The sequence below is a fragment of the Pinus tabuliformis genome, chromosome 7 (assembly GCF_031772625.1).
Source record: "Pinus tabuliformis cultivar Carrire ecotype Pingquan chromosome 7, CPIR1, whole genome shotgun sequence".
NCBI classification, from domain to species: Eukaryota; Viridiplantae; Streptophyta; class Pinopsida; order Pinales; family Pinaceae; genus Pinus; species Pinus tabuliformis.
In genome coordinates this window covers 1,622,812,769-1,622,956,947 of record NC_142293.1, presented here as the reverse complement: position 1 = coordinate 1,622,956,947, position 144,179 = coordinate 1,622,812,769, and the positions used below count along the sequence as shown (strand labels likewise).

The 144,179-nt window shown below is 38.0% G+C and overlaps 1 protein-coding gene across 2 annotated transcripts; it reads left to right on the top strand.

The window, feature by feature from the left end:
- The first annotated feature begins 65,366 nt into the window (after window positions 1-65,366).
- On the top strand, window positions 65,367-105,326 carry LOC149254448 (protein CYTOSOLIC ABA RECEPTOR KINASE 7-like). 2 transcript variants are annotated; one of them, XR_016267165.1, is made up of 9 exons: window positions 65,367-65,605; window positions 67,702-67,876; window positions 88,773-89,023; window positions 89,229-89,355; window positions 89,516-89,789; window positions 103,927-104,059; window positions 104,380-104,466; window positions 104,661-104,949; window positions 105,149-105,326. XR_016267165.1 is itself a non-coding variant. In XM_089460159.1 (8 exons), exons 2-8 carry the CDS (start codon window positions 67,783-67,785, stop codon window positions 104,790-104,792), a joined length of 1,098 nt encoding a protein of 365 aa, XP_089316285.1. In that variant the 5' UTR covers window positions 65,367-65,605; window positions 67,702-67,782; the 3' UTR covers window positions 104,793-105,116. The 2 variants fall into 2 exon arrangements, 1 of the variants encoding a protein (XP_089316285.1); XM_089460159.1 differs by lacking the exon at window positions 105,149-105,326 and having other exon boundaries at window positions 104,661-105,116.
- Window positions 105,327-144,179: the final 38,853 nt, after the last annotated feature.

Genomic DNA, 144,179 nt, shown 5'->3' with positions numbered 1-144,179 from the left:
TCAACATGTCATATAATATCTTGTTGACCCTCTCTATCTATCCATCTGTCTATGGATGATAAGTTGTGTTGAAGGCCAACTTTTTGCCCAAACCTGCAAATAAATCCTTCCAAAACTTGGAAATGAACTTCGCATCCTTGTCTAACACAATCTTCTTCGAAACATCATCTAGTCTAACCACATCTATGATGAATAGATGTGCCACATCACTAGATGAGAACGTAGACTTCACCAGAATGAAGTGTGCAACCTTTGTTAGCATGTCCAAAATGGCCATGATGGAATCATGTTGTTTCACTGTCTTCGGCAGCCCTGTGATGAAATCCATGGAAATGACCTCCCATTTTCACTCTGGAATCATGATCAGTTGTAGCAGTCCACCTGGATGTTTATGCTTTTCCTTTACTCATTGACAGTTGAAACACCTTGCCACAAACTTTGCTACATCCATCTTCAAATTCGGCCAATAATAATGTCTCTTCACTATTGCCAGTGTATTTTGATAACCTGGGTGACCTGAATAAGGTTTCACGTTAAACTCCCTCAAGATCACCTTCTTGAGCTCACTCCTATCTAGCACATATATCATGTCTCTGAACTTGACCAATCCATCCGTTGTAAGACAATAATCCATACCATGTGCACCTGCACATGTACCTTTACCTGCACCTATACCTATACCCTCCTGCAACCTGTGCACAATCTCCATATACTTGACATCCTATTATCCTCCTTGCAGGATCCTATCCTATAAGTTTGTCCCATAGGAACTCATAGCTGCCAAGTCATGTACCTGTACCTATCTACTTAGAGCATCTACCACCCTGTTCTCTTTACCTTTGATGTACCTGATCTCGAAATCAAACTCGTTGATCATGGCCAACCATCTAGTCTGCCTAGCATTTAGATTTGGCTGGTCAAACAAATACCTCAATCCAATATGATCACTCATAAGTACAAACCTCCTGCCAAGAAGATAGTGTCTCCACATCTTCAATGCATGTATGATCATTGCTAACTCAAGATCATGTGTCGGGTAGTTCTACTCATGCTCGTTTAATTTTTGGGACTCATAACATACCACTTGTCCATCCTGCATAAGGACTCCACTAAGCCCTCTCTTGCAAGCGTTTTTACATACCATAAACTCTTTGTCTGGATCTACAATATGTAACACTGGTGCATGTGTCAACAACTACTTAAGTTTCTCAAAGCTAGCCTCACACTCCTCAGTCCATTCGATCTTCTTACCTTTCCTTTGCAATGATGTGATAGGATAATCAATCTATGAGAAGTTCCTAATGAACCTCCAATAATATCCTACCATACCTATGAAAGATATATTGAAGAAAATGTAACTAGGTTCGGTATTTATACATATAATTTTGATCTTTGTACTTGTAAAGAAAAGAAATATTATTTTTGAGAATTATAAGAATGAGTTTCTTGCTCATTCCATAGGTCTAGGAAAGTAAAGATTCAAAGAGCTCTTCCTGAGCATTTATGAAATGTATATGAGTCAACTTAAAGTCAAGAACAACCCTCCAAGACCAGCACAATCCTCTTGAAAACAAGCAAGAAAAATGGTGAAAAGAATAGTCAAGTCGGCCAGTAAAATTGACATAAAGAATAGACATGTCTGCTCACATGAAGTGACACAACAATCCATCAAATCATGTCGGCTTGCATGCATGGACGTACACCTATAAATAGGCAACCACGGTCACTGCAAAAGAACACAGAAGGATCTCGCATAGCTCTGAAGAAACTCAGATAAGTATAGGTCTGGACTTTACATATTTTAAGGAGCACTCTCTCGGATAAAGCACAACAATGATACCTTATCGGACTCACCTAAAATCTCGTCAAGAAGTCTTAGTCTCCTTGTTACAAGCCTCAGTGCATTACTGAAGCAACATATTTCGGTGTCATAATAAGTGCAGCCACAAGTATACACCCTCGGTAAGAAGGATCCCTATCAAACTTTGTCTCAGCCTTCATATACCATAACACGGTCACAATTTTGATAATTACTGTCTCACTGTCTCGGAATATATAGAATAAAGAAGATTGATGTGATCTCTATTGTAATGCAACAGCCATGAAGCTTATAGCTATGATGAGTCCCTCGGTGGAAGTACACGGATATTCTAAGTGATGTTGCAACAATAATATATGTCTCCATGGTGCAATGAAGATGATGATTTCAGTAGTATGAAGAAGAGGATTGGTGTCTTGGTCTTGGAGTGGCTCCGCCAATCAAGGGTCATGGTCTTGGTGTTTGTCAATTAGAATCTCTATAAAAAGAATTTTATGTATGTTTTCGTCTCCAAGAGGGAGAGGTTTTGGCCGTGGAAGAATGCCAACTTATTGTGTTCTTGTCTCTTTGTTATGGTAGCTATTTAATTATTAAAGAAGACACATTAGTGATTAACAAGCTAAGCATTAATAGTTATCATGTAAAGAAGAATCTCATTAACTCCATGCCCTAGATTCTTCAACATGGTATCAGAGCTATGGTTGTAGTCTAAGGAAGGGCACAAAAGAGACACTTAAGGATCAGCTTCAAGAAGGACATCAGAACAAGTTGAAGGAATTAAAATATCAGACTTCAACAAGCAGTATACAATAGCAATACAATTAGAGATAAATCTCAGTTAAAGTGAATTATCCATGCTAGTACTCAAAAGTCGGATCACTTTGAATCTTCAGATGGTTCAAATAGGTACAGGACCTCGGTGATGAAGTTCTCCTCTATCAGTCTCAATAAGCATAGCGAAGTATGATATCTCAACATTCTTGTGATTACAATACAATCGCTATCGCGGCATCCTCATAAACACAGTCCTCAACATGCTCATGATGGAGAGATACTAACAAGTCTTGGTATCTCTGTCTCAGTAATCTCTCGGCATAAAAATGATCGTTTCAAAGACCCTATAGCACCACTCAGTTTCGATGGAAAGAATCAGGTAATCCCACAGTAGGGAACAATCTCATACACAATCTTGAATAAGAAACTCAACAATACTACAGTAATATATATATTCTCTGCACAACCATGACAAGAAAGATCTCGATGATAAACACACTTACATTCTTGCTCAAGAAGCAGGCATGATCTTAACATAGGTTATGATCTCAGTAAAAACTATGAAGAGACTATCATGATCTTGACAGATCAAAAGGTAGATCTCCAATACACGTCTCAATAAAATCATAGAGATGAATTCGGTGGCAATTTTGAGTTCACAATACAATGTACAATCCGAATGAACAACACTCATAAGACATCACAGTCTCGGTGCACTGTTACAGTGATATACTTGTCACAACTTCAAATCTTGTAGCAATATAACATGAACTTGCTGATAATAAGGTCCAATTGTGGGATGGCAGTATCACGAGCATGTCAACAATGTGTTTAGTATAGAAGGAGTCAAAAGTCATGATGCCAGAAGGTCTCCAAAGAAGTTTTGGTATCAAAATTCATGATGCCAGAAGGTCTTCAAAGAAGTTTTGGTAAAAGGATACGAGTGGTTCATCATGGGAAGCTCAAAAAAAAGAAACATTAAGGTGAAGATCTCCTCTTCACATTCCAAGTAAGTATCTTTCATGTTTTTTATTAAATAAATTTGTTTTGCAAGGAAATAGAAATAGTGAAGGATAGTCATAGTCCTCATTAAAAAGGTCCTTACGTAAAATAAGGAGGATTGTAATAATCCTCATAGAAAAGAGAAATAATTCATGCCTATGGAAAGGTCTCTAAAGGTCAGATAGTGCCTGAATGTATCAAGAGACTCATAGGAATCATATGAAATCACTCAAAGGTCCTCACATGCTAAAAGAGGAGACATAAAGAGAGATATATGAAATTATAGAAGATATATTCTCTGAAATTATAGTAAAGAAGGTCACATCACTTAGACCAACACAAAATCTTAGTCCTCAAGAAAGAATAAGTATAGCTAAGGTTCAATGCCATAGAAATATTTTGGAAGCTCATATCACTGAAAGATGAAGGAAGCTAAAGAAAAGGGCCAAGGAAAGAGGGAGTAACAAATCTCTCCTATGAGTAAGATAGTATCCCTCACAAAAAAGGTCTTATCATAAGCTCCTAAATCTTGTGCTATCAGATATGACAATGATAATAAGATGCAACATGGCATCATGGAAGCATTAGAAACAAGATCTCATGATATCATCATGGGAATCATGAAAGACAAAATCCATGGCTCACAAACATGTATGATATAGCTCTTGGGAACCTCAGTGGACATTGAAGGAAGGGAAGAAGTCATCTAAGACAAGGCTCATCATACATCAAGTCAAAAAGGAAACATATGCCAGTTGAGGATATACAAGATTCTCAAAATTCTCTTATGAAATACTCATCGAAGAGTTCACAAATCTATAAAGGAAGAAAGTGCTTCAACGGGAACTCCAACTTGTGGAATCCATGAGATGATGATGTGATAAAGCAGAACAAGGGATTGAAGATCTCTTCAATCAAGGAAGCTGCTAGAAGAAGCCTCGATGACCTGAAGGTAAAATAAGGTATGTATTATTATGACATATGGTTGCATGTAACATGTATCATCAATTCCATCTTGAGAAGCATGATCAAGAGCAAAATGATCTCCTCCTCTAAAAGAATGCAAGAAGGCATAAGTTGCACTAGATGAAATCAACATAATATGCCCTCATATAAGGTATGAGGTGGTTAACTAAAAATAATAAAATCTGATTGAAAGCACTTGGGAAGGAAATGTATGAAGAAGGAAGAGATCGTGAGATATGAAACCCTAATGAAGGCAATCAACATCCAAAGACCAAGAAAATTTGAATAGGAAATCTCTCGGAAAGATATGAAGACTCTAATGAAAATCTAAAAAAGATGAAGACCCTGGACAATGGATATCTTTGGGAGATGCGTCAACATGAATGCAGGATTATGATACCTACATGAAGATGTCATGATAAAGAGCCATATAGTAAGGTACATTTGATTTAATGTTATGTTTTGATTTCTTCAATAATATCTGGATGAGTGCATGCAGGGCTACTGGAACAAGAGTTGTAAGTACAAGTAAAACTATCATTCATGTGGTGGATGGAAATTCCTGAAAGAAGCATGATGGGAAATAAGTAGTTATATAACAAAGGTTCCAGATATGTATCAAGAATACCACTTTCCATGAATAAATTTATGACATGATGAACCGAGAAGGAAATTGATCGATGGTTGATTCCCTACAAGGAAGAAGCTCAACTGAACTCTTTGACATCAAGGAAAGAAGTTGGTCAAGTAGCTGAAGGACCCACGAAGAAGAAGTTGCTGATAAAAAGATGAGTCCCTTGTTATGAAGGAGCTTTGACAAGTCCCTGATCAAGAGGGAGCTTGAATTAGATCACCCATGATTACAAAGGAGTGGCAGTTGTGTTTTTTATTTCATGTATCATGCACTAGACCAGGACTAACAGCCGTAAGTCTAGGTGAAGGCCATGAATGGAAATGTAGACACATGATAGACACAACATTCTTGTCTTCAAGAAACAATGGAGGATTGGGTAATCATCTGGCATTCAATACTCTTTGAGGATGTCTAGGGCATCCAAGATAAGAGTAGGAAAGAGGATCGATATTCTTTGAGGGTTGGGAACCCAAGATAAGAATAGTCCTATAAGGTCATACTCAGTGAACACCTGGGTTGGTATGTACCTTGAGAGACAATGATTAAGGTGTCTATAAACGATTGTTCTCTCCAACATTGTAGCTCATGGTCTCACAGAGAGATGGAGTTGTTAGTCAAGGCCTTGCACTATGACAATGTTGGTTGATATGATGTTATACAAATGCGATTACCAAACCGATTCTTCTTATGAGAAATTACTCAAATTGAGAATAACCAAATACCATTATAAATACCTCCCTAGTTAAGAGGGAGTGTTGAAGAAAATGTAGCTAGGTTCGGTATTTATACATATAATTTGGATCTTTGTACTTGTAAAGAAAAGAAATATTATTTTTGAGAATTATAAGAATGAGTTTCTTGCTCATTCTATAGGTCTAGGAAATTCAAAGAGTCAAAGAGCTCTTCCTGAGCATTTATGAAATGTATATGAGTCAACCTAAAGTCAAGAAAAACCCTCCAAGACTAGCACAACCCTCTTGAAAACAAGCAAGCAAAACGATGAAAAGAATAGTCAAGTTGGCCAGTAAAATTGACATAAAGAATAGACACGTCAGCTCACATGAAGTGACACAACAATTCATCAACCCATGTCGGCTTGCATGCATGGATGTACACCTATAAATAGGCAATTGGGGTCATCGAAAAAGAACACAGCAGGATCTCTCATATCTTTGAAGAAACTCGGATAAGTATAAGTATGGAATTTGCATATTTTAAGGAGCACTCTCTGGGATAGAGCACAACAGAGATACCTTAACGGACTCACCTGGAATCTCATCAAGAATTCTCAGTCTCCTTGTTACAGGCCTCGATGCATTACTAAAGCAACATATTTTGGTGTCATAATAAGTGCAGTCACACATATACACCCTCACCAAGAAGGATCCCTATCAAACTTTGTCTCAGCCTTCATATACCATAACCACAGTCACGATTTTGATAATTATTGTCTCACTGTCTCTGAATATACAAAATAAAGAAGATCAATGTGATATCTATTGTAATGCAGTAGCCATGAAGCTTATAGCTATGATGAGTCCCTCGGTTGAAGTATAGGGATATTTTCAGTGATGTTGCAGCAGTAATATATGTCTCCATGGTGCAGTGAAGATGATGATTACAGTAGTATGAAGAAAAGGATTGGTGGTTTGGTCTTGGAGTGGCTCTGTTAGTCAAAGGTCATGGTCTTGGTGTTCGTCAATTGGAATCTCTATAAGAATAATTTTATGCGGGTTTTCCTCTCCAAGAGGGAGAGGTTTTGGCCTTGGCAAAATTCCAACTTATTGTGTTCTTGTCTCTTTGTTATGGAAGCTATTTAATTATTAAAGAAGACACACTAATGATTAAAAAGTTAAGCATTAATAGTTATCATGTAAAGAAGAATCTCATTAACTCCATTCCCTATATTCTTCAACAAGATCTCACCTCATTCACACTCTTAGGAGATACCCACTCCATGATGGCCCTTATCTTCTCTGGATCTACTGCAATGCCTTCCCTGGAGACAACATGTCCCAAGTAGTGTACCTCATTATGAAATAAACTACACTTGTTGAGCTTAGCATACAACTAATGCTTCCTCAACAACCTCAATGTTGTTGCTAAATGCTCGACACGCTCTTCCTCATTTTTATAATATACCAGTATATCATCAATGAACACAATAACAAACTTATCCAAATATGGACGCAACACACTATTCATCAAACACATGAATGTATCTGGAGCATTAGTTAAGCCAAATGGAACAACAACAAACTCATAATGCCCATACTTGGTCCTGAACGCAGTGTTATAAATGTCCTCCTCTTTGATGTGTACCTGATGGTATCTGTATCTCATATCGATCTTTGAGTACATTGTTTCTCCCTTCAGCTGATCAAACAACTCATCAATCCTCGACAATGGTTACCTGTTCTTGATATTCATTTTGTTCAATTATCTGTAATCAATGCATAATCTAGGAGTACCATCTTTCTTCTTCACAAACAAGACCGGTACGCCCCAAGGTGATACACTTGGCCTAACGTATCCTTGTCCAACATTTCCTTTAACTACAACTTTAACTCAACCAACTCAGGTGTGCTCATCCTGCATGGTGCTTTCGATGCTGGACTTGCCCCTAGCACTAACTCAATAGAAAATTCTACCTCTCTGTGAGGTGGAAACTCTATAATGTCCTCAGGGAATACATCTTTGAATTGTTGTAAAATTGGATACTTTTTCAAGACATCTACATCCTCAGCCTCCTTACCCTTATCACTAGAAATGTGTGCTGCAAATAGCTTGCACCCTTTCCTGCGGCTACGCTCTTCTTGCATAGTTGTTACCATCCTAACTGATGTTACTTCCTTCTTAACCTGTAAGATTCTTGGTTCCCCATTGTCATCAACACACTCAATGGCTTTGTCATAATAGTCTACCTTGGTCCTATGAAGATACAACCAGTCCATGCCCGACAACATACTATATGAACCCAATGGTAATACATTCAAATGTGTTGCGGTAGGCATACCATTCAAGTCAAATGCACAAGATCTTATCCAATGATGAACTTGTTTCTTCCTACCTTTAGCCAACTGTACTAACCAAGACTCTGCATGAAATTCCTTACTCAAACTACACTTATCCACCAAGTCAGGACTAACATATCTATAATTAGGTCCAGGGTCAATCAAATTAGAAATAACTTGATCACAAAGCTTATCGTTCATCTCAATGATAGAGGCTTGGTGTTTTTCCTGCATGTTGTCCATTGCTGCATAAATATGTGGAATACTCTTACCAATATCCCCAACAGTCTGTGCCTCCTGTGCACTGTATATTTGAGGTCTTCCACCCTAATTCGGTGGACAAACTCTCTTAAGGTGCTCCTTACTGCATGTCCAACACTCCAACCGACCAGTTCCCTCACCTCTATGTTGTTGCTGATGTGACCCATGTCCTTGTGTAGTTGCATCAAATCTCTTTTGCGTTGCCACATTCTCTTTCTCATTTGCATGCAAAGGCCTTGTCCTCTTAGGCTTCCATTTACCTTTACCTTTTTCCTTTCCTTTCCATCCATGCTGAGATTCATTCTTACACTTTGATTATTCATAACAATGCTTCAATTTCCCAATAACTTCCTCAAGTGACTAAGGCTCATCATACTCAATCCGATCCATAAATGTTAATGGAAAACCACTGACAAATCTCTGAACTTTAGCCTTCTCATCAGTAAGATACAGTGCATAGCTCAATAGCTCCAAAAACTTGTTCGTGTACTCTTCGTCTGTCATTGATCCCATCTTTAGCTCATAGAACTCTTTGGCCTTATTGTCGTAGTACCTTTCTAACAAGTACTTCTTCTTGAAAAGTCTCTTGAAATCCCACCAGCTCAAGTCATTTGTCCTGGTGTCTTAGACCCGCTTAACATCTTCCCACAAAATGTTTGCCTTACCCTTCAAGTTGAAGATCGCTACTCTAGCCTTCATGTTATCTGTGTAATCATGAAACTCAAAGAATTTGTTCATCCCAAGTATCCAAGCCTCTGCATCTTCCGGCTTCTTCATATCTCCATCAAAAGTAGGTGGTTTTTCTTTCTTGAATTCATCTAGAAAGTATCCCATATCATTCCTCCTGTAAGGATGATAACAATGACGATAATGATGTCTATCAGAACCAAAACTAGAATAGTACCTGTACTCATCGCCCCTCCTATCCAGAGTGTCCAACAACCTACCATCTCTCACTATGTCAGATATATCCGACCTGTGTCTACCAGGAGACCTACTGCCATATGCCCCTTTTGTTATGTCCTCATGTCCATGGCTGATCCAAAGCGGCCCTTGTCGTTGCAAGTCTGACAAACTCTGAAGAAGTATAGCATTAACATTTGCTTGCTTCTCTTGTGCATGCATGATCCGGTCATTATATACCTTACAACTCCTTATCTCTTCCTTCAAGATTCTTAATGTAACTTCCAAATCGGAAGAATTTCCAACACCATACTACTCTTCGGATTCATAGGGAGAGTCTTTGTAGTTAACCATCTTACTAGCCATTTGATCTCTTTCTTGCAATGCATAATATGTCAGATAAAACAAATCATAACAAATCAACGTACCTTCGCATAATTCAGGGAGGACACCTTGTCTGTAAGATCACCAAATCAGCGTGATAAATGTATAACATAATCATAACAGCATATATACATACACAAATAAATGTATCAACACATAAACATCACTCTAGCTAGGGTCCAGTCATCGATGCAAGGCCATATCAACAATGCATGCTATGACCTCATGCATGAAAACAACCATTACTCCATTATACACATTTCCACATGCAACCAACAACATGCATAAGCAATGCCTAATCAACTACACATACTGATAAACGCATGTAGTCGAACATAAGCGATCAATTCTTGTAACCAACCTACAAGACTGATACATGTAATCTAAATATTCAAGAATGTAACCTAACATACAAGGATGTAAGTAGGCGACATAAAATTAATATGTAAGCGACATGTAATCCATATGCAACTAGTCGCATAATCATGACAAATACATTTCACGAAATCAATATCAAATACTCCATAACAACCATACCATAACCATAATCAATCATTAAACCAATGCAACAAGCACATGAAATGCAAGTGTAAGAGACACACATGCAACTGGCATGCATGCATGACCAACACACATCGCCCATCCAGTCTGAGAGTTGAACCATGCTATGATACCACTCTATAACACCCTCCTCCCACATCCACCAAAGTAACCATGCCAACTGGGTAAGCGTGAGATGAGAAGCTACTATGATCAGATTCGACCTCCTATGTGACTTTAAGGAAGTGTAATCAGTAGAAACATCACTCGCAGTCATCCAACATCATCAACAGAACCCTTAGGAGATAAGTCATCCATTCATATAGCCTGTCCCTGGGTCCCACTATTGTCTTGGATATCTTAGGCCATAGTCGCTCTCATTCTATGGGCAAGAGAGTGACCAACAACCTAAAGTCGCTCTCACGGGCCTGCCTACCAGTGACTGTGGACCAAAATTGCTAGTTATGTGCTAGCGACCTCGGGATTTAAGCCACTTTTTCAGGCCCAGAGCCTAGGTCACTGCCTAGAATCAAGTGATAGCTTGAAATCATTAAAAATGCATGGAAACAATGATGTAAAATCAATAAGCTAAACAAGACCATAATCAGACCTCTACTAGCCATGCCAGGAATTTCGTCAAACATATCATCAAAATGTAACCTACAGGTGTAAACAACAGAATTAAGTGTAGGGATCTCATACATATCTGAGAATCTCTATGAACCATTGTTCCCTCATGTCATTTGTTGCATTGTCATCTACTAGGCCATAGATACATTATCCATTCATTTATAAGTAAAAACATGCTGAGAGGCATACATAGTTGTTGTCATAAAATATGCATATAACCATCATAATAGGAACATAATTACCATAAACATATCAGCCATCAAAATCCACATATACATCAATATATTTGCACATGGAAATCAAGGGAATGAATTTCTCATTAACGGATGCATTAAACCAACCTGAGATGGGACTACCATGTTCCACCCAACCATAGAAAGGTTGAGCCAAAATTCTCTTTAGTCATTCATCATCGTGCAATATTCCAAGCATGAATGTGGGACTCAAACCAAAAGAACCAACCAGGGCATATCGAGGCTAAACCACCTCACCCCCACCAACAGAAATCAGGCTTTACCGTAATCCATCCCGGATCACGAGGCCAGCACAATGAACACATCATAACAAGCTTTACTGTGATCTCCACCCGATCATTAGGCCAAACAAGCATGGATGCCACCGGATTTCTCCACCTTCACCGTGAGGAATTTTCCTATCTCCTAGTCTCTCAGGATTTACCGCAATCCAAACCCGGATCACTAGCCCCTAAACCAAGACCCACTCTCCGGGATTTACTGCATATCCCAAACCTAAGATTACTAGGCCCAATAGAGAGAAAACCACCTCTTGGATTTAACGTATATCTTGTCATTCAACAGCAAGGATTCCTAAGCCATCCGAGGCAACCCAAAATTCGGCTTTACCATAATCCACAGTCCAGCTTAGGGGTTACTAGGCCATGTGTTCTATCATTTTGTAGATCCACGTCACTCAGCTTCGAATCCATCCGAAAATCTAGCTCAACCAAAACATGAGAACCCCATCACACCATGGCTATCCTGAAATGGCAAGGCTAGGTTGAAACATTGTTACACCTGGAAAAATCCATGCCATGATAGAAAAGAACCACATGCAATGCCATGCATGCCAAATATAGAAAGGAAAATACACATACAAGTTGATACCTTCAATTAAGCCTATTGTAGCTTCTTGATCCTACCTTTCCCTGCTTGATCTTTGCTTCCTCTTGCCTTCTTTGCCTTTCTTGATCCAATGTCAAAATGCTCCAAGAAAACTCTAAGTGTCCAAATGTATGAGAGAGAGAGAGAGAGAGAATAATGAGAGAGATCCAAAAGTCAACTGATAAAAGGTTATCAACTGATCCTCATAGGCCTTTTTATGAATGAGGCCTCCATTTTTCTTCATTTTCCATTATTTTCCTTCATTTTCCTCCTCACATGCAACATGTGACCTTTCACCTCCCTTTTCTCCTACTTTCCATTATTTCATAAATAAACGTGCCAAAAATGCCATTCTTCCTTTCCAAAGCCTTAGTCATTACCTTTTCCAATTTCCTTAGCCATAAAAAATCAAATGAACACCTCCTAGGATGTCTTTCCCAACATTCATCTTGGAATAAGTGTCCCATTAACCATGGTTATTGTTTTTCACTTTTATTACATGGAAATTTTGCCAGGGTTGTTACATTTTCTTAAGGAATTTTCATCCCTCTACATGATCATTAGTTGTATAATATTTCCACAGTTCTTCTCTTAGAAACCCTACATAAGCCCATCCAAATATTTATTCAAAAATAAAAAATGATTATTAAATCAAAATTACCTTTGTGATGGTCTTTCATCATGACATATTTTTGTTTGTATCAACATCTTGCATAGATATTGACACATATCCAAAAGATAAATGTTGTCAAGAGCCTCTTTCTTTTTAAGACTTCATTAGGGTCTTCATATCTTTCATGGAGATATCATAGTCAAATATTTCAGTCCTTGGATGTTGATTGTCTCTTCCATAGTTGCATATTTCATTATCTCTTTCCTTTCTTTCTTCACACATTTCTTTTCAAGGAACTTCCAATCATAGTGCCTCCAAATTTTGTCAACCACGTCATATTTCATATGATGACATATTATGTAGATTTCATCTCGCCAATGTGTGACCCATGCCTTCCTGCATCATTTAAAAAGAGGAGATCCTTTATTTTGATCATGCTCTCGAGATAGAGCATTTATCCATGTTACCTGTAACCATATGACATGACTCTATTTTGTCAAATACAAGCATACATGCGTCATTTTCCTTTAGGTCATCTAGACTTCCTTCAACAACTTCCTTGATTGAAATAATTTCAATTCCTTGATCTTGCTCACTTCTTTTGACATCATTTCACCATCCCATGAATTCCTGCAAGTTGGAATTCTTAATGAAACCCTTGCCTTCTTTTAAACTGTGAATCTTCCAATGAATATTCTAATAGAGGATCTTGAGTATCCTCATTCAACAAATATTCCTTTCGACTGATGTATGATGAGCTTTGTACTAGATTCTTCTTCTCATAAGTACCACTTATGCTTCTAATGAGGTTACTAAGAGTTATATCCTTCCATAGGTGACTATCGTAGACTTTTATTCCAGCTATCCTTCGTTATTCTCTATGATAAGATCTTGCTTTCAATGCTTTTATGATGCCATGATGCATCCTATCATGCTCCTTAGTGATTCATGATAGTGATATCTTAGAACTGGAAAAACTTAAAAAAAATTAGAAGATTTGAAAAGAACTAGGTGATGAAGCCTATCTCAATCATAGTAGAGATCTTTTACTTCCTCTTTATTTGAATTCTTCTTTTCTACTTCCTCCACTTCTTCGATGATATGGGCTTCTTCTCTACCCCTTTTATTATTGTCCTTCTTGAGCTTACAAAAATATGTCTTATAATATTCATATTCTTGAATCCATAGCATTGAACCTTAGCCATGTTCTTCTTCCTTTTTCAGAACTAAATTTCCCAAACTTTCCTTTTCTTTTTGCCATTGTAGCCTATGCTTGATTTTTCTTATTTCATCCTACACCAATTTTTGCCTTCATCCTTGTTTCTTCAATCTTGCATAGTGACCATAGATCCTTGAATGGAGTATCTTCTTTCTTCCCATAAATTCATGAAGTAAAGTTACCCTATTCCTCTAGTAGTGCATTTAGTACTACGATGGTCATCTCTTTGTTAGACATTATTTCTCCCGAATTTTGAAGTTGATCCCTTATTTCAGATATCCTCATAAATTATGAGGCTATCCCTTCTTCTTTTAATATCCTTAGCTTGTAGAGTTCTTGCCTTAATGAGATAACTTCTCGTGTAGTGCTTACAAAAAAAACTATACCAATTTGTCATATATTGCTTTTGAAGTTTCGAGTTTAGATGGAATGAGGGGATCCTTGATGGATTCTATGAGAATTTTTTGAGCCCTTACTCTCCCTTTCATAAACCTTGAAAGTGCTTGAGCATATTATTTTGGAGGTTTGGTGATTGAGCCCTTAACATGTTCCATGACCTCATTCTCAATGAGATTCAGATATATCCTTTTCTTCCATGCATGGACGTTTCAAGCCCCAACCAATTTGTTGCTTTCCTTGCAAAAATACATTTTGACACATTCACATGTAGACATGAATATACTTACTTTTCAAGATGATTCTTCCACTTTCTACTTCCTTGAATTTGATGATGATATATATAATAGAAAACTTCTCTTTGGTGAAGAAAGTTTTATTCAAGAGTGATCCTAGGCTCCAAAGAGAGGGAGATCACCTTAGAACTTTTTGATGATGATGATAACGTCCTTGTCGATGATGATGACAAGCTACTTCCTTGATGATGATGATGATGATGACAATGTCCTTGATCTTGCTTCTCTCGGATGAGAAGACTTCAATTTACTTAGATCTCTTCAACTTGAGTAGAGGTAGGGCCTTTGTAGCCTCTATTCTTTGATGATGATTTGAGTGACAATCTCAGGACTTCTTCTAGTGTATACTTATTCTTTGATCTAGGGTTTTGACACTTCCTTGACTTCAAAGCATTTTTAGGATGATGTGAGCTCTTATATCTACTCTGATGCCCTTCTAGAGTTTCAGTTCTTGAATGCTTGAGTGTCCCTTGATGAGATGCCCTTCCTTGATTTGTCACCTTAGCTTTGATACCATGTTGAGAAATCTACGGAATTAGGATTAGGTGATTTCTATTCTAATGATAACTTCCTGTGAATTATTTTCACTTCTTTAGATTAGGTTCTTCTCTTGGTTTAGATTATTACAGTGATCTTCTTCATCGAACAACTACCAAAGCATAAACAATAAGGAGACAAGAGACACAGAATGTAGATGATCAGCCAAGGCCAAAACCTCTCCAGCCTAAGAGGAAAACCCAAAACGAATTCTTCTTCTTATAGAGACTTCAATTGACGAATACCAAGATCAAGACCCTTGAAACAACAACCTCTCCAAGACCAAGTCACAAGACCCTTCTTCACTTCTTCTTCTACTTTCCCAAGTCAAATGCCTTCTTGCACTGTTAGTCTCGGTTATTTTGAAATTTCGATCCTTTTCCACAGATCTACAATCTATACCTCTGCAATTCTGCACATGTGAGGTGATGGAGAAATTTTTGGATGCTTTCCTTCTTCGCTTTACTTGAAGACTTCTCTTGGTGATCTCAGCTAGCAAGTAAGGTGGATTGGAGACCTTCTTGATGAATTCTTCAAGAACTGATTTGATACCACTATAGAAACCCTAGTTTCTTCCACACGTGTGAGTATATTAACCCAAAAAAAATGCCAAAGATCTTCACTCTTCCTCTCCTCCTTCTCATTGGTTATGTTGCTGCTCTCCTTGTGATTTCGTGCTCATTTCCTTGTCTTGGATGCTTGATTGGGTTTTGCCCTATGCGAGGCCAAGATTCCCTATATATAGTGGTTTATTCAACAAGAATAAGCCGACTTCTCCTTATGATAAAGTTGACATGCCTTTTTCTAGAATCATCCTTAGGTCGACTTCAAGGATAGTTTGTAACATGGCCTTGGAGGATTAACAAAATTTCTTTTACAATGAATTACATGCTCAAATGGGTCTTCAATCCTTGACACTGACTTTTTTAGACTTTATGACTTTATGACCAACCAAATAGCTCACAATGGGAGCTTCAACTAAAAATAAAATTCCTTGAGCATGAAACCCGTGACTCAAGCATTACAAAATAATTTTATTTTTCTTCTTTTCATCAATTACATAAAATCATGATTATACATGTCATTATGAAGACTGAACCTAGTTACATTTTTCAACAATGGGGAAACCAACAACAACAAACAAAAATAATAGCCTTCTTGAACTACAAGGCTTGACCTAACAAGAAAATTAAACAAAGCATAGGGTTAAAGTAAAACATAACTATATCCCTAAGGGCTAGCTAGAAAATCTAGAGCTGAGATAAAATTGCAATGAATTAGAGCATCAGGATGACAAATAAATATCCAAGTTGATTGGTTGATCCTTAACCTTGCATGGTGGAGGAACCAAATATTTGGGTGGAGAATCCATCTCTAATCGACCTAGACGACCTTCCACATCAAGCATGAGGACTTAGACTTCATCTAGCTTGTGTAAAATATTGGCATGGGATTGTCTTCCATCCACCAAGATTTTTCGAAGCAACAACTTGACATGCTAATATAAATCAACAAGCTAATATGATGTTTGAATCAAGAGTAACATGTCGTTCATAGAGGATTTCTTCCTCCATTAGTTGAATTTCCTCTTGTCTATCTGAGGGAGTATTGGCATGAAAGTTACAGGTTGAGGATTTTTCTCAAAGGCATGCCTTGGAACCCCCCCTGAAGCTCCATGACCTCCACTGCCACACTTACAAAGAGCTCTTTGATGTGGCATGGTTGTCATAGGCAACAATACATCACATGGATCTTGACTGAGGTGAGAGGGGTGTTGCATGATGCGGCTGTGAAAGAAAGAATCCATTACAAATTGCTATTCAGGTTGCATCAACATCAAGCGAGGGATAATAATGCCCTCCCTTTTTGATAAAGTCAACAACATAGGGGAAAATCGTCAACAAGAATGAGAGATAACCCAGCTAGGAAATTGTTAAAGAGTCTAGGTACATGGCAGGTTAAGACAGGAGCTAAAGGAAGCGACAGAGGAGAGCACCAAGGTCGAGCCACTAGCCTAGGCCATATTGAAGAATTAACAGATACCACCAACGTGTATAACGTATGATTGCCAAGGGGCTTTGGCCTCCCACCTTTAGAGGTGAGACTCTTTAAGTGCACATCAAGGGAGATACATTGATAGGAAGTGACAGTGAGAAGGCACAGTAAGCCCCAACCCCATTTATGTCACAACACACCAACCTCATCAAAGTAATTTATTATTTAATTTTAAATATTATTTATTATATATTAAGAAATTATAATCATTTTTCAATTTAAAAATATAAGAATATTATTTCTTTATTTTGATTTATTTTTTTAAGATAAAATAAACTACCTATCCATTGAATAATTTTTTTTAATGTGTGAAGAGGCATGATCAAATTAAATATGAACTAATATAATATGCATCACTAAATCTGCTATTATTGAAGTAAATTAATAAAACCATTCTAGATCCATCTTGATTCCATATGCACCAAGAGAAGAGGTTTGCACCTCAAGAGCTTTGATCCCTCTGGGTGATTGATATATCTAAAGTTAAGATGGATCTAGTCTGGTTTAATTCTTAATTATAATTAATTATAATTAGTAATTTTATTTATTTATTTCCTCTTATTTTTTATTTTATTTTATTTTTATGTAATTTGATCTAGTCAAAATATTTAAAAGGACGACATTACACTATCTCTTTCATATGGGGTTGGAGAACACCTCATGCAAAAATAGATTCAAATCCAAAGTGAAGTAGAGTATGTAGATAGTCATAAAATTTAGTAGTGAAATCAATAGGGAGAGAGGGGTGACAACATAGTGGGTCCCTTGTGACTGTGATCTTAAAAATTAGATTATTATTAGTATTATAATGAAATTATTTTTAATGTCTCATTGTGGGATGATCTAGTGGTTGGCATAATGGACGTTATCCCCTCCACTTGATCTCAGGTCATCGAAACGTGATCTTACAACTCACACTTGTAATTCCAACAAATTATAGATAGTTTACAACTCAAACTTATGATTTCGATAGTTTTATGTTGGAAACAAATATGCTGGGAAAAGCTCAAAACGTGATCTTACAACTCACACTTGTAATTCCAACAAATTATAGATAGTTTACAACTCAAACTTATGATTTCGATAGTTCTATGTTGGAAACAAATATGCTGGGAAAAACTCTAAAACGTATAACAAATAAACCACGGCTTAAAAAAGTTAACCTTTATTATATTGTATTCAAACTTTTGAAATCACATACGTAGTTGGTAAAAAGTATGAAATCATCAAAATTATAAAGAAATATTTTATTTATAGTTAATATTGAAATATTTAAATCCATGTTATGATATTAAGGGTATGAAATCTTAAAATCATCAATGTAATGCGTAAAAAGTATGACATGATTAAAGTTTTAAAGAAATATTTTATTTAAAGTGGATTTTGAAATATTTAAATATATGCATAATGCGTAAATAATTTTATGTCTTCTTCATATTCATTGTAATATTAGTAGTTTAAGTGTTTCAAGTTTGGTAAGTTTTTTTTAGGTATATCTTTGGGTTGAATTTGCTTGAAATTTGAGGTGAATTGGTTGTAAGCACAAGTTTGATTAAATTTTGCAGAAATTGAATGTCCAGCGGTTTTTTTTACGTCATTGAATCTATTTATGCATTTAAAAATAGATTTTAAAAATCAAAAAATGTTATGAAAAATTGTTTTACTGGATTTTGACTAATTCCTAGAATAACACTTTTACATTAAAGTGTTTTATTATTAGTAAGTTTTTAAAATATTGTGTTATAAATTCATATTATATGTATAAAGAATTATACATGTATTATACCAATAAACATATTGTTTAGTATTAAAAAAAAAAATAAGGTTAATCTATATAATTTGATTAGATTCAATTTATTATTTATAACTTTGTTTGTATTAATAAAATTACAAGTAATTTTTTAAAAATAAAATTCATAATATACATATTATATTAAAAAAATTGTGTAACTATGATATTTCAAAACTTTATGTTTAAATTTAATTAATAAATATATAATTAGAAATAAGAATATTTGAAATATATATAAATACTATATGTAAGTGAAAATCCATTTGACCATATAAATTAAGATAATGTTAATTTTATTGGTAACCATAATATTTAATAATGTTTTATTTAAATTCAATTAAAAACCATATAAAAACTTAATACTTATTATACATATTTTAAATTATTTATAAATAATTAATATTATGCCTATCACATTAAAAAACATAAAATTATAAAATATGTCAAAGAAAAATTGTCGTATTGTCAAAAACAAAATAAAACAAAAAAATATGTGAACTTTATATAAAAAATAAATAGTATTATTAAAAACCAATATAGAACTAACACAAATACATAGTAAAGAACTCTATTTCCATTTTTAAAATATGATTTAATGAAAGTGATAAATTAACAAAAATAAAATAAAAATAAATCAACATAGAATCATTTTAGCTCCAAATTTATTAAGTACGAAGACGAAGAGAAATTAAATTCCTTGGAATATAATATTTTTCTCAAATTTTACACTCAAAAGATGATTTTGATCTGTCCAAAAACTTGATAGAATGGAAATTAAAATAAATATATAAAAAAATGAGGTTAAAAAAATATTTTTTCATTATAATTATTATTTATAATAAATTATAAATTTATAATTATTTTTACTTTAAAAAAATCAAAATTTAAAAATATCTAGTGTATTAATATATTTTTAAACTTTTCAAAATTATTAAAATTATAATAATTTTGAAATACTTTTTAAATATTCTTAAACATAAATTAGAATTATATGTAATTACAACTCATCTCTTACATTTTTTATTTTTTATAAACTACTGCACTAAGCATTAATTGTAATTATCAAAATAAAATATTTCTAAAATTCTTATGAACTAATTATGATGGGCATTAATCATTATTACCGAGATAAAATATATAATATATATGAAAATTATATTTATCTTTTTTGTTTTGTTTATTTTTTAATTAAAAATTGTATTAAATTCATTATCTATTCACTTAGAAATTTGTTTGGTCATTTCTAGGGGAAAATCAACCAAATCCAATATTAAGAGACAAACTAACCTGAATTTACATCAAAACTAACTAGCTTAAGATTCACAATGTCAATACATTTACTACTTTCTTCATAAAAGAACCCATGAATGATTTTGGATTTTACCGAGGCTCTTTTTTTCCTTTTTCTTTTGTACGTCAATCCATTTTGAAGAGCTACCAGACACAGATGTAGATGAGATAATATTGCATTTCCTTGGTCCAATTCCAAACTCAAAGGTTTTGCTACTTTAGTCGCTTCCTTATCACTATTCAAGTGATCTTATTCCTGAAAGCATTTGTGGTCGCTCATTGACGAAGCCAAAACCATGGTTGTATCTTGTGCGTCATTCGAGGGATGGATCTCGACATCTACAGGATGAGATGTCCCCGAATGTTGTTGAGCCGAGGTTGAAGATATCACTTTTGCTATGGAAGTTTTTTGTTGTTGCATATTTTATGGCTTGTGAGATGATGAAGTCTTAGCTCCTTTTGAAACTTTTGGATCTTACCAACCTCATTACTTATTTGTGGAATCCATAGGAGGAGAGAGCCCTTGAGAAGAGGGACACAAATTCTAGAGATGACTGGGTTGTTGACATATCCTACAACAAAATGTTGTATTTTCATAGTCCTCCTGCTGCAAAAAGATAAAGTTATTCCACCTGAGGAGGATTTTTTCCAACAACCCTTTTCTAAGATTGATTTCAATACATATTCGAGCAAAGGTCACAATACCTTTATCAAGCCTTTCTTTGTCTACTTTAATGAAATGACCAAGTGAGTTGCCCACATTAGCTAAGATGTCTTGATGTAGAAAATGAAGGAGAAAATTTATGAGTCTTACCCAAATTGGAGTGACCATAGTTTGCATAGAAAGAGGGTTAAAACTAATAAACCGAGTTATGAAAAAAAGATCTCTATTTGGGGACCATGTTTAATGCACCCATTCTTAGAGTGTAGATGTTGTAGGCCATAACCCATTAAATCGAAAAATAATGGCATGTGTCAAATAATCCATGTAAGCATCCCTAGGTTGAAGATGATCCACTTTAATAGTTGAGATATTTTTCTTCTAATCCACAATGTAGCTTGACCCTAAGATCTCTTTGGGAATCAACTATGTGGTCCTTGGCTTGGGGGTATCCTTGAAGGATTTTGACTGAGAGGCAAAGGATGCAACTCGCCTTTGGCTCCATCATTTAAACTTGAAACTAAAAATATTGAAGAGTTCTTGGCTATGCCATAATCTCTTAAGTGAATTCATTTCCTGAAGTTCCCTACCTTCGTGAATGAACAACATAAAAACAATGGGAATTCCTACATGATCTTGAATTTTGGCATCAAACGTAGAGACAAAATCAATGGCTTTCATCTGAATATAGAATGTCGTGAAATTGGTTTCGCTAAGACTAAAAAGTTCAAAGGATCTCAAGCAACATCGTCAGATTGGATGCAAGAAAAACCTTGGAGCAAAAAAAAATTCTCTCTTGTTGACCAAATCTGCAACCAAAGCAACAAGATGGGGGATTCTAGCAAATGACATAGTCACGAAGAAAAAATTCTCTCAATAACGGGGCAACGATTGAAGGCATTAGGGTTTCCATTACGAGCTCTTATATATAAGTTTTCTTTGCATTTCAATAGAAGATATCTACATCGGATAAACAAAAATACTATCCTTAGCACACCACATTTGAAATCAAATTAGAGACAATAAATAAGGGAGTCAAGAATTAGCATAATTAAGCAAGCGTCCATGATGGAAAAACTAAAACAAGTTATTGCCCCACTTAGGGGTGTTGAGAAATCTTGGGCATTAGGATTAGGTGATTTCTATTCTTATGATAACTGCCTGTGAATGCTTTTTACTTCTTTAGGTTATGTTCTTCTCTTTGATTAGATTACTATTGTGATCTTCTTCATCGAACAACTACCAAGTATAAACAATAAGGAGACAAGAGACACAGAATGTAGGTGATTAGCCAAGGCCAAAACCCAAAATGAATTCTTCTTCTTATAAAGACTTCAATTGATAAATTCCAATACCAAGACCCTTGAAACAAAAACCTCTCCAAGGCCAAGTCACAATACCCTTCTTCACTTCTTATTCTACATTCCCAAGTCAACACAATTCAAACTGACTTCTCGAACTGCTAGTCTCGGTTATTATGAAATTTCGGTCCTTTTCCACAGATCTGCAATCTATACCTCTGCAATTTCGCACCTGTGAGGTGATGGAGAGAGTTTTGGATGCTTTCCTCCTTTTCTCTACTTGAAGACTTCTCTTGGTGATGTCAGCTAGCAAGGGAGGTGGATTGGACACCTTCTTGATGACTTCTTCAAGGATTGATTTGATACCACTATAGAAACCCTAGTTTCTGCTATATGTGCGAGGATATTAACCCAAAAACCAGTGCCAAAGATCTTCTCTCTTCCTCTCCTCCTTCTCGTTGGTTATGAGGTTGATCTCCTTGTGAGTTCGTGCTCCTTTTCTTGTTTTGGATGCTTGATTAAGTTTTGCCCTAGGTGAGCCTGAGTTTCCCTATATGTAGTGGTTTATTCATCAAGAATAATTTGACTTCTCCTTGTGACAAGACCAACATGCCATTTTCTATAATCATCCTTAGGTCAGCTTCAAGGATAGCTTGTGACATGGTCTTGTAGGGTTAACAAATTTTCTTTTACAATGAATTGCATGCCCAAATGGGTCTTCAATCCATGACAATGACTATACTAGACTTTATGACTTGATGACCAACATAATAGCTCACAATCAGAGCTTCAACTAAAAATAAAGTTCCTTGAGCATGAAACACATGACTCAAGCATTACAAAATAATTGTATTCTTCTTCTTTACATCAATTACATAAAATCATGATTACACATGTCATTACAAAGACCAAACCTAGCTACATTTTTTAACATTCCCTCTTAACTAGGGAGGTATTCATAATCCATACAAGGTACTTAGAAATTATCAATCTGAAGAATTCTCATAAGCAGAGTCAGATTGGTAACCCTTCTGTTTAACATCATAGCCTACAGAATTGTTACATAGCAAGGTCTTGACTAAGATCAGAGCAAAATGTTGGCGAGACCAATGATTTATAGACACCCTTATCATTGTCTCTCTCGGAATATGCCCCACCTAGGTTTTCTCAGAGTATGTTCCACCAGGACTATTCTTATCTTGGATTCCCAATCCTCAAAGAATATCAGTCCTCTACAACCACTCTAATCTTGGATGATCTAACTCATCCTCAAAGAGTATCGGATGCTAGATGTTTACCTAATCCTCCATTTTGTCTTCCCAAGTGAATACAAGAATGATGTGTCTATGTCTCCCTCTCAACCTTGGGGGACATAGCCCTTCCACGGAAAGAATTTACCCATTCCTATAAAAAGTAAGTGTATCCAAGCTCCCTATTAACTAGGCACTTGACCAGGCTCCCTCTTGACTAGGCACGTGCTTTCAATAGCTCTTCAGGTGGAGATCATGAGATAACCAACTACTTGTAGAACTCCTTCCTTTGATGTCATGAATTCTTGTGTTGTCATAGAGTCTACATTTTTTGGGACTTCTTTATAAAGCACAAACCATCCATCACTTTCATCCATGAGTCATCACATCCTTCCTTTCATTGGAAAGTGTTCCATTAATGCATATTTGACCTTCCATCATGCCATGATGCCTTCTTCATATCATGTTTTCTTAAGGATTTTTCATCCTTCCACATGATAATTGGCTGTAGAAGATTTCCACAGTTCTTTTCTTAGCAACCCTACATAAGCCCATCCAAATATCTATTCAAAAGTAAGAAATGATTATTAAACCAAAATTACATTTGTGATGGCCTTTCATCATGACATCTTTCTATTTTCATCAGCATCCTGCATAGATATTGACACATCTCCAAAAGATATATGTTGTCAAGGGTCTCTTTCCTTTTCAGACTTCATTAGTGTCTTCATGTCTTTCATGGATATATCATAGTAAAATATTTCAATCCTTGGATGGTGATTGCCTCTTCCATAGTTGCATATTTCATGATCTCTTTCCTTTCTTTCTTCACACATTTCTTTTCCAGGAACTTCCAATCAGAGTTCCTCCAATTTTTTTCAACTGCATCATATTTCATATGAGGACATATTATGTTGATTTCATATATTCAATGTGTGACCTATGCCTTCCTACATCCTTTCAAAAGAGGAGATCATTTCTTTTGATCATGCTCTCGAGATAAAGCATTTATCCATGTTACCTACAACCATATGACATGACTCTATTTTGTCAAATACAAGCATACATACCTCATTTTCCTTTAGGTCATATAGACTTCATTCAACAACTTCCTTGACTGGAAGAATTTCAATTCCTTGATCTACTTCACTTCTTTTGACATCATTTCACCATCCCATGAATTCCTACAAGTTGGAATTCTTAATGAAACCCTTGATTCCTTTTAAATAGTGAATCTTCCAATGAAGATTCTAATAGAGGATCTTGAGGATCCTCATTCAGAAAATGTTTCCTTTCGACTAATGTATGATGAGCTTTGTACTAGATGGCTTTTTTGTTGAAGTTTCTAAGTCTAACTGTTAGAAACCCTTCATGTACTTTCTGATTTATTCCTACCTACTTGTCCAGTTAATTAACAAGTTATTTACCATGTAAATATTGGAAATAAATACAAGTACATGCTGAACACATTACAGATCATCAACTGAAGGAAACATAAACAATCACACAAGTGACACCATTATTTTTGCACTAACGAAAAAACCCAATGCAGGAAAAATGGTGCAGCTATCTGAGGGTTTGATTTATTAAGCGGTTTCAGAATACAATCTGGGTGCCAAATCTGACTCACCCAACAAAGAAAAATCTCGAAAGTAGTACCTCTCTACTCGGAAGCAGATATTTCGGTTAAAACCTCGGATAAACACTCCGGCAGCTCCACAACTCTAATCTACCCCACGAAACACTAGTTTCAGCCTCTAGGGAATGCGTAAGCTCTGTCTGGACCAGCGTTAGACCAGTGTCACTCTAGCTTGGCCTGCGTCAGCCTCTGGAGGTACTGCGTTAGTCCTCTGGCCCTCTGTGTCACTCACGCTGGCCCTCTGAGGCACTACGCAGCTTCTATCTACCTTTGCTTGAGCCTTGGTTGGCTCTGCGTGAACCCTTGGTTGGTTCTGCATCCCTCTCTTTGGCTACTGCATTGATCCTCCCAATGCTATCTCTGCCTCTCTACTTCTGTATTCACTGCCCCTCAGCTGCAACTCAAATCACTCTCTCAACTTTCTTAGTAAATCCAGCCCCAAAAAGTTGAAATCTTGATCTCTTGGTGTGTCTTCTAAGTGACCCTCAAGCCTCCTCTTATACTTTTCTCGTTGACAAATCAACAATCGAGATTAAGTCCCTAATCAACGGCTAAGATTAGATCTGACTTGATCCATGACTTTTGGACCATTATAACACATTTTTATGTTAATTCACATTAATATTTTATTTTCCATAAGTTTAGACTTAGGGACTCCATTAAAAATATTAATTATTTTAATATCTCCCAAACTATTTAGAATCTGCCCAAACCCTTTCTTGGTATTGGAGATCTCATGTGCCTTAGCCTCTCCACCAATTTTCGTGGCTAGAGCACATTCGATGCTACCCCAAATCAACACTCCCTCTTAGCGAGGACTGTGCTCTCGCAATACTCCTCTTGAGTATCACCTTGATCATCCGGCATCGGTCCATGTGCTAATGCTAGGCTTGCTACCCATAATTTGCACTACTGCATCCTATAATGCTACCCATAGTTTGCACTACTGCATCCTATACTGCTACCCATGGCCTTGCCACTGCCACTGTTGCATCCGTACTGCAACTCCCTCTTATCCTCTTGCATCGTGTTTCCCATAGCAATGTCATTGTTAATTACTGCACTGCAACCCAGGTACTGAGAAGTAAGTAAATGATCTCCCAACTCTGACATCTTTGTCAGGCTAGAGACACCCTCGATGTTGAAACTCCCTCTATTGTTGACAAGTGCTCCCTCTCTGACCTCTGTGAGTGCTGCAACAAATCCATGCATCTCGCACCATTGCACACCTCTCTGTGCCATCTTGCACTAGTGAAACACTCCCATGCTTCTCGCACTATTGCCCCACGTTGTCCTGGGAATCCTGCATTGTAGCTCCCTCTGTCGCTCCATCCGCATCTGTCTCTACTGACATTCACCAATACTGTTACTCCTCTTTCAGGCTCCCATATCAAGGTCTAATCCAAGAGGCTGGGTACCTCGAGGATCCTGCCCCTCATCTCCTGTAATCCGTCTGACTACAACTCGATGTCTCCCCACTTACGCTCAAGTGGTGTGTGTGCACTCGTGGCAAAGTCATCATTTGTCTCCACTTCCTTCTCTACCCTTGCTGGCATAGCCTTGGTCTTGGAGGCCTCTCCCTTACTCTTCTTCCTTGGACACTAGGTCGCATAATGACCCAGCTCCCCACAGTGGAAGCATTTTACCTTGGAGAGGTCCTTCTTCTTCTATTTCTCCTAATTTCCCTTAGATGTTAGGGAAGCATTCACCTCCTCCTCCTTCTTGATTCTAATCCCCTTGTCGTTGCTTCCCACCTTGCTCAGCCTTCTGATCTCTTCTTGGCGAAGAGAAGCCCACATTTCCTCCTAATCTGGAAGGGTCGCCCTGCCCAATATGCTCTGGAAAAACACCTCCTAGTCTTCTGAGACTGTGTTCAAAGTTGTTCTCACCTTCAATTCTTGATTTGGTGTGGCCCCTATGGAAGTCATCTGATCCCAGATCTCATTCAATCGACCGAGGAAGGGGTCGATCTATTCTCCCTTCTGCATTTGTTATGATCGCAACTGATTTTCTAGTAACATCCTTCTCTGCACAAAAGTATGTTGGTACAATTTCTTTAGGGCCTCCCACATCTCATTTGTTGTGTCCTTTTCAGCAATATGTGGTACTACATGGTCCTTGACCTCGTCAAGAATGATGCTCTTGGCCCTCGCCATTGCCTCCTCGTACTTATCGTTATTAGTTGGGTCAACTGGGATAGCTATCATCCTCAAGGCGAAGTGCTTGACACGATTCCCTGTCTAGAACAGACAGGATTTTGGCCTTCCAGACTACGAAGTTTGAGGCTCCGTCCAATCTATCCTGGTCTCTTACCATGTTCACTACCATCTCACTGCTCCTCTACTTCCCTCCTGAAAGTTCTTGGTGTGACTCCCTCTGAGCCTCGATTTCCCTCCTGGAAACCCTTCTACCAATGTCGAGATTCGCCCACTCCGATTGTTAGTGCAACTGCACCACTGATCTGGATTTCTCAACTAGAAATACTCAGTAGCAACTCCCTCCTCCTTGGCCTTGCCCTGTTAGGTATTGTTCTGACTAGAGTACCCCACTAGCTCCACTTTGCAACTTACCCACGGCCTCCTAAACCCCAGCACACTGAAGATTAGAGCTCATAGGCTCTATGCAATCCCAACGTCAGAAAATCAGCTTCCTCATCCAACTACGTCAACCCTCCTGGCCTCTGCGTGAGCCTGTCTTTGCCTCCCTCAGCCTCTGCACTACCTCTTCTTAGCTCGAACTTGATGACGCAAGCATTGTGTCACCCCTTCCTTGTTGCTTCTCTACTAGGAACAACTTTTGTCACTCAAGATAGCTATTTTCTATTGTTTCTGCTCTACTCGGTTGATGTCCTCAGTTCTCCTATGATCTGCAACCACGATCTGATACCATGTTGAAGTTTCTAAGTCTAACTGTTAGAAACCCTTCATGTACTTTCTGATTTATTCCTACCTACTTGTTCTGTTAATTAACAAGTTATTTACCATGTAAATATTGGAAATAAATACAAGTACATGTTGAACACATTACAGATCATCAACTGAAGGAAACAGAAACAAGCACACAAGTGACACCATTGTTTTTGGACTAATGTCCCTGGAAAAACCCAATGCGGGAAAACTAGTGCAACTATCTGAGGGTTTGATTTATTAAGCAATTTCATAATACAATCTGGGTGCCAAATCCAGCTCACCCAATAGAGAAAAATCTCAGCAGTAGTACCTCCCTACTGGGAAGCAGATATTCCGGCTGAAACCCTAGATAAACACTCTGGAAGCTCCACAACTCTAATTTGCCCCCACGAAACCCCAACATCAGCCTCTAGAGACTACGTAAGCTCTGTCTGGACCAACGTTAGACCAGTGTCACTCTGGCTTGGCCTGCGTCAACCTCTAAAGGCACTACGTCAGTCCTCTGGCCCTCTGTGTCACTCACGTTGGCCCTCTGAGGCACTGCGCAGCTCCTGGCTGCCTCTGCATGAGCCTCGACTAGGTCTGCGTGAACCCTTGGCTAATTCTGCGTCCCTCTCTCCAGCTACTGTGTTGATTCTCTCGGTGCTATCTCTGCCTCTCTGCTTCTGTATTCACTACCCATTAGATGCAACTCAAATCACTCTCTCAACTTTCTCAACAAACCCAGCCCCAGAAAGTCAAAATCTTGATCTCTTGGTGTGTCTTCCAAGTGACCCTCAAGCCTCCTCTTATACTTTTCTATTGACAAATCAACTGTCGAGATTAAGTCCCTAATCGACGGTTAAGATTATATCTGGCTTGATCCATGACTTTTGGACCAATCTAACACAATTTTATATTAATTCACATTAATATTTTATTTTCCTTAAGTTTAGACTTAGGGAATCCATTAAAAATATTAATTATTTTAATATCTCCCAAACTGTTTAGAATCTACTCAAACCCTTTCTGGGTATTGGATATCTCATGTTCCTTAGCCTCTCTACCAATTTTCGTGGCTAGAACACATCCGATGCCACCCCAAATCAACATTTTTCTTCTTCTCATAAGTATCACTTATGATTCTAATGAGGTTACCAAGAGCTATATCCTTCCATAGATGACTATCATAGACTTTTATTCCAACTATCCTTCATGCTTCTCTATGATGAGCTCTTGCTTTCAATGCTTTTATGATACCATGATGCATCCTATCATGCTCCTTAGTGATTCATGATAGCTATATCTTACATATGGAAAAACTTAAAAAAACAGAAGCTTTGAAAAGAGCTAGGTGAGGAAGCCTATCTCAGTCATAATAGAGATATTTTTCTTCCTCTTTCTTCGACTTCTTCTTTTCTACTTCCTCCACTTCTTCGGTGAAATGGGCTTCTTCTCTTCCCCTTTCGTTATTGTCCTTCTTGAGCTTAGGAAAATCTCTATTATAATGCCCATATTCTTGACATCCATAGCATTGAACCTTAGCCATGTTATTCTTCCTTTTATGAGGACCAAATTTCCAAAACTTTCCTTTTCCTTTTGCCATTGAAGGCTATGCTTGATTTTGATTATTTGATCCTACACTAGTTTTTTCCTTCAACTTGGTTTCTTCAATCTTGCATAGTGACCATATATCCTTGAATGGAGTAGCTTCTTTCTTCCCATAAATTCTTAAAGTAAAGTTACCTCATTCCTCTAGTAATGTATTTAGTACTACAATGATCCTTCCTGTGTCAGACACTATTTCTCCCAAATCTTGAAGTTGATCCCTTATTTAAGATATTTCATAAAATATGAGGCCATCCCTTCTTCTTTTGATATCCTTAGCTTGTAGAGTCCTTGTGTTAATAAGATAACTTCTTCTACAGTGCTTACAAAAGACAACTCGACCAGTTTGTCATATATTTCTTTTGAAGTTTCGAGTTTAGATGGAATGAGGGGATCCTCGATGGATTCTATGAGAATCCTTTGAGCCCTTACTTCCCCTTTCATAAACCTTGCAAGTTCTTGAGCATATTCTTTTGGAGGTTTGGTGATCGATCCCTTAACATGTTCCATGACCTCATTTGCAATGATATTCAGATTTGTCCTTTTCTTCCATGCAAGGAAGTTTGAAGACCCAACCAATTTGTTGCTTTCCTTACAAAAAGACAATTTGACAAATTCAAATGTAGACATAATTATACTTACTTTTTAAGATGTTTCTTCCACTTGTTTCTTCCTTGAATTTGATGATGATATAGATAATAGAAAATTTATCCCTAATGAAGATAATTTTCTTCAAGAGTGGCCCTTGGCTCCAAAGAGAGGGAGACCACCTTAGAATTTTTGATGATGATGATAACGTCCTTGTTGATGATGATGAAAACTTCCTTAATAATGATGATGATGACAATGTCCTTGATTTTGCTTCTCTTAGATAAGAAGAATTCACGTTACTTAGATATCTTCAATTTAGGATCTTTGTAGCCCCTTTCTTTGATGATAACTTGAGTGAGGATCCCAGAACTTCTTCTGGTGTAGACTTCATCTTTGATCTAGGGGTTTGGCACTTCCTTGACTTCAAAATGTTTTTAGGATGAGATGATTTTCTAGATCTACTTTGATTCCCTTCTATAGTTTCTTTTCTTGAATGATTTAGTGTCCCTTCATGAGATGCCCTTCCTTGATTTGTCACCTTAGATCTGATACCATGTTGAGAAATCTAGGGCATTAGGATTAGGTGATTTATCTTCTAATGATAACTGCATGTGAATGCTTTTTACTTCTTTAGATTAGGTTATTCTCTTTGTTTAGATTATTATAGTGATATTCTTCATCAAACAACTACCAAATCATAACCAATAAGGAGACAAGAGACACAAAATGTAGGTGATCAGTGAGGGCCAAAACCTCTCCAATTTGAGAGGAAAACTTTAAACGAATTCTTCTTCTTATAGAGACTTCAATTGACGAATACCAAGATCAAGACCCTTGACACAACAACCTCTCCAAGACCAAGTCACAAGACCCTTCTTCACTTCTTCTTCTTCTTGCCCAAGTCAAACAACGTTCTTGCACTACTAGTCTCGGTTATTATCAAATTTCGGTCCTTTTCCACATACCTACAATCTGTACCTCTGCAATTCTGCACGTGTGAGGTGATGGATATTTTTGAATGATTTCCTCCTTCGCTTTACTTAAATAATTCTCATGGTGATGGAGATATTTTTGAATGCTTTCCTACTTTGCTTTACTTGAAGACTTCTCTTGGTGATCTCGGCTACCAAGGGAGCTGGATTGGAGACCTTCTTGATGGCTTCTTCAAGGGATGATTTCATATCATTGTAGAAACCCTAGTTTTTGCCACACGTTCGAGGAGATTAACCCAAAAAATGGTGCCAAAGATCTTCGCTTTTCCTCTCCCGCTTCTCGTTGGTTATGAGGTTGCTCTCCTTGTGATTTCGTGCTCCTTTCCTTGTATTGGATGTTTGTTTGAGTTCTACCCTAGGTGAGGTCGAGCTGCCCTATATATAGTGATTTTTTCGTCAAGAATAGGCAGACTTCTCCTTGTGACAAGGTCGACATGCATTTTTCTATAATCATCCTTAGGTCGACTTCAAGGATAGTTTGCGACATGGTCATGGAGGGTTAAAAAATTTTCTTTTACAATGAATTACATGCCCAAATCAGTATTCAATCCTTCACATTGACTTTACTAGACTTTATGACTTGATCAACCTAATAGCTCACAATGTAAGCTTCAACTAAAATTAAAATTCCTTGAGCATGAAACCCATGACTCAAGCATTACAAAATAGTTTTATTTTTGTTCTTTACATCAATTACATAAATCATGATTACAGATGTCATTATGAAGACCAAACCTAGTTACATTTTTCAACAAGGGGGAAACCAACAACAACACACAAAAAATAATATCCTTCTTGAACTACAAGGTTTGAGCTAACAAGAAAATTAAACAAAGCATAGGGTTAAAGTAAAACATAACTATAGCCCTGAGAGCTAGCTGGAAAAGCTAGAGCTGATATAAAATTGCAATTAATTAGAGTATCAGGATGATAAAGAAGTATCCGAGTTGATTGGTTTTTCCTTAGCCTTGCATGGTGGAGGCACCAAAGAGTTGGGTGGAGAACCCATCTCTAATCGAGCTAGCTGACCTTCCACATCAAGCATGAGGACTTAGACTTTATCTAGCCTGTGTAAAATATTGGCATGGGATTGTCTTCCATCCACCAATATTTTTCCAAGCAACAAATTGACATGCCAATATAAATCAACAAAATGCAGATATGATGATTGAATCAAGAGTAACATGTCATTCATGGAGGATTTATTCCTCCATCAGTTGAATTTCTATTGTCTATCTAAGGGAGTGTTGGCATGGAAGTTACAGTTGAGGATTCTGCTCGAAGGCATGCTTTGGAACTCCCTGAAGCTCCATGACCTCCACTGCCACACTTACAAAGATCTCTTTGACATGGCGTGGTTTCCAATGACAGCAATACATCACATGGACCTTGACTAAGGTGAGAGGGGTGCTCCATGAGACGACCATGAAAGAGAGAATCCATTACAAGTTGCTAGTCAAGTTGCATCAATGTCAAATGAGGGACAATGGCCTCCCTTTCCGATAACGTCGACAACATAGGAGGGAACTCATCGACAAGAATGAGAGATAACCCACCTAGGCAATTAGGTAAGAGTCCATGCACATGGTGGGTGAAGACAAGAGCTAGAGGAAGTGACAGAGGAGAGCACCAACGTCGAGCCACTAGCCTAAGACATAGAACATATTGAAGAATTAACGGACACCACCGATGTGTATAACATATGATTGCCAAGGGGCTTTGGCCTCCCATCTTTAGAGGTGAGGCTCTTTAAGTGCACCTCGAGGGAGAGCACAGTCAGAAGGTACATTAAGCCCCAACCCCATTTATGTCATAAAATAAACGACCTCTCCATTGAATATATATTTTTTAATATGTGAAGAGGCGTGATCAAATTAAATATAAAATGTATCATTAAATATGTTATTATTGACATAAATTGATAAATATATTAGTTATTTTGTCCATCATAGGCATTATTGAACTGAATTAAATTTTTTTTTTTAAATTTCCAAGAAACGCTCTGTGTTAGCAAGATAGTGTCAAAATTCCTCAACACTTGTGTGTAATTGTGGCAAACTACGACACTTAGAGCGACCGCATATAATAAATGCCAGCCACTTAACGATAAAAATAATTTACCATGTCTAAACTCGATGGTCGACCATACAAGGAAAATATAATAACACTCAAATATGGAAATCCTACACATCGTCGTACTGGCTTGTGGCAAATTCCAAGTGAGGTGTTAAACTGAATTGAAATTTGACAATTTATTCATAATACTCCAAAAATAGTTGCTTGTATTGGCGAAATCTACTCACTTTGTACATATTTACCCCTGAGGTAAAAGAACCCAAGAATGATTATGGATTTTACCGAGACTCATTTTTTCCTTTTTCTTTTATACATCAATCTATTTCGAGTAGTTACCAGACACACAAATGTAGATGAGACAATAATTGCAATTCCCTAGTCAATTTCCAAACCCAAAGGTTTTTCTACTTTAGTTGCTTCCTTATCACTATTTGAGTGATTTTATTCTTGAAAGCGTTTGTGGTCGCTCATTGATGAAGACAAAACCATAGATGTATCTTGTGCGTTATTCGAGGAATGGATCTCAGCATCTACATGATGAGATGTCCATGCATGCTGCTGAGCTAAAGGTTGAAGGACTCACTTTTGCTATGGAAGTTTTTTGTTGTTGCATATTTTATGGCTTGTGAGCTGATGAAGTCTTAGCTCCTTTTGAAAATTTTGGATCTTGCCAACCTCGTGACTTATTTGTGGAATCTAGAGGAGAAGAGAGCCCTTGAGAAGAGGGGCACAAATTCTAGAGATGATTGGTTGTTGACAGATCCTACAACATAATGTTGTATTCTCATAGTCCTCCTGCTGCAAAAAGATAAAGGCATTCCACTTGAGGAGGATTTTGTCCAACAACCCTTTTCTAAGATTGATTTCAACATATATTCGAGCAAAGGTCACAGTACCTTTCTCAAGCCTTTCTATATCTACTTTAATGAAATGACCAAGTGAGTTGCCCACATTAGCTAAGATGTCCTGATGTAGCAAATGAAGGGGAAAATTTAAGAGTCTTACCCAAATTGGAGTGACCATAGTTGGCATAGAAAGAGGGTTAAAACCAACAAACCGAGTTATGAAAAAAGCCCAATATGGCTCCAAAATGAAGGTCGTTCATTAAAAACCTTTCGATAATCTTTGAGATCTCTAAAATTCACCACAAAACCTTTCAAGAAAAAAAAAATATCTCTATTTGGGGACCATGTCTAATGCACCCATTCTCAAAGTGTAGATGTTGTAGGCCATAACCCATTAAATCGATAAATAATGGCATGTGTCAAATAATCCATGTAAGCATCCTTGGGTTGAAGATGATCCACTTTAATAGTTGAGATATTTTTCTCCTAATCCACAATGTAGTCTGACCCTAATATCTCTTTGGGAATCAGCTATGTGGGTCTTAGCTTGGGGGTATCCTTGAAGGAGTTTGACTAAGAGGCAGAGGATGCACCTAGCCTTTGGGTCCACCATTTAAACTTGAAACTAAAAATATTGAAGCGTCATTGGATATGCCATAGTCTCTTAAGTGAATTCCTTTCCTGAAGTTGCCTACCTTCGTGAATAAACCACATAAAAACAATGGGAATTCCTGCATGATCTTAAATTTTGGCATCAAACATAGAGACAAAATCAGTGGCTTTCACCTGAATACAGAAAGTGCTCCCTTGAATTGGTTTCAAGAAGACTAAAAAGTTCAAAGGATCTAAAGAAATAGGTTCAGATTCGATGCAAGAAAAATCTTGGTGCAAAAAAAAAATCCTCTCTTGTTTACCAGATCTACAACCAAAGCAACAAGATGGGGGATTCTCGCAAATGACATAGTCCCGAAGAAAAATTTCTCTCAAGAACGGGGAAATGATTGAAGGCATTAGGGTTTCCATTACGATCTCTATTGGGTGATTTAATTGTGAGTTAAATCCCTATCATTAAATTGTCAAGCCAAGGTTCGTAAACTGATGAGGTATACTTGTACTATATGTGCTAGGTGGTTATTTATCAGAATATATTAATATACTGTAATTGAAACTACTTACATAAAGAAATTTAAATCAATCCAATCCAAACATAAAGAAATTGAAATCACACTTCCATAAAGGAAATCACACTTGCTTGAATTGAAAATCACACTTGCATAAATGAAATCACACTTGTTGAATTGAAATCACACTCACACCTGCTGAAATGAAATCACACTCGCTGAAAGGAAAAGCTCACTTGCATAAAATGAAAACACACTTGCTGAAAATAAATGAAGTAACATAACTGCACTATGTTACAAATATGTACAAAGGTGTACAAACTGTGGTTGACGGGGGCCCTCCATTCCCTAGCAAGCACACTGAATAATTATCACATCATGGAGATCAAAGTGGCCGTATGTATTTCATACAATGAGTTACAATATATTACAAGAATTCTCTAACCTCGGCTTACAAATTACATCTTGGATGAAACTCTGAAATCTAGAACTTGGAACCTCCAACTATCAATTAGCCACTAACTACTAGCTACCTCCAACTTGGGAACTTGGGAAATCCTCACTTGGGAACTTGGGAAATCCTCACTTGGGAACCCCTAACCACCCTTTGTATGAAGGGTGCACTTCTATTTATACAAAAATTAATAAAACCTATTCAATAAATATAGATCCTTAAATCTCTTCCTAAATCCACATTTATCTCTTGTGGTTACAACCAATCACCCAAAAATGTAAGATACAAATCCTCTCAAAGTTCTCTCATCCATGATTCTTCTCCTTTGAATGTGCTTAGTTAATAATCCACATCTTCTACAGTTCTTCCACAAATCTTCATGAGTTGGAATTTGAAATTCGAATTTGTGTTTGGGTGGCCAAATAAGACCCTTCTAGAATCTCCAAGTAGGTCTACAATATCACAAAACTCATAACAATTTTAGATATATATGAAAACATGTTAATTTCCTAATATTTAATCACAAATTCTCTTAAATTACTTAAAATCAATGACTTGGAAAACAATAATGATAAACCCATGTGATTATGAAAATGATTACTTAATGTAAGATTATGGGCCTATAGAGTTATGGAATGAGCTTAAAATGATGGAAATGTGGGTAAAAGTGGATGACATTTTGGAGGCCCAACATACCCCCCAACTGAAAATGTTGTGTGTCCTCATGCAACTATTGCATTGATTCCCTTAATCATAATTTGATCTTCTTGAAATATTTTGCTTCTATATGAGCTTTGGCTTTGTATTGATTCTCTTTTAACTTTGCATAATCATATCATTCGACAATTTTTTTGTTTGTTTGCATAATGTACTTTGAAATACATTTGATTGCAACATATATTTTTTATGGTTGGTTCTTGTGTGACAACCAAAAATTTATGAGTATTGGTTCTTGTGTAACAATACTTTTGTTATTTTTGTTGCATCAAAATACTTGAAAACATTGAAAAATCCTTTTTAAGTCTCATAGTGACTGTCAACCATTTAATGTGTTCATCAATTGATCATTGCAAAGCATATAAACTTTTGGAATCCAAATGCAATAATAGTTGTTTTGGGAAAAATATGTTGGTTAAGATGAAATGAAATGTGACATGTGACATAAAATGTAGATATCTCTTCCCCACAACTAAAGGTGTTTTCAGTTTTTGGAAAATGAGAAAGGGAATATAAATGAGATGAGGGATTTTCCAAAATCACAATTTTAGCATTTAAGGAATTACATGATTAAATATTAGAAAATAACATACCTTCACTTACCTTAAAAGTGGACAAGCTATGTATATAGAAGAGTGTAGTTGTTGCTACTAGAACATGGAATGTGAAGTAAAAGAATATGATATGCTTTTTCTTTCTCTTGGTTGTATGAATATAAGATGAAATTGGAATCTTTATTGCTATGGTTGTTGAATTCTGAATTGATTCCTGTTGCAAGTTGTTGAAATCATGTAGTCTTGATTCATTTCCACTCAGTGGCATAATTATTATCTATGTGAATAGATGTGTCTATGTTGAACATAGAAAAGAAATTGTTGGATTACTAGTCATTACACGAGACTACTCACCATTAATGTCAATGAGAGTCAAGATGCCTAAGTACATCTTACTAGGTACGAATAGATGTGTTGTAGTCAAGTCACCTAGATGATCCGACAAGTAGGGGACATTAATGTATTTCCACTGTTTATTAGCAAGAGAACTTGCCATTAAGGTATGCAAGCCTCAAGGTACTTGAAAGATCTCTAGCCTTAATCATAGATGATGTGTCGAATTCGATGAGTCAAGACTTGTTAGAAGGGAGGCCTTAATGAATCCTCAATCATCTAATGCGAGTATAAAATAACAATTTGAAGGATTATAGATGGAAAGTTTGCATTGAAGCAAGGTTTATTTGACAGAAAGGAAAAAGAAAATGGGGTGACTCAACTTTGTAAGGGAGTTGAATGACTTTATTTTTGGGTTAAAGGTGAGTGAAAATGAGGCAGGAAAGTATGAAGATTGCAAATGGAAATGAGTTTTTGGTAGTAGGGATATGGAAATTTATGGATCGACTGTAGGCTTAGAATGAGTAGCAATGGTAAAATTGCATATGTTTAGTAGCAACGGTGTAATGAATTTGATTTGACATGGAATGATCATGCTCTTCTGAAATAAATTTGGTCTTTAAAAGGCACTCATGCATATAGTGATCTTCTTTCATTATCCTGGAACCTACAAAAAATTAGCAATTTTTGCAATAAAATGTAAGGCTATCGAGAAAGATATGATTAGTGTCTCTTCATCTGATATATACAAAAAAAACTCAGAAGTAATACTAATAAAACAAATTCAAGGACGAAAAACTAAATGCACTTTTACCTTATTGGAAAGCAGTACCATGGATCACCTTCTTCTTTTTTGTGACTTATTCATTGTATTTCTAACCAATTTTGAGCTTGATACCTCTTCTCCATACACTTAATTCTTTATCAATAGACCATAAACCAAATTTTCATAAGCTACTAAATTGTGTCAATTCTGCGACTACCAAAAACATGGATCATTGCACTGCCTTGCCACTTTTACAACTTGCAATTAGACTCAGATGGTGTTTTGTTAATTATCACAATCAAGATTTTAATATTTGCAAGTTTTTATGAAGGTTGAAGCCTGTGACTGCTTTTTTCCTTTTTTCTCTAGCGTTCCACCCTTATCCATGATCTCATGGATCAAGAAAATGCTCAAAATTCAAAATGATTGGATCAGCTTGAAACCAGCACCAAAACATAGATCTCATCGCCCTGAATCTAATGCAATTCGTTTCACTAAAATCTGACTTCGGATGCTCCCGAAATCACGTTTTGTTCATTTTAGGAAACAAATAAAAAAAATGAATTTTGAGTTGCAAGAATGCCCAGTCAGCAGTCTGTACGTTGACTAGGTCATGAATTGGAAAGTTTGACTGGACCTTCATTGGCCAATGGATGATTGACACTTGGCACTGTTTTGACTATTTGACATGTGTTTGTTTTTCATTGATTATGTTTGCTATGGTGGCCTAATGAGGGAGTGCCACGTGGGCCAACCAATGGTTGCCACGTGGCCTCCTTGTGGTGGATCAAAATTTGTGTGAGGTCGAATGACCTCCCTACAAATTGAAACGGAGACCTCCTGTGTAGAAACAAGACCCTTTACCAACCTACCTACCATGTGTTTCTTATTAATTATGCTCCCCGACTTATATTTAAAGTTGAATGGTCGCACATTTAGAGAAAGGGGTCAGGCTAAGGCCTAGCCCTTGGACCTCTAGCGCCATGGAACCATAGGTGGGGGCCAAGGTCTAGGCATTAGCCCAGCCCATGACCACAGTCTATGCAAGTTAACCCCACCATATGACCATAGCAATAGAATAAAGATCGTTAGCCCTCGAGCCCTTGACTTTTGGTGCTTAACATGGTCATATGGTGCCACGTGACTGTGGAATTCAGATCTGGGGGCTAAATACAAATTTTAACCATCCTACTCTTTTGACCACCAATCGAGAATATAGGCCAGGTTAGCGTGCAGTTTTCACGTTCAGGGCGCACAAGTTGGGTTTAGGTCGAATTGTAGGATTATTAATAGCAGAATTAGGCAGAAACTTGAAACATTGATATTTTACTCAATTATTGGCCAAATGAGGTGCAAAAAGAGTCAAAACAGGGGTTTTTGACAGTGTTGGATCCATTGGAGACATTAGTTTTTCTAATTGAGCTTTTCAAAAGCCTGTAATTATACTTTTGAGTATGAAGTTAGATTTCTTATCCAATTTTGATTGCAAAATTTTAGAACTAATTTTGTTCAATTTTCTTTTATGATCTTCCAGATCGCAGAGAGCGCAACAAGGGAGCATGCTTAGAAATATTGAAACTCTTTATTCATTTGGAACCTGAAACTAAAAAGACAAAGTGAAAGGATTTGATCTCTAACTTCAATTGTGGCTCTCAAAACTCTATTTATTCTCCTTCTTCTCAAATATTCCTTCTCTTTCTACATCTTCCTGCAATTGATTAGTGAGTTGGGTGGCTCTTACTGCACCACCAATCAATAAAATTGCAAATAAAATGAAATCTAACTTAATTTTATTATTTTTTTAAAACATCACCAAACTTGGTTTTTATTCATTGATTCTATCTTACTCTACTCTATTGGAAATAGAAAAAATGTTTCAAGTGTATGCATATTTCCAGTGTAACCATGTGCGTAACAAAAGTAAAAACATATTCATGCTTAGTTTTGAAAAATATGCATTAAAACACATCAAAGCATGAAAGGCCAGTTGTTTTAATAATGCAATCAATAAGTAAGGAAGAATGGAAGAGTGATGTGACTTGATCCCTGATTAGAACCATCTTTCAACAAAGCTATGACATTCCTGATTCCTTACTTGTTTTAGATCACATTGAATATCCTCCTTTATTATGCATTCCTCAATCTTAGATTCTAGTGGTTGCTCCTCATCAAAAGTATTCTATGATTCTTTAGTCTCTTCAACAGATTGACAAGAGGAATCAAAAGAGACTTGAAGATCTTCTTGAGGAGGTGGAGAGATAGACAAGTTTATGAATGCAGTTAAAATGTACTCTTCCTAGGAAGCAAATATCCCAGTTGTTGCTAGGATTCGAGAAAGTTCCTGGAAGGACATTATTCAAACTCTTAATTGGCTGTTCCAATGAGTTCATACTTCCTAGCTTGCACACAGATTAGTACAAACTATTGAAAAAATATTGAATATTTAATATGCATCATAAATGATTTTAATATGCTTTTAACCATGCATCTAAGAATGAATGCAACTATCATGAGTTGTCTAAACTTTCAAAATAAGCACCTATTTATACCTCCCAGACAACGGCTCCAAAATGTGGGTGATTTAATTGTGAGTTAAATCCCTGTCATTAAATTGTTAACACGGGGTTCCTAAACTGATGAGGTATAGCTATTTATATGTGCTAGTTGGTTATTTACCAGAATAGATTTATCTAATGTAATTGAAACTAACTACGTAAAGAAAATTAAATCGATCCAATCCAATCCAAACCAAACATAAAGAAATTGAAATCACACTTGTTGAATTGAAATCATACTCACACATGTTGAAATGAAATCTGTTGATCATCAGGCACAAAGGGATACTCAGAACTGAAAGGGGTCCCATTATGCACAAACAGATGCTCTTTTTTGTTTTTTTCATTTACATGCTATTTAGATAAAACTGATAAAATGGACAGCAAACTCTATATTTTTTGTGTCTCCTTAAATGGGAGGCAGAACTCATGGTTGCACAGCAAACACAGTTTACATGTTATCTCTATTTTCTGTTTTCTATTATAGACAGAAGCTTTATGGACAGACACCTCTCCGAACTCCCTGCGTGGACCAACAGTTCGGAGAGTGCATGGTATTTTTCATATGATCATATCTCTGTATCTTTTCTAGTTTTTCCTTTTTGGAACTCAGGACAGTCTCCTACAGAACTCTCTGAGAGACACACTGTCTCAGTATGAATATGCACAGCATCTACAGAATGTAATTTCAAATGACTAATAGAAATTACGACTTTTTCCACGGGAAAAAAAAATGTTGAAATGAAATCACACTTGCTAAAAGGAAAATCTCACTTGCATAAAATGAAAACACACTTGCTGAAAACAAATTTAATAACATAACTACACTATGTAAACAATATGTACAAAGGTGTACAAACTATGGTTGATGGGGGCCCTCCATTCCTCAACAAACACATCGAACAATTATCACATCATGGAGATCAAAGTGGTAGTATGTATTTCATAAAATGAAGTTACAAGATATTACAAGAATTCTCTACCCTCATTTTACAAATTATATATTGGATGAAACTTTGGAATCTATAACTTGGAACCTCCAACTACCAACTAGCCACTAACTACTAGCTACCTCCAACTTGGGAACTTGATTTGATTGGGAAAATTAGTTTTTTTGTGCTAAAATTCCTTTTCAAAATATATTAAATGTGCTTGAGGATTTATGAAATTATTTGCAAGTTTAAACATGGGTTTTGGAGTGCTTTTATGTAATTTTTATATGTGAAAATTAACATAAACAAATGACTGAACAACAACATATAGTAGACATAAACATCACCATAAATAGTATCACAGCAGCGCAATATGAAGGAGTTCACCCCTCCTCGGCTACGTCTCCTTGGTCCAGTTTCCAATGACGTGGCCCTCTCTATTATGCTAAAAAATGTGAATAGATCAGTTTACAATACTCAGAAAGCCCTTAAACATGTTCCAATGGCTGCAGAATGCTCAAAATTGCATGTGTAGCTTCTTTCTGCTCTTGATTTCGTAAAAAACTGAAGAAGTTATGGCCTTTCCCAATTTATTCCTAATCACACCACAAATTCCCCAAAATTCGGCACCATCCTACAAATTTGCCCCAAAGCGCACTAATGAAACGACAATTTCGCCAAAATTTGGGTGAAATTGTTAGGCACTTTAAATGTTCGCTAACGCCTTAAATCCAAAAATTTCGAGCACATGGGGGCCACGTGCCCATGGCTAAGGCCAACGGCCAGCTCGGCTTGCTGTTGTTTATATGGGAGTGGTGCGACCAATGGTTGGCCACCCACAGCTGGCCCTCTCCCCGGATTGGCGCATTGTTTGAATTTAAATATATGCGGTCGACTATAGTTATTAAGAACTATTGTTATGGCGAGGTTTGATTTTTTCGACTGAGCCCACTCTGCAACTCTTTTGCGCTTGAGACCTTGGTCTCAGCCCTATGGCCGCTCCGGAGGTTGCTTTGTCTCTATGTGGCACCTCCTCTGTCCCTCTCTGAGCTGATCCCCCATTCCGCGCAGTGATTAGGCTCCCTGTCCTATTTCTTCGGAGGTTCCTCCTCTGGGATCGATAGAAGGATTATGAACTCTAGAATTTGGGTAGGCTCGCCTAGACCGAGCTAAGACGTCGTTGCAATGGATCCGTCGCCGCCTCCCCTCTCTGATGCTGAGGCATTCATAAAACTGTTGGATTCTCTCCCAAAGAAGAAAGCGACTGAGGCTGCGAAGTTTGTCAAGCGACTGGATGACATCCCTGAGATTGAGCTCCCTCCTGAGGGGCCGATTCAGGTCGCCCTCTCATTGGCTGAGAGGGCTTTGGTTGGACAGTTCACTGACCTCTGGCCCTCCCCCAAAACCATGGAGAGCTGGGTAGAAAGGAATTGGGCACTGCTGATCAAAGGCAAAGCCACTTCCTATTTTCTAGGGAGGGATTTCTTCCTATTTGAATTCTCTGAAAAGGAGGATAAGGACATGATATTCCGCAATGGACCCTATTTCATAGGCCCTCAAGGGCTGTATCTCAATAAGTGGACGCCTGATTTTGATCCAGCAGTTGACGTTCCCACAACTGTCCCTGTGTGGGTTAGATTGCCCAACCTGTCAGTGCATTGTTGGAATTGGGAGTCTCTTAAGCACATCAGAAACACATTGGGAAAGTTCATTGATCGAGCTAACAGTGAAGACCAATACGATTGTGCTCGAATTTGCGTTGAAGTAGATCTTGAGGTTGGTTTGCCCGAGGCAATAAAGATTAAGGTTGGAAACTAGACGCATCTCCAAAAGTTGGACTATGAGCAGCTTCCGTTCAAGTGCAGAAAATGCCATGTCTATGGCCATTTTGCTAGAGGTTGCCCAAAGAACAGTGAAGGGGAGAAAGGCAAGGAGGAAGGATGGACTCAGGTCAAAAGGACCAAACCCGCTCACAAAGCCTCTAGAACCGGAAATAAAAATGGCAAAGTCCCCCAGGCAGGCTCTGGGCTTCAAACACCCCCCATGGAAGAACAAGGAAACAAATACACGTTGTTAATCTCAGCAACAGAAGATCCTGAAGAAATAGAGATGCAGAATTAAGTATCACTCCACAAAGAACCCCCCCCCAGGATCAAAGCAAGTTGAAGCTAATACTGATAGACCGAAAGAGATACCCACAGAAGAGGCTGAGGAAGTGCAAGGATCTGAGGATTCAGAAGAAGAAGGTGAAATAGGGGATTCGCAAACCTCGGCTAGAAGATCATTGAGAGGCTGAAAATCTGCCCGTGAAAAAAGAGAACAGGAGACTTATAAAGACAAACTTCAAGGAAGCCAACCAACCCTCGAGAAACTCTTGGCAAAAACTCCGAAGACGACCAGAAACCAGTCCCAGAGCTCTAAAGGAGCTCTCCATTCAAAAATCAAGTGATGAAGATTGTCTCCTGGAACTGTAGGGGTATGGGGAGCAAAATAAAAGAAGAAGCCGTCAAAAGCCTGATAAGAACCGAATCTCCTGATATACTCCTCATCCAGGAGACTAAAATGGAGGACAAGGCCTTCCTCCATATCGCCAGAAAACTGTGGAAGAGAAGTGAAGGGCAAGTTGTTTCAACTCGTGGTGCATCAGGAGGCCTGTGCACCCTATGGAACACAAACAAATTTTCAAAGATCAAAGAGGTCGTCAACACCCATTGGCTGCTCTCTAAGCTGCATCACATAGATTCAGATGAGACTCTCTGTCTCTTCAATGTGTATGTTCCAGCCAGCACAGGTGAGAAAAAGAGCTGTTGGGAATCCATCAGAAGCATGGCAGAAACGGAAGATTTAGTGAATATCATCATTGCAGGAGACCTTAATCTTACCCTTTCTCTGGCTGAAAAGCGAGGAGGAAGCATTGTAAGAGATCCAGCGCGAGAATGGGTTGAGGACCTGCTTCAGGACTGGGACTTGATTGACATAAAACCGTCGTCGGGCAAATATACCTGGTCCAATAAAAGACTCGGCCCGGGACACATCGCTGCAAGGTTAGATCGCTTTTTTGTTCAAAGTACTTTCCTTCTTCTTGGATTAGAATCTAGAATGCATATTCTCCCATGCAGCGTCTCTGATCACAGACCCATTAAACTTGATCTGCTGGCTCATATGGATCAAGGTCCTATCCCTTTTAAATTCAGCCCTCTTTGGGTTAAAGAACAGTCCTTTATGCAATTAGTAAAAGATACGTGGAAGCAACCAGTCAGTGGCTCTGCCTTCTTTGTTTGGGAGGAAAATCTCAAGAGAGTGAAAGTTGCATCGAAATCTTGGGTATGATCCCTTCCTAACCCAGCAATGGAAAGGAAAAATATCCAAGAATGTCTTGAGATTCACCATCTGAATTCAAAAAACGAAGAGATCACAAAAGAAACCCTTGATAAGGACGCTGATCTTCAGGAAAAATTTCTCAAGGCAAGTCTGGCCGAGGAAGAGTATTGGAGGATTAAATCCCGCAGGCTCTGGCTCAAGGCTGGAAATAGGAATTCCTCCTTCTTCCACAAGCAAGCCCAAGCCCGGAAAAGTTTCAACTCCATCTTAGAAATAAAGGAAGAGAATGTAAACCACAGATATATTCAAAGTATAAAAAAGGTTGCCTTCCTCCACTTCAAAAATCTATATAAAGAAGAAGAGGGCCTGGGGCACGCATCAACTTTAGTGGACGAGGTACCCTCTCTGATCACTACTAGAAAGAATCAGCTTTTGGAAGCAGAAGTCACCAACAATGAAATAAAAACTGCTCTCTTTGCAATGGAGCCAGATAAAGCCCCGGGCCCAGATGGCTTTACTGCCAAATTCTTGTAGAACTGTTGGCAGATTGTGGAAAAATATTTATGCAGAATGGTTCGGAAATCTCAAGCTTGTCAAAAAATTGGGGGAAGCACCAACTCGGCTTTCCTGGCCCTTATCCCTAAGGAAAAAGGTGCCAACTCCTTCACCAGATTTCGCCCTATTTCCCTTTGCAATATAGGCTATAAGCTGATAACAAAAGTGATCGCAAACAGACTAAAAACCATCCTTCCTGACATCATTCCTGAGAACCAGGGAGGCTTTATTCAGGGAAGACAGATTGTGGACAATTTTATCCTGGTCCAAGAGGCGATTCACTCAAGCTTGAACAGGAAAGAGAAAGGAATGGTTATCAAACTAGACCTTGAAAGCGCCTTTGACAGGGTGAGACACAGATTCCTGTTCGATGTCCTCCACAAATTTGGTTTTGGTCTCAAATTTATTAACTGGATCAAGGCATGTATTAGTGAGCCCTGGATTTCCCCTTTGGTGAATGGGAGGGCTACTGACTTCTTCAAAGCCTCTAGAGGGCTTAGACAAGGGTGTCCCCTCTCCCCCTTGCTCTTTGTCCTCCAAGCTTCTGTTCTTAGCTTCCTCCTAAACAAAAAGCAAACAGATCAAGAAATAATGGGATTGAACATCGCAAGAGGTGTCAAAAATATAAATCATGCGCTATTTGCGGATGACTCCCTCCTGTTGGTTGTTGCCTCCTTGACCACAGCTAAACATTTCAAAGATGTGGTGGATGCTTACTGTGAAGACTCGGGAAGCAAACTCAACAAGGGCAAATGTCACATCTACTGTTGGAATTCCACTGCCAGATCCCTTCAAGCTATCTCCAGCTGTTTTGGCTTCGCAGCCTCCTCTTCATGGTCCTCTTTCAAGTATTTGGGGCTCCCTGTTTTCCCAAAAAGGGCCCTCAACAGAGATTGGTTACCTTTGCTGGAAAAATTCAAGCTCAAAATCCATTCCTGGGGCTTCAATTGGCTCAATCTGGTTGGCAAGACAGTGCTTGTCAAAGTTGTTTTGAACAGTCTTCCCATATACCAATCTGCAGTCATGATGGCCCCTATTGGCATCATGAGGAAAATGGAGGACTACATAAGGAATTTCTTCTGGAAAGGCAGCAAAGCAAATGAGAAAAAAATTCCTCTATTAAATTGGGACATAATCTCATTGCCCAGAATGGAAGGTGGCCTGAATTTCAAGAACATCAGTAAACAAAACATCACGTTGGGTGCAAAATTACTATGGAGGATAATTGCCCCAAATCCGGGTTGGGCTCAGCTAGCGTTGTGGAAAAAATACTTATGTGGGCAGAGAATGCGATGCCTGGACAATCCCAAACCAATATTCGGAACGATGGTTCAGAAATTGTGCGCCAAAGCTTTCTCCTTGATTAACCTCCATGCGCACTGGATCCCTGGAAATGGCAAGCGCATCAAAATCTGGGATGACCGTATCATGGGCAGTGATCCCCTGTCTGAAGATCGCTCTCTGGTTCTGTTGAGAGAATGGATGGACAGAGCGGGTCTCAAAACATTGTGGGACATATCTCATTGGGAGAACGACGAATGGCAGAGTTGGATTAATCTTGAGGTGCCTCAGAATCTTTCCAGTGACTACGACATCTTCCGATCCTTCTTAACAGGCAAAGCTCCAATGAACAACAGGAAATCTGATACCCGGGGATGGGGTCCGACCCCTGGGTGCTACATAGTCGCGCAAGGATACAGACAGCTCTCTCTGCATCCTCATGTTCCCCCCGATCCGAAGCCCCGGCAAGGTATTTGGTCTCGAACTACGATTCCTAAAATAGACTCTTTCTGCTAGCTTCTTTGCCATCAAAGAATCTTGACGGACGACAGGCTTCGAAGAAGAGGCTACATAGGGCCATCCCATTGCTCGCTATGTGGGGTCGATGAAGAAGCCTTAAAACTATGGAGAGTAGACTTCGCCCTTCCTAACCGTTGCTCCGATCTATTTTCAAACTGGAAGTTAAGGTACCCAGGTGGCTCTCCTCAGAACGCCCACATCAAAGCAGCCTGGCTCGCCCTCCCCAAATTAATCTGCTAGCATATATGGCTGGAAAGAAATCAGAGGATATTCAGAGACAAGAAGAGCGATCTCAAGATTATCTGGGTAAAAATCAAAAGCCATCTAAGAGACTGTTTGGGAGATCAGATTGACGGGGCAGATCTAAGCGGTCAAGAAGCTGTATGGGGCGCTTATCTTGATCTCCAATTCATTGATATTGCCAGACATCCCTCTTCTCTAAAAAAATGGCAAATACGCCTTGAGGCTGCAGACTTCTCTGAGTTTTGCAACAAGAAGGAAAGAAACGCTCTCTTTTTTGACGGGGCAGCAAAAGGTAATCCTGGTATATCCGGTGCAGGTGGAGTAGTCAAAAGTGCAGAGGGCAGAACTGAATTAAGATATGCCTGGGGAGTGGGCTACAATACAAGCATGCAAGCCGAAGCTCTGGCTCTCCTCCAGGGTCTCAAGCAGCTCATTTCTCTGGGTATCAAAGAGGCAACTGTATTTGGGGACTCCCAGTCTATCATTAAGATCATCGTGGACAATTCTTCTCCTTCTGATCTAAGGCTATCAAGATTGATGAGCAGAATCAGATCCCTGATAAATTCCTTTCAGAACCTGGAATTCCTCCATGTAAAGAGAGACAACAATAAAGAAGCTGATGCTGAAGCCAACAAAGCGGTTCTCCTCCCACTCGGAGTCCTTCTAAGAGACGAAGACGAAGGCTGGGATCCCATCCCTTAACTGTTAGTTTAAAATGTTTTACTGTCTTTTATTGGAGCAATTTGTTTGTATCTGTAAATCAGGAAAAATAGAGAAGATCACTAGAAATATAGTCTACAGAATTCGCAGGCTCACTAGGGGGGAAGCCATCTGGTTCCTATCCGAGGAGAAACATGAACTCTGCCTATTTTATTGTAACCTGAAATGAGGCATTTCTTCCGAGAATCAATAGATCAAACTAACCGTTTCTGTCAAACAAAAAAAAGAACTATTGTTATGGCTTGTTGCTGGAAGGATTTAGACTCTGTTGTGAGGTCACGGGTTTGACCCTCGCTGCTTCTGCCTGGACTTCGACGCATAATTTTGGTGGCCCTTGGGCCGCCACGTGGCAGCCTCTGGCTAGGCCACGTGTCAGCCCGTGGTTGGCCACCAACCAACCATTAAAAATATGCCAAATTGCACCATGAGAATGTGCCACTTGGCACAACGTGATTCGTCGAGCCCGTCGAATATTCAACCTGCCACATACACCTCCCCAGTCAACACCACGTTAGCAGTACAGATTGTTGACTGGGTTGTCAATTTTTTTCAAAAATTCACTTATTTAGGAAAGTGAACAAAACATGATTCTGGGAGCATACGGTGTCTGTTTCATGCAAAACGAGTTGTGTCGGGTTCAGGATGATGAGCACTACGCGGTTGTCCAAGTTCCACATTGATTTGACAACTTTGAATTTTGAGCTATTTTTTGAGCACCTGATCATTCCTCCCCACTAGAAGCCTTTTGGACCCCAAAATATCACTTTGAGTTGTCTAGAAAGTGAGGGTAAAGTTCCTTCACCTTTCCAGCCTTGATCCATTCATCACTGACTTGGAACTTGTGATCTACACGATGCTTGTTGTGCCTTGCTTTATACTTGCCTTTGCTCTTTCAAGCTGATCTTGCACTATTTGATGTACCATTTGGAGTCGTTCAATAAACTCCTTGGCTTTGTCCATGTTACCATCAATAACAACATCCTTCTTACCAAGATGATACAACAGATTATGGTGCAAATGGTAAAAAAATTCCTCTACTTGATTCCTTTGACTCAATCTTGAATGTACATCTTAGAAGTATGCATTTTGTTGATCATAACTTTCATGTAAAACAAAATAATGCTTGAGGAAAGTAGTTACACAAACAATAGGCCTAGAAAGCATGTCAGCAAACTTGTCGCTTATACCTTTCTTATTCCTTTTGACCAAGTGGAATAGTAGAAGAAAACCCATCTAATGAAAGTGCCTTTGTCCCTCCATCTTAAACACTGCACCGGTGAAAATTTCTGAATGAAATGAAATGGGCTTACCATATTTCATAAACACTGCACCCATGCCATAATCGCATACATCAAACTGAAACTCAAATGACTTTTTCAAGCCTAGAAGAGCAAGTATAATGGCTGAACTGATCTTTTATTTCAAAGCATCAAATGCTTCTTGTTGTTTGCCTCCCCACGGGAAGACCTTTTGCACAACTGTCAATGAATGAAAAGGAGCTATAAGAGAAGAAAAATTAACAAAAAAATTCCCCTAACATTGGGCTGCTCCCAAAAAACCTCTTATCCAAATGACTATCTTGAGAATTGACCAATCCATAATGGCATCAATCTTGGAGAGGTCTAACTTCATCTCACCTTCTCCAATATTATGGCCCAAATACATCAAAGAAGTTTTACCCAACATATACTTGAACATCTTCAATAACAAATGTTCTTGACTTACGACATCAAGTACTGTTTTCTCTTACATGACATGTTCGTAATGAAATTGTCTGAAAATGAAAATGTCATCCAAGTAGATTATCATGTCTAGAAATGGCTTAAATACATCTTTCTTCATATGAATGATAGTAGAAGGAGCATGGAAAAGACCAAAAATCATAACAATCCATTCAAACAAACCTTGCTTGGTTTTGAATGTCGTCTTCCATATGTTTTCTTCAATAACTCTACTTTGATGATAGCCTCTTCTTGAGTCCCATTTAATGCAATGCTTTCCATTCTTCTTGGACACCAAAACAATAGGTGCATCGCATGGTGAAGGAGATGGTCAGATGATCCTTTTGTTCAACAACCCTTGGATTTTCTTTGTTATTTCTGCACTTTCCCTTCTTGACATCTGATGCATGTCAATGTGAGGAAGAAGACACTTTTGCTACAATGGTATTTCATGTTGGATTCTCCTCTTGGGAGGAAACACCTTTACTTTTTGAAACACCTCATCATCATGGTTAACTACATCAACCAAATCAGTTTTCAATTTTGAATTACAACCATCAAACACTTCATAATCAACATCAACCTTGGGTTTGATCATAAGAAGCATTAAATTCTTGCTTGAATTCACTAGTCTTTTCATTTGCCCTGCATTAACTAATGAAAGATTTAGTTTCTTGTGATGAGATCTCACAATATAATCCACACCATGTTTGAACAAGTGGAACTTATTTTCATGACGATAGAAGATTTATTTTCTATCATAGAGATAAGGACTACCCAAAACAATTCCTGAAATGTCAAGTGGTACAACATCTAATTCAACTTTGTTAGTGAAGTTTGCTGTGATTGCAAACCGAAGAATACATTTTCTTGTAACCTGTAAGTTTGTGTCCTTGCATATCAAACCCAATGGATATGACTTGGGATGTAAAATGGTTTCGAGATTAAGTTTCTTGACTAAATCATCAGATATCAAGTTGGCTTGAGACCCACGATCAACTAGTGTGTCGATTTTTGTATGTTTTGAGATTACCCTCACATGAAATAATTCAATCCTTGTTTCTTCATTTGGAGTGCTAGTCTGACAATTTGATATACTAGTGCTAGCAATGGACTCTTTTACTTTTATAACCATGGCTATAATTTTAGTTTCATCGCACGAATCAGATCCCAAATCTTCTTGAATGATGCCAGTTGTCTTTTCTTTTCCTTTGTTGTTGAATTTCTTAGGCCTCATCTCAGGATGAAGCTTCCAACAATTAGCTTCAGCGTCGCCCCCTTTGGAACAATGTTTACATATTGTTTTCTCTCCTTCCTTTTTAATGGATGTATTTTTCTTTCCTTTGAAACCCTTTTCTTTTTCTTTACCCTTAAATGGCTTTTTACTACCCTCTTCTGGAGTATTTTTCTCTCTTGCCTCAAGATGAGTGGCTTTCACACACATCTCATCTAGATTATTGGGATTAAACATAAGGATATTATGCCTAAGATGATTGTGTAAACCCCCAATGTACTTTAGCAACGTGTCTTGTGATTGCAAATATAAACCTAACATTATAGACCTTTTTCTAAATTCCTGGGTTGTAATCTTGCACATTTTGACCTTTAAGTTGTCTAAATTTCTGCCAATTCATGATGGATTTCTACATATATGCTAGAGGGTAGAATTGTATTTTAATTGCAGCAATGAAATCAGACCAAGAAATTGAGATCTTACCGTGTTTCTTTTATCTCTTCTTGTGTCTTTGATTCCCACCATACTAGTGTTGCACCCTCCAGCCTCAAGGAATCTAGTTGAATCTTTATGTCATCCTCTTGAAGGTTTTGAATTTTGCAATATACCTCCAACTGACGAGCCCAATTGTCAAGCTTCTTTGCATTCACTTCACCATTATACATGCGCATTTCAAATTTAACATGAAGTTTTACAAGGGTGATTTACAAGTTCCTTTTGAGGTATGTTGATGAGTATGAGTAAGGGTTGTATTAGTGGAAGAGGGTGAAGATGCATGTGAAGAATAATATGAAGAAGATGGTGGAGAGGGTGGAGGTTTACCTCCATTTCCATTACCTCCTCCTCCTGAAGAACCTTCTCCTTTGGGAGGCTTGGACCTTTCACCCTACAGTCTGGTATTCCTCTCTTCATAGAGGACCTTCACCATCTCTGTCATATCAAAGAAAGCCTTCTTGAAGACCTTCTCATCCTTTGTCATGTTTGTAGGTTCTCCTTCATGAGACATGCTCACTGGAGTCTCAACTGCAACTTGAGGAAGAACTGGTGGTGGAGTTTGTGGCAACCTTGCACTCCTTCTCCTTGACCCAACTTCATGGCTTTCAAACAGCTTCCCTTCTTGAGCTTCAACCTTGTAAGCATGACATTCACTTACAAATAGTTAAATCCTTCTCGCACAAAGAAAACCAAGAGCTCTTATACCAAACTTGATCTGATTGGGAAAATTAGTTTTTCTATGCTAAAATTCCTTTTCAAAATATATTAAATGTGCTTGAGGAAATTATTTCTAAGTTTAAACATGGGGTTTTGAGTGCTTTTATGTAAATTTTATGTGCAAATTAACATAAACAAATGATTGAACAACAACATATAACATACATAAACATCACCATAAACAATATCAAAGCAACACATGATGAAGGAGTTCACCCCTCCTGGGCTACGTCTCCTTGGTCTAGCTTCCAATGGCTTGACCCTCTCTATTATGCTAAAAAATGTGAATATATCAGTTTACAATGCTCAGAAAGCTCTGAAACCTATTCCAATGGCTCCAGAACGCCCAAAAGTGCCTATGTAGCCTCTTTCTCCTCTTGATTTGGTCAAAAAATGAAGAAGTTATGGAATTTCCCAATCTTCTAATAATCACACCACAAATTCCCCAAAATTCGGCACCATCCTACAAATTTGCCCCAAAACGTGCTAACAGAGCACCAATTTCACCAAAATTCAGGCAAAATTGTCGGACACTTTAAATGTCCGCTAACGCCTTAAATCCGAAAATTTCAGGCACATGGGGGCCATGTGCCCAGGGCTAAGGCCAACGGCCCGCCCCCGTAGGTTGGGCCCCTGCTCCACTTGCTGGTGATTATATGGGAGTGGCGTGACCAAGGGCTAGCCCTCTCCTCAGATTGGCATGTTGTTTGAATTTAAATATATGTGACCGACTATAGTTATTAAGAACTATTGTTATGGCTCGTTGGTGGAAGGCTTTGGACTGTGTTGTGAGGTCGCGGGTTCAACCCCCACTATTTTTGCCCGAACTTTGACTCATAATTTTGGTGGACCCTGGGTTACCACGTGGCGGCCTCTAGCTGGGACACGTGTTAGCCTGTGGTTGGCACCAACCAACCATTAAAAATCTGCCAAATTGCACCATGATAATGTGCCACTTAGCACAACGTAATTCATCGAGCCCATTGGCTATTCAACCTGCCACATACACCTGCCCAGTCAACGCCATGTCAGCAGTACAGATTGCTGACTGGGCTCTCAATTTTTTTCAAAAATTCACTTGTTTGGGAAAGTGAACATAACATGATTCTGAGACATACAGTGTTTGTTTCACGTGAAACAATTTGCGCCAAATTCAGGATGAGGAGCACTGCATGTTCATCTAGGTTCCACACCAATCCGACAACTTTTAATTTTGAGCTATTTTTTGAGCACCTAATCATAACTCCTCACTTGGGAACCCTTAACCACCCTTTGTGTAAAGGGTGCACTCCTATTTATACAAAAATTAAGGATAACTATTCAATAAATATAGATCCTTAAATCTCTTCCTAAATCCACATTTATCTCTCGTGGTTACAACCATTCACCTAAAAATGTACGATACAAATCCTCTCAAAATTCTCTCATCCATGATTCTTCTCCTTTGAACGTGCCTAGTTAATGATCCACATCTTCAACAATTCTTACACAAATCTTCATGAGTTGGAATTTAAAATTCGAATTTGTGGTTGGGTGGCCAAATAAGACCCTTCTAGAATCTCCAAGGTAGGCCTACAATATCACAAAACTCATAACACCTTTAGATATATATGAAAACATGTTAATTTCCTAATATTTAATCATAAATTCTCTTAAAATACTTAAAATCAATGACTTGGAAAATAATAATGATAAACCCATATGATTATGAAAATGGTTACTTAATGTAAGGTTATGGGGCTATAGAGTTATGGAATGAGGGTAAAATGATAGAAATGTGGCTAAAAGTGGATGAGATTTTGGAGGCCCGACAAGCTCTTATATATATATATATAAAGCTCTTATATATATATATATATATATATATATATATATATATATAGTTTTCTTTGCATTGCAATAGAAGAGATTTACATCAGATAAACAAAAATAGTATCCTTGGCCTGCCACATTGGAAATCAAACTAGAGACAATAAAGCACAAAGTCAAGAATTAGCAAAATTGAAGCAGCGCCCACGATGGACAAACTGAAACAAGTTATTGCCCCACTTAAGGGTGTTGAAAAATCTAGGTCATTAGGATTATGTGATTTCTCTTCTAATGATAACTTCTTGTGAATGCTTTTTACTTCTTTAGATTATGTTTTTCTCTTTGTTTAGATTATTATAGTGATATTCTTCATCAAACAACTACCAATGCATAAGCAATAAGGAGACAAGAGACATAAAATGTAGGCGATTAGCCAGGGACAAAACCTCTCCAACTTGAGAGGAAAACCCAAAACGAATTCTTCTTCTTATAAAGACTTCAATTGACGAATACCAAGACCATGATCCTTGAAACAACAACCTCTCAAAGCCCAAGTCACAAGACCATGACCCCTGAAACAACAACCTCTCCAAGACCAAGTCATAAGACCCTTCTTCACTGCTTCTTCTACTGCCCAAGTCAACACAAGTCAAACTGCCTTCTTGCACTACAAGTCTCAGTTATTCTGAAATTTTGGTCCTTTTCCACAAATTTTCAATCTGTACCTCTGTAATTCTGCACGTGTGAGGTGATGGAGAGAGTTTTGGATGATTTCCTCGTTCGATTTACTTGAAGACTTCTCTTAGTGATCTCGACTTCTTCAATGATTGATTTGATACCACTATAGAAACCCTAGTTTTTGCTACATGTGCGAGGAGATTAACCCAAAAAACAGTGTCAAAGATCTTCACTCTTCTTCTCCCCCTTCTCGCTAGTTATGAGGTTGTTGTCCTTGTGATTTCATGCTCCTTTTCTTTACTTGGATGCTTGACTGAGTTTTTCCCTAGGTGAGGCTAAGTTTCCCTATATATAGTGGGTTGTTCATCAAGAATAAGCCGACTTCTCCTTGTGACAAGGCCGACATCCCTTTTTCTAGAATCATCCTTAGGCTGACTTCAATAATATCTTGTTACATGGTCTTGTAGGGTTAACAAATTTTCTTTTGCAATGAATTACATGCCCAAATGGGTCTTCAATCCTTGACATTGACTTTACTAGACTTCATGACTTGATGACCAACCTAATAGCTCACAAATGGAGCTTCAACTAAAAATAAAATTCCTTGACCATGAAACCCATGACTCAAGCATTACAAAATAATTTATTTTTCTTCTTTACACCAATTACATAAAGTCATGATTACACGTCATTATGAAGACCAAACCTAGTTACATTTTTAAACACTCCCTCTTAGGTATTCATAATCCATACAAGGTACTTGGACATTCTCAATTTGAAGAATTCTCATATGAAGAGTCAAATTGGTAACCCATTTGTTTAACATCATACCCTCCAGTATTGTTACGTAGCAAGGCCTTGACTAACAACTCTATCTCTCCACAAGATCATAGCACAATATTGGTGAGACCAATGATTTATAGACACCCTCATCATTGTCTCTCTCATAACATATCCCACTCGGGTTTTCTCAGAGTATGTTCCACCAGGGCTATTCTTATCTTGGATTCCCAGTCCTCAAACAATATCAGTCCTCTACAAGTACTCTTATCTTGGATGCCCTAACTCATCCTCAAAGACTATCAGATGATAAATGTTTACCCAATCCTCCATTCTTTCTTCCCAAGTGAAGATAAGAATGATGTGTTTATCTCTCCCTCTCAACTTAGGGAGGACATACCCATTCCTATAAAAAAAAAGGAATGTATCCAAGCTCCCTCTTAACTAGGCACTTGCTTTCAACAGCTCTTCAGGTGGAGATCATGAGACAACCATCTACTTGTAGAACTCCTTTCTCTGATGTCATGAATTCTTATGTTGCCATGGAGTCTACATTTTTCAGGACGTCTTTGTAAGGCACAAACCATACATCACTTTCATCCATGAGTCGTGTCATCCTTCCTTTCATTGGAAAGTGATCCATTAATGCATATCTTGCCTTCCTTCATGCCATGTTGCGTTCTTCATATCATGTTTTCTTAAGGACTTTTAATCCTTCCACATGATCATCAGTTGTAGAACATTTCCACAGTTGTTCTCTTAGCAGCCCTGCATAAGCCCATCCAAATATTTATTCAAAAATAAAAAATGATTATTAAATCAAAATTGTCTTTGTGATGGTCTTTCATCATGACATCTTTTTGTTTGCATCAACATCCTACATAAATATTGACACATCTCCAAAAGATATATGTTGTCAATGGACTCTTTCTTTTTCAGACTTCATTAGGGTCTTCATATCTTTCATGGAGATATCATAGTCAAATCTTTCAGTCCTTGGATGTTGATTTCCTCTTCCATAGTTGCATATTTCATGATCTCTTTCCTTTCTTTCTTCACACATTTCTTTTCCAGGAACTTCCAATCAGAGTTCCTCCAATTTTTGTCAACCACGTCATATTTTATACGAGGACATATTATGTTGATCTCATCTAGTCAATGTGTGACCCATGCCTTCCTGCATCCTTTCAAAAGAGGAGATCCTTTCTTTCTTCACACATTTCTTTTCCAAGAACTTCCAATCAAAGTTCGTCCAATTTTTGTCAACCAAATCATATTTCATATGAGGACATATTATGTTAATTTCATCTAGTCAATATGTGACCCATGCCTTCCTGCATCCTTTCAAAAGAGGAGATCCTTTCTTTTGATCATGTTCTCAAGATAGAACATTTATCCATGTTACGTGCAACCACATGATATGACTCTATTTTGGCAAATACAATCATACATACCTAATTTTCCTTCAGGTCATCTAAACTTCCTTCAACAACTTCTTTGATTGAAAGAATTTCAATTCCTTGATCTACTTCACTTCTTTTGACATCATTTCACCATCCATTAATTCCTACAAGTTGGAATTCTTAATGAAACCCTTGCTTCCTTTTAAACGATGGATCTTCCAATGAAGATTCTAATAGAGGATCTTGAGTATCCTCATTCAGTAAATGTTTCCTTTCGACTGAAGTATGATGAACTTTGTACTAGATGACTTTTTCTTCTTCTCATAAGTACCACTTATGCTTCTAATGAGGTTACCAAGTGCTATGTCCTTCCATCGGTGATTGTCATAGACTTTTATTCCAACTATCCTTCATTATTCTCCATGATGAGCTCTTGCTTTCAATGCTTTTATGATGCCATGATGCATCTTATCATGCTCCTTAGTGATTCATGATAGCCATATCTTAGAACTGGAAAAACTTAAAAAAACAAAAGCTTTGAAAAGAACTAGTTGAGGAAGCCTATCTCAGTCATAGTAGAGATGTTTTACTTCCTCTTTCTTGGAATTCTTTTTTCTTCTTCCTCCACTTCTTCAGTGATATGGGCTTCTTCTCTTCCCCTTTTGTTATTGTCCTTCTTGAGCTTAGGACAATCTCTCTTATAATGCCCATATTCTTGACATCCATAACATTGAACCTTAGCCATGTTATTTTTCCTTTTACAAGGACCAAATTTCCCAAACTTTCCTTTTCTTTTTGTCATTGTAGCCTATGCTTGATTTTACTTATTTTATCCTACACCAGTTTTTGCCTTTAGCCTGGTTTCTTCAATCTTGCATAGTGACCATAGATCCTTGAATGGAGTAGCTTCTTTCTTCCCATAAATTCCTGAAGTAAAGTTACCCCATTCCTATGGTAGTGCATTTAGTACTACAGTGGTCATCTCTTTGTCAAACATTATTTCTCCCGGATTTTGAAGTTGATCCCTTATTTCAGATATCCTCATAAAGTATGAGGCTATCCCTTCTTCTTTTGATATCCTTAGCTTGTAGAGTTCTTGCCTTAATGAGATAACTTCTCATGTAGCGCTTACAAAAAACAACTCTACCAGCTTGTCATATATTTCTTTTGAAGTTTCGAGCTTAGATGGAATGAGGGGATCCTTGATGGATTCTATGAGAATCCTTTGAGCCCTTACTCCCCCTTTCATAAACCTTGCAAGTGCTTGAGCATCTTCTTTTGGAGGTTTGGTGATTGACCCCTTAACATGTTCCACGACCTCATTCTCAATGATATTCAGATCTGTCCTTTTCTTCCATGCAAAGAAGTTTGAAGCCCCAACCAATTTGTTGCTTTCCTTGCAAAAAGACATTTTGACAGATTCAAATGTAGACATAAATATACTTACTTATGAGGATGCTTCTTCCACTTGCTTCCTCCTTCAATTTGATGATGATATAGATAATAGAAAACTTCTCCTTGATGAAGATAGTTTTCTTCAAGAGTGATCCTGGGTTCCAAAGAGAGGGAGATCACCTTAGAACTTATTGATGATGATGATAACGTCCTTGGTTATGATGATGAAAACTTCCTTGATGATGATGATGATGATGACAACGTCCTTGATCTTGCTTCTCTTGGATGAGAAAACTTCAAGTTACTTAGATCTCTTCAACTTGAGTAGAGGTAGGGCCTTTGTAGTCCCTTTTCTTTGATGATGACTTGAGTGAGGATCCCAAGACGTCTTCTGGTGTAGACTTCTTCTTTGATCTATGGTTTTGACACTTCCTTGACTTCAAAATGTTTATAGGTTGAGATGATCTTCTAGATTTACTTTGATGCCCTTCCAAAGTTTCCATTCTTGAATGCTTGAGTGTCCCTTTATGAGATGCCCTCCTTGATTTGTCACCTTAGCTCTAATACCATGTCGAGAAATGCAAGGCATTAGGATTGGGTGATTTCTCTTTTAATGATAACTGCCTATGAATGTTGTTTACTTCTTTAGATTAGGTTATTCTCTTTATTTAGATTATTATAGTGATCTTCTTCATCAAACAACTATCAAAGCATAAAAAATAAGGAGACAAGAGACACAAAATGTAGGTGATTAGCCAGGGTTGAAACCTCTCCAACTTGAGAGGAAAACCCAAAACGAAATCTTCTTCTTATAGAACTTCAATTGACGAATACCAAGATCAAGACCCTTAACACAACAACCTCTCCAAGACCATGTCACAAGATCCTTCTTCACTGCTTCTTCTACTTGCCCAAGTCAACACAAGTCAAACTGCCTTCTTGCACTGCTAATCTCGGTTACTCTAAAATTTGGTCCTTTTCCACATATCTGCATTCTGTACCTCTGAAATTCCACATGTGCGAGGTGATGGAGAGAGTTTTGGATGCTTTCCTCCTTCGCTTTACTTGAAGACTTCTCTTGGTGATTTAAGCTAGCAAGGGTGGGGGATTGGAGACCTTCTTGATGACTTCTTCAAGGACTGATTTGATACCACTGCAGAAACCCTATTTTCTGCCACACATGCGAGGAGATTAACCCAAAAAATAGTGCCAAAGATCTTCAATCTTCCTCTCCTCCTTCTCGTTGGTTATGAGGCTGCTCTCCTTATGATTTCATGCTCCTTTCCTTGTCTTGGATGCTTAACTGAATTTTGCCCTATATATAGTGGGTTGTTCATCAAGAATAAGCTGACTTCTCCTTGTGACAAGGCCGACATGCCTTTTTCTAGAATCATCCTTAGGTCGACTTCAAGGATAGTTTGTGACATGGTCTTGGAGGGTTAACACATTTTCTTTTACAATGAAATACATGGCCAAATGGGTTTTCAATCCTTGACATTGACTTTACTAGACTTTATGACTTGATGACCAACCTAATAACTCACAATGGGAGCTTCAACTAAAAATAAATTTCCTTGAGCATGAAACCCATGACTCAAACATTACAAGATAGGTTTATTTTTCTTCTTTACATCAATTACATAAAATCATGATTACACATGTCATTATGAAGATTGAACCTAGTTACATTTTTCAATAAGGGGGGAACCAACAACAAAAGACAAAAATAATAACCTTCTTGAACTACAAGGTTTGAGCTACGAAGAAAATTAAACAAAGCATAGGGTTAATGTAAAACATAAGTATAGCCCCGAGGGTTAGTTGGAAAAGCCAAAGCTGAGATAAAATTGCAATGAATTAGAGCATCATGATGATAAAGAAGTATCCAAGTTGATTGGTTGTTCCTTAGCCTTGCATGGTGGAGGGACCAAAGAGTTGGGTGGAGAACCCATCTCTAATTGAGCTAGCCAACCTTTCACATCAAGCATGAAGACTTAGACTTCGTCTACCCCATGTAAAATATTGGCATGGGATTGTCTTCCATCCACCAAGATTTTTCCAAGCAACAACTTGACATGCCAATATAAATCAACAAAATGTAGATACGGTGTTTGAATCAAGAGTAACATGTCGTTCATGGAGGATTTATTCCTCCATTATTTGAATTTCCTATTGTCTATTTGAGGGACTGTTGGCATGGAAGTTACAAGTTGAGGATTCTACTCAAAGGTGTGTCATGGAACCCCCTAAAGCTCCATGACATCCACTGCCACACCTACAAAGAGCTCTTTGACGCGTCATGTTTGCCGTAGGCAACAATACATCACATGGATCTTCACTGAGGTGAGAGGGGTGCTACATGAGGCGACCATGAAAGGGAGAAGCCATTACAAATTCCTAGTCAGGATGTATCGACATCAAACGTGGGACAATGCCCTCCCTTTTTGATAAAGTTGACAACATAGGGGGGAACTCATTGACAAGAATGAAAGATAACCCACCTAGGCAATTGGGCAAGAGTCCAGGCACATGGTGGGTGAAGACATGAGCTAGAGGAAGCAATAGAGGAGAACGCCAAGGTCGAGCCACTAGCCTAAGACATAGAACATGTTGAAGAATTAATGGATGACACTGATGTGTATAACATACAATTGCCAAGGGACTTTAGCCTCCCACCTTGAGAGGTGAGGATCTTTAAATGCACCTCAAGGGAGAGAGATTGATAGGAAGTGACAGTGGGAAGGCACATTGAGCCCCAACCCCATTTATGTCATGGCATACCAACTTCATTGAAGTAATTTATTATTTAATTTTAAATATAATTTATTATATATTAAAAATTTATAATAATTTATATAATATATATATATATATAATATATATATATGATATATATTAATAAAAAAATTATACATATACATATATATATATATATATAAATTTATAAAATAGTAAAGACCTTTTGGTAAATTCATATAAACAATTAAATTAGTTAATACCTCTAAGTTAATGTGACAATTAGAGAAACAATTAATTAAATCTGAATATTTAAAATCTTATTTTTTCTAACACTTGACTTATTCTAATATTTATATTTAATAAAAATCTAATATTTATATTATATATTTTTATTAAATAGTTAATACTTTTTATAACTAATTATCAACTTAATAATCATTTAAAATTAATTTATTATTTATATATATATTTAAAAACCCCTTAGAAAATTCATATGTCCCTTTGACTTTTAATTTAATAATTATATAACTAACTAGCTATGAAATTAACTTATTTTTATGACCCTAGTCCGTCTAGCTGTCCACTAGTCATATATAGCCGGTCAAGAATTATAGCCGTTGGAAGTTCTGCTAGGACTATTTAACATGCAATACTTGATTTGATTCTTCAACTTGTTTTGACGATGAACCACACTGGTTGGTTCGAAACGCGCCGACAAATGAAATATCATGTGATTTAGGCCGAAAAATCTCTTATAAATAAGAATAATTATATATATATATATATATTTTTTAAAGATATCTATTGAGTATTTCAAGAATATATATATATATATATATATATATTTTTTTTTTTTTTAAAGATAAAATAAACAACATTGGTAAGAAGTGACATTAAGAGGGCACATTGATCCCCAACCCACGTTAGGAAGGCACATTGAGCCCCAACCCCATTTATGTAGCGGCATACAAGCTTCATCGAAGTAATTTATTATTTAATTTTTAATATTATTTATTATATATTAAAAAATTATAATATTTTTTTTTTTAAATTTAAAAATATGGAAATATTATTTATTTTTTCCGGAGAAAAAAACGAACCTTTTATATATAAAATAGATAAAAAGTTACAAGCAGATGCAAAGCATTCAGTTGCAGTGAGGGAAAATGCGGAGCATTCCCTAACTGCCGAGTAAGCAGCCACATGGGCACGAGTGCTTTCGCACCCCACGCAACGTTAGAAGACTAACGTGCACAAAGAATAAGAAAAGAGAAAAGAGGGGAGAGAGAAAGAAAGGGCATCAAGTTTTTCTCCCCTTTTTCTTTTCAACCTTGCGCCACTCTCCTTGAGTGGGCTCGATCGAAGCTATGACTAACTGTGAATCTGTGTTTTGTGGACCTGTTTCTTTGTCTGAGTCTGAAGTATCAGAGAGGTGATGCCGTTTGATGCCTACCATGCTTGGATCCACGCTGGTCATCTCTGCCTGATTTTGCTGAATCTTTGAGTTCTTGTTTGTTGGTGCAGTAAATTTACCGGAAACTGTGGACAAATGTTCCTGATTGATTGCCGTGGGTGTGGCAGCCGCGGCATTCTCCCCATTAGGATCATTTTCCCCAAAAGGATCATCCTGTTGATCATGTGTGGAGTTAAGCTCCCCCTCATCCTCTATTTCTTCTTCTGGATTCACTGTGCATTGCCAGCCTCTTGGTTTATGAACTTGTTTCTTGTTCCTTCTGTTTTCTCTTTTGTTTTGCGGACAATTGTTGTGAAGATGTCCTGTTTGTTGACAGCCTCGACATCTGAAGGCCGTGTTTTCATAATCAAGAGGCTGCTTCCACTGAGAATTGTTATGGATCAGAATTATGTTATCCGGAAGTCCTTGGCTAAGATCAACCTCCACACAGATTCTGGCAAAGGTATGAATGCATCTTTCGATTCTTTCCACATCTTGCTTGATGAATGTACCTATGGCATTTCCTATTGCTGCAAAAACATTAGGAAACCAGAAATGTAATGGAAGGTTGTGGAGCCTGACCCAAACCGGCATTTTGGAAACCACCATTGTGGAAGGGTCAAAACCCGGGAACCAGGGGGTCATGAAGAGACCAGCATTGCCCCAGAACCATGGCCCCTCATGGAGGGCAAAATCTTTTTCCTTTTCCGAGTCGAATTTTACAATAAAAAAACCTTTGGAGCACAAATGGATGTCACAGTTTGTGGTCCATGTGGAGAAGATCCATTGTCTTAAGGCATCTGTTTTTGGCCAAAACCCGTTGAATCTGCATATGACAGCCATTGAAAAAAGATCAGAATGAAATTTTTTTACCTCAGGCAAGTCGATTTGCAGAACAGGATTCTGTGGTCTTTGCTCCACAATGTAGGGACCAGGCAGAACTGGAGCTGTTGTTGGCTTGTTTTTGACTTCCCCCTTCCCTTTGATAGCATCTTTAAAAGAGCCAATGCCTTTTGGGCCTGGGCCAGGGCTTCCTCCTCTTAGCCTTGTGCTTACAATAATAGTTGAGTCTCGACCAATGTCATAGTGCTGGACTGTGAGATTATCCTGCAGGATTTTACCTGCATGTATCAAGCTTAGCAGATATGATGGGATGCCTATATCTGCTTGAATTTCATCCTTTATGTTTTTTATCTCTGTTCCTGTCCAGATTTGCTTGCAGATAGATTTCCCTGACAAAGTTCTGATGAAAATTTGCATTCGATCCTGTTCTGGGTCCTTGAGGGCTGGCTTAGATGATTTTCCCCCTGAAACAATAGCTGTATGGATCACAGATGCGAAAAGGGGGGCAGGATCCTCAAGGCTATTTCTCCTGTATTCAAGAAAAAAATCCACAGGTCCTGTGCGTAACAGGGGACTCCTGTTCTCTGGACATGAATCGCTTTTGGTGGGGGTGACCCATAACCTGGAAGTCTTCTCCACCTGGGGAACTTGCTCACGCATCTGTTTGGATGAGAACAGGGGAGCAGCGTAACACAAGAACCACAAAGCATAGCCCATGCCCCAACCTTGAATACCGGTCTTTCTCTTGAAAAAATGCCGGAGAACACCAGATCGATTTTCCCTCCCCAAAACAAAACTTGAAAACGCATCTAAGTGAGAAAAAACCCCACGAGTATGCTGCAGAAGGAAGAAAACTTCGTATTGTCCCACTGCTAAGAGCAGACACATTCGGGGAAATCTAAAAAATAGACAACGACAAAGGACAAAACGCGGAAGGAAGGTTACCCACGCATCTGCGGCTTCATCGTTCGTCGCCCCCAACAGCAGATGAAAAAGACCTTTCACAATTATTGGCTCGCATCTTTGAGCAGGAGCACAAAAGCCCTTCTCGGATTTTTGACAGGCCGCAAAACAGGGTTCATCCAGACGCTCCCCTCCTTCAGGAGAAAAACTCGAAGCCGAATGCCCTATATCCAAAAATCCTTCCGTCAGGGAGCTCGTTCTGAGGCCGCAACGACAACTGTTCTTAGTTGAGAATTCGAAGCCCAGGAATCCCCGGCCGCCAAAGGCCGAGACAGAGGGAGGAGCCCAGGCGATGGAGCCGAGTTGCCGGGGGAAGGAGTGCGAAACCCTAGCAGGAGCGAGCGCCATTTTTTTTTGTGGAAATATTATTTATTATATATTAAAAAATTATAATATTTTTTTTTTAATTTAAAAATATGAAAATATTCTTTATTTTATATTAAAATTTATAATCTTTTTTAATTTAAGAAATAAGAATATTATTTATTTATTTAAAAAAATCATTTTTAAAAAAAATAGCTATTAAGTATTTCAAAAATATTTTTATTTATTTAAAAAAAATATTTGTTTAAAAGATAAAATCAACGACTTATCCATTGAATATATTTTTTTAATATGTGAAGAGGCATCATCAAATTAAATATAAAATAATATAATATGTATCATTAAATCTGCTATTATTGAACTAAATTAATAAATATATTAGTTATTTTGTCCATCATAAGCATTATTGAACTGAACTAAACTAATTTTTAAAAAATTTCCAAGAAACGCCCTGCGTTGGCAGGATGGTGTCAAAATTGGTCAACACTTAGTGTGTAATTGTGGCAAACTGCGACAGTTAGAGCCACCGCGTAGACTAAATGCCAACCACTTATCGATAAAAATAATTAACCATTTCTAAACTCGATGGCCGGCCATACAAGGCAAATATAATAACAGTCAAATATGGAAATCCTGCACATCGTCGTACTGGCTTGTCGCGGATTCCAAATGAAGCGTTAAACTGAATTGAATTTTGAAAATTCATTCATAATACTCCTAAAACAGCTGCTTGTACCGGCGAAATCTACTCACTCTGTACACGTTTACCCGCTCAGGCCCGTACGTTAAATTCACGTTTGCTTTCCTTCCAATTTTCCGGATCTGCACCGGGCTGGATTTTCTGGATCTGTGCTCGGCTGGTCTCGGACTCGAATTCCCTCTGGTGAGTTCCTTGTTTTTAATTCTGTTTTTTGCTTTTGGTGCTTTTCAATGCAGCTCCCGTTATTTTTTTAGATATCTTTCTCAGTTATATCACGGGTCACATTGTTTTCATTGTCCGGAATCAAATTGGATTCTGATGTCTGATAATTTTCTGCTGGATCAATCTGGAATCCTTCGATTGATGGATTGATCTGCTGTTAACATCGTTAAAGCTGTTTTCTGAGATAAGAGCTCCGAAGATCTGGTCTTGGATTGGTCAGATCACTGGTGCAATTCCCAGTAGGTCATTGTCTGCAGCCACCACGAGGTAGCGTCCATAACGAGTTCAACTCCCTGTTGTTCATTGCCTAAAATGATTAATGGGTAGTCCGCATCACTAGTTCAATACCCAATTTTATTTCTCTATGGCTGTCATTGGTCCAAAATTCATAAGCACTCAGCATGGATGATGCCTAATATGCACCCACTTATATTTGAGCCTCGAGCTTAAAATACAAATAGAAAAGAGAAAATCGGCTCCTAAGTAGTCAACTGTAGAGATGCCCACCTGCATTTAGTTTCGAATTCGGCCACTAGAATGTCTCTGTTTCAATTTGTAGTTTTTCCCAGGTTCCTGTATCTTACGGGGTTTCTTTGAAACTCTCCTGTTTTTTCAATCCTTGCTCTTATAATTTGTTATCATGTGTTGCAGAGACCATGTTGTTTTTCTTCTCTCAGCTATAGAATCCTTTCATGTGGGGTAATTTGGACAGTGCCTCTGGCCACCTGTACTACAATGATAAAAAATCTTAAGTGGCCAAGGCAGACCTCCGAAGCCACAGTCAGAACGCAGGTTCCTGATATATATGGGTTACATTTGAGCCCGGAGCTTTGCTAGTTCAAAACCAACTCCAGAGGTCAAACACCTTTCCTCGTTATCATCCCCTTCTATGATCCTGGCCAGATCTTCAAATATTGTAACTCTCTTGTTGGCTAGCAATGAGTTGATTAAATTTATTTAATTTTATTTTGTCAATTTCTCTTTATATAAGGAAAATCTAGGTTCGGAAAATCTCATGCTTTAGACCTGCTCATCAATGGTAGATAATTTATACTCTAAGTATCATGTGTGAATCTGTGAAAGCATTAGACCTAAGCTGTATTTGTTTGAGACGAGAAACGCGTGTGACACTGGCATACCCAAGAGATCATGTAATCAATCGAGCATAGGTGATACAATGTTCACATTAAGGTGCCTTTTCTGAATAATTTGTAATAATGGCCAGGAAGAAAATAGGCAAAGACCCCAGGAGAATGCCCCTGGTTCTTGGAAGCCGTATCTGTTTCAAGATGAGAAACATGTATGACACTGGCATACCCAAGAGAGTATGTAGTCAACCGAGCATGGGTGATAAAAAATTTACATTAAAATACTTTTTCTCAATAACCTGCCATAATGGTCAGGAAAGAAATTGACAAAGACCCCAAGAGCATGTCCGTGGTTGTTGGAATGTAAAATATTGGTCATGCTTTTCATGCCCATGTAACATCAGGTGGCATAATTGACGTGACTCGACATGATATGCATTAATCATGGTTATTTGGGAAAACCACTTTGAAATCATATTCAAATGGAAGTTATACTGGTTTGACAGCATATGAATCATTAAACCTAGGAAAAAAGTGAATAATGTAAAATAGTTTTCTCAGTCATCTGAAGACATTTTTATTTCGTGGTCTGATATAACATTTGGCTCTGGAGAACTGAAGGTCATCCATTCAGTTATATGGAAAAAAGTGAATAATGTAAAATAGTTTTGTCAGTCATCTGAAGACATTTTTATTTCGTGGTCTGATATAACATTTGGCTCTGGAGAACTGAAGGTCATCCATTCACTTATATGGATGCCCACAAGAACAACCACAATTCATAGATAATACGTACTCATCAAGGAACTCACAATTAATAATTATACAAGGGTCATGATAAAAGTCTTGTTAGTTTTGAGATGAGAAAACTAGTTGCTTGTGTATGTTGACTTTGGAAATTTGAATGGTTAGGAGTCAGGACTCGTTAAAGAAGATTCCTTCTTACTCTTGTTTTTTTTTCTGAGACAGGTGCATTTTCGGGTTTTTCTTGATCATATACTCTGAGAATCTTTTCATAAGATGAGCATGTGAGTAGTCAGCCAATACACAATGTGTCATTTGCTTTGTTGTGCTGGTGCAGAAGAAGAAAGCTTTGTCCCACCTGATAACCATTATCAAAATCAAGGGGCTCATAATGCATATGGTAAGATGATAGTTGCATTGGATATTATTGAGCAATACGTTCATTGCATAGGATGTTTAACAATACATTATCATCAGAATCATATGAAGTCCAGCCTGTTTTTGAACATTGCTAAAAATGTATGTGGGAAAATAGTTGATAATAGGCATGAGAGTAAGTTGAAATCATTAAGTCCTTATGATGGTTATCTTGGCATTTTACTTGCAGATAATTTTACTGTAGTCATAAAGTCACAGAAGGAATTGCTGCTTGCATATAACAAATACATCTATAGTTTTGTATGATTCAAGTAATTTGTATCCACTTTTTGGTACTGCCCTTTAGCATGGATAGCAATGACTGTGAAATGACTTAGAGTCCCAATTGTTGCAGTATGGTCATTTCTCAGTTAAACAGATATGTTCTCATTCTTTAAGCGTGCTTGCTGGTTTTAAGCATGCATCTTTTTTGATATATAGTGGTCTTCCACTTGACACAACTAAAATTTAATTGAAACCTAGAAATTGAGTGTAAGTTTGCCTGCCATTGCTACATATGGTAGGGTTTGTTGCTTTTGTACTGCAGATTGACACATTTACTCCACAACGCTTTTTGTGGTAATCCATATGCAGGCAGCGGGCTTGCTTAAATTTGCACAATTCTGTCAGTAGTTTTTCCATTTTTAATTAAATTTGGTCTCGGATATGCTTAGTATTGATTGTTAATGTTATTACTTTAAATTCATAAATGTCCATTGTCACCCCATTTCTGTTGCATGCTTGCATATGAACCTTTCCTTTGTTTTGCACATCCTTCTACAGTCTTTGAAATATTTGTTTTATTGCTTTTTTTCTCTCATAGTTGCTGTCATGTGAGTATGTTGAAAATTTCAGTGAGACTGATGGCCTACAGCTCCAGTGACAAGGCATGCTGTAGATAAGCTCCAGGGCATCATCGGAGCCAATTTTCATGTGGTTACTTTGTGAGTACATAGATTGGTGACGTTTTGTAAGGGGCACTTGTCGATAGGTCTTGCTTCTTCTTTTCTCAGCGAGCTGTTACTGGGGATAGATTCAATGTTTAACATACGTCTTTTCACACTGCACTCTTAATAATCAAAATGCTTTTGGTATTTTAGGACTTGTTACACCTCATATTATATGGGGTTTCACATTTTGATTTCCATCACATTGATGAATATCTGCAGCTGGTATCTTGGAGGATTGGACTGACTCGGGGGTTACATTTTCATCGAGCCCTTTCTGTTCACTGGATTGGATGATTTGATGGAGGTCTTTGGAATGGGGGAGTCTTACTTCTCCTTGGTTGGGTGGTTGTGTTTGATGGTCTGGTGGTCTTCTCACATCTGCTTGCCTAGCAGATCACCCCTTGGTTACATATTTGCTGGTATCTTGGAGCATGCTACCTCATTATTGTGTGGATTTGGGTGTGCTACATCTTGTTATGGATGATGGGTCTAGCTGACCAAGGGGTCAGTCCCTTTCCTTTCTTGGAAGTTATATCCTCAAGGAAATCACAAATGCTTATCCAATCCTCCGTCATTCTCTCTTCATCACCCGAAGAGAAGAATGCACATGTGATGTTCTCCATCACTCCCTCTCAACTAGAGAGGACATCCTTACTCTTCTTTAAACTTGAGAATAGATCCCTGCTCCTATTTAAAGAGACTCCTTTTGCTCCTTCTCAAAACCAAAGGAGATTCCAGACTTCCTTTCTATCTGAGAAGTCAACACCATAAGCTTTACAACTTGTCTTCGTCAGAGTATCAGTTACTAGTTTACATGGCTCCCTCTTTTCCTTTGCATCTCTTGCATTGAGCCTGCTTCTTTTCGAGATATCATGGAACCATCTCCACTCTTTGTTCTTGTGACAGGTACTAGGTCATCTTTCTTGCTCATCACTTTCCATCTTTGACATGAAGGCATTGTATTGAGTCTTCCCAAAATTCTTGATCATGGTTTTCTTTATGAAAGTGATCTTTTTGACCTTCAGGTTATCTTCTCGTACAACTACCTCTTTAATTCCAAGATGTACTCATCTCGACTTCATAGTTGCTAGGTATCAGATATTGAGTTTCCCTCTATACTTTTCATCCATATAGTTGACCTTGCCTCAACTGTCATAATGTATTCCTGCAACATTCTACTAGGTAGCAAAATAATATGTTAACTAGATAACCAAACCAAAATGAAATAGACTTACCTCATCATGGTGACCTTCTTGTTCCATCAACATCCTCATCGACCATCTCCACTTGAATTTTCCTTCTTGCATCAGAGTGCCCAAGGATCGAACTTGATTACCAAGTTACAACTTTTTTTTTAGAGATTATACTAGATGTTAATCAATATCAAATACATATTCTAGAGAAAGTCCTAATCTTTTATACATCCTTAAGTAAGTTCTATTCTTTTCTAGCATCATAAATACTTGAGCATATATTTTTCTAACCAACTTTATTTCACAAGATTCTCATACACATGAATCTTATCCAAAGTTTTCATTACAACATGCATTCCCATGCTTTCATCCAATCATCTAACTATCCATATATTTCAGAGAAAGTTTATATCTCGACCCATTGCAATCCTTCATCCCTTTTTACTAGCATGTTTTCACATTACATAGAATATATACTATTCCTATCATGAATCATGATGCTTTTCCCAAGGACTTTCCAAGATGATGGTCCTTCTCGGATCATAATGATCCATTTAAGCAAGGCGAAAACCTTAACATAATGCTAGATAATATCTAGATGAACATTCTATCCTAGATGTTCTCTACTAAGCAACTTGAATTTCAAACATGCTATCATCATCAATGTTGCACTAATCGTTATTGGGATAATTTCAACGCGGGGAAAAAATCGGTAATAATCGGGAAAAAATCGTAACATACAAAAATATTCATTTTTTTCAAATTTTTTGATATCTAAACCATCTACAACATAAAATAAATACATTGACACATAAATATGATAAAATAACTAATATATAAGATTTTTAATATCATTTCTAGTGCTACATCACACATAACAGTGAATCATGTCCTGAATAGTAAGTCTTGACTCCTGAGTCCCAACTTAGCCTCAAAATATCAACAAAAAATATAATAATGTATTTCATATCATGAGTCATAATGTCATATACAATGAAATGAACCAAATAACTAAAGTCTAATACTACTGATTTCCTTTGCCCCTCTAGATGTAGATGTCGGTGGAGTTGGCAGTAGACTCTGTTGTGCTCTAGAAGTTGAAGAACTAGGAACTACAGGAGGTAGACCACGTCCTCTATTGGTGTCAGGGGTAGCTTGGGTCACCTCTTCCTTTTTCCAAAAAATCGCGATTTTTATGAAAAAATTGGCTATAAAAAAAAAACTCGATTATATCGCCCGATTTTATCTTTTTTTTTGATAAAATCGCAAAAAAACGATTTTATCGCGATTTTTTGGCAATTAGTGCAACATTGATCATCATATACTTCTATCCCATGATGCTTATGCAAAACATATAATTTAAAAGAGAATATTCACAAAGAACCAAGAAGATAGTGAACCTTCTTTTAGTAGTAAAGATCCTTCACTTCTTCCTTCTTTGCTTTCTTCTCAAGTTCTCCCACTGCTTCGGCTACATGAGCTTCACTCTTATCCTTTCTCTTATTGTTCTGTTGATTTGGATAGTCCCTCTTGTAATGTCCAAACTCGTGGCACTTGAAGCATTGAATCTTGGACATATCTTTCTTCTTGGACTTGCCAAACTTTCCCTTCTTCATCTTCTTGACTCGGGCTAGAAAGGCTTGAGATTGCTCATCAGATCTAATGTCATCCTTGACCTTGATTCTTGACTCTTCTAGAATGCATTATGCCCACAACTCATCAAAGGGAGTTGAATCTTTCTTGGAGTAGATACTTGTTGCGAAGTTGCTCCATTCCGGTGGCAATGCATTTAGAACACATATGGTTACTTATGAATCAGTAATCGGTTCCCCAAGTCCTTGCAAATGGTCTCTTAACTGAGAGACTCTCATGAGGAAGGATGCCATATCCTCATCCTTCGATTTCTTCATTCTATATAACTTGTTTTGCAAAGACATCTTTTGACCTGTTGTACTTACAAAGTACAAATTCACTAGCTTGTCATACATTGCTTTGGAAGTCTTCAAATTTGCCACAAAAGGAACAAGAGAATCCTTGATTGATTCAATTATGATCCTTTGTGCCCTTACTTCCCCTTTCTTGTACTTTGCTAGTTCTTGTGTCTTTTCTTTTCTAGGTTCAGTAATTTGCCCAGTGACATATTCCATCACTTCTTGTTCTGTCAATATCAAGTCAATCCTCTTCTTCCATGCTAGATAATTTGATGCCCCAATGAGCTTATTGCTCTCCTTGCAGAAAGAACTTACATGAATTGAAGATTCAACCATTATGTAATAGTATGATACTTGAATACCAAGATTTTTCTTTTGAAGATGTCCCTAACCTACTTGATGCCTTCAAGATTCTCAAAGGGAGTTTCTTGAAAGATGTTCCCTAGGATACTTCCACCAACATCTTCTGAGATTGAGGCCTTCCAAGTAGACTTCCTCTTGCGAGATCAACACCCTTCTTGCGAGATTGATGTAGTCCTTGATCTTCTTCAATGTAGAAACCTTAGATCAGAAGTCTTATATCAATGAGTCTTCAACTAAATTCTTTCAAGAGATAATTGAAAGAATCCTTTCCCTTGACAAGTGAATCCTCCTTGTGTCCTTCCAATTGCCTTCCTTTCTCACCTTAGCTCTGATAGCATGTTGGAAAATGTAAAATGGAAACTTATTATACTTATTTTCTTTAACCTTGATACTTGCTTGTGAATCTTAGTTATCTTCTTTATGTTCTTCAGTTAGATCTTTTCATTAAACACTATCAAGAAACAACAACAACAAAAGAAGACACAGATATAGGCTCTCACCCAGAAAAACCCCTCCAAGGTGAAAACCTAGAAATTCTTCTCTTCTTAGAATCTGCTTCAAATGAGATACAAAGACCAAATCCCTAGACCAAGTCCTTCTCCCAGTACCAAGTCAGCCTTGTCTCAAGTCCTTTATTGAATTTGCACAAAACTGCTTCACACTGCAACTTTGATCTGCCAGCTACAATAATGCTACTCGACCTGCAACTTCGACCTTGCAACTCCCGAAGAAACCCTAATACAACCTCATTTTGGGACCTTCCAAGAGCAAGACAACTCTTCCTAAGGTCAACGAGGTTTTGATAGAGTTTCCTTTTTCCCAGCTACAAGTTTCTGCACTTCGTCTCACTGCAACTTGACCTTGTAATTTCGGCCTCTTCTTGCAACCCACAAATCCTATATTTTCGCACGTGTGAGAGAGATAGAGCCCAAAAACGAAGAAAATTTGCCTTCCTTCCTATTTGTGACCTTCGCTCTCGGTCTTGCAGCTACCTAGCTATAGATCAAACTCTTTCTTGAAGATCGAACTTGTTAGTGTGTGTGTCTCCAAATGAGGTCGAATTGCTCCTTTATATAGCCTTCTCAAGGGGTCGATTTCCCTCCTTTAGGCCGACTTGATGATCCTAAGGCCGACTTGTACTCTTGGAGACTGAAAATTAATTCTTTTTACAATTACAAATTGCGCGAAAGGGTCTTATGAACATGCTGTTGACTCTTTTGATTCATGACAATAAATCCTAAGACCTAACAAACCCTACAAGCATGAAGAACATGCTTTTACCTAAAAGACCATCAATAATGAGCATGAAATCCATGCTTTAATAATAATAATTTCCTTTTCTTTTTCTTGTTTGTTACATAGGATACATATTGAAATGAGTACAACAATTATGAAGACCAAAACTTGTTACATTTCTCAACAGAGACTTCCTTTGTAAAGAGGAGCTTATCCATTGTAATGGTTGTTAGGTCTTTGGGGATTGAGGAACTCTCTTGTTGAAATTCATTTGTACATCACATGCTTGGAGATTGGACATGTAATTTCTTGTTTACATGAATATTTCATGTGCGTAATTTATTTTTCATGTGCTGATTTTAATTGCAGGAAACCTTGGTTTGTTGTGATGAAGGCCTTGTGGTGAACCATGTTTCATTTGGACATTGTAATGTGAAGACATAATCCCTCTTATGGTTGTTGTTGTCATGTTAAGCCTACACCTAATAAACCCAATTGCTGGTAGCATGATATCGCATCACCTTCATGCCAACATTCAAATGGTACCCTTAGCTTTTCAAGGACAATTTTCTGCAATAGATTTCAGCAAGCTAAGGCTGATTTTTGCATGCATGGCAGCCCTATTGCTTTATATTTTCATGCACACGCCCTATTTGATCTATGCTTCCTTGACTCTATTAGCCCATGGTGTGATTAGGCGCTTGGATTTGGGGTTTTCTTTCATCTTTTTGTTCTAACTTCTCACACCCATTCGTTTTCTCATTTCATATGCTACAACAACATTGTTTTGTTAAGGTTCACGCTTCAAAATCACCTTGTGCCTCCACTTTATAGCCTTAGTAGTCCAACCTTTTAGGGAAGCTACCCTTGAGTTGGAGAGCCAACCGACAATGCGAGGAAAGAGTTATCATGGCGACAGCGGGTTGCCTTTGTGAAGTTTATATTTATTTTTTTGAAATCTAGAGAAATTGGTAGTTGGCCAAGGTTACTTGGGTGAGGCCTAGTTTCAAATCTGGCTGGCTGCCATATAATCCGTAGGTTAGTGCCAATAGTGCAAAAGCTAGCTCCTCGTAGTAAACTTATGACTTAGTAAGGGCCAAGACATCTGATGGAACATTTGCTAGGGGGTCCCGCTCTTGGATAGCCTTCTTGAGTTGCACCATGCTAGCCCCTTGATGCTTACAACTTTACATCACTTTGGGTGCTAGATTTTGTTCTAACAGGGCTAAAATTTGAATCAGGGAAGGTGAACTGATAGGGTTAGTATGTGACTGATTTTGTAAGCATATATGTTTTGACTACCTGGTCAATGGCTCTATCATCAGCTTGAGGGCTTTTCCCTTTTGACGCAGGCTCTGTATGTTTCTCCACCTGGGCATATGTTTTTTTGGAGTGATTATCTACAGGTTCCATCTCTCGGATCCCAGTGTATGATGCAGGGTATTTCATGGTTCAAAGTTTTTTTTATAGTTGTTTTATTGGCTGTTTTGTTATTTTGTCATTGTTTTGATCTGTTTTTATGTTCCTATATGGTTGCTTTCAGCCATGTTTTCACAGTCCTTTGAGGCAATTTGAGGCCAATGTCGCTTCACAGAACTTTGTAAATGTAACTATCTTTCGTTATCAATGAAAGAGGTTGTTTTTTTCTTTTGAAAAAAAAGGCATGGGTGTCCATCTGTAGATCCATTTTGAGACTTTCAAGATGGCAGATGTTAATGCTTTCATGACATTCACATTAAACACTTTTTTCCTTAATGATTTTTTATTCTGTTTGCATTGAGATACTTGTTCTAGTTATTGGTCTTTTCGCTTTTTTTTTTTCAGTTTTTCTCATCTCATGGTTTAATTGCATGTCAGATTGTTACAAATGACACAGGACTCATGGACTAATTATTATCATTAAATTTTAATCTTACCATTATTCCAGGGTTTCACTCATAGGGGATTAAATTTTAATCTTACCATTATTCCAGGGTTTCACTCATAGGGGATGTGTCCCTGGGGTCTAGGACCTGTTCCTTGTATCTCCAACTTTCCATGTAAGGGAGCCTGCCTTGGAAATGTCCTAGAGATGGGAGACCTTTAGGTATCCCCTGTAGGGCCCAATGATCCCTGACTGCCCCCCCGCCAACAAAAAGAAAAAGAGAAGAAAAAAAATCTGTTGCCCTTCTTCACAGGTTGCCTTACAGCTCGAAAAAACTTCGGATCCTCATGATAAAGCATTTCACCCGACATCAAAAGATTAACGACCTCACTCACTTCAAAAGCCCAACATTTTCATTTTGCAAGGGAGGAGAAGCATTTTCCTAAGTTACCAGGCTCCGGATACAGATACAGATCCGGATTCACTAGTTTTTTGAAAATCCAGGATCCAAATACGGCAAGGATACTGCAAGTACAATTGAAAAAATATAATAATATTTTTGAAATTAAAAAAAACACATTTAGAGTTCAAAATTCAAATATAATTGTAAATCACAACATTTAGAACTGAAACCATTTAGCCCTGTCTGTCACTGTGCTCAAACCGTTGCTCAAACAGTGCCTGTCAGTGCTCACGAGTCAAACCGAACAAGCTTTCCAAGCTTGACCTGACAAAAGAAAAAAAGAAAGATTCTGATCACCCGTCAAAGGCATCAATCCGACTGGCTCCTTTTATTTGTTTGTTACCTGGCTTCAGTGCTGATCTTCCATGCTTGAAGTTGAGCCTTTTTATTACTTATTATATAAAATTAACAAATTAAAATTCTCCCCTTTTTCATCAAAATTTAAATTAAATCAAATACAAAATTTATAAAAGAATACAATACTTAATACTCCATGGAAAACCTTGAAAAATTATTTTTACCATCAATTATATAAGGATGCCGACTGTTTCATATTACGTATCAAAATTATATAATATGTAAAAAGGAGGTCTTTCAAAATCATTTTTGTTTCGATCACCACATATACATACATAAATGCTGTGAACACTTCACTTTGTTGATGTGAAAAGAGATTTTATTTCAAAATGATTTTTTGTCTCACCAGCACGTAACAAAAGTTGTTAAAACATATGGCTTCTCATTTTAAAATGATTGCGTTTCGTTAATTATTAATATATAAACAAAAATTGTCAAAACACTTTGCTAGAATGAGCCTTTCTATTACTTATATAAGGATTAGCGGCCAAGTGTCAGTGCTCAAGAGTGAAACTGCTGCGGCCAAGTTACAGTCACCGTTGCGGCCAAGTTACAAACCGCCGGTGCCTCCTCCGCTGCATCTTCACTGCTGCTTCATTGCTTCGCTGTTGTGGCCGACCAAGACAAAGCATAAAGACAAGACAGAAATCAAGACAAGACAAAACCTAAATTGTAAAAACCGGTTTTTAATTTTTGAAATCTGTTGATTTTTTTTGAAGGATCTGGCTCTGTCATCGGGATCTGTTTCTGGGCGTCGGGACATGTTTACGATTTTCATGGATCCTCCACTCAGGTGTATTTTTTCCGGTTCTAGCTGAATCCGGATCCGGATTGGATACATGGATCCATGGATCCTGAACCCTCGACCAGCGGATCCGGTAACTTAGGTAGTTTCAAATAATATTTATTATTAATTCATTAAGAAAGGGGGTGGCATTGGGATGATTTATGTGGACATGAATCAAAAAGCTTATTTTTAAATTTTGTTTATAACTTAGCACAAGACTGTGGCATATTTAAGACGGCAGCTATTCAAATATATCTTGAAAAATCAGGGTATAGGATTGAAATAGTAAGTGTTCTGCTTTTATATTCCACTGAAAATGGGATTTTGGACATGCAGCCGACTAGTTGAAGGATCTCATTGTTTGATCACTACATCAAATAAGTCAATTGCAAGGTCTATGCCATAATCATTAGTTGAAAAAGATGGAAGATGACATCTGGAATAATTTGTAAACTTTCTGTAAGAGATGCACGGCATTTGTCTTAAGATTGCCCAGAGATCAGACTGGCTTGCATTAAAAATAAGTCTTTAATTCCAGGCATTTTTGGTGTGTTTATTTTTGTTGTTTTCTCAGTGGCATTGTGTTAATTTTAGGTAACAATGGTATGTTCTATGCTTAAGAACAATTTACTTCAATTTTTCTTATTAGCCCAATATCAGTTTCCAGAGTAACAATCACATAAACATTGATAGTAAATGTGGATAGAACATAAACAATAACCAGATGACAATCCAAGACAAGAGGACACAATATTTGGCGGATCCCAGGGGAAAACCCCAATGTGGGGAAAACCCTTTGATCAATTCTTCTTATTATTCTTTAAAAGTTCAGCAGAGAGAGAGAGTACAATATACAAAATTCACTTACCCAAACACAGTCAAATCTGTCCAGTCAAACTGCAGTCAACATGATACCCTAACCAGAAAGTAAACGCTGATCAAATCAACAGAATTACTCCTCCAAATCAGCTCGGTCAAACCCAGTCCATTCAGCCTCCAACAACAGCCTAAATCAGCCCAAAATAGTCTTGAAGAAATCAGTCAAACTTGGTCAATGCACAGTCAAACCTGCGGTCAATGCTGGTCAAACTGCCCAGAAATCCTTGAAATCTGTGCCAAAGAATGCAGCTTGCCCAAACAGAAATTCTCCCAAGAAAATGCAGTCAAACAAGGTCAAATACTGCCCGGTCAACGCTAGTCAAACTTGTTGCATCTTGGTCAACACAGGAAAACAGAAAACGCAGTCAACGCTTTGCACGTGTGGAGGAGAAGAAGGCTGTCTTGAAATTTGTACGATCCAATCAGATGAGGAGAGAGAGATCCGTGTGATGATGAATGTCTAAATGAGGTAGATGCTCTTTCTATTTATATGCAATGTTGAGGGTGAAGAGACATGACTTTTGGGCGTCTTAGCCTACATTAGATTGCTGGCCAACCTTGACAATTTGTCCCAGAATGAGATGATCTTTAGATCAATCCTACACCTCTCGGAAAGAGGAATCCGACAAATATATCATCTCCATCATATGAGTTGTCCAAGGTGGAGTTTGGCCCTAGTTGCCAATTTTAACACTCCCTCTCAACTAGGGAGAAATCCACCTGCTAAATCATCTGACAATCTATACCATCTCTAACATCCCTGCTCTGCTCTGCTTTGCTGAACCATGAAGAAATAATGAAGAAGAATTGATCGAGAGTGTATCATACCACTCTCCACTGACCGGAAGTCAGTCTCCATTGATCCCAGATCAATATCAAACATCCTAGCATAGGGAGTACGGTAGTACATGATGCATCCATTGGTAGTACTATGGTTCCTATCCTCATTTCCCAACTCATTGGCCAGATGAAAGGTATTTCCCATGAGTCCCAAACTGCATGGGTAGGATGTATCGACAGGAGAAGGTGAACCACTCATCCTGCTCATATGCCTAGGAGAAGGTGAGCCACACATCCAATGCATATATCAACCATTATGGGGTATCACAGGGGAAGGTGAACCGCTCACCTTGTACAAAACGCACCACTAGGGGAAGGTGAACCACTCACCCTATGGTCGTTCATCACTCCAAGAAGTACCCCAAGCCCCTCGGAGCTCCCAGAGCTCAATATCCAACTCAAATAGAACCATCATAAGAGGGTCTCTCCACGAACCCAAGTCGTTCATGAAAAGTTAAGAATTTGACCTTCCCCAGGGTCTTCGTAAGAATATCTGCGACCTGATCATCAGTTCCAATGTGATGGAGCCTTATTGCTCCTCGGTGTACCATATCCTGGATAAAGTGGTACTTGATATCAATATGCTTGGAGCGGTCAAGAAACACAGGATTCTCAGAAAGATGAATCCCACTTTGGTTGTCGCAGAAGATCACGATGGTATCCAACGCATGTCCAAACAACTCACTAAAGAGCTTCCTCAACCAAACAATTTCACAAGAGGCCATACTAGCAACATTATATTCGGCCTCGGCGGTGCTCAAAACAATCGATTTCTGCTTCCTGCTCATCCAGGATATTGAAGCAAAACCTAGTGAGAAGCAACATCTTGATGTGCTCTTATGATCCACCACATTGCTGGCCTAGTCAACATCAAAATAATCATGGAGCCTCACATTCTCGACAGTGTATCTTAGTCCATAGGTGATTGTGCCTCGAAGATATCTCAAAAGATTCTTGGAAGCAATCCAATGTATGTGATGAGGCTCGACCATAAATTGACTCAACATATTCACTGCAAAGCATATGTCTGGATGAGAGTTCACCAAGAATATGAGGGCCCCCACAAGTTGACGATACTCAGAAGGATTTCCCAAATCGGGCCCAACAACACTTCCACATAACTTTTTGAAGTTAAGTTCCATTAGAGTAGTCACGGACTTGCAATCCACCATCCCAAATCTTTCAAGTAGCTTCACAATGTATTTTCCTTGAGAAAGGAAAATCTCACCTGGGTTTTACCAGACCTCCAATCCAAGGAAAAAATGCATCAGTCCTAGGTCTTTCATTTCGAACTCGGAAGCCAACTCCCTCTTGCATTGATGAATGAGAGGGTTTGCACCTGTCAAAAAGATATCGTCCACATAAAGTACCAAGATGAGAGGTCTATCATTCTCAACCTTAAAGTAAAGGTTCATATCAACTTCACTTCTTGCAAATCCTAGCCTCATCAGATAGCTATCGATCCTCTCATACCAAGCCCAGGGAGCTTGCTTCAACCCCTAGACGACTTTTTTCAACCAGCATACGTGTCGTACGATCTTGAACTTCGAACCCCTCGGGTTGTTCAACATAGACTTCCTCCTTAAGTGAACCATGCAAGAAGGCAGTTTTGACATCCATCTGGTGTAGGTTCCATCCTTGCGAGGCTACAAGGGCTATAATCGAACGGATGGTGGTATATCGGGCAACTAGTGCAAATATTTCATCATAGTCCACACCTTCCTTTTGAGAGAAGCCTCAAGCAAAAAACTTGGCATTGAACTTTTCAACACTTCCATTAGCTCCATGCTTAATCTTGTAGAGCCATTTCGAGGTGACAACATATTTGTCTTTGGGTCTAGGGACCACATCCTAGACATCATTCTTCATAATCGACTCATACTCTTTGTTCATAGCATCCTTCCAGAATTGGTGCTTCACAGCTTTTTCGAATGTGCAAGGTCCAGTTTGAATGATGGTGCTCATGGCAGTTAAGTATCCTTGGTACCTATTCGGCTTCTTACTTTCACTAAAAGTTCTCCTTGGTGCAATATGTCTCTCGGAATCTTCGAGAGTTTCCCTAAGCCATAAGGGTCTCCTTTTTGAGGAGGAGGGCTCATGAGGAGGTGGATCAATGGGATCCATTGGTGCTTCATCATCGGGGATCGGTTCATCTTGCAGTTCTCCCTTGTTTCCTATGTCTGCTTCTTTGTCCTTCCTTGGAATAGGAAGGTTCCTAATCTTCCCAAGGGCAACATCTTCATTGAAGGTGACATCATGACTTATCTCCACTTCTCTTTGACCAGGCAGATAGATTCTATATGCCTTAGAACTTTCACTGTATCCCACAAATGTTCCTTTCTTCCCAGCTGCATCCAATTTGCTTCTCTTTTCTTTCGGCACATGAAAATACACGGGGCTACCAAAAATTCTGAAATGAGAAACATCAGGCCTCTTACCGGTGAAAACTTCTTCGAGAGTTTTGAAGTCCAACATTTGATGAGGGCATCTATTTTGAACATACAGGGCAGTGTTGGCAGCTTTTGCCCATAAGAACTTCGGAAGACCTTGATCATGAAGCATAGCACGGGTGGCTTCTATAATGGAACGATTCTTCTTTTCAACAACTCCATTTTGCTCGGGAGTATATGCGGTAGTAGTCTCCCCCTTAATGCCAACTTCTTTACAATAGTCATTGAATTCATTTGATTCATACTTGGTTCCATTATTGGTCTTCAATATTTTGATCTTCTTCCCTATTTGATTTTCAACCAAGGCTTTGAAAGAACGAAACCATGTGAACACTTCGTCCTTCTTCAAGAAATAAATCCAAGTTTTGTGAGAGAAGATATCCACAAAGATAACATAATATAAATATTCTCCCAAAGATGTCACGGGCAACATACCAGATAGATCAGAATGAACCAATTGCAAAATGTCAGTAGTCTTTCTATCACTTGAGGGGAATGGTCCCCTTGTATGTTTTCCTTCGGCACATCCCTGACAAACACCTTCATGTTCTACTTTAAATTCAGGCATACCTGTCACCATCTTCCTTGCATCGGGTAGAGCCTTATAATGTAGATGAGCAAACCTTCGGTGCCATAATTTGGATTGAAGAGATGTGTCGCAAGACATAGCTCCCAATGGGCTTCCTCCAACTTGATATAGGCTATCAACCCTGAATCCAAGAGTAAATGCTTCTTTGAAATTTCTTTTCCAAACACATACCTTTCCATCAATGAATGCCACCTTGAATCCTTTGTCCTCCATTGCCGAGATGGATATCAGGTTCTTCTTTAGATCAGGTACATATAGTACTTCTTGTAGATAAATGGAGCAACTTTGATTTAATTGAAGAGTAACATTCCCAACTCCTTTCACGGGATAGGTGGCATTGTCTCCAAGAATGATTTCGAAATTTGTATCCTTTTCTATCAGATTTGAAAGAGCTTCTTTATATCCAATGAAGTGCCTTGAGGCACCACTATCAATTAACCAATTTCCCAAGGTATCTGGAGGGGAGGCAGTAGAGGGGGCAGATATAAGATAAAATTCTTTTTGCTTGTTATCTACAACATTTGATTCATCATACCTAGAATTTTTTGATCTTTATGAGGTTGACCATTTCCATTATGAGTAGCGGGAGCATTCTTTTTCCTTTGTTGTTGAATCTGCCATTCCTTTGATTGTTGTTGCCCCTGAAATTGTTGTGGTAGTTGTTGTCATCATCCCGAGGTGTATCCCTTCTATTAGGACACTCCCTAGCATAGTGACCAAACCTGTTACAAATGAAGCATCTACCCTTTCTTCCATCTTTGAATCCTGATCTTCCTTGACATTGCTTCTTTGAATCTGCATTGTTCTTCTTTTTAGCATGAGCGGAGAATGCAGTAGGATCATTCCTATTTGAAGGCATGTCTCTATCCATCATTCTTGTCTCTTCTTGAGTACGTCTAGTCAACAATTCATCAAAACTTGGAATCCTATCATTGTTGAGGATAGTAGTGTTGAACACATGCCATTCACGAGGGAGACCTCCAAGGGCAATGAGAGTGAGTTCCCTGTGAGTAATAACTTCTCCAATTGAAAGAAGATCATTTTTGATCTTGGTAATCCTCATGAAGTAGGATTGGATATCTTCACCTCTTCCCTTCTCTATGTCCTTCAACTTGTTTTTGAGAAAGAGGACTTGGTTTGCATTGCTAAACATGTCAACCAACCGGTCATACATCTTCTTAGATGTGTTCAAATCAGAGATGTATGCAACCAAATGCTTATTAATAGAATCCCTGATAACCTTCTTAGCTTTGACTTCACCTTTCTTGTACTTTGTCTTAGCAGCAACTGGTGCATTTGAAAGAGGTTTAGTATTATTTCCTTGCACATAGTCCATAGCATCTTGCTCTTCCAAAGTCAAGTCAAGAGACATCTTCCAGGCATGATAATTAGATATATCATTGAGCTTGTCATCAGATTTGAAGTAAGATGCGGAGGCCCTTGAATCTTGTCATTGTCCAACAAATCTCAGTGATTTCTCTTTTCACTCTTGCTTGGGCTTTGTCTTCACCTCAGCTCTGATACCATGTTATAACAATGGTATGTTCTATGCTTAAGAGCAATTTACATCAATTTTTTAGCCCAATATCAATTTCCAGATTAGCAATCACATAAACATTGATAGTAAATGTAGACAGAACATAAACAATAACCAAAAGACAAACCAAGACAAGAGGACACAATATTTGGCGGATGCTAGGGAAAAACCCCAATGTGGGGAAACCCTTTGATCAAATCTTCTTATTATTCTTCAAAAGTTCAGCAGAGAGAGAGAGTACAATATACAAAATTCACTTACCCAAACACAATCAAATCTGTTCAGTCAAACTGCCATCAATTGGATGCCCTAATAAGAGAGTCAACACTTGTCAAATCAGCAGAATTACTTTTCCAAATCAGCTCGGTCAAACCCAGTCAATTCGGCCTCCAACAATAGACCAAATCAGCCCAAAACAGTCCTGAAGAAATCGGTCAAACTTGGTCAACACACAGTCAAACCTGTGGTCAAATGGCCTGCGGTCAATGCTGGTCAAACTGCCCGGAAATCCTCGAAATATGTGCCAAAGAATGTGGCCTGCCCAAACAGAAAGTCTCCCAAGAAAAACACAGTCAAACAAGGTCAAATGCTGCCCGGTCAAACTTGATGCAACTTGGTCAACTCAGGAAAACAGAAAATGCAGTCAACCCTTTGCACGTGTGGAGGAGAAGAAGGCTGTCCTGAAATTTGTACGACCCAACCAGATGAGGAGAGAAAAATATGTGTGTGATGATGAATGTCCAAATGAGGTAGATGTTCCTATTTATATGCAACATTGAGGGTGAAGAGACATGACTTTTGGGCTTCTGAGCCTACATTAGATTGCTGGCCGACCTGACAATTTGTTCCAGAATGAGATGATCTTTAGATCAATCCTACACCTCTCGCAAAGAAGAAGCCAACAAAAATATCATTTCCAATCATTTGAGCTGTCCAAGGTGGAGTTTGGCCCTAGTTGCCAATTTTAACACATTGAGATCCATATAAAGTGTACAAATTGTAGCCGCTTTGAAAATAATTTGCTAGCAGCTATAAAATATTGATGAGATGTGGAATAAATTATTGTGAATGTGATGCAGTTGGAATTATAACTGCCTGGCACTGTTTAAGAAGATAGACAGTGAAATTGAACCATCCGTAACAAGGAATAAATATAGATTTTTAGGAATATTTAACTTGGAATATGTAGATCTCCATTGAAGATACAAAGTCAATGGCCTGGGATTAACCATTTAGACTTTTAGAGGTTGGTATATTGCTGGCAATTAAATAATGGTTCTTTGAATCCATTGATTGAGTCTTGGTCTTCACACCAGAAGCAAACATGCCAGGCTTGGAACCAAATCAGAATTACATTGAGAATAGAGAACAAAGTATATTTTCTATAGAAGATCTGTGTTGGTGAGACATGTGGCCCTTTAGTCACCAATTAATGAATTGTTGGAAGTTGTGCTAAATAAGGAAATAAGATGATGATATTTTGAATGTTTGAGCAATATTGTCTAATTGTGGAGGGTTCAATCCACTTGAAGTTAATTTCCTTTGAGATTGTATTGTGCCTCATTTGATGAGGACTTCTTCAATTACGGTTTTCAATATATCTTTGGAAACAAGTTGACTTGGCATCTTGATATCTATGAGTGCGGGGTAAATTTTGTTTTGGCTAATTTTGATATGTTGATTGTTGTATGTGATGCTTCCTATGATTAAGGTGATGATAGTGTCTATAGTTGAAACTTCTTTTTGACATACTGAGATCATATAGATTTGTTGACCTTTCTAGGTTGAGGCTGAGTCCTTGCTAACCTTAGAACAAGCTAAACAGAATGGAAATATCCAGGGAGAGCGATTATCACTTGGTTTAAAGCCGCATTGCCAGACAGAGACTTGCCATCTTGGAGGAGACCTTGCTCCTCATTTTTCTGCATGGGCTGAACCTTTTTGTTACTGCCCTTGAGTTAAAAAATACTTTACAACTTTTTGGGTTTAGTTTTATAATACAGTGAAAACATATATTCTTACGCAAGGAGTCATGACTTCTTATTTATAATCCTTGAATTTTAATATGGTTCTTCAGCGACATGTAATATGGCTCTCCCTAGTTTTTATGTGCTCTCTAACAGCCACTTTCATAGGAACTTTCCTTGTGGGCAACTTGGAAACCACATTCGTAGACAATGAAAGTAAACTTGGGTAAATAGTGGCCTAATATTCCCTTTTGCATTTTGATTTGCAGATCTAGTGACATGATTATGTGGGGTCACAGTTATCATGGTGAAAGATCAAGATTCAATTTTAGGTCACTGTACTCAAGACTGACTGTATGAGCTGCCTTGATTGATTATCTGATCATCCTTCTCTGTTATATATGTGTCATGTACCCTTATAAATCTCCTTAGTGAGGTTTTAGATAAAAATTAGTATATTCTCTTTTCCTTGTGCTTTCATGAGATCAAACTCCTGTGTTGTATCCTACATCGTTATCATCTGGGCCACAGTTTTGTATTAGCTTGTTTTGACTGTAGGTTGTACAAATTGAGAAATCCTTCATGTTTATGGCATTTGCATTTCATGGTATGGTTGTTCAGTTTGTTTTAATTTCACAGAGAGAAGTGAGTTGCTCTTATAGCCTGGGTAGATGTGTTATATACATCTGAATGCTAATAAACTATATTGGAAAAAAATTGAAGTCCAACCTATTAAAAAAACGAAAAAAAAGAGAAAGAAAGAGTGAGCTGATCATTCACATACAAAAATAATTAAAAAAATTAAACTAGCATAGATCCAGTTTAGTCCTGAATGCCTCTTGATTCTCCAGTTTAGATGGATCTATGCTATAGTGGCTTATTACTAGATTCATAAGTGTTATCATGTTTTTTCTTAATTGTTGAAGTATTTTTTAGTTAGTGCTACTTTTTAATGTGTTGCAATTCCATTCGTGATGTAGCTTTTTGCCTGTCTTTAGCTTCTATCTGACACGGCTGGATTTTTGTAAAAGAGTGTTCTTGTTGTACTGGTCTGTCATGGCAAGGTGGTTGTTCTGTTTTACTGTGGCCCAAGTTGCGGTGTTTGATCAATCTATGCAGACTGAAAGATAGCTGTGCTTGCCAATAGTCCTGTTGGTACTCTGATCAACTTCTGCTTTGTTCTCCACATCTTTCAAAACATAACTGCCCATTCTTCCTATGCACATAACAATCTCGCAAACAATCACTTGGACTTTCCTGGTGCTTTCTATCTGACTAATTAATCTTCTGTGATCCTTTCTATTGACCCATATTTCTATTTGATTTCCAACTAGAAGACTTATGGATATGCTGAATTTGTAATATTTCTAAGTTTACATCAAACCTTCCTGAGATATAGATTCACTTGGCATGCCATTTTAACAGTTTTATTTTTATTTGATCCATTGCTCACCCAAATTTGAGGCTCATAAACATCCCTTCCAAAACTTATTCCCGAGAGAGTCTTGTTAGAGATTTTTTCCATCTAGAATTCTGTGCACACTTTCAATCTGGACTTTACTTTATGTTTTGCACTTACATTTATTTAGATTAAGCTTTGCCGCAAATGTCTAGAGAAAAATCTTGTGTCGAGTTCATCTTTGACCTTTAGCTTTTCTTCATAGTTTATCGAAGATAGAACACTGCATTGTTTGCACACTGATAATTCATAAGTCAACATTTTTTAATCTCAGAAGACCCCTCCCCTTACCAAGCTTATGCTATTCTACACCCTTTGCAGCACTGGCAATGTTATCAGAACTGGACCAGCCATCGAACCAGTAGACCTCTTGGACCGGGAACCGGTCAGAACCAGATGAAAACCTGTAAAAATACTGGACCAAAAAACTGGTCAAATAAAAACACAAATTATTCAAATTTTATACCAACCATTTATACACAAATAAGCAAAAGTTCTCATTTATAGAGCATGTAAGGGTGCACAACCAAAATAACAGTCAGTGCAATCCATATTTGGACCGAAGATACATAAAAAAGACCTAGATGGCCCTTAGCATCCAAAAAAATTCATGCTACAACAAATACCTACATATCATCAAAATATTATCCTATATTGGGATTCTTCGTCATCAATAAAATGCTTAGTATGTCAATTCAAGATTTTGTTTGAGTGGTGTGTACATTTTTAGTAGGATCATGATAGAGGAGTTCAACAAACAATGCCACTAACATCAAGGTACATAGAGGGATTGGTGGTCTTGATTAAATGCTAGTTCGATACCTTCATACATGACAAAATCCAACTGAAACATTGCAATCCCCCCAATCTTGAAATCCTGAAAAACTGTTAAGTCTGCTAGATTTTGAGTGAGATCTAAAATTCTACTTTCTCCATATGAATTCCAATGAGGTCGGGACCACTCTCCAACATCTTGAGTCATTTCATGGTAATGTTCAAAATTTAAGTAAAAGCGCCCAGCAAAAAAAAAAAAATCTCCACTAGCTGTGTTCTACGTAGCTTTACTGAACCAGAAGTCACACGTCTGAACGGGTTTTTGCCTCAAAACAGTTGGACCGACTGGTTCAGACTCGTTTGGTCCAGTCCTGATAACACTGAACACTTGCAGCTTTTCCTGTGATCAGGAAATTCCTTCTTTTGGTTAGCTGATTTAACTCGGTTCTTGTCATACTGCAAGTGGCCTGAAAATTTGAGTGGCCTTGGCCTTGCAATCTTGTTACTGGGATTGAAGCAAGTTGCCACCAGGAGACAAAAGAAAAAGATGTCTTTCAGCTATCACTTCTAGGATGCTATTTGAAATCAAGCATTTAACTTCTTGGTGAATTTCTCTATAATCTTGGGATATGGTGCCCTTTATACAATGGGATTTCTGTCTTGTCAGTCTCCTCCTCATGTTTAAAAGGATAGGATTGTTCATATGCTTTGTGCTTGTAATCTTTTTGTCAATAAACCAAGTGGTTGAGGAGTTCTGTCTTCTGATGTATGGAAGCAGATATCCATTGATTATTGTCAGCTTGTGTACAAAATAATACTTCTTTAAGAAGTTACATTGCAAAGCTTGATATGGGTGTAATCTTCTGAAAGTGCCAAGCTGATCACATGCTTATTGTTTAAAATACAATGCAACAGAGTGGTGGTTTTCTTTAAGCTCATGAAATATTTATGCTTTCCCAGCTTTTTGGATTATTAAGTAAACTCAACAAACATTTATGCTCCTGCAGGTTCATGACTGATTTATTAATATTTATATAAAACAAATAAATTGTCATTTTGTTTTTGAAGAGTTTATTTTAATGTCGGGGTTGCATTACATGTTAATGAGATGATATGAATGAAAAGTTTGGTTACTGCTCCGGTTATATCTAATCTTTTGTCCATCGATTAAAATATTTCATATGGATTTTAAATCATTAGAAGTTAAAGCTAAATAGCTACCGGGTTTGTGATCTTTCAGGAAACCAAGGAGAATCCAAGCCTCAACCAGTGAATAATGGTGCTCCACAGAAGGTTTTACCTATTGAAGCACCTAGTTTGTCACTTGAGGAATTAAAGGAAGCAACAGATAATTTTGGGCCCAAATCTTTGATTGGAGAAGGATCATATGGAAGGGTTTATTATGCGACTCTAAGTAATGGCAAGGCTGCAGCAATTAAGAAATTGGATACTAGCAGCCAGCAAGAGTCTGATTCTGATTTTCTGGCGCAGGTATACTGATGAAGAGAAATTTTAGGAATATATACTTAAATAATTAAATAAATTTGTTTCTGATTAACTAATAGCAGTAGCTTGGGTCAACGTTCTATTTTTTGTTTTTCTTTTTGAACTGTTATATTTGTAGTCTTGGAATGTTCTTCACTTGTTTATATGCATATCAAAATTTCTTTCTTACCCCTTTTCTTTGAAAATGTAGGTATCAATGGTTTCCAGGCTGAAACATGAGCATGTTGTTGAATTGGTGGGCTATTATGTTGATGCAAATCAACGCATTTTAGCTTATGAGTTTGCAACTATGGGTTCCTTACATGACATTTTACATGGTATAAATGCTATTCTTAGAATTTTCTGTTTCCTTATGTGCATGTTTTCTCTGCAATATGAATGGTTTGTAGTTTAGTTACGTACTCCTTTTCTTTCTTTGCTTCCATATATCAGAGACAGTATTTGGCTTATTGAAAACTCATCATCTATTCCACGCAGGAAGGAAAGGAGTGCAGGGTGCTCAACCAGGCCCAGTTCTTGACTGGATACAAAGGGTGAAAATTGCTGTGGGTGCAGCGAAAGGGCTTGAGTATCTTCATGAGAAAGCTCAACCTCATATCATCCACCGCGATATTAGATCTAGCAATGTTCTTCTTTTTGACGACTTTGCAGCCAAAATTGCTGATTTTAATCTTTCAAATCAAGCTCCTGACATGGCTGCCCGACTTCATTCCACTCGTGTTCTGGGAACTTTTGGCTATCACGCTCCTGAGTAATGCTTTAACTTGTAGACTTAGTATAGTATTGCAGCATCTTTCTATAATTACTAGGAAATTGCTATTGAGCATCTATTATGTTTTATATATGATATGCAGCCACGTTCTGTCCATTCTCTCTTGTGAAATTAGTTTGATAGAGATTTAGTTACTAGTTTTGAAGAAATACTTCTGTTTAGCTGATATTTTGATTCAGTTGGTTGTGCTCGACAATTTCTGATTTGAATTTTTATTCATTACATTGTCTCTGCCCTGGTATACAGAGTAGCAATCTGGGTGCTGTGTAACCCGACTTCAGCTAGTGTGTTTCCTCATATAAACTATTTCTTTCTAGTCTTCATGATTTTCTCCCAGCCAGAGACTTCCTTGTATTGGAAAATTTACGTGCCCCTCTTATGTAAAAGATGAATGAAATAGTTGCATCACTGGTATCAGGCCTATGACTTTCAATACTGTTCTCATTTCTGGTGTCAATTGATTCCTTATTTCACTCCACAATTTAGCCTGAGCCAAGAGGGACAGGTTCCAGCAAGGGCTGTGGGATTACATAGCATTAGTAGGGCCCTAAGGTTGAATATTAGGCTGGCCTGCTAATGTATTAATATTATTGCTTTTCTAAATTTGCGGTTGTAGGTTCCTTGGTTGCATTGTACAGAACTGGACGGTTCCATACAAAACCAGCCGGTTTGGTGAAAAAAGTCTGGTTCAGTACCAAACTTGCCCTTTCCAGTCGGACTGGTTTAGGCATCAAAATGGTTGGACCAGCCGGTTCCACCAATTCCAGTGGAGTTCAGATAACATTGGTTTGCATTCTCTGTCCACATTCTTGTGTGTAAAACACAGTCTCTTCTTCTATTACAGTTTCCCCAAAAGGGTTTCCTTCATGATCATGATGTCTAGCTTGCTTCCTTCAATTACGAGGTCTCCTCCAATAGTATTCTTTGATATTCCCATTTCCTCCTTCCCTTCTGTCCAATATTAGTGTTTTCAGGGCTTGGTTCACTCCAGAGTCCATACTGTCATTTAAATTCTCCAAGGAATTCCTAGGAAATCAACAGTAATGATGGAAGGAAAACAGACAACCACATGTACAATAAGTGCAGTACAAGAAACTTTATATCCGGCCCTTCCATTAAAGTGCAGTAAATGATTGCCTGGGGAACACACAAATCAATCAGCATAAGAAAGCAGGGTAGTAAGATAAATCCAAATTGGGATATCACAATGTTCTGTAGAGTATCTATATGAATATTTTTTCATCTTTAGTAGTTGTCATCACCTATTGAGATAAATGCATCTTTCACAAAGTTAATTAAGTGTGAAAGTGCATGTTCTCACATGCAAATGTTCTCTTAGATGAAGCCTTCACTTCTTGTTTCATCTAAGAGTAGCAATCTGGGTGCTGTGTAACCCGACTTCAGCTAGTGTGTTTCCTCATATAAACTATTTCTTTCTAGTCTTCATGATTTTCTCCCAGCCAGAGACTGCCTTGTATTGGAAAATTTACGTGGCTCCTCTTATGTAAAAGATGAATGAAATAGTTGCATCACTGGTATGAGGCCTATGACTTTCAATACTGTTCTCAATTCTGGCGTCAATTGATTCCTTATTTCACTCTACAATTTAGCCTGAGCCGAGGGACAAATTCCAGCAAGGGATGTGGGATTTTGGTGAGAACCGTCCAATTCTGTGCAATGCAACCAAGGAACCTACAAACGCAAATTTAGAAAAACAATAATATTAATACATGAGCGGGTCAGCCTAATATTCAACCTTAGGCCCTATATTTGCTTGATGAGTTTTTTCTATGATTTTTTCTGGTTCTGGACAGGTTCCCTGTTTGGGGGGTTGACCAGTTTGATGGCCGGTTCGGTTCTAAATTCTAATAACATTGATGCAAACTGTAATATGTTAAAAGAGAAAATGATATGCGTGGTTTATCTATGGTATGGTGTGGATGCCAATGCATATAAGAGATACGATGTCCCATACCAAAATCCTCCACAACCACTTTTTCAGTTCTAGGCAAAGCCAACGACTCTAATTATGACACATGACAACTCAATTACTAATATAAAGTACCTTCCAACTTTATTGTATGACTATTATTATACACTGGCTATAACACCCTCCCTTAATAGTCATATGGGAAACATTTGTTTGTCTCATAATACAAACATGTCTGGACCAAATGTGGCAAAGATGTCAGCAGCGCGAATTTTTTTGTTGTAAGCTTGGTAGGACTACATATTCATCATGTCCAATTTCTCACCCCGATTGGGGGGATAGCACAAGATTTGAACCCAAGACTTCCGGTCTTGTGAGACTTCATTTCCACGGCCATTGCCAATTGAGCTACCCCAAGCGGACGTAGCAACGCGACTTTGAAATTCACACTAAAAAGCATATTTATCGCCAAATAAACGGAAATGTTGACTATATGATGTATAGCCCGTATGGCTAATGTGGCATTAACCACCTGACCAGCCACTTGATCAATCGCTAACAATTCAGTTGGATGCCAATGCATATAAGAGAGACAATGTCCCATGCCAAAATCCGATATGACCACTTTGTTAGTTAATCCCTAACCAAAGCTAACACAACTCTATTTATGACATGGCACAACTCAACTATTGTATGACTATTATTATATAGTATATACTAATTATAACACCCTCCCTTAATGGTCAGGAAACAATTGTTTGTCTCATAATACAAACTTGTCTGGACGAACTGTGTCAAAGTTGTCAGCGGCATAACATTGAAATTCACGCCAACAAGCATATTTTTAAGTTCTCACCAAATAAACAAAAATGTCGACTGCATGATGTATAACCGGTATGGCTGATGTTAGCATAAAACCACTTGATCAAGCTAACAATTCAGTCAGATGAGAGTCAACGTTGGCTGAATATTGCAACCCATATACCAAAGATCTAAAAGCTGATTTCAACTTCAAGAAGTTGTCCTCTTCTACACCTAGGTAAGTGTGACGAAAATCATGAATCATGTCTCTAAAGCCTGCAATAATCATGACTCCATTTCAACGAATATATTACCTATTCCTTGCTTCGGTCCAACATTCATCTAGAACTGTTTTACCTTGAAACATCTTTTTCATTATGTCTACTATATTCCTTCACCTTCCACCATCACCTCTCTCTTAGGACTCCTTTCGTATAAAATCTATGAACATAATAGGTTGATCTCCATAATAGAACTGGAAAACACTTAATTTCTGACAACATGATTTCTCCACCTGTGCCTTGAATTTCATCAACATTTAATGCATCTATCTTTGTTAAAAAAGAAGACCCATTTTTTTTACAGAAAATCATCAACAAGAAACAGAAAATACCTGCACTTGATAATGATGGTGTTGCTGTTAGACCGCAAACTTCAACATGTAAAACTCCCATGACAATAACTTCTTTGTGCCGCTTTCATTCTAAGCATGTCATACATCTCCTTTCCGACTAGTGTTGCTTTCAATCTGAGCATGTCATATATCTCCCTTCCGACTAGTGTTGCTTTCAATCTGAGCATGTCATATATCTCCCTTCCGACTTCTGCATGTTAGGTAGGCCATCAACCATCTTAAACCTCATAAGAAGGTAAAGATGTGAATAACACAAATGCCTATATATTTGATTCCAAAGGACATTGACATTAGACTCTCTGCTATCTGTCATTCTACTGTCCATCACCCTTAAATTGATAAATATGCAATTATAATGCAAAAAGCAAAAAAATTCTGACACCCGTCAAATTTCCTCATTTCTTCCTTGCTGCATGCTAACAGGACCTTACCTGGGAGGCTTCTTTGCTAGAACTATGACTTTGTCTTCACAACATTTACACAACGAATTGATTTCTTGAATTCATAATCTCCTTTGCACTTAATGGCATCATGGTTTTGACATTCTTGATGTTTCCACACCTCCATAGTGGCACAAGACAAATCTTCACACAAGAACGTATAATCTCTTTAACCTAATTGTAATATCCCCTTTATATTTTGACATGCTAGGTTCTGACAATCCAACCTCACGACATAACACGACATATCCATAGGATCAACACCTTGACGAGCATATTCGCGACATCTGGGTGACTCTCTCAATGAGCCTATGTTCCACAAAATGTGGAATATGTACAAGTTTCTGAAATGGGAATACGTGGAAACATGACCCTCCCCCCCTCCCCCCCCACCCAAAAAAAATGGGTATGTGGGGGAAACATGGTATATGCAAAATACGAAAAATATAGATACATAGTTTTTTGTGATTTTCTTTTTTAATTAAATTTTAAAATAACACATAATCTTGCAGGAAAATAACCAATAAAAATGAGAATGATAAACATAAATGACATTTTAGAAGGAAACTCATGTCTAGATTAACTCTCATAGGTGATTACATGATGCAAAATCCCTTTGCTTAGTGGTCTTGACTAGTGCCAATCCCATATGCTCATACATGCCAATCCCTTTGCTCATACATGATAGAATTGAGTGGAAACACTGTAATCATGCCAACTCTGAAATTTTGAAAGCTGTCAACTCTCCTAAATTCTGAATAGGATATGAAAGTCTACATTCTCCCTATGAAGCTTGATGAGGATGGAACCACTCTCAAACATCCTGAAACAATTAATGGTAATGTTAAAAATTCAAGTAAAATGATAGAAAAGGTAAGATAAAGGAGAATGTCAACTAGAGAAGGTAAGACAAAGAAACCACTCTTAAACATCTTGAAACAACCAATGGTAATGTGAAAAATCTAAGTAAAAGGATAGAAAAGATAAGATAAAAGAGCAAAGATAGAGGAGAATGTCAACTTGACATTCTCTTTTATCTTACCCTTTCTATGTTTTACTTTAAGAATTTATCATTACCATTGATTACCAAGGTGGCAAACTCATAATAGCTCGATCTCCTATCTCTGTTTTGTCTGAAAAGGTTATTGTCATAGATGGGTGAAATTTCCCTATGGGTCTGACAGCCCTAATGGGCACTTGGTTGGGCATAGAAACTTACAAAAAGTTGCTTGAAATTTCATTGGAAATGGCCAAAATGCCCTGTAAATGTCGTTGGCTTTATCATACGGTGTTTTCAAATTTGGATATGCTATACGGTATGGTCAACTATGTTTCTAAGGTGTTTGGTACCCGTTTTCGCATTTTCAGTCATTTTCATACTGTGACGTGGGGCATTTACAACAACTTAGAAATGAACGTGGATTCTTCACATGTTACCTCAATCTTTGTTTGGTATTTGGTATCCTCTGCTATAGGTCTACTTCTTACAACTCTGGGCATATGTTTCTATTATCTTTTGCGGCTCTAAGTGCTATAGGTTGACTTACTACAACTGTAGGCATATGTTTCTATTATCTTTTGGCAGATCTAAGTATCACTTCATATCCCATCTCGTTATCTCCTTCAGTTATGTCCCGGGGGCATAAACCTTGTCTTCAATTTGTCAACCATTTGCTAACTGAGAAGATTCTTTGACTCATGGTGAGACCCTACTCTTTGATATCTCTTCTCTTAGTATAACACTTTTCTAATTTCTCATGGGATTCCACAGTTTGCAACTTACTGGGAGTTTTCAAAGTAGCTACAACATCATCGGATGTTAATTTTGAGTGTAGTCAACATGCAATCTCTTTACGTTGTAATGGCATGGTGGCTTGTCACGAGATTGCATATAAACCTTTTATTTTGATAGAAATATCCCTATGCTCCCACACAATAACAGTGATTCAATGTTCGATTTGGATTTACATATTTCTCTTTCTCAAAACCACAGAGACTTTGTCAGACCACACATTCCTTCACTGATCTTGGTTTCTTTACAAACTGTTGAAATGTCAAACAATACCCCGCAGTGGGTAGTCTCCCATGTTGCCTGAAACTTCAAAGAACCTGGCGTTTCAGGCTGTACCAGTATCCGTACCCGAAACTCCTAAACTTGGCTGAAACTCGACCGTCATGTAATCATCTATTAGAGTTAATATAGACTTGTTTTTCCTTTTAAATTGTCATCTATGGGTCTTATTCCCTTTTTTCTTGCAAGATAATGTGTTATTCACTTATTTATTCATATATATATTTTTATATATACATATATGACGTTTCAGCCGACGTTTCCTTTTTTGAGAGGTGACGTTTCTAAATGTACCCGTTTTGGAAACTCCAAAACGTTTTGTGCAACTTAGGTAGTCTCCTTACAACAATGTGTCCAATTCTTCCATGAATAATATCTACAACTGCCACACAATGCAACTAGTTTGTAACTCTACCTTCTCTATTCCAAACACATTGTAATAAATCAGAAATTCAGTTTGCAAATAAAATTTATCTTTGTTATCATTTGGTTTGCTTTCCTCTTATGTCCATTGCTTGACTTGTGTGTGTAGTCGCTTGGTCTGTCTCTCATATGTAGCAGTCCTTAGGCTCTTCACTTCGTACCTGGCTTTGTCTATTCACTGTTGCTCCAATAACATGAGAGTTTTACACACAAGAATGTGGACAATGAATGAAAACTATATTATTGTAAAAGCTGAGTAATATTCTTGGTTCATCTACAGTATGGTATGGACGTCAATAAATATAAAGAGACAATGCCCTGCACCAAAATCCCGCACACCCACTTTATTAGTTAAGCTTTAACCTAATCTAACATAGCTCAGTTAAGCTTTAACCTAATCTAAAGTAACTCTTTCTATGATGTGATATAAGTCACTGATTACTAACTTCAACGACGTTGCAACTTCATTATATGACCATTATTATATGCCAACTCTTAACGGAGACAACCAAGGAAATTGAGTTAACGAAGGAGGGGACCACATAAATCAGAGGCTAATGGAGAAGATTCCCATCCCTAACTTTGATGGCTGTAGCGAAGTTAGTAACCATGGGGCATGGATAGGCAATATGTCTTTTTCTTTTTACTTAAACCCTATGGAGGAACTACACAAATTTTTACATATGGTGTCAAATATATTTCCCGTTTTCTTTAGGAGCTACCTTATAAGTGCTAGTCGTAGACCTTTGGGGCTCACGTTGATCTGTAAAGAGTCATGTCAATGTGATCCCTCTTACTTGCAAACAGAAACCTTTGTGTCATTTTTTATACACCCCAATCTTTATGTCCAACTTGCCAATCCATTGGCCAAATATATTGCCATGGATGGTACTAACCTGGATATATCTAGCTTCACTGTAGGAATGACTTTCTATGAAATCACTGTGTGTGCTCATTTACACTCGTCTTTCCCTGATTTTTATTCATCAACTAGGGTGCAAAAGAGCTTACAACAACATACATCACAGCAAAATAGCCTATTGTACTACTTGGTTATTTACTCCCATCTGTGTTATACTTGTTCCCTCATCACTGGAGTGTGGAAGTCCCTCTTCCACACCTTCAGGCTTGCACTCCACTTACTTACCACCTGAGTCAATACCATCTCCCACTCCTTTTAAAGCATTCTCATCATCTTCTCCCTCGTGAGTCGTACAATTTGCACATCACCACATAATGATTTTCCATCGCCCTGCACCTGTTTTTGTAGTTCAGCTGATTTTTTAGCTTCAAACCAGCAATAGCAATCCATGTTTGAGTTTGCAATTACCTGAGTTAGATCTGATTTCTCATTTATGACCACACCTCTCTACTCGCAACAAAATAATTGGTACAATGATTCGGAGGGCTAATGCTTTTTTTGGTCATAACAGCCAGCAAACAACGTTCTACATGTGGAGTCAAATATGCTCTTGTTTTCTTCCTGAACTGCCTTATAAGCAGTAAGCTTGTGGGGCCTACCTTAACCTATAAAGTTTCATACGCAATCCCTCTTACTTTCAGATTGAACCCTCATGGCTGTTTTTACACAATGCAATCTTTACGTCAAAAAAACAAATGCACCGGCCAAAATTGTATTTCCATTGATGGACTAATTTGGATATATCTAGTTCCATTGTAGGGGCAACTTTTAAAGAAATCAGCATGAGTATGTTTTGAAACTCATATTTGTATTCCTCTTCATCAAACGAGGTTGCAAAAGAGTTTAAAACAACATACAACAAAGGGAAATAAACTTCTTGTGCATCTTGTCTACCTCCAATTTTTGGCCTTCTACTTGTTCCATCATCACTAGGATATGGAAGTTCATTCTCGTTCACACCTTCATGGCTGCAATCCATTGTTTAACCATCCGAAGTAACACTATCTTCTGTTTGTTTTGAAGCATTTTCATCATCCCTTATCTTTCATGCAATCTGCACATCACTACATAATGATTTCCCATCACTTTGTACTTCTTCTCCTTTCAGTTCAAATGATTTTCTATGGAACACACGAATTAGCAATTGACAACCATGATAACAATATATTTTATTAATTATTGAATAGATAATTTACAAGCTGAGAGGCACGGGCTTAAATACATCCCTACGTGCCTATTGGTGATGGGCATGATCTTTGATCATGCCCTCTGCCCTAATTAACTAATTTGTTTACAAGATGCTAAATTTTTATATAACATTGCCTTCCTCCCAAAAGATGCTTTGTCCTCAAAGCATACGTAACGATGGATGTTGTTGACGAAACGCTTCAGTCTCCCAAGAAGCTTCTTCTTTTGGTAAGTCCTTCCACTTGATCAAGTATTCCTTGATTACACGAGATCGAAGCTTCCTTTCTCTGGTAGATAAGATACCTTGTAGTTCTAAAATGACCTTTCCTTCATCATCTAGGGATGGAAGCATTGTTTGCGCTGATTGATGGTAGCCCAACGCCCTTTTAAGGCATGAAACATGGAAGACGTTGTGAACGACTTTTATCCGGAAGACTTAAACTATATGCAACTTGGCTGATCGTTTTATTGATCTGATATGGTCCATATAACTTCGGTGCCAATTTATTTTTTCCTTTTTGTTTCAAGGACAACTGTTTGTATGGTTGGAGTTTGACAAATACCCGTTCTTTGACTTCAAATACTCTTTCGGTTCTGTTTCGGTCCGCTTGTTGCTTCATACAGTTCCTTGCATTATGCAAGTTTTCTTTTAGGGTTTGGACGATTTTTTGGGTTTCTTCTAGTTGGTTTTTAACAACAGGTAGATTTATCCGGACGGTAGCTAGATCCTTCCATTTTGGGGGTTCATATCCATACAAAGCTTGGAATGGAGTCATTTTCGCTGACATATGATAAGTAGAATTATACCAACACTCAGTAGAATTATTAATCCATATGATAAGTAGAATTATTAATCCATCTATTTTAATTGACCGAGACTTATTCTACATTTGTTAAAGTTGCCCATCATTAAAATCTCCTAGAGCTTCCACATGATTTCTCATCCATTTACCTTAGGGACTACCCCCCATGACTTGCCTAGGAGAGAGTCTAAACGGAGTGATTAAGGATCAAGAGTGACAACCCTTACTCTAAGCGTTGTCGCGGTGCCTAGACACTTTGTGCGACAACATACCCAATACAAAATTGAGATACAAAACTCACATCTCATGAGAGACAATTATCTATACAACCAACTAGCATTGGGTTAAGGCTTACTTAATTCCTAATTAATACATCTTGTCTTGAAACCCTTTATTTTTTTCCAAGGAAAACCTTGTACGAAAACCCAAGAGATGCTTCCTCACATTTGTGGATGACATCCCTAGTAAATCAATTGGTGTACATTGTAGACTAATGAGCTTGACCTTGGGGGATTTGAACTAGGTTGGCATAGAACTAGCCAAATGCCCAACAACATTGGTGACAACTAGTTGAGCTAATTCCTTAGGTTGGACCATTTATAATCCAAGGATTTTTAAGTTAGGATTAGATTATGCATCACCATGAGTTTGGACATTTGGTTGGGAAAAGACTCCAAGGTGGCTAGCTTATCAGAGATGTCATCAAGATTTTGTTGAGCATAGAGTGGTTGCAGTCTATCTTGTATTGCAACTCATCACATAGAGTTTCTAAAGTGGAGATTTTGTTGGAGAGATCCACTCCTTGAGTGGTAGCCATAGGGATGTGGGTCCACAAAAAAAGGATTGATACCAATATGATCAATGTTGTGTCTTGGGTCTTTTGAGATAGGTTCTTGATAGTGATGTGGGTGAGTTTGCCAAAAAGAATGGCTAGAGAGTGGTAACATGACAATTAGCTCGATGCAAGGATTCGATTGAGATAGGTCTCAAATAAGAGTGTGGACAAGATTAGTTGATCCAATATCTGAGGTTAACAACTAAGGAGGCTTGACTATACCCTCAGCCACACTACTTGGATCCCCAAATACTAAAGAGTAACTTTCCCAAGCACCAATCTTGTGCACTATAGCAACACAATGGTTGATTGGCTTATCTAAAGCCGATTTTGGGTAACTTAGGGGACTTCTAATATACCCAAGGATACATGGAAGTGATATTCTATATATAGGTGCTATTTGATGTGGTACTACTCGAATGGGTGCCAACAGGGGTTACAAGTGTGTCCAACTGGGTGAAACCACTTGTATTTCTTGTGTGTATCCTTCCTTGATGCAAACTACCACATGATAGATCATTATGCTATTTAGAGACATTAGAATACATCTCTAGCCTAAAAAAGATTCTCTAAAATACATGGCTTGGAAAAATGCTCTACTACCACTTGTGGTGTTTCTTAGTAGCAAAATAGAAGATTCAAAGCAAAAATAATGGATTATAGCAAGAATTAGAGCAAATATTGTAAATTATAATAAGAATAGGTGATTGTAGGAGAACCAAAATACTACAATTAGCAATACCTTTGTTGATGAAAGCAATGTTTACTTACCTCTTTGGGGGGAAACCTCTAGCTGAGTAGAGCTCCCATTACAATATGCTTCACAAGACATCTCTTAACTTTGATTCTACTTTTTTTTTTAAAATTATTTTTATTTTTTAATTTACTTTTTATTTTATTGCTTGAAGTTATCCTCAAAAAGGTTGTCACAAGTGGGTGCTTATCCCTCAAGGGAATATGTCACCTCTATGCATACTCGAAGATAGGAGATGTATGGATCATCTTGGGTATGTACATGGTGTTCTAGTCTGGAATGTGTAACTAAGGGTTGGGTACACATACTTGTGTTACATTGGCTCACACAAAATGGCGAAGATAGCCAAGAGAGTGGCCAGTGGAATCAATTCCAAATTCTATGCCCTCAACATAGTGGAAGAACCTTTTGCATCGAAAATGTACCCACTTGAAATTGCTCAAGAAACATGCTAAGGTATTTGAAGATATCCTTAGTGGATCATGTCATGGACAATTTTGAATTGAACCATAAATCATTGTTTACATTTGCAACAAACATCCAAGTTCAAGACCCATCACTTAGTATTCATGATGCAAAAGAAGGTACCCACCAGAGTTGCCCCTTGGAAGAAGGAAAGGCCTTTTTGCGGGAGGGGACTTGTTATGAATGTGCAAACCTATTCTAAAATATTGACTTGTTGACCTTATTAATTATAATGGACCTAGTCGTTTACGATAAGTAAGAGAGGATCATCCACCCAATAGGGTCATCAACAGTGTTCCATGGGGTGGCGTCCCGCCACCTAGGGGTCGAGTTTCATAGCTCCCTTGCGCTCTGGGGACTTGGGGACGATTGGGGGTCATTTCCCCATGCTCCAAAAAAGAAGGGTATACACAGAAACTTGTAAGGGGGTGTTTCCTCGATTTTCAGGGTCGAATCCTCCATTTCCTAAGTGAAAAGAGTCATGAGGGGTCGTTTCCCTAGACAAAAATCGCAATTTTTTTAATGAAACAAAAGAATCCTAATTTTTATGAACCAGGAAGTGTTTAAACTTTATTTTCAATGTTCATTTCACATTGTTTCATCTTTTCATGATATCACTATGCTCAGTTGTCCTCTCGCTGAACACGGCCTGCCATTGCCAAGACACATCCTCTCGAGAGACTTGATGAGACAGAGATGGGGTTGGTTGGTGTGCCACTTTTGAGAATGCAAGTGATTTTGATTCAGATGGTGACATGGTTGATCCTAATTTATTCATGCAGCAGTTGGATGTAGAGGCTATCGGGGCATTACCTTGAGCAATTATGCTCATTTATGATTTATGATTTGATATGTTTTTATGTTATTAACGTATTTGCTTTTCTGTTTCAGACTTCAGCTTATTTTGAATCTTGATATATGATATATTAGACTTGAGTCTTGACTCTATAAAATTTGATTTGAATCTTGATATATGATATATTAGACTTGAGTCTTGACTCTAAAAATTTTACTCTTGATGTATCAGACTTGATTTTTATTTCAATATTCATAGTTGGAACTTCAATATGGTTTAAACTTTAAACATTTATTTTCATTGTACAATGTTAGTAGTTACACTGTACATTTACAAACTTACATGTATGATGTATGATTATATGATATCGTGTTTTTCGTTTTAAATTTGTTTAAGACTTCAGTTATATGATTCATCGATTTATCATTTATCCTTCATGATGTAAGTGTTATATATTATATAGCGATAAAGACAGTTACATTATAAATATTAAAATTTCAATGATATATCATATATTTTTATATTTATAAGTTTTAAGACCCCGACGTCCCGCCACGCTTCCTAAAAATTGGTGTGGAGATTTTGCATAGGCCGCTCATGCGTATCCCCACTCCCTCGCCCCACATCTTGGAAACTTGGTGGAACATTGGGACTCATCAATAATTGTTTGGCGTTGTATACAAGAGTTTGTACTTATCGAATAACACTTGAATTTTAGATTAATTATATATGTATTTGATTTGTCATTGGTTATTTTTGCATATATTGGATTATTTGGATTATTATTGCATGAATTGGCGAATATTGTCCAGAGGTTCATTGCAAAGGTGCACAGGGGAGAACATATCTGACCCAAATGACAATATCAGCAAATAAACATATTCAGTTGTTCATGTTCTCTTGAGAGTGTCTTATGCTCTTATAAGTGCTATTTTCTATGATATTTTCATATATGCCCTGTCAGATTTACGCACAAGAACATAGACAGAAAACAAGAAGAGAGATAAGATAATTTTATTAATTTTCAATGAATCACTGCAAAAGTAGGTCAATGGGACTGCTGTGTACAACAGCACCAATACAATGTGGGAGTGCAATAATGACTCCTATATAAACCACGATCTGGAATGTAAATTACTAATATAAGCTACGGCCTAAGAGCTAAACACAGCAAAAGCAGATCTCAAAGAAAAATGTACAAACTGGCCTTTGTGCCGTTTCTTGCCACAATATAAACATTTAATTCCTTTCCCAGGTTTTTGAGTATTTGAATTGGCACATTTGCTGCTATATTCATGCCCATCTGTATGCTTGCCTATGCTCTTGTACTGTGTTTTGAAGGCCTCCTGTGATTCTCCTTTTTGAGATGTGCATCAGTGGCATGAAATAGATTTCGGAAATGGACAATTGACCCTTTAAAACTATACTAAATAGTTGTTGGCTAGCAATTCACAAAGTGGAGATGGTTGTTGTGTCCTGATTTAAGCTTATATTTTCTATTTTGTATCTGTATTTAAATAGGAAATAACTCATGTATTCTCTAATTGTAAGCCAGTTTACAGAGATCCCATTCACAATTGAGTCACCTGTTGACCTCAATATAATGTCATTATTCTTACCCAGAGGCAGGGTTTCAGCATGCATAGACCAAAAGCTCATTGAAAGTACATAACAGCATACCAAAAATTATGCTTTCTACGTTTAGTTAGTGTGCGGAATCCAGATTAGCTAATCTAGGAAGCTAGCTATTTTGTGTCATGAGATAAGAGTTACTTGGTTCACCTCGTGGAGGAAAATCATGATCATCCGGTTTGTATTCCCTATCTAAGTAGTTATTGATATTACTTTTGGCTGGAAGATCAAAGGAATGCTGGAAAAAACACCCGCAAATATATAGAATAGGGTCTGTGAACATAACAGGATAATGAAATTAGTGTTTCGGCACAATTTTGGATGCTGCTTCTTTTTATTCTTCTTTTCTGAAGTCTTTTGATTATGAGTTTCATCTCTTCAAGAATGTACTATTGACAATTGCATTTGCATTGTTCTTTTAGATATGCCATGACAGGTCAGTTGACTCAGAAGAGTGATGTATATAGCTTTGGAGTGGTTCTCCTTGAACTTTTGACAGGAAGGAAGCCTGTGGACCATACAATGCCTAGGGGACAACAAAGCCTTGTTACTTGGGTAAGACTTACTGCTTTCGATTTTGTAATCTTGTATGATATATGATAAATGATAATTGTCAAGCTTTGCTGAAAACAATTTATATGCTGAGTTTGGCATCAACGTAAGTTTTGGGTGCATTTTAATGATGCAGCAAAACTTTCTCTGAGTTTGTTGGTTTGCAGTTGTATATGCATCGTCTATTCATCCAGCTTAATTTTTCTCTAGATGTCTTTACATAAATCCTTTAGCTGATATTTGTGACAGCTTTTGTTGTGCATGCTGAGTTTAGAATCGAATACATCCACCAGTTTGATTTTTATGGTTTATGCTGTATACAGGCAACTCCAAGATTGAGTGAAGACAAAGTAAAGCAGTGTGTTGATCCCAAGTTGAAGAGTGAATATCCTCCAAAGGCTGTTGCAAAGGTGTGCAGCTTTTATTTTTATTTTATTTTATTTTATTTTTAATATTCATGATGGGCAGATGCTTTTGTAAGTTTATTGATAAATAGAACGGAGGGAGAGGTTTCTCTTCTCAAATCAGCCGGTCAGTGGCCCAGAAGTTGGATTCATGGCCAGCTATAGTTGCTTCTAAATTTTTTACTGTCTTTGTATGGCAGATGGCTGCTGTTGCGGCATTGTGTGTGCAGTATGAAGCAGATTTTCGTCCTAACATGAGTATTGTTGTCAAAGCACTTCAGCCATTGCTCAATCCAAAACCGACTCCCTCTGCATCTGAAGCTCAATTATGAAGATTTCATGACATGGTCTTTTCTGTAGTTTCAAAATTTTGTGTCTGTGTTCTGTAGTTGAAATGTAGATTACTAGATAATGGAACTTGCTTATGCAGATCTTATATTCCAATTCTGCTCAGTCGTGGTGGAGGTTGCATACTTCGTATGAAGATTGGTATTTGGATTTATTTGAACAATCAAATTCTTTAGTTCGTTATTGATGGTCGCGTCATATTTGTTGAAGCAACGTAGCATATATTGTAATCCTTGCTATGACTCTTAAATATCACTTGTGGCCCTGTTTATTCTTTAAGACTTCATGTAGGAGGAGTTTTTATTCAAGTCTGATCTACTATGTCTTTTGACCACTTCAGGAACATGGATATTGCATTTAAGAAGCAGTTTTCTTGCCTCTCCCTGCACCCTGTCCCCCCCTCCAACCTTTAGCAATTGTACAAGATCGAAACACAGGAAATGAGATGGTTCATAACATTTACCTTGTGCCTTATATCACATGTGATATTTCAGATAATTCAATCTATATTTAATCAAGACATGCTTTGCAAGGCTTTCTTTAGATCAAGATCTTAATCAGAATTGTTTCTTTAGTCCGTACCTTGCAGGGCTTTTGTTTACACGAACACAAGGGACCATTGTAGGTTAGGCTACAGAATGACAGATATGAATACTATGGGCAGAGTTGGATGGATACTTGATACTTGATACCATGCATAATGAAATGTTAGCAAGATATAGGTAGTTCTTGCAAAATTATTTAACAAAATATGCAAACCTTGTGCCCTATGTTATTAATAAGCAATACTGGCTAGAGTCTGAAAGTTAGCGAAATTGAAGGGATTCGCATAATATTTGAAGGGGAATTTACTTCATTGATGTTTGGTATGTGTCATTTATATCTGATCCTGAGATGATATTGCGAGACATTTGCAAATGTACCTGATATTTCTTATAAAAAATACCATTGTCGTTTTCCGAGGCTGGGTTTAGATCTCAATTTAGTATCGGGAATAACTCAATTTTGCCTAATGTCTGTGATAGCATATGGTGCATGATATGTATGCTTAAGAGAAATTGAAGGGATTCGCATAATATTTGAAGGGGAATTTACTTCATTGATGTTTGGTATGTGTCATTTATATCTGATCCTGAGATGATATTGCGAGACATTTGCAAATGTACCTGATATTTCTTATAAAAAATACCATTGTCGTTTTCCGAGGCTGGGTTTAGATCTCAATTCAGTCTCGGGAATAACTCAATTTTGCCTAATGTCTGTGATAGCATATGGTGCATGATATGCAAGCTTAAGATGAAATTCTTGTGTAAAATTACAGGTCGATTTTGCTTTGATTTGGTGAGCTGCAACATAATTCCACATCTTGCCTAGTGTCTGTGATAGAATATTGATGTAGGCTTAAGATGAAATTCTTGTGTAAAATTACAGGTCGATTTTGATTTGATCTGGTGAGCTGCAACATAATTTCACATCATATCCGGTGTCCATGTTCTGTCTTTGGCTTGGGAGGGGTCTATAACGGCTGTGTCAGTGTGTAGCAAGACAATTTCAATGACCCAACCCTTGTTCCGAATTCTCTCTAGCATGGAGACTAATGGTAAAATTTTATTAGCTCACTTCTTGCCTCGAGGAGGGTAGGCTTTATTGTGGGTTGGCCTAAATCACTACCTGGAAAACGTAAATTTTGTTACTAAATTCTTTGGAGCAATGGAGAAAACATTTATTGGGAAAAAGTTTCATGGTTTTAAAGGTCATAATAGGTTTATGCGGAAATTTCAGAAACCTCGTGCTCAAGACAATTCAGGAATTTCACCTCACGTTGAATACTTGAGGCTTTCTGAATCTGTTTCATGCGAACTTTCTAGCATATCTCTAAATCTGAAATATTAATTACCGTAGCATATATTACACTTTGTCCAACTATTCATAGTAAACTAGAATATCAAACAACCTTATAAATTACTCATTAACTTGATAAACTTGTCTGATTTTATTGTAGAGATTTCCAGAATAACACTCTGTAATATGTGTGATCTGTTATTTCAGAAATCTCTACAATATGATTAACTGTGGAAGTCTCCAATCACTCATCTGATTTTAGATTTGCAGTCCAGAATATCTGGACAACAAGGGTACACTTTTATTTCAAAAAATAATAAAGATACAAGTACATAATATCAGTGCACGACACGTTGGGACATGTCCTATCTGCTTATCATATGCTATGACATTCCAATTGTATCCAAACCTTAGCTAGGGCATCCACCATCAACAAGAAACTAGCAATGCATCACACCAAGCTACTTATTGGCTCCAAGAGCTTAACAAAAGATAGCATCAAACCGAGTCCACCTTTAATGTTCCACTTGCATCACACAAGTATTTTAGGAGGTTCTCCTAGCTTGCATCACGCAAGCTCTTGGTCTTCACTCCTATAGCATTCATGTGTTCATGTCTTACTCTAAGGTTTACATTGTTCAAGCCTAGATTGTATCTATAAGAAATCACTCCTATAGCATTCATGTGTTCATGTCTTACTCTAAGGTTTACATTGTTCAAACTAGATTGTATCTATAAGAAATCATCGAGGCAAATTACAAAGATAGAATAATTAATACTTTAATAAATGTTCTTTAAACATAGACTAGGTGCACACAAGTAAACCCTAGACCTTAGCCAAGTATTCAACCTCTAAGGTGTATGCTATATGGTCTTAGACTTTGAGGGCCAACTGTCTAGTGTTTATTCTCCTAGGTAGGTACCTCTCCCAATCTATCAAATGTCTTCCACGTTGTATGCTTCCAATGGGTTATTCTCCTAGGTAGGTACCTCTCCCAATCTAGCAAATGTCTTCCACGTTGTATGCTTCCAATGGGTTATTCCCTTGGGTAGGTACCTCTCCCAATCTAGCAAATGTCTTCCACGTTGAATGCTTCCAATGGGTTATTCTCCTAGGTAGGTACCTCTCCCAATCTAACAAATGTCTTCCACGTTGTATGCTTCCAATGGGTTAATCATCATGACATGTAGGATAACAACCTTGTAAGTGTGCTATGTTAGTACTGTATCCAAGGTTAAACATCCTCTCAAATTGAGTCATCCATGTCTCTTGACGAAGTGAAAATATTTTTGGAGTAACATCAAAAGTTGACATTCCCTCTACTAGATGAATGTTTTCTTCCCTCGAAATTTGCGACATGCAAATCTGGTCTCCAAAGTGCTAGTAGCATACCCCACCATGACTTTAACTTGTACCTACTCTGTAAGCATACGTGAGAGTCACTTCCACATGTATAGGGCCATACATCTTACCAATCAAGTAATCATTACTCAAAAAGGTAATTGAGTTACATCTTGTTCATATTGAACATTCATTTTACTAAAGGTTTCAAAGAACAATGATGTTGTATGGAGTTGGAAGGATGTAACCTTGGATCATTGTAGCTCGTTGAACTTTGAAATAACTAAGAACAAGGAAAACATCAACAATGACTAGTAAAACTCCAATACCCCTAAAATCAACATCATAAACAAAAATCTTTAGGTACCACATCAATAGTTATTCAAGACATTTTGCAAAGATAATCACATCTTCAAGTAAGACCATGGCATGTGGATAATGTATATTGGAGATAGGATAAAAATATTCATACTTCTCAACTCATTGATCTTGAAATACCAAGCTCGTGGTAAATTTAACAACCCATAAAGTATTATTATTAAATTGTGAACATGTTAATCCCTCACATGTACCTCAAAATCATAGACCATTAAAGTAACAATCTCAATGAAGTCACATCCCTCTATTTGAAAGAATCTTGATGCAAGTGTAACATGAAGGTTACTTCTTTCTAAGAGAATCCATCGACCATGTCATTGGTATTCATTACTACCATTAGTTGCAAGCTTGGAATTAATTGTTGATTCCACCACTATAATTTTTGAACCCATCTCCAAGTTGTCTTCCACAACTTTTTTCAATGTCAAATGCTCCTTTGCTCTTACAAAGTAAATCCAAACTCTAGCGATTTTCTAAAATTTATACCTCTAAAATATGAGTACAAAATATAATTGCAAATGAAGAATATAACATGAAATATCAACTCTAGAAGATCAAGCACAAAAGACAATCTCTACATAATATGAATGCATAAGATGGCCTACTAATATTCACCAATGCCTCAACATCACATTAGGTGTCACATCTATGACCAATCCCTCAAAAAAATATAATGTAGAGGATGTACAAACAATACTATTTCCAAAAGGACAATGTTGGAAGCTCCCTCAAATCTATACCATCATTGAGATTGGATAAGGTTCCCATTCTTGTGAACCCTTTAGGACACAATTTAAGAAAAAATGACTGATCAATTATCATCAATTAATCATAGAATGAATTAGATTGTTTGGATGCCAAAAGTCAACAAAACTATCATATGGTTAAGTAGGTCTATCACGAGCATCAATTCACATTGGTATTCACTAAAATAAATCATTTGCCTATCACAAAGGCTCTTAAATCCATTGAAAATAAATGACATACCAAACATCAATGAAGTAAATTCTCCATTATCAAAGGGCTCTTAAATCCATTGAAAATAAATGACATACCAAACATCAATGAAGTAAGTTCTCCATTATCAAAGGGAAAAACATATTGAGTAATTAGGTTTTCAACCCATCTAACTTTTCATTAATGCAAGTGCTCATTTTAAACATGTTAGGGTTTCACCATCCAACAACCTTAAAGGTTCAATGCTTGAATTATTTGGCCTTCAAATCAACAAGAAGTCGAAGCCCAATATGTTTTGATGCCACGTGGAAATTTAAAAAAAGTTGTGCTTAAGACAATTTTATAAATCTAAGCTCAATACTTGAGGTTTTCTGACTAAATCTGAAATATTAAGTACACCAACTTCTCTCCAACCAAAATCACTTGTAGGCCTAAAAAACAAAACCTTAAAATAATGCACTTTAAAGGGAGAAGATTCATATCCATAAAGGCTCAAACCCATTCACAAATTATATCTTGAATGATTTGTAAATCGCCGTGAATATTCCATTGGGTAGTTTGTCACAATAGATTTATTAAAATATATTAGAAACTCCAAAGTCTACACTACGAGGGTTAATTTTTTCAATTTTATCTTGAATGATTTGCAAATTGCTGTGGATATTCCATTGGGTAGTTTGTCACAATAGATTTATTAAAATTTATTAGAAACTTCAAAGTCTACACTACGAGGGTTAATTTTTTCAGTTTGTCACAATAGATTTACTGAAATCTACACTACGAGGGTTAATTTTTCCTTAGAATTTTGGATTTGTTAATTACTATTTATTGCATATGCATTCAAATTATAGTTATATAGAAAATAGAAAACAAATAGAACAACTAAACACAAACTGCGATAACACGTGATATGACATAGGAAACCCTTTCAGGTGAGGTTGCTTTGCGCTTTCTTTCTTCGAATGGAAATGGACTCAAGTACAAATGAGTGAGACCTGTGACTCGTGGACTAATATAGTACTCAAATCCTCTCTGTTTGTTCTCTCTTTGCCCACTCTTAGCTACTTGGCTCATTTATGGAACAAAATGCACTTGAATAGAATGGTACCCCTGTTCCTCCCAGTGGCTCAGTGATAACACAACTCGATAACCTACTAGTGGTTAAGTTTGATTCCTTCAACTCTTAACTAAAGTTAGAATATGGACATCTTCTTCATCATGATCACGCAAGTAGCCGCTTCACAAATAATGAGGGATGACATGGATCCTCTCAAATCATGGTGGAAAAAACATGGCCACTTATGGTTGGCATAACTTTTTCATACATACTTCGATTGAGATGATCTTGCACCATTGGAAAGGTGGCTATGTGTAGAATAATGTCAGGGGGCGTGGCATTTATGTGACAAAGTTTTACCTCCCTAAAATGTCATTTGATGCCTCAAATTTCTTTTGGAAGGTTTTAGATCACAATTCACCAAACTTGGACGCTTCGGTTAAAATGGTCTTGTGAGCTGATTTGTCCACTTTTTCTGCTCTAAAAACATCGAGATAGATGAAAAATAATATAATGATCCAATTTGGATCACACCTCCCCATTTTTAGATGCTTTAAGTGTTGGAGAAACTGAGAGGGGGAGTGAATCAATATTTCTTTCAATTGTTATATTATGCTAGTTAAGATTTTTATCACAAAATAAACCAAAACACAAGAGATAGAACAAAAATATTTTTATTGATAAAAAATAGTGAAGACTCCAATCCTCTTTTACAACAATTTCAGGCTCCAACCTATATAACAAAATATCTGAGTTTTTCAAGGCTCCAACCTTTAGACAAATCCAAGCTCCTACTTGGTCAAAATAAGGAATCCAATCCTTTCAGCAACTCCAAGCTCCAACCTGGTTAAAAATGAGGGCTCCAATCCTCTCGACAACTCCAAGTTCCAACTTGGTCAAACCAAAAGTTTACAATAAATACTTCAAAGATTCTCCAAGTATGCTTCAAAGGTATCTTCAATGGTTTTCCAATAAGTCTCCAATAATGCTTTAACAAGTCTTCAAGTGTGCTCCAAAAAATCTATAATGTTGCTCCAACAAATCTCAACAGTGCTCCAATATGTCTTCAAGGATGTCTTTAAGAAGACTCCAACAATGCTTCAAGATGCTCCAAGAATGTTTTCAAAAACTTCAGGATTGTTGCTCCAATCAAGGCTCTAGTAAGGGTAAGAATATTATCTAAGAAACATCCCTATGGTTCGCTACAAGATTATTCAAAAGATGCTCAAATGTCTACTCTCAAGCTAGGTTGAAAGACTTCTCCAAAGTGACTGCGACTTCAGCTCCAAAGTGATTGTGACTTCTGCTCAAACTACTGAAGTTTCTGCACTGGTAGGTCTGCTCCAAAACTTGTAATTTATGCTTAAAAAGTTGAACCTTCTTCACAACAAAAAGGGCCAAAGAAAATTTTGTTTAGCAAAGACTACTCCAAGCGCTGAAATTCAGAGCCTGCCATAGACTTTCCATAGGTCTGAATGCCTTGGGGCCAAAATTGTAGGGGTCTTCTCCTTGCCAAGGCCGAAGGTTATAGAGGTCTACTCCTTGCTTCATGGTCAAAAATCTGATCCAAAAGGGTCGAGTTATGCTTCCAAGGAGGGCCGACGTATAGTCTTTTAAGGAGGTTGAAACTTCTACAAAAGTCAACAAGAAACATCCCTATGGTTCGCTACAAGATTATTCAAAAGATGCTCAAATGTCTACTCTCAAGCTAGGTTGAAAGACTTCTCCAAAGTGACTGCGACTTCAGCTCCAAAGTGATTGTGACTTCTGCTCAAACTACTGAAGTTTCTGCACTGGTAGGTCTGCTCCAAAACTTGTAATTTATGCTTAAAAAGTTGAACCTTCTTCACAACAAAAAGGGCCAAAGAAAATTTTGTTTAGCAAAGACTACTCCAAGCGCTGAAATTCAGAGCCTGCCATAGACTTTCCATAGGTCTGAGTGCCTTGGGGCCAAAATTGTAGGGGTCTTCTCCTTGCCAAGGCCGAAGGTTATAGAGGTCTACTCCTTGCTTCATGGTCAAAAATCTGATCCAAAAGGGTCGAGTTATGCTTCCAAGGAGGGCCGACGTATAGTCTTTTAAGGAGGTTGAAACTTCTACAAAAGTCAACGAATCCAACATAAAATAAACTTCAAAAAGGCAACTAGAAATTCTCCAAGAAAACCAGATCCAAGAAACCAAGTCTAAAAGCGAATTCTTTCTCTAACTTTCCACCAAGTTCATGAATTATGGCCTTGTTTTCTTTACTTCACATCAAACTCTCTTTCTTTCTTGCCTTGGCCGAGTTGGATGCTCAAATGAGGTTGAACAAGGTCATCGTTATGCTAATTAGTTCATGGTTGAATAGACACATCTTTTAGAGAGGGCCAACTTGTGTTCATGTAGGCTCATGTAGGCAGACATCAAAAACATGATTCTCTAACTTGTAAATTCAATACCTTTTCAGTGAGGAGTTAGGAGGTGAGTAAGTACTGGTTGGAAAGGGCTTGAATTCCTCTACAAGACTGTGTGATTTTATTTTTGATAAGGTGTCTTCTTTGACATCAATAATAAGAATTCTTCCAACAATTTTCCCCTTTGTTATTTATGGCAACAATCTCTTCATATGCTACTCCCCCTTTTATCATGCTTCTCCCCCTGTCATCGTGCTACTCCCCTTGTCATATTCTCCCCCTTTGATATCAATAGCAAAAGGATTCTCTAATAGGATGCAAGAGAGATGACCCCCATCTTTTGACGAATATGTTTGAATGCTTCTTGAGGTAGGGGTTTGTTGGAAAAGATGTAACTAGGTTTGGTCTTCATATATGTAATTTTGATATTTATTCAAGAAAAGAGAATTTATTTTGATATTATTTGTCAATGAGTTTCTTGCTCATTGAAAATAGGTCAAACACATTTTGAAGTGCTTCTAGGGAGTCAAAGTCAAAATATAATTATGATGAGACCCTTTGAGGTCATGTTACATCATGTTTGATTTCATACAAAGTCATGGGAACACCTCCAAGGCTAGTCAAATGCTCTCCTAGCAGAAACGAAGACTACAAGTAGCAAATAATGAAGAAAAATGAATTTAAAAGCTGAATTGTCAAGTCAGCTTTAGGGATAGTCATGTCGGCTTGAAGGAGGAGGGAGAAACCTTTATAAATAGAGGTTGTCCACTCCTCATTTACACACATCATCTCAGCTCTGAAATTCGCATACATGAAAGGGTTATAAGGACAAAGAAAAGAGGAGATAAAGGGTCTGAAATGGCAGCGTAGCAAAGAGACCAAACAATGAAGGAGGAGAGGGCTAATTCAGGCCTAGTTTAGGAATCCAAGAGCTGGAAGGAGGGTCAAGTTCCCTTGCTAGAGGCCCAAAGCTTTAGGCGCTGTTTGCGGACTGTTTGAGGGTAGAAAAGAGGTGAGGTATGACTATTTTGTTGGGCTATTAGGGTGCCGCAGAGACCTGTGGTAGGCCGCAGGCCTAGCCACACCAAAACAAGGCTGATGGAGGCTTGAGAGGTTGTTATATGCCCAACACAATAACACATAGAAGCAACACCTTACCTTGGCTAAGTCGCAATTATTTGAAGGGTGTTTTTTGTGGGTTTATTAAGGGCTATTGCAACATGCACTTTCCCTAACCAGGGACAACAATACAACAATTTAGTGCATAAACATAAGAGACCTAATTCAGATGAGTGGTTGGGTCTACAAGGTCTCCTAAGGACAACTAAGAAGGATCTATTTATAGCGAAGAAGAGAAGCCTTAATATTCTAGGGTTTGCTAACCTAGAAAACAAAGTGTCCGAAGAAGAGCCGGAAGATGTGCCAGAAGTGACAATGCGGAAAGAGGAAGGATTTGACTCATGCTTGGAGGGCATTCTAGTAAAGGGTCTAGGGTGTGGCAATTGTTCAAATAAGAAGCTTCAATAAGAGAAAACTTACAATGGGATTTCCTCTCAAGGGTAGAGAGGGTTTGTCCCTAGCAGAGAGCCAAATTTGTGTTCTTTTTATTTTGTTTTGGTAGTAGTTTGATGAAGCACACACATATGCACTAATAAGAAGAATAAGAAGTATAAGCTAACTAAGAAAAAGTAAAAAGACTTCACAAATTGTTATCAAGTCTCAAATAATCATCACAACACTGCTTTGCCCTAGATTCTTTAACAAGGTATCAGAGTGAAGGTGATACATCAAGGAAAGGGCAACTCAAGAACACTCAAGCATCTTCAAAGTTGAAGCATCAAGCCTAGAAGTCTCAACCACTTCAAGGACAAGAAGGGTCTACAATCCATCATTCATCAAGAAGGGCTACAAATCTAGAAGGAGAGCCTTATGTTAAAGAAGAATCAGATCTACATCAAGCTACAAGTCCTCAAGCACACCTCATCACCAAGCAAGTCCACTTGGAGAAGAAAACTTGAAGGACATCAAGATCTAGGGAAGATAAGCCATCAAGCTTTTAAGGAGGGAGAAAATCCATCAAATCTCAAAATCTATCAATTAAGTACATGTCCTCTTCTAAATATATATCAATGTATTTTTGCAAGGAAAGAAATAAATTGGTAGGCACCAATAACTTTCTTGCATGGAAGAAGAGGATTGATCTACTTCTCAAGGAGAATGAGATATTAGAGTATGTCAAGGGGAACATCACTGTCCCTGCTAAGGAAAAAATTCAAGCTTTAGCCAAGTTCAATAAGGATGAGACAAGAGCTCAAAGTATTCTGATAGAATCAATCAAGGACTCTCTCATTCCTTATGTCTCCAAGTTTGAGACATCAAAATAAATTTATGATAAGCTAGTAGAGCTATTCGCAGTATCCACCACTGGGGAAGTATTATCTTTGAGGAATGAATTATACAAGATGAAGATAACAAAGGAAGGAATAGCTCCCTACCTCAAGAAAATATCTGAGATGAGAGATCAACTTCAAGAGCTTGGGGAAGTCATGTTTGACAGAGAGATGACAACTGTTGTACTCAATGCTCTACCTAAGGAGTGGGGAAACTTCACATCAAGCATTTATGCCAAGAAGGAAGTAACCACTCAGTGATATGTGGTCTCTATGAAGAACATAGGAGACTAGACTTAAGGCGAAATAAGATGTGGGATCAAAGGAGAGAATTTTCTACCATGGAAAAAAGAAAGGGTAAATTTGGCAAGGTTTGTCCACAAAGAACAACCAACGAAGACATGTCCAAGATCCAATGTTTTGGATGCCAAGAATATGGAAACTACAAAAGGAATTGTCCCAAGCTTAAGAAGGAAAACAACAACAAGAGAAATAGAGAAGAAGCTCATATAACTTAAGAGGTGGAAGAGGAAGGAAAGAAGCAAAAGAAGGAAGGTCCTCCAATCTCTACTATGACTAGGTCAAGCTCTTTCCTTCTAGACTTCTTTCAAAGTTTTGAGTAGAATAGGAACATGTAGTAATAAATTAAATTGCATGGCTGGAATTACTCTCTAGAATCTAGTAGCATGATGTACATGGAGTTCTAGGCACTCATGTAGATGTAGCATTTATGAGAAGAACAAAAATGCATAAGTAGAAATATATTCTAGAATATAGGAGCATGGAAAATATATCTCAATGATATTCATGTAGAAGGAGCATACCTAGAATAAGACCTCATATATGATGGAATAAAACTTGATCATGACAAGAATCTTAGAAGACCTAAATCATCAAAGGTAGGAAACATTTGCAAGGCGAGGATCATTAAGATCCTATGATGGAATCTTCAAAAGAAGTTTCGTGAACTAAGGAAAATGTCTCATTGGGAATCCCACTCATGGGATTCAATAAAAGGGATGATATGCATGTAGGCTAAGATGAAGCAAGAAGGGCTACACCAAAGAAGTATCAAGGAAGATCAAGATGAGGTATGTATGCATCAAAGTTTAAGTCATGTCATCATTTGTATATTATTGAGTCATGGGTATAGTTCTATAACATGATTAAGCATGAAAGGATATCTTTCACCAAGAACATGCTCAAAGGCATGTACCACAATGGAATGAAGGTCAACAAAAGAACATTATCACATAAGGAGCATAAGATTGCTGACTAAAAAGAAATAAGAAATGCTGACAAGTCCAGAAAGCAAGGGATGAAGGAATTCTTACACAAGAAGCATTAGGTGGTTGACCGATCTATCTGAGAAGAAGCAAATGAAGAAAGAGATCAAGCATGTGAAGAACACCATGATCACCGAGAATCACTATCTGACAAAATATCTTGAAAGATATCTCCCTAAAGAAGGAAATATAACTCTGATGAAGGAAGAAAGGGCCCTTGACACCAATGAAGACCTTGGAGATATAAAAGGTGCAGATAACTGATTCTACTCTATGAAGATGTTGTGATGAAGAAGCCATACAACAAAAGGAAAAATAATGTTGAAGCAATATCAGGATGAAGTCATGATGGGATACCAGGTCAAATCATATAACCTAGCAAGTATGATGGAGCATCCATGAGGAGAGCATTCTAAAACATGGACAAGATGATAAAAGTGTAGCCAAGATGACTAGAAGAACCTGATAGTCACTTTCCACGAAGCAATGAAATGACTAACCAATAAGGAAAGTGATGGATGGATGGTGCCCTACCGAGCAGAAGTTCAATTGAAGACTTCATGACATCAATAAAAGAGATCATGCAACTAAATGACCCATGAAAAAGAAGTTGCTGATGAAGGAAAGAGTCCCCAGTTAAGAGGGAGCTCTGACAAGTCCCTGATTAAGAGGAAGTTTTGAATCACCCCTGATTACAAAGGAGTGACTATTGTGTTTTCCATGTCATGGGTCATGCAGGACTAACAACCGTAAGTCTAGATGAAGGCCATGAATGGAAATGTAAACGCAAGATAGACACAACATTCTTGTCTTCATTTGGGAAAAAAGAATGGGAGGATTAGGTAATCATCTGGCATCTGATACTCTTTGAGGATGTGTAGGGAATCCAAGACAAGAGTAGGCAAGAGGACCGATATTCTTTGAGGGTTGGGAACCCAAGATAAGAATAGTCCTAGAAGGTCATAATCAAGAACACCTGGGGGGGTATGTACCTTGAGAGACAATGATGAAGGTGTCTATAAATCATTGGTCTCACCAACATTGTAGCTCATGGTCTCGTAAAGAGATGGAGCTATTAGTCAAGGCCTTGCACTATGACAATGCTTATGAACATGATGCTAAAACAGATGGATTGCTAATCTAGTTTCTCTTATGTGAATTCTTCAAGATTGAAAATTTCCAAACACCTTGTAATGTTGTATGAATACCTCCCTAGTTAAGAGGGAGTGTTGGAAAAGATGTAACTAGGTTCAGTTTTCATATATGTAATTATGTTATTTATTCAAGAAAAGAGAATTTATTTTGATATTATTTGTCAATGAGTTTCTTGCTGATTGAAAATAGGTCAAGCACATTTTGAAGTGCTTCTAGGGAGTCAAAGTCAAAATGTAATTATGATAAGACCCTTTGCGGTCATGTTACATCATGTATGATGTCATACAAGGTCATGGGAACACCTCCAAGGCAAGTCAAATCCTCTCCTAGCAGCAACGAAGACTACAAGCAACAAATAATGAAGAAAAATGAATTTAAAAGCTGAACTGTCAAGTCGGCTTTAGGGACAGTCATGTTGGCTTGAAGGAGGAGGGACAAACCTCTATAAATAGAGGTTGTCCACTCCTCATTTAGACACACCATCTCAGCTCTGAAATCTGCATACATGAAAGGGTTATAAGGACGAAGAAAAGAGGAGATAAAGGGTCTGAAAGGGCAGCGTAGCAAGGAGACCAAACAACAAAGGAGGAGAGTGCTAATTCAAGCCTAGTTTAGGAACCTGAGAGCTGGAAGGAGGGCTGAGTTCCCTTGCCAGAGTGTCGAAGCTTCAGGGGTTGTTTGCAGACTATATGAGGGCGAAAAAGAGGTGAGGTACGACTATTTTGGAGGGCTGTTAAGGTGACACAGAGACCTATGGTAGGTCGCAGGCCTAGCCACACCAAAAAAGGGTTGCAAGGAGGCTATTATATGCCTAGAACATCAACACATAGAAGAAACACCTTACCTTGACTAAGCCACAATTATTTTAAGGGTGTTTTTTGTGGGTTTATGAAGGGCTGTTGCAACATGCACTTGCCCTAACCAGGGACAACAATATAACAATTTAGGATGAGCAAGTGGGTCTACAAGGTCTCGTAAGGAGAACTAAGAAGGATCTATTTATAGTGAAGAAGATAAGTCCTAGTATTATAGGGTTTACTAACCTAGACGACAAAAGTACTGGAAGACAAATTGCCGGAAAAAGAGCCGGAAGATGTGTTAGAAGTGACAGTGCAAAAAGAGGAAGGATTTGACTCATTCTTGGAGGACATTCTAGTTAAGGGTCTAGGGTTTGGAAATTGTTAAAATAAGAAGCTTCAATAAGAGAAAACTTACAAAGGGTTTCCCTCTCAAGAGTGGAAAGGGTTTGTCCCTGGCAAAGAGCCAAATTTGTGTTCTTGTTATTTTATTTTGGTAGAAGTTTGATGAAGCACACACATATGCACTAATAATAATAAGAAGAAGTACAAGCTAACTAAGAAAAAGTAAAAAGACTTCACAAATTGCTATCAAGTCTCAGAGAATCATCACAACACTACTTTGCCCTAGATTCTCTAACAAGGTTTTGTGAAGATATCTGCAATTTTCTCCTTAGTCTTGAAATACTCCATTTTGATATTCTTCCTTGCAAATTGTTCTCGGAGGAAGTGATCATTGATTGGGATATGTTTTGTCTTGGAATGCATGTATGGATTCTTTGAGAGGCTAATTGCACAGGTGTTGTTACAATAAATGGTGATAGGCTAATTTGTTTCTATGTTGACATCCTTCCTAGGATTTGTGTACAACAATTTGTTGCTGCTATGTACTTGGATTCAACTTTCTGAGAGAGATATAGATGATTGTACTTTTCTTAACCAATATACAAGACAATCTCCCAAGAAGAATGCATTCCCATCAATATTTTTTTGATCATTAATGCTTCCTACCCAGTCTGGACAAGTATATGTTGTCAAGGTAAGATTTGTGCCCTTCGGGTACCATAGTCCAAAATCAAGAGTACCTTTCAATTATCTGAGCATTCTCTTTACAACTAGCATATGTGATTCCTTAGGGGCTGATTGGAATCTTGCCACCATTCCTATTCCTTGCATGATGTCTGGTCGTGAAGCTGTCAAATATAAAATACTTCTAATCCTTGATCTATAAATACTAGCATCGACCATAGGAGATTCATCATCCTTACTTAGCTTACAACCTGTAATAATAAGTGTGCTCACTATAGTATATTCTTTCATCTCAAATCACTTAAGCATATCCTTAAGATATTTGCTTATGATATAAACATACCTGCTTTGGTTTGAGTGACTTGAACTTCAAGAAAGTAAGACAACTCACCAATCATCGACATTTCAAATTCTTTTGAGATGTTTTGCGCAAATCTGTGACTCATTTAATCATTTTTGCTCCCAAAGATCAAATCATCTACGTATATCAGTGTGATTAACATATTGTCTTTGTCCACCTTCATGTAAAGATTGCTTCTTGCAACTCCTTTCTTGAATCCTTCTTGTTGAATATAGTGATCAAGTCTAGCGTACCAAGCTCTTGGAGTTTGCTTTAATCCACACGGGGCCTTCTTCAATTTGCAAACAAAATATTTTCCTTCTGCTAAGTCAAACCCTTCTGGTTGTTCCATGTATACTTCTTCCTTTAGGTCACCATTTAGAAATGCTTATTTTACGTCCATTTGATAAACTTTGAAGCCTTTAGAACAAAAAAATGCCAAAAACATCCTTATAGCTTCTAACCAGGCAACAAGAGCGAAGGTTTCTTCAAAGTCAATTCCTTCTATTTGAGAGTACCCTTTGCATACCAACCTTGTGTAGATTATGATGATTTGTCCATCTTCACTCATTTTGTTCTTAGACACCTATTTGGTTCCTATGACATTCTTATCTTTTGGATAAAGTATTAGCGTCCATACTCCATTCTTTTCAATTTGATACATCTCTTCTTCCATTTCTTTTATCTAGTGAGGATCCTTGTTTGAGTGAAAATTCTGGTTCCACTGTGGATAGTAAGACAATATGATTCCTTTTTGGTGTATTTCTCATCTTTCTTTGAGTTTTTATTCCACCATCGACATCTCCAATAATTTGATCTTCCGGATGATTTTTTTGAATGAATTTTACCTTTCATGGAGTTTGAGATGGTTCCTTTTGATTTTTTGGATCCTTTTCTTCTTTTGCAGCATCTTCTTCTTGATCTCCAAGGATAGGATCTTCTTCATTGATTCCAATTTATTTTCCAGGAAAATCCTAATCAATCCTTACATTAATACTTTCAATTACCTTTCACAACTGATTGTTGTAGCATTTGTAGGCCTTGCTTCTTGTAGAGTATCCAAGAAATATTTATTCGTTAACCCGAGAATCAAACTTGCCTGGTGAATCGTCATTGATATTCATAAAAAAATTAATTCCAAATATTCTGAAATATTTCAATGAAGAAGGTCTTCCTGTCCATAATTCATGTGGATTTTTATCACTATTCGCCCAGATTTGTGCCATATTCATAGTATATATTATTGCCCCAACTTATTCTCTCCAAAATTTAGGTTTTAAATCAGTTGCTAATAGCATTGTTCTTGCTGTCTCATGTACAAATATGTTTGTTATTTCAACCAGTCCATTTTGTTGTGGAGTGTTAGCAACATATAGTTCCCTCTTGATTCCATGTTTTTTCACAGAATTCATTGAATTCCCTTGAGGTAAATTCTCCACCTCTATCTGTCCTTGACCATTTGATCTTTGATTCACTTTCATTTTCAACAGCTGCTTTGAAGGTTTTAAAACACTCTAGTGTCTCTAACTTAAATCTTATGAAAAATACCCACGTCATTCTCATATAATGATCTATAAAAAATATAAAGTACCTTTCTCCTTGTAGAGTTGGAGTTCCTGTTGGCCCGCATAGATCTGCATGAATGATTTCTAGAGGTTTTGATGCAAAACATTCCTTTGTCTTGAAGCTGGTCCTTGCTTGCTTTCCATGTGGCATGGTGGAAAAATAACCTTTTTAGGTTTTGAAATTATGGGGATATCTCTCACTACTTGAAAATTGATAATATTCACTAAATTATCAAATTTTAGATGTCCCAATTGCTTGTGCCATAGCCAACTTTCACCTGTTTGACTGAGATAACATATTTCTTGTATTTCGTCGAGAATGTATACATTGTATGTTGTTCTTACTCCTTTTCCCATAAATTTTCTTGAAGAAGACTTTCTTATTTCACAATCCTTGGCACAAAAGATGATATCATGTCCTTGGTCACATGTTTGGATTAGAATATTGTGCTTGATTCCTTCAACAAAGTGAATTTTGTGATTGGTACTCACTGTGCCTTTTCCAACAAATTTAACAGATCCACTTCCAATAGTCACATTTTCATCCTTCTTATTCAATGATATGAACTTCTTTTGGCCACCAATCATGTGCCTAGAACATCCACTATCTACAAACCATTTTCTTTCCTCATTTTGTGCACACAAAGCATGGCCACACTTTTTAGGGGTGGATTCTCTAGTTTTCTTTCTCCACATCGTTTCTCTTGATTCTAGTGGACAATTTTGCATTAGAGTAAATTTCAACTTAAAAGTGCCCATGAAATTTTTATTTAACTTCCATGTCATAATATGTAAACCAATCAAAATCCTTTAAATTTAAAAAGAAATACATGTGACATTTTGGAGGAAAAAGAAGAAAAACTACATTTTTAATTGTATTTTTGGCTTATCTCCTCATAGGTAGACTCAAATTTCAAGTGTAGACACTTGTTGGATGCAGAATTAAATTAGCCATCCAACAAATACCCATTATGCATAATTTTGAGAAGACCCACATTGATAAAAATTGAAGGTACATTAAAAAAATGTGTTCAACACACTTTTTTAATGTATCTTCAATTTTTATTGATGTAAATCTTCTCTAAAGTATGCATAATAGGTACTCGTTGGATGTGGAATATAATTCCGCATCCAATGAGTTTCTACACTTGAAATTTGAGTAAACCTATAAATAGATAAGCCAAAAATACAATTAAAAAAATTAGTTTTCTTCTTTTCCCTCCAAAATTCATAACTCTTATTTTATTATTTCAACTATTGTTTTATTATTTTTCATTAAGAGTGTTGGAAAAATGAATTGTTATTGATGTCAAAGTGACCTTAACTAAAGATGAAATTATTATAGGCTCATAGAGGACTTCAAGCCCTTTCCAACGAGTATTTACTCGCCCTCAAATTCCTTGTCATTGATGAGATATTAAGTTTTGAAGTTAAAATCTCAAAATTTGTCAAGCCTACATGTGCAAGTCGACACCTCCTCAAAGGGACATGTATCTGCACAATAGGTCAAACAAGTACAAATACAAAGTTGAACTCCTCATTCTACCCACCTAACTCGGTGAAGATAAGACATAAGTAAAGACATAATTCAAACATGAGGTGAGATAAAAAGGAGCGAAGAAGGCAAACTTGAAGAATCTTTTTGTGGTCACATTTTGAGATTTCGGCCTTAGGTTACTGTTATACTTTTGTGGAGACTTCACTGTAGAATATTTTTGTGTGGATTTTTGTGTCATTGTGGAGAAGTTCTGTGGAATTTTGTGGAGCAATTTTTGTGTCTCCATGGAATAGTTACTTCTACTTTAGGGGATTTTTAGTGGTCACCTTTTGTGATTACACTCTCTATAGTCTTGGCCTCTTATCAAGGACAGAACTTGGCATTGGAAGGAACTAACCTCAGCCTCAAATATAATTTAGTCTTCTATAGGAGTAGACCTTGGCTCTCAACAGACTCAGACCTGTGAAGTATTTCCCATAATTTGTAGCTCTTGGCATTAAAGAAACAAAATAAGTTCGACCTATGATACTCATACTTGTGCTTATTACAGTGGCAGATTTCAACCTTTGTTGGAGAAGACATTCTTAGGTTCTTTGAACATATTTATACCTTTATTAAGGTAGGTCTTCACAACCCTGTTGGGGATAGACATCTCGTTTTTTTGGGTGTAGATTTAAGTGTTCACCTTTGTTCATCTCTTTGTTTAGAAGCATTATTGAAAACATTTCTAGAAGTGGTTTTTGAAGAGTTTTTGGACAACTTTGAAGACAAGCAGATCCTTGTTCTCTTTGTATCATATCATCTCACCCTTGATTGAAGCACTCTTGAATAAAATTGCTTGAGGAATTGTTGGAGCGGCTTGTAGAGGACATGTTGATACTCAGTCTTTGGAACACCATTGAAGACATGACTTGGAAACATAAGACTCTTATTGAATCAACTTCTAGAAGAATTGGTGTACAAACCTCATTGAAGACTCCTTTGTTGCAAACTTGGAGCATCTATTGAGTTGACAGTTGAGAGCAGAGTTTGGGCTTTCTCTTGGACAAAACTAGGGCTATTGAAGTAACCATGGCTTGTTAAGGTAGATCTAAACCTTTGTTGGAGAAAACCTAAGAAGGCTCATTGAAGGCAAGCTTTGAAGGCTCCTTTTGAAGCAAGTTTGGAAGATCATCTTGTAGAAAACCTGGAGCAAACATGAAGAACCTTGGAGACACTTTCCATGAACCTTGTAGACTTGTTGGAGTTGACCATGTCAAGAAGTGTCTTGAAAGCATTTGTTGAAGTGGATATTGGAGAAGTTCGTAGTACTTTGTTGGGGCAATAATATTGTTAAATATATCCTTCAAGACTTGTTGGAGAAACTTTTGGAAGTCTTGAAGAAAACATTAAAGCCTCCTTGAAGAATTAAAGTAGATTGATAGGGTTAGAGCCCTAGAGGATTAGAGTCCTCACATAAGGTTGGAGCCTTGTGGAATCCCATGTTGGATCATGGAGTTGAGGTTTAAAGTCCTTAAGGAGACCAAGTAGGAGCTTCGACTTGAATTGAGAATTGGAGTCCTCACCCATGGTTGGTGCCTTGGAGAAGCAAAAAAAATATTGTATAGGTTGGAGCCTGAATCGTTGTAAAATAGGATTGAAGTCCTCATCATTTTCATTAATAAAATTATTACTTTTATTGAAAATTTTTGTGTTCTATAACTAAGGGATCTTAACTGGTATAATATAACAATTGTAAAAGAAATACAGATTCACCCCCTCTCTTAGTATTTTCAACAAGGAAGACACTTTTAGGCTGAAATTTCCTCTAATGTGCTTCATGATGATTATTGCATTTGGAGCATTCTAGACTATACTTTGAAAGATGAGAAAATGAATTGTAAGTCCTAATCTGGGTTTTTTTGGAATCAATAGTCTTATTTTGGTAATTAGTCCCATATTTTATTGAATCAACATTATTACCTCCATAAGCCTTGCAATGCTTAGCTTGATGACCAATTTTTTTACAAAGAAAACAATGACCAAGGAAATTAGTTTGATACAATGTTGATATAAGCTTGGCTTGCTGTGACATTATTTTATGGATAAGACAACTTCTCATTCCTTGGGTTATTGCGAAAAGGTCCTTTTGTTGTGTCATTTGGATAATATTCTCACTTCTTGGATGATTGCGAATAACATTAGCATGTTGGTGTTTTATAATGGTTCTCTCCAGACACCAACACCTTTGGATTTCTCGGTGGTTGGAGAGAAGTGTCGGGAGCACTTTCCCTATTGTTTTAAACCACACAGCTAGAATCAAGCTTACACCAAGACTGACGTAACCCAAAACTATCGCCTTTGTCAATAGAATTGTGAACCACAAACAAAGTCCATGAGCACACAACCCCACCTTTATCAGGAGAGTTGTAGCCCATAAGGAAAAACCCTGAAGCTTACGATCTCACTTATGTCGAAAGTTGTAACCCTCAAAGAAGAGCCCAAGAGCTTACAACTCCAACGAAACTGAAAAAAATAAAAGAAAAATAACTATGTACCCTAACACTAAAAACCATGCAAAATAAAGCATCACAACATTTCTTTAGGCAAGTAAAGTTAAAGTGAATCCTTCCCCATCAAAAGTGAAATTTTTTAATGTTTAAGTTGAATAAAATGAAATGTAGAAACTTTCATTTGAATATTAATGTTTAGTTGCACAATCTAATATTAAATTAAATGTTGTTTAGTATTTTTTTATTTGTAAGTAAAAATGAAATATAATATCAATCGAATTTTCAGTATACTAAACCAAGCTTGAGTGAATAGTATTTTGTCAACCTTTGAATAAAGAAATGTTATAACCAAAGATAACACTAAATTAAAACAATAATAAAATATCTTTACAAAAACCAAAGGTAATGCAAAGAACGAAAGGGAAATGCTATTATATAACACTATGTACACATATTACTGCATATGTATACTGCGTGTTTGATTAATAAACAATGGATCACACACATATGACCATATACGAGAGCGTGAAATATATATAAATTATCTCCGTTGAATACCTTTAAAACAAGTGCCATCAAAATAGTAAATGTTAAAAATGGTAAAGCGTATTTTGTGGTATGGAAATAGTAAATATTAAAAATGGTAATGATATTTCAGATTTTTTTAGGTCAGGTCAAAATTGTTTTAGCTGACAAAACAAGAAAGTGGATTTGGGTAAATGTAAAATAATATTGGAGCATTTTAAAGTACAAGCTTGCTCGCTTTAAATGGGAACAAAGAAGAAGAAAACAATCCCAGAGAAAGAAACAAATAAGAGCAACCAAAATAAAGAAGAATCAACCATTTACAGTCCCACATTTACACCTCTTATTTGGTCATTAGATTTTTTATGTCCAAGAACTGATGAAAGCCAGGGCAATGCTGGGAATTTTGGAAGCCAAAGAACAAGAAAAGGACCGCAAACTTTGAGAGATCACACTTGCAAATCGATGTTTAATGGAAGGTAATAGAATTTTAAAAGAACAAGTAACAATGTTACAAGATGCTTTAGAGGCAGGAAAACGAGAATGAGAAAACATGAAGGCAACATGACAAGATGCTTCAGAGGCAGGAAAACGAGAATGAGAAAACATGAAGGCAACATGAAAAACTAGGGATGAATCAATGGCAACAAGCAAGGATGTGATAATATCTAAAACAACTCAGGTAGATACACAAATAGTTCAACAAGTAGTCCTTTCCAAAAATAAGGCAAACGAGAACAAGAGGAGATACATTCCAAAAGAAATCAAAACCGGAGCTAAGGACACTAATGGTTACAATATAGAGGAAAACGAAGATGTATGTTCTCGTAGAGCACAAGAAAGAGAACACAAAGAAAGAAAAGATAGAGAAACAAACTTTATTATCAAGGGAATAAGAGACTATGGAAAGAATGAAAGCACTTTTAGTTTGACAAGGGGCTTTTTGAAAGAGAAATTACAGCAGAGAGGGTGAATTTGCCAAGAAAGGAGGGTGGGAAAGATATGTGAAGGGAGGCCTCAACCCATAAAAGTCATCATGGCAAGTGTGCAAGACAAACACCATCTCTTAAGCAAAAAGAAACTCTTGAAAGGCTAACACTTCTTCCTAGATGAAGATAACTAGCAAACACCAAGAAGATAGGAGAAGAAGTGGAGAAAGTTAGAGCAACAAGAAACAAAGAGAAAAAGCATGGTCGTACAATGGTAAAACGATTATTGCAGTGTTTGGGCCTCGTGGAAAAACAGGGAAACAAGTAGACAATAAAGAAAAAACAGGTAATTCTATAATAGGGAGGAAAACAATAGGATCAACATGGATGAAAAGGGGTGAAGGCTCAAATTTGAGTCTTGTGTGCCAAACCGCTTAGCAATCAAATCCTACGCAGGTCTACTTAAGTCTAGTTTGTTGGAATGGTAGAGGTTACTGACTTAGAGGATGGGACCTGGGATAGGGCCTATTGTAGAAGGTAGAGACATAATTTGTCTCACAGAAACTCATGAACATGATGGTTGCAAAACTCCTATGTTTGATGGTTATTTGAAGTTAGCAGTTTGGAACGAGGCAATAGAAAATGGCAAAGGGTACAAAGGAATACTAGTTTTAGTGAAAGAAAAAGAAGGTCGTCACATTCAGTTAGTGAAAGAAGATACAAATAAACAATATTTATGGTTCAAAATAATAGAGAATGAGAACCACATAAGAATTGCAACATGTTATTTTGTGCCTCAAGTATCAAAAACTTACAAAAATAAGGGGTTGGACAACAAAGATCCATATGCAGCTTTAAAGCAAGATATTGTCACATATTCTCAGCAGGGAGAAGTTCTTTTAGTGGGAGATTTCAATGCTAGAACAACAAATCAACAAGCTAGTATTCTTTGTTGCAAAGAGGATCACAATCCTATCTGGCTCATTGAAGAGGAGAATCCTCAATGGTTGAGATGTTCAGAAGATGACAAAGTTAGTAATAATTTTGGAGAGGAGTTTCTTACATTGTGTGGTGCTTTCAACTTAATTATCTGAAATGGTCTAGATAGATGGAAAAAGTCTGGGAACTTCACTTGCAACACATACAATGGGGCAAGTGTCGTTGACTATGTTATTTGTTCACAAAGCTTAATAGAAAGGATAGATGAAGTTAAGTTTGGAGAGAATATTTGGGACTTAAAATCAAATCATAACCCAATTATATAAATCTATCTTGGTTAGAAGAAAGACAACATAGGAGGAAAACCCAATGTTCTCGACAACCGACATCAAGGGGCAGATTTCTTTTAACACAAGAAAATTGCAATATCTTCAAAACAATGTTGGAGAGATCAACTTAGAAGGAGAAAACTTGTTGCCAAAGCCTAAACAGTCATGAGTTAACAAATATAATTCAGGCTGCACTTGAGAAACACAAAAGAGAAAAAAAATGAGAATTCATAATCAAATTGTTTTCCTGTGATTGCTTGGTTCGATGAGGAATGCAAAATGGCAAGGAGAACCTTGAAAAAGGAAGATGAGGAGAAGATGAATATAAAGTTATATAAGCATATTTTAAAAAAGAAAAAAGACGAGTTCATGCAAACAAGGCGAGAAGAGTTAATATATCAGTGGTTTGACTACGCAAGACAACTCTATGAAAAAGAATTAGAGGCTGAGCCTCCTCCCAGGATCAACACAACTACAAAGATTTTCAAATTACAGGAGGTGGAGGCAGGGATTAAAAAGTTGAAAATAGGGAAGGCAAAGGACTTTGTTGAACTTGAAGCAGAATATCTAAAGTGGGGAATGAACATTCTGGCACTGCACATCATAGAAATATTCAACAACGTCATTCGACAAGTATTCCCAAGAGATTGGACAGCTAGTCTATAAATGTCCCTTTTTAAAAGTGGAGACATTAATAATCCTTCCAACTGTAGAACCATCATGGTCAATCCTTTGTTTGCAAATCTTTTCAACGACATGGTAGAAAATAGAATCAATAAGTGGGCAGAAGTAAAAGAAAAGAAGGAAAAAGGGTAAGCAAGTTTCAGGTCGAAGCATTCTACAGTAGACAATGGTATCACGCTGAGACACATTATTGAAAAGGTTTGGGGGGACAAAGAAGAAGTATTTTTTTGCTTTGTTGACTTCAAAAAGGCATTTGACACGGTCCCTAGAGATAAGTTGTGGCGTAGAATGGAAGAACTTGAAATTCCTTTGCAATATAGAGCTGATGTCAATAGGATTTATGAAGAGGTGAAAGTCAAAATTAGAACTTCAGAAGGCATTTTAGAAAGTTTTAGAAGTGACATTTGATTCAAGCAAGGTTTCCCTTTATCCCTTACCATTTTTGGTTTATATATTGACAAATTGGAAGAGTGGCTAAATTTGCAAGGTGGGGATGGTGTTCGGTTGGGGGAGTTTGTGATAAAGATTATTTTATATGCTAATGATCTTATATTGATTGCTAAATCGGCCCAGGGATTGCAGATGCATCTATATTCCCTTGAGCATTTTTGTAAAGCAGTGCGGATGCAAGGCAATACTAGTAAGACCAAAATAATGGTATTCTCTAATAAAAGGAAGCAAAGCCAACGTAAGTTTTTCTTTGAAGGCAACATTCTTGAAGAAGTAAATGAATACAAGTACCTCGAGATCGATTTCAACAAGCTTAATTGGGAGGACTGCATAAAGAAGAGAATTTTAGGAGGGTGGAAAGCATTATATGCACTTCAAAACAGATGTAGAAAGACACAATTAGGAGATTGGAAAACGATTAATGTGCTTTTTGGACTCCTAGTTTGTCCAATGATATTATATGGGTGTGAAATGTGGGCTAGCAGCATCCCTGTTTCAAAATGGAAACAAATTGAGAAAATCCAAAAAACACTTGATCATGAGAAAGTTCAAAATAAAAAGTTCAGTTCCTTATGATATAATGTTGAGTGAAACAAGAGTAGCTCCCATCGAAGAAATTTCTATGGTGAGGTATCGAAACATAATTGAGAAAAATGGGAGTAGGTAGATGGCTAAAAGTTATCTTCAATGAAGGCATGAGCGAAAGAAAGAAATCATGGATGAGACAAAACAACAAATAGATGCAAAAATGCAATATTTACCTCAATGCATGTCCCACAAATAGCAAGGAGTTAAAATTTTTTGTTATGGAGAAGTTCCATAAGAGTGTATGAGGAAAAAAATTGGGTAGAAAGAAGAAGTACTATGTTCAGGGATTCAACCCCACTTGTGATCTCCAATAAAAAGAGTACATTAGAGTCAACATTCCGTGGAGAGAAAAGATTCTTATTGCTCAATTAAGAACTAACTCACATCAACTTCGGTGTGAAACGGGACGGTGGAAAAAACCTAAAGAAGCTTGGGAAGAATGGGTGTGTACTTTTTGCACTTCTTGGGCAGTGGAATCGGAAAAACATTTCATTTTGGAATGTGATGCTTTCAAAGACATCAAGGACATTTATGGTTGTATGTTAGCATCAATTCCTTGGCATTGTCTTTTCAGTGAAGAGAATATTAGAAAATTGGATCAACTCATCATCAGTTTGAGTGAGAAAAATATTAAATTGAAAAAAACAAAAAATAAGAAGGCTAACAGTCCCATAAACTATTTTTAATCTCGTAAACGTTAAAATAAAAAAATTTAGGCACATGATTTTTATTATAAAACTTAATTGCAGAACCTACCTAGTTACAATCCTATGCATACACGTTTAGAATTAAAGGTGTGGTATAAAATAAAACATTCAAAACTCTATGGAGTTGTGTAATGGATTCTTAAAAGAAGGGAACACACTCTGAATTATCATTGCTTCCACAATGCTGATTCGTCGAAGAACCTTTGTATTATTGCAACGTTGGCTTGAGTCTCCCATGCTAATTTGTATCCTCTCGCAACGTGTAACGTTATCTCCCTGTAAAATTTTAATTTGAAGCCATACGTTCCATACGCATTGTGGGAAGATGCCACAGAGAGATGACATACCTTTTGAATTTATAAAGCGACGTCGTGATAATCACTGCTGCTATTTTCTTCATACGATAATGGGAAATATCGGAGTCTCCCTGTAAAATTTTAATTTGAAGCCATACGTTCCATACGCATTGTGGGAAGATGCCACAAAGAGATGACATACCTTTTGAATTTATAAAGCGACGTCGTGATAATCACTGCTGCTATTTTCTTCATACGATAATGGGAAATATCGGAGTCTTGAATGGCGTGTTAGTGTGAGAAAAAATCTCTATCGCCTTGACACACCTTACGTCCATGCGTTACGCCCTCTGCGCCTCTAATTTTGGCAATGGTGACTGCCTCTGGTTTACATTAATGGGGCTAGGAAATGAAGGAATGGGAGCATATGTTGAATGAGATATTGAGTGTGAAAATATGAATGCGATAGGGGGAGATCTATATTTGAGCCCGCATTTGATGACATTGATGAAGATCGTCATCAACCCAACATAGCTTTTTGGTTATTTTTCATGATGAGTATCAATGTTCTCCCTTGAATTAGATGATTCACTTGTATAGCCAAGTCCTCAATCATCATGTTTGTTGATTGGTGTAAAGTCAAGCCTTGATTCATCATGTTTGTTGATTTGTGTAGTTTGGGAGGTACTCCCACACCCTAAGGTATTGAATTTGGGAGAAGATGGACCGCAAGGGTTTTGTGGGTAGTGTACCCAAGCGATGGGGTTTTGCACCCAAAGTCGTGGGTGTAAAACCAAGTGGAGAATTATTTGTTCATTCATTGTTTACATGAGGGCACCCTTAAAGGATCAAGGGGACCTAAAGCAACCATGAAGGGTATTAATCAAATGAAACATATTAATTTCCCCAAGTTAGTTGGGGTTTCATTAAGAATAATCAAGTCGGTTTGGCTTAAGTGATGTCACTTGAGGGCTAGCAGTTTCCCTCATAGAACACTATAATAAGGGAAGTGATGAGGCTCATTTAATAATCCAAAAGTGCATTATTCTCAAGCGAAGACAAAGCTAAACGAGGCTGCATACCTCATGGTTCGAGTTGGATAAGGAGAAAAAAAGACGTGTTTTGTATTTGTATTTTGTCTCATGATCTGGTGCAATATGAAGGAGGAGGCTAGCCTTATTTAATAATGGTTTTATGATGGATATCTGTGCATGCGACCTGTTGAGTATCATAGGAATAAGGTTTGAACCCTCTTTGCAACATATATGTGTTAGGGCCACACTTATACCTCTGTTTTGAGGGATGAAACTCCCTGTACATGAGGCAGTGAGGGTGTCTTGAATGGCTATTTCATGAAGAGTGGAGTAGAGGAGATGAGGGTTCTATACAGAGGGGTTTGAGCTGTTGCAAAGGAGGAAAAAGGTCGAAGAGTGGGAAAGTCAAGTCTGTGGTTAGGGCGAAGGTATTTCCCACATAACCATGTTTGTTTAGTAACGTCTTCAAGGAAAAAGAATGTTGGATTGTATGGTGTGGATAGGGATGTCAATAAGGGTTATTGACAATAGTTTACAATTCCCTAGTTCAAGGTTCTTCTATGAAAGATTAGTCCCAAGTTTTGTCCCTTGTGACCTAGTTTTTTGAGCCCAAGTGTGAGGGTCAAGACCCTAAGATGATGACCCAACGTCGCTGTGTATAGGGCAACATTCCTCAAGTGATGTGTAAAAGGAATATAGGCCGCAATGTATCTCTAGTATAGCTGGTCGTGTGGAATGAGATGTGTCTAGGGTAAATGAGGAAATGGACTGCCTTGAAGTGAAGAAGAAAGCAAGATTTGTTTAATAGGGTTTAGGATTTTATTGTTATGTGGGCTATGATTGAAGCCCTAGATCAATTAGTTTTGGACTATGCGAGGGAATATTTGGATGCCGTAAGGAGAGTGGAAAAGGAGTTTATTTGTCATTGTGTTAGAGAAGTTTTTTAGAGCCCTATTTCTGACATATGGAGCAACTCGATGGTTGATATGAGGGACAATCTGAAGTACCTAAGAGTAGTGATGTTGGAGGAGCCAAATCAATACTAAAGGGTAGCTTAGGTGAAGTCCCTAAGAGAAAACATCTTGGAGGAGCAAGAGGGATGCTAGTGGGAAGATCAATGAGACTATGTTCAATCAGTTTAGAAGCAACTAGAAGGTTGATAATGGATGATTTGAGGACTAGAGATGCAAGTGTTATGAAGTGGAATAATTTGTAGTGATCAACATAAGGGAAGGAAAAGTATGCACCATATGTGTTCAAGGTACGTGGGATGAAAGGACTGTGGATGCGCACCATCAACAAGTAGGTCAAGTGTACTTTGTTCAAGGATAGATTGGTGGTCATAGTTGTTGAAACAAAGCCCTAGTTGTGTCTTGTATCAGGGATGTATGTAAGGGCCATGATCCTTGGTACATGAGCCCTAAGATTGTTGTATTAAAGTTTGTAATATAAGAATTTATAGGTTAAAATTTTTTCTTATGTAATAATTGATTCAATCCTATGTATTTTACATTGACCAAAGTGCTTGTATTGTGGCATTTGAGTGTGTTTATGATCGTGATATTAGACTCAAACTTGATTCTTGAGTGCTATGGAAAAATAAACATCGTATTAAAGCCACTTTAAAGGGATAGTGGATTAGAGAGTGCACAACGAAGAAGCTTAGAGGAAGCTGAGATATTGTCTATATCATGGAGTAAAAGGTTCAGCTAAAGGCATGGAGATGTGGCAAGATGGACTGGGATTTTTCGTGGATTGGTGGAGAACCCGGTGAGCAATAATTTGTTGTGTGGCAAGTAGCTAATCATGGACTTCTGATGACTTGTTATGGATTGTTGGGACTGCTCAAGGGGTGCTTTGGCATGTATGAGTTGGCTTCATGTGATGGATGAGATTATCAAAGGATAATATCTTAATTGGGAAATGATGTTGCATATTTGATAGTGGAGTCATGTACATGTTGTGTTTGACCCAAGAGGATGAGATCGCTCACTTAGCTAGATTGCAGTGATGATGTGGTCTATTTTTGACCGAAACTTAGATTGACCTTGTAGGAAAAAAGTTAAGTAGAAGTGTGAGCTAGTGGAGGTTGTGTAGAATCAGAGGGAGATTCCCTATGGAAGTTTAAATATTCAGGTTTTGACGTGATGAGGTAGAGACACTATCGAGATGAGTGTGGTTCATTCTATAGGGTATGTTGCAGTGGTGAATTCCAGAGGTTGGGTTAGTGTCACTGATGGTGATGGTTACTTCTGTGTAGTGGAAGTACCTCCCTCGCTAAGATGGAGTGTTTTTTATGTAGCTTGGGAGGTACTCCCACAACCTAGGGTACTGTGTTTGGGAGAATATGGACCACGAGGGTTTTGTGGCGCAGTGTAACCAAGCGATGAGGTTTTTCACCCAAAGTCATGGGCACAAAACCAAGTGTAGAATTATTTGTTCATTCATTTTTACCATGAGGGAACCCTTAATGGATCAATGGTTATTCTAATCAAGATCAATCCCAAGTTCTATCCTTTACGACATGGTTTTTTGAGCACAAGTGTGAGGGATGAGACCCTAAGATGACGACCCAATGTCTCTGCGTATAGGGAAACATTGATCAAGTGATGTGCAATAGGAATAAAGGTTGCAATGTATCTCTAGTACAATTGGATGTGTGGACAAAGTTGTGTCTAAGGCGTATGAGAAAAGGGTCTGCCTTGAATTGAAGAAGACAACAAGATTTACTGATCTATTCAACAGTGTTTTGGACAGAAGCTGTTAAAGCCCTAAGTATAGTGTACCGAGTAGGGTTTCATTGTTATGTGGGATGTGATTGAATCCCTATATTAGTCAATGTTGGTCTGTGTGAGGGAAAATTTGGATGTCCTAAGGAGAGTGACAAAGGAGTTGCTTTGTCACTGTGTTAGGGAAGTTTTTTGGAGCCCTAGTTCTGAAATCTAGGGTAGCTATATGGTTGATATGAGGGCATATCTGCAGTCTCTAAGAGTAGTGATGTTGGAGGAGCTAAATTAGTGCTAGAGGGAAACTTAGGTGAAGTACTTAAGAACTTGTTGGAGGATCAAGAGGGCTGCTAGTGGGAAGCTCAATGAGCACTATGTTCAGTCATTCTAGAAGAAACTAGAAGGTAGAGAGTGGAAGATTTGACGACTAGAGATGAAAGCATTCTAAAGTGGCAGAAGTTGCAGTGATCAGTAGAACGAGAGGGAAAGGACCTGCTAGATGTGTTCAAGGTATGTGGATTGAAAGGCCCGTGGATGCACCCCATCAATAAGTAGGTCAAGTCTACATTGTTCAAGTATAGATTGGCGGTCACAGTTGTTGACGCCAAGCTGTATTTGTGTATTGTATGAGGGTTGTATGTAAGGGCCATGGTCCTAGGTATGACAACTCTAAGATTGTTGTATTAAATTTTGTAATGTAATAAATTTTGGGTTAAAAATTGTCATGTGCACGAGATTGATTCACTGCTATGCAAAGTGCTTGTGTTGTGGCATTTGAGTGTGCTTGTAATCATGATCATAGACTCAAACCTTATTCTTGAGTGTCGTAGAAAAATCAACAACGTTGTCATCCATTAGGGGAATTTTGAGGTATAAAATGGGCCTCCTAAGGAAATTATAAAATAATAGTGAAAATAATAAAATAAGATTCCATTACATCATCAAATTTTAGAGGGAAAAAAGAAAAAAATATTTTTTCAACTTATCTCCCTATGGGTTTAATCAAATTTTGAGAGGAAACACTTGTTGGATGCATAATTTTATTCCTCATCCAAGGAGTATCCATGTTGCATACTTTCGATGGACCCTGCTATACGAAAAATGAGAAATACATGAAAAAACGTGATTAAACATGATTGCAGTCATGCTTTTTCTGTAATATCCCTAACTCAGAATATTCCTCAAACCCCAGCAAAAACTCCAACCAAATATATGCAAATGATATAATAACCCAGAAGTGATAAAATAACAGTGGAACAACATATAATAATGTAAACCGGAAATATAAGTAGATACACAAGAAATGCAGTGAGAAATGCTAAGCCATTTTATTATACTGAGCAATAAAATGAGTACAAGAGGTGATTAGACAGATGGCACCTCGACTTGCACAAGGCAAGTGAAGAAATACTCTCAGGATGACAAGAATGGCCTCTCTGCGTGGATGCTACTGCTGTGCTACTGCGCATGTTAGGAAACAAATGATGATTTGGGGCTGCTCCCCTCCTCGGAAAAAGCAAAAATTCTGGATTCGGGCTCTACTCAAGAAACCCAGAAAAACCTAGAATGATTTCTTAGAATGGCCGACCCTTGAGAAACACCCTTTTGGGGTTTTGCACAGTTCCTCAATGCTCTGCGCTACCACTGAAGGAAACCCCTCTAAACTCTACCTGAAACACTGCCTGAAACCTACCAAAATCCTCCAATGAGATAAGAGCTGGACCCCTGCTCAATCTCCCAGCATAAATCCACATGCAAAACCCCAATCCAGCACTACAACCAAAAAGAACTGCGTCCCTCTCCAAGTGCTGCACAGTCCTCCAAAATGCTGATGAAACTGCTGCTGAAACGCTGATAAAAATACTGCTAAAATACCGATGGAAATACCTTGCCCGAGCAGGCACTCGAAGTCCCCCGGGGCTAAGGGTGAGATCTCCAAATGGAGACACTCAATGCACTAAACAGTGCTGCAGACCAGCTAAACAACTAGCATGCTCAGAAGTCGAAACGGCTAGCTAAAAATGCACATAACTGAATGATCCAAAATGAGGGGGATCCTCTCTATTTTATAGCCTCTGCCTTTCACAATCCTTAGGCTCATCCCCTCCTGCATGATTCCCCCATTGCCATGTGTTCTTTCCCTCATGCGTAGTCCCTCCATGTGTTTGCGTGGGCCCCCATTTCTACATCCCCCTTTGGCCCCCTTGGCTCCTCCTTAAGTCACAACGTTGTGCTACTAGGAAGTGACTTTTTATTCTTAAAGTGAGTTATGTCCCTCGTCCTCACTTTTTTAGTTTATAAATAGCTATAGAAGGAAAAAATTGGGCAAAATCGAATATTCCAATTAGCCATGGCTAATTAGGAATATTACAGTCTCCCCCGACAAAATGTTTCTTGTCCTCAAACAAATGAAGTGATGGATGCTGCAAGACCTTCTCACTTTCCCAAGTGGCATCCTCATCCGGCAAATTCTTCCACCTCACCAAGAATTCCCGGATCGTCCTGCTCTACAGCTGCCTCTCCCTGGTATCAATGATAGCCTTCGGTTGCAATACCAAATGCCCCTCGTCATCCATGGGTCGTAGCTCATCTGTCACTGTCACCTACTGCCCCAATGCCTTTTTCAGGCATGATACATGGAAAACGTTATGAATCTTGCTGCCTTCGGGCAGCTCCAACTCATACGCAACCTGTCCAACCCTGCGAATCACCCTGTACGACCCATAAAAGCGGGCCTTAAGCTTCTCAGTCCCCTTCTATTTTAGTGACGATTGTCGGTATGGCTGTAACCGTAGGTGGACCATGTCCCCTACCTCGAACTGTCTCTCCACTCGACCCCTGTCGGCATACAACTTCTGCTGGTTCTGTGTAGCCATGTTATTCTTGAGAGCTCAGAGAATATCCTGACTCTCTTGGATCCATATCTTGGCTCTGGGAGCCTTGCTATCACCAAACATCACGTTAGCAAAAGATAAAGGATGATACCCATATAAAGCATAGAATGGTGGCATACCAATGGACATGCGATGTGAAGTATTGTAGCAGTACTCCCCTAGATGCAGCCACCTCAACCATGCTCGCTGCTGCCCACTGACATAGTTACGCAAGTAGCCCTCTAGCCACTTGTTAACTATCTCTGTCTACCCATTTGTTTGTGGGTGATAACTGGTACTCGGTGTCAATTCCATCCCCACCAATTGGAAAAGCTCCTGCCAAAACCCGCCCATAAAACGGTTGTCCCTATCACTAACGATGGTCTTAGGAAGACCATGTAACCTGAAGATCTCCCTGAAGAATAGCTCGGCCACCTGTGTTGCTGTGTAGTGTGCGGATATGGCAAAGAAATGCGCGTACTTTGTCAGTCAGTCAACGACGACAAAGATACAATCCTTGCCCTGTACCATGGGCAATCCTATGATGAAGTCCATCTAAATGCTCTCCCATTTCCCCTCCGGAATGGGTAGCAGCTGCAATAAACCTGCGGGATGGCTCATCTCTCCCTTGTTCTGCTGGCAAAAATTGCACTCCCTGATATGTCGGAGTACGTCCTCCTTGAGGCCCTTCCAGGAGAACCTCTCTCTAATGGCCCTGTAGGTTTTGGTAAACCCCTAATGGCCTGCCAATGGTGAATCATGTGATGCCTGGAGTATCTTCTTCTTGAGCTGAGACCCCTCAGTCAAGAAGATTCGATCCCTGTAATAGATGATCTCATCGATCACTCTGAACTTGTCATCTGCCACCTGTCCGTCCAGAATCTCACATGCAAACCTGTCTTTGGAGTACTCTACTAAGAGTCGAGCCCTCCAGTCTGTATCCAAGCTCATAGGAGACAACGTGGTTGGTCTACGTGAAAGGGCATCTGCTACCATGTTGTTCTTACCCTTGACATACTCAATGTCAAAGTCATATGCTTGGATCTTACTGATCCACTTCTGCTACCTCTCCTACAACTGCTTCTGCTCCAAAAAGAACGTGAGGCTGTTGTGATCAGTCCTCACCCTGAACCTGTTCCCCACCAAATACTGCCTGTACTTAGCCAATGCATGCATGATGGCCAACATCTCCTTGTCGTATATAGAATACAACTTCTCATGCGGAAGGAGCTTCTGGCTCCCAAAGGCTATAGGGTGACCTCCCTGCATCAATACTGCGCCAATCCCCTCTCCCGACGCATCACACTCCAAAACAAATGGCTGCGTAAAATCTGGCAATGCAAGCACTGGGCAACTGCTCATAACCTCCTTGAGCCTGTCAAAGGCTCGTTGCGCTGTATCCGACCAACTGAATGCCCCCTTCCTCGTCAAATCTGTTAGGGGTGCAACAAGCTGTGAGAAACCTTTGACGAACTTCCGGTAGTAGGTACAAATGCCAATGAATCCTCGAAGTTCTGTCACGTTTCTCGGCTCCGGCCAATCTCTGATGGCCCTAATCTTCTCCTCATGGACCCACACTCCGTCCACTCCAATGATGTGTCCAGAGTATAACATCTATATCAACCCGAACTCACATTTGGAGAGCTTGGCATAGAACTGCTGCTCCTCCAAGATGCGTAATACTGTCTCAATATGCTGGAGATGCTCCTCCCATGTCCTGCTGTAAATGAGTATATCATCAAAGAACACCAACATAAACTTCCTCAGGTGACTACGAAAGATGTGATTCATGCAAGACTGGAATGTAGCTGGGGCGTTGGTTAGCTCGAAGGGCATCACCAAAAACTCAAAGTGCCCATAATGACATCTGAAGGCGGTCTTGGGAATGTCCTGCTCCCTCACGCGAATCTGATGGTACCCTGATCTCAAATCAATCTTTGAGAAGAACCGTGCTCCTCTCAACTCATCCATCAACTCATCGATCCTGGGTACGGGGTACCTGTTCTTTAGTGTCCTCTTGTTCAGGGCCCTGTATTCAATGCACATCCTCAATGTACCTTCCTTCTTCTTCACCAACATCACAGAAGAAGCAAAAGGACTCGTGCTCGATCAGATGTGCCCAAGAGCCAGCAACTCTTGAATGGCTCGCTCTATCTTGTCCCGATAGGCCTTGGGATGCCTATAGGGGGTGGTGATCACTACCTAGATGCCCTGCTCAAGCTTGATAGTGTGCTCAAACCCCCGATCCGATGGCTATCTTGGTGGAATCTCTCCAAACACTATGGAATACCGATCAAGGATGGATTGGATCTCTGGATGTATCGGTTGCTCTGTAGTCCCTGCCTCTGATGCACGTAGCTCCATTGCCCACTCTATGTCTCCCTTCCGGAAGACTGCCTCCATCCGATGAGCCAACACAGTCTGAGGAAGATATGTGTGTTGTCCCTGTATCTTCTCATGCCTCCTTGTCTTCTCATCATCCCACTCCATCTCTAGGGTCTTCCAATCTGTCTTGACCTTCCCTAGAGTAATAAGCCACTGAACACCCAGTATCATGTTGGTGTCCGGGATATCGACAACAAAAAAGTGGTCAGTCAATGTGTAGGTGCCCATTGTCACTGAAAGCTCTCGGACATAACAAGCACATGTCATGGTCTGATCTCCTGGGATCAATACTGAAAACCCATCGAAGCTCTCTCTCTGAATACCTCTCCGCTCAACCATCTATGCATCGATGAAGTTGTGGGTTGCCCCACTATCAACCAAAACTGATACGCGTTGGCCACGTACTGTCCCTCATACGCGTAGCATCAGATACTTAGGAACTCCTTGCAACACTGCAAGGGCCCCTCCGGTGGGTGCAAAAGATGCACCACCTGCTGCTGGTGGTGGAGGTGGAAAAGGTCCTTGTATGGCATGGCTATCTCCTGCCTCCACATCCTCCTCGTCATCCTCTTCTCCACTGCTCTCGGAGAAGACCTCAATGAAATGTGGCTTGTCAGCAGCACATCTATGCCCTGGTGCCCATGGCTCCTGACTTGTGAAGCACAACCGCTTCTTCTTCAGCTCCCTCTTGACATCATTGTCAATCTATGCTCGTCCTAGATTCCCCTTTGGAGGTGGAATCCTTACATCCTTACCCTTAGACTGGAAAGTCTGTCTTTGGGGGTAAGGTGTCCGGGTCCTGGGTAAGACATCCTGTAGGTCCCGGGTCCTGTTGATAGCATCCTGAAGTGTGGCTGGTTTAGTGGATCGGACTAAACCCTGAAGTGGCTCTGCTAACCCCTCAACAAACATATAGACCCTTCGTGCCGTAGATAGGTCTGACACCATCACGAAGACCCTCAAGAAATCTGCATTGTAGGTCTCTAGGCTCCCTGTCTGTTTGAGCCTCGTTAGCTCAACAAAATGCTGCTCTGGATCCCTCCGATCAAATTGCTCCATCAGTCTCCTGGTAAACTCGGCATATGTCGTCACTGTGGAGTGCCCTAGTGTAACCATCCCATGAAACCACCAATCCTGGGCCTCGCCATCCAAATGCAATGTTGCCACCTTGATGGCCTCTGCCTCCGACATCTGGTTAAGCTGGAAATAAATGTCTAGCTTCTCCACCCAAGACTTTTCCGAACTGTTTGATGAGCCATCAAACATAGGCAAGTGGAATCTACTCGCTGCATGGTGGGTGTTGCCATCATGGTAATGCCGATACCCTCTGTGATGGTCGCGGGGTCTGCTATCCTGCTGGAGCTGAACAAAATCTCTGAATGAGAGGGCTTCCCTGAACTCCTGCCCATAGGCCTGGTACTCTGCAAAATAATCGCCCATATGTCCAAGCTTTGCCTCTTACTGGGCTACGGCCCCCATGTCTGCTTCTAAGAAAGTGGGCATGGTAGAGCGTGTAGGGGCATGTGAGGCCACCTGCTGCGCAGTATCACACTGCTCTGGAAAGTGATGGGATGCACCTGATCCCTCACCAATCTGAAAAAATCATGGGCTTTCACGCTGTCTGGCCTCTACTGCCATGAATCGCTGCCCCATCACCTCAATATGCCTCGACAGATCCTGCACTGATTTAAGGAGCATATCCACAAATCTCTTCCCGTCCTCGTCGGCCATCTGTTCTGCGTCCACTACTAGCTCTCTCTATTATGCGTCTACCACAGGCTCCACCTGTTCTGCGTCCACCACAGGAACACAGTCTCCCTCCCCATAGGTATTCTCCAACCTACGTCCAGTGTCTCTGTACCTCCTACCTCTGTAACAAATATAGGGTTTTTCCCCTAGTGTCATAGATTGCTAGCTCCACAGGCTGAGCCAGATCTATGCTCTGATACCACTGTAATATCCCTAACCAAGAATATTCCTCAAACCGCAGCAAAAACTCCAACCAAATATATGAAAATGATATAATAACCCAAAAGTGATAAAATAACAGTGGAACCACATATAATAATGTAAACTGGAAATATAAGCAGATACACAAGAAATGCAGCGAGAAATGCTAAGCCATTTTATTATACTGAGTAATAAAATGAGTACAAGAGGTGATTAGATAGATGGCACCTCGACTTGCACAAGGCAAGTGAAGAAATACTCTCAGAAGGACAAGAATGGCCTCTCTGCGTGGATGCTGCTGTTGTTAGGAAACAAATGATGATTTGGGGCTGCTCCCCTCCTCGAAAAAAGCCGGAATTCTGAATTTGGGCTCTACTCAAGAAACCCAAAAAAACCCAGAAAGATTTCTTGGAATGGCCGACCCTTGAAAAAACCCTCTTGGGGTTCTGCGCAGTTCCTCAATGCCCTGCGCTGTCACTGAAGGAAACCCCTCTAAACTCTTCCTGAAACATTTCCTGAAACCCTACCAAAATCCTCTAATGAGACAAGAGCTAGATCCCTGCTCAATCTCCCAGCATAAATCCACTTGCAAAACCCCAATCCAGCACTACAACCAAAAAGAACTACGTCCCTCTCCAAGTGTTGCGCAATCCTCCAAAATGCTGATGAAACTGCTGCTGAAATGCTGATAAAACTACTATTGAAATCCTGATGGAAATACCTTGCCCGAGCAGACACTCGAAGTCCCCCGGGGCTAAGGGTGAGATCTCCAAACGGAGACACTCAATGCACTAAACAATGCTGCAGACCAGCTAAACAGCCAGTGTGCTCAGAATTCGAAACAACTAGCTCAAAATGCACATAACTGAATGATCCAAAATGAGGGGGATCCTCTCTATTTTATAGCCTCTGCCTTTCAAAATCCCTAGGCTCACCTCCTCCTGCGTGATTCCCCTCTTGCCATGTGTTCTTCCCCTCCTGCGTAGTCCCTCCATGTGTCTGCGTGGGCCCCCATTTCTGTGTCCCCCTTTGGCCCCCTTGGCTCCTCCTTAAGTCACAACGTTGTGCTACTAGGAAGTGGATTTTTATTCTTAAAGTGAGTTATGTCCCCCGTCCTCACTTTTTTAATTTATAAATAACTATAGAAGGCAAAAATTGGGCAAAATCGAATATTCCAATTAGCGATGGCTGATTAGGAATATTACATTTTCATGTATTTCTCATTTTTCATGTAGCAGGGTCCATAAAAAGTATGCAACATGGGTATTCCTTGGATGAAGAATTAAATTTTTCATCCAATGAGTTCTCCCGCTCGAAATTTGAGTAAAACCTTAGGGAGATAAGTTGAAAATACGAGTTGAAAAAGTAGTTTTATTATTTAATTATTTTTTAATCTTTTAACCTTTTTACTCCAAAAATGGCGAATCATCTCCCATGGTTGACATAATCATCTTGAATCCTATTGGTTCTTATAAATTTTATTTTGGTTGTACATTTTTCTTAGGAAGCCCATTTTAGACCTCAAAATTACCCTAATGTCTCTATGTTGAGGTTGACATCTAGGGTTTGAGAGCTTTTCAAGATTTTGTTGACCTTGTCGAATTCTCCTGTGAGAGAGACAACTTCAACTTCTAATTTCTCGCAAGTCTCTTCCTTTTTATTTAACTTGTTGTTCAATACTTCTTCTATCCTCTTTGCTTCTTTTTCAGTTTTGAGAGAGATGATTTCTTGTGATAATTTTCCATTCATTTTCCTTATTTTTTCATTCTCTTCAATGGCAGTAATAAATAATTCACCCACATTTCCTTCTTCTTATTCTTTATTTTTGTCTATGTCATTTGTGAAGGCCATGAATAATACTTCTTTGTTTCTCGCATAATCATCATCTTCATCAGAATCATCACTATCTTTCTTGGAGAAGAAATTTCTTTTGTTTGAGCCTTTCTTCTTGAATATTCTCTTATTAGGTCCATCTTCATTAAAATCATCACTATCTTGTTTGGAGAAAATGTTCTTCTTGATTGAAAATTTCTTTTTGAATGTCCTTCTTCTAGGTCCATCTTCATCGTCACTATCATCGTTGAAAGGACACTTTGCAGCATAATGTCCTATTTTTCCACATTTAAAACAAATGAGTGGGAACTTACCTTTGAGTTTGGATTATTTCTTTAGTTTTTTTACAAATTGTGCCAATTATATTTCAGTATCATAATCATTGCTATTGCAGTCACAAATATTCCCATTTGTTGATGTTTTTGATGCCTTGAAAGAAACTTCTTTATGAGTAGAGTTTCCTGTTCTCATTTCATATGTAATAAGAATACCATGAAGCTTATCCATTGGCAAGGTGTCCAAGTCTTTCAATTAGTCTACGACACTAACTTTGGCATCATTGCGGTCTAGAAGTGATATTAAATCTTTCTGGACGATTGTCTT

What these genes read in the sequence shown, in the direction of transcription:
- LOC149254448 (XM_089460159.1), top strand. Translation starts at nt 67,783, where the DNA reads ATGTGTCATTTGCTTTGTTGTGCTGGTGCAGAAGAAGAAAGCTTTGTC. An exon ending in AGGGGCTCATAATGCATATG is followed by an intron (nt 67,877 to 88,772) that starts GTAAGATGATAG and finishes GTGATCTTTCAG; the next exon opens with GAAACCAAGGAGAATCCAAG. An exon ending in ATTCTGATTTTCTGGCGCAG is followed by an intron (nt 89,024 to 89,228) that starts GTATACTGATGA and finishes TTGAAAATGTAG; the next exon opens with GTATCAATGGTTTCCAGGCT.